At 40.4% G+C, this 143350-nt stretch overlaps 8 protein-coding genes across 18 annotated transcripts in view; 5 read left to right on the forward strand and 3 right to left on the reverse strand.

Moving 5' to 3' along the window:
* The first annotated feature begins 10657 nt into the window (after positions 1-10657).
* ube2j1 (ubiquitin-conjugating enzyme E2, J1) lies at positions 10658-54337 on the forward strand. Of its 4 annotated transcripts, none has more exons than XM_080881986.1 (9): positions 10664-10828; positions 13210-13410; positions 18694-18767; positions 20938-21069; positions 23017-23101; positions 27783-27888; positions 34299-34428; positions 34980-35099; positions 51453-54337. In XM_080881986.1, exons 2-9 carry the CDS (start codon positions 13380-13382, stop codon positions 51726-51728), a joined length of 954 nt encoding a protein of 317 aa, XP_080738112.1. In that variant the 5' UTR covers positions 10664-10828; positions 13210-13379; the 3' UTR covers positions 51729-54337. The 4 variants fall into 4 exon arrangements, with proteins under 4 accessions (XP_080738113.1, XP_080738112.1, XP_080738111.1 ...); XM_080881985.1 differs by lacking the exon at positions 10664-10828 and adding an exon at positions 13064-13123; XM_080881987.1 differs by lacking the exon at positions 13210-13410 and having other exon boundaries at positions 10658-10828.
* Positions 38235-51444, reverse strand: LOC308396569 (uncharacterized protein). 5 transcript variants are annotated; one of them, XM_080881981.1, is made up of 17 exons: positions 43743-51444; positions 43264-43353; positions 43056-43175; positions 42802-42977; positions 42465-42536; positions 42084-42317; positions 41866-41972; positions 41550-41718; positions 40448-40563; positions 40338-40379; positions 40167-40238; positions 40019-40084; positions 39780-39868; positions 39553-39664; positions 39367-39472; positions 39211-39281; positions 38235-38695 (listed from the first exon to the last, which is right to left on the reverse strand). In XM_080881981.1, exon 1 carries the CDS (start codon positions 48143-48145, stop codon positions 45197-45199), a length of 2949 nt encoding a protein of 982 aa, XP_080738107.1. In that variant the 5' UTR covers positions 48146-51444; the 3' UTR covers positions 38235-38695; positions 39211-39281; positions 39367-39472; positions 39553-39664; positions 39780-39868; positions 40019-40084; positions 40167-40238; positions 40338-40379; positions 40448-40563; positions 41550-41718; positions 41866-41972; positions 42084-42317; positions 42465-42536; positions 42802-42977; positions 43056-43175; positions 43264-43353; positions 43743-45196. The 5 variants fall into 5 exon arrangements, with proteins under 5 accessions (XP_080738107.1, XP_080738109.1, XP_080738105.1 ...); XM_080881983.1 differs by having other exon boundaries at positions 40338-40563; positions 42828-42977; XM_080881979.1 differs by having other exon boundaries at positions 40338-40563.
* Positions 54338-56593: 2256 nt separating the features above from the next.
* LOC308397191 (gamma-aminobutyric acid receptor subunit rho-2-like) lies at positions 56594-84548 on the forward strand. The gene is made up of 10 exons (XM_080883001.1): positions 56594-56789; positions 58516-58584; positions 59484-59590; positions 73740-73807; positions 77975-78198; positions 78282-78364; positions 79497-79637; positions 81545-81697; positions 81870-82078; positions 82164-84548. Exons 1-10 carry the CDS (start codon positions 56668-56670, stop codon positions 82476-82478), a joined length of 1491 nt encoding a protein of 496 aa, XP_080739127.1. The 5' UTR covers positions 56594-56667; the 3' UTR covers positions 82479-84548.
* On the forward strand, positions 63137-65520 carry LOC308397329 (uncharacterized protein). Its single transcript, XM_080883183.1, has 2 exons — positions 63137-63501; positions 64388-65520. The coding sequence occupies exons 1-2, from the start codon at positions 63242-63244 to the stop codon at positions 64656-64658; spliced, it is 531 nt and encodes a 176-aa protein (XP_080739309.1). The 5' UTR covers positions 63137-63241; the 3' UTR covers positions 64659-65520.
* A 6871-nt stretch (positions 84549-91419) lies between the features above and the next one.
* Positions 91420-111062, reverse strand: recql (RecQ helicase-like). Of its 2 annotated transcripts, XM_080882970.1 has the most exons (16): positions 110955-111062; positions 110034-110085; positions 104496-104723; positions 104228-104407; positions 104017-104123; positions 102934-103132; positions 102650-102816; positions 99977-100058; positions 99182-99330; positions 97464-97581; positions 97226-97364; positions 97047-97138; positions 96737-96953; positions 95448-95577; positions 93727-93866; positions 92024-92155 (listed from the first exon to the last, which is right to left on the reverse strand). In XM_080882970.1, the coding sequence occupies exons 2-15, from the start codon at positions 110041-110043 to the stop codon at positions 93762-93764; spliced, it is 1923 nt and encodes a 640-aa protein (XP_080739096.1). In that variant the 5' UTR covers positions 110044-110085; positions 110955-111062; the 3' UTR covers positions 92024-92155; positions 93727-93761. The 2 variants fall into 2 exon arrangements, with proteins under 2 accessions (XP_080739095.1, XP_080739096.1); XM_080882969.1 differs by lacking the exon at positions 93727-93866 and having other exon boundaries at positions 91420-92155.
* A 403-nt stretch (positions 111063-111465) lies between these two features.
* On the forward strand, positions 111466-121988 carry golt1ba (golgi transport 1Ba). Of its 3 annotated transcripts, none has more exons than XR_013971846.1 (6): positions 111466-111664; positions 112221-112312; positions 114699-114877; positions 117406-117487; positions 118230-118293; positions 119816-121988. XR_013971846.1 is itself a non-coding variant. In XM_080883901.1 (6 exons), exons 1-5 carry the CDS (start codon positions 111640-111642, stop codon positions 117833-117835), a joined length of 387 nt encoding a protein of 128 aa, XP_080740027.1. In that variant the 5' UTR covers positions 111466-111639; the 3' UTR covers positions 117836-117861; positions 119816-121988. The 3 variants fall into 3 exon arrangements, 2 of the variants coding, with proteins under 2 accessions (XP_080740027.1, XP_080740026.1); XM_080883901.1 differs by lacking the exon at positions 118230-118293 and adding an exon at positions 117827-117861; XM_080883900.1 differs by lacking the exon at positions 118230-118293 and having other exon boundaries at positions 111477-111664.
* Positions 121989-127325: 5337 nt separating this feature from the next.
* On the forward strand, positions 127326-129750 carry spx (spexin hormone; the record flags this gene model as incomplete). The annotated part of the gene is made up of 6 exons (XM_080883572.1): positions 127326-127331; positions 127782-127865; positions 128011-128068; positions 128195-128257; positions 129042-129128; positions 129686-129750. The coding sequence occupies 6 exons, from the start codon at positions 127326-127328 to the stop codon at positions 129748-129750; spliced, it is 363 nt and encodes a 120-aa protein (XP_080739698.1).
* Positions 129751-131024: 1274 nt separating this feature from the next.
* gys2 (glycogen synthase 2) overlaps positions 131025-143350 on the reverse strand; it is a 14001-nt gene continuing 1675 nt past the window's right edge. The window contains exons 3-17 of the mRNA XM_080883151.1: positions 141110-141291; positions 140171-140362; positions 139849-140034; positions 138094-138238; positions 137626-137743; positions 137401-137521; positions 137211-137317; positions 136264-136323; positions 136085-136163; positions 134372-134485; positions 133991-134117; positions 133789-133884; positions 133525-133688; positions 132906-132986; positions 131025-131311 (exon numbers count right to left, since the gene is read on the reverse strand). Coding sequence (XP_080739277.1) covers positions 131093-131311; positions 132906-132986; positions 133525-133688; positions 133789-133884; positions 133991-134117; positions 134372-134485; positions 136085-136163; positions 136264-136323; positions 137211-137317; positions 137401-137521; positions 137626-137743; positions 138094-138238; positions 139849-140034; positions 140171-140362; positions 141110-141291 — 1991 coding nt within the window. The 3' untranslated portion in view covers positions 131025-131092. The remainder of the gene's footprint in view (positions 131312-132905; positions 132987-133524; positions 133689-133788; positions 133885-133990; positions 134118-134371; positions 134486-136084; positions 136164-136263; positions 136324-137210; positions 137318-137400; positions 137522-137625; positions 137744-138093; positions 138239-139848; positions 140035-140170; positions 140363-141109; positions 141292-143350) is intronic.

Here is a 143350-nt window from a genome sequence, read left to right on the forward strand (position 1 = left end):
CCCAGTTTCGACAGGTACTGTACACCGGGCACCATTATTCCAATGTTTCACTAACCAGCACCCCCGCTATGTTTTTGCCGTGGATTGTGAAGCCCAATATGGATTATGCAAGCACTCAAACACTGGAATCTAAAGTGTAATCTGTGGCTTAAACACAACTGAATATCTCAACAAAAATCTCCTCTCTGCTTTCAATGAAAAAATAAAACAGCAGGAATTTTCAGCTCTTACTCCCTTTCATCAGAAAACTTTATTTGCTGCAATAAGTTACTTTATCATCACTATAACACATTACTCATATAACACCATAAAAATATATTTATACTGTTAAAAGAAATGTCAGAAAAACATCCATTAAATACAGGTGATCCCTTTTTTTCATTACCACTGACGCTTCTGCTGTAATAATCTCATAAAGAGCAGGAGTAATGCAGTTTCACTATGACCCAGTAAAACATCATGCCAGTGTTATAAGATACAGCATCCACGGCAGTATAAAGTAAAGTTTCTAGCACGAAGCTGAAACGAACACCTGGAAAGCTTCAAAATCAACCAAAAACAAAGCAGACTGATCTCACAACAGCTGGAAACATGTTTGGTTATTCCAACGAATATAGCAGACTCAGAATGATTTACTTTGTAAATTAAGTTACTGAAAGCAACAGGAATATTAAAAGAGAGAGAATTTTGCTGAAGTACACTGATCACTATAGTCACAGACTGCTTTCTTTAACAGTTCCAATATGTTTCTGGCCTCCTAAATATGTGTTGATCATAATTATTAACAGTCTGGTATAATAAGTAGCTTTGTTCGGAACTGTGCAGAGCTTGTCTGTGTCACTGTAGTGTATTGGTGTAGTGAAATTGTCCAGCAGATGTCACCATGGACACAGGTTGACTCTAGTTGAAACTAAGGGGTCATTCAACTTGTGCAGTTAGCTTCAAAGCATAACCCTACTTGAAAATTGGAAAAAAAATGGAAATGTGCCAAGGATGATGTGTGCTCACAGTCAGCTGTTCTCATGTGTGGTGATTTCACTGATCCACTTCTGCACCTAGTGAAAATATCCTTTCATGGGATATAAAACTCTGACCATTGAGGGGATGTGCGCCAGTGATGTGCATCCTGCCCAGAATGCCAAGTGGTGAACCGCAAGACAATATCCTGAAGCATTGCTACTGGCCAGCATTTCTGCAACAGAAACTGTGGCACAGGCACCGTTTCAGGTCATCTCCCAAGTCAGAATTCCAAAAGAGATACTGACTGATTGGGGCACCTTGTTCATCCGTATGCAGTACCTACAAAAATGAGTCCAAGAAATGGCACCTGGTGAAGAGGCAACAGGATCATGAGCACCCAGGACTCACTCGTAGTGATGTAGTCCTCTGGAAGAGCATCTGCAGTGGAAACTGCATATAACCTTAATGTGGCAGGTTGCAATATAGTTGAACTAAACAGATTTATTGTCCGAAGGCCAAACAAAATGCACATTTATTTCCCCAATTGGACCATTGCAGCTTTTGCTATACTGGTCCACTTGAAAGTCATATTTTATTAGATTTGTATTAGGATTTTGATTTATTACAATCAGAATGGACAAGAAGAAAGAGAAGACGGGAAGAAAGTTAACAGAAGAAGAGAGAGAGGGCACTAAAAATCTTCACCACCTGCTGAAATAAAATGTAAAAAAAAAACATGCAAAAAACTACACAGCAGGGAAACCTCAACAACAACCATCATATGCATAAGTAGCAGTAAATATTAAATATTTAATGTTACTGAGCACACACAGTGTTAATGACACATCACATGTTTAGAGGCAGCAGCCAACCAAGATTGTATGCATTTGTTTGGACACCTGTGTGTGAGTCCACACAGCCTGGCACCCCTAGGACATGAAGCAGGCATGGAGGAGACCCGGGCCCAAGACATCTATAGGCACCCCAGAGCACGAGAGCCCCAGGAGGACCACCGCAGGGGCAGTCACACCACCCACCAAGAAAAGACCTGAGGAGAGCCCCAGACGGGGTTCACCCAGCAGCTATGGTGCAAAAGCCCCCGCCCCAGATGGTGAACAGAGAACGTGGGTGTGAGAAAACCCCATGCCTCAATCGGCCCTCTCATATGTTGTGTTGATGCATGCTGTTCTAAAGTGCATTTAAAACAGGGGAGGAGCATGGCGCCAACAACCTTCAGCCAGATAACAGCTGGTGACAGCTCGGCCCCTCCCAACACCCTAAATGTCTACATGCAATTTAAAATTGAAAAGTGGGCACAGGCACCAGAGGTGAGGCTAAATAAACAGACCGTTCTCTGCACGCCATTCAGTGTGCCTACCCCCAAGGACCTATATGAATGTGTTGTGAGAGTGTAAATAATGTGTCTAAGTTATGGAATAAAATTGAGGCACAGGTGACCAGGAGGGGAGGGCAATACCTCCCCTGCACCTCAGTGACATACCTGTACCTCAAGGCCCTGCATGTGTGTGTGTGTGTGTGGGGGGGGGGGGGGGGGGGGAGGAGGGAGGTAATTAGAGAATTATATAAATCCCATCTCAATGAGAATGACACTGGATGAAAGAGGACATTGATAGCTACATTTTGATGTATATATTATACATGTAGGGAAAAGGTCTGGGTGTGAAAGAAGGAAAAAGAAATTCTTTTTCAGATTATTCTCCAGCCTCAGTTTTTACAGCTGATGATATCATCATGCAGTGTTGGGAAAATTCCATGAAGAATCAAATTCTTCATGAAACCTAAACTGTTCCTGTGGAAGAAAAGAGAAAAAAAAAGATGTCAAAAACACAGAATTACCGGATAAAAGTCTTGTGACTCATATAAAGTTTGATGAAAGTTTGGCCAAGTGCTAGGGCTCCAGAGTGGCCTGGGTTGGTGCAATTTTTTGGAATTTCATAAAAACTATGCAATGAATTGCTGAAAAAAATACAAGCACATATGTTCAAAAGAAGAAGAATCTAATGGTCCCTGAATGGTTTCTCTAAGTTGAACGATGTTGAAGGACTACACTGGAACAGAGGGAACACACAGGCAGGGATGACTAGACATGGAAACAGAGGGAGCAGAGAATATCATGAGGGGCAATGAGATCAAACCCTAGGACCTAGAAGTAGCAAAACTAAAACACAGACGGCAGCAGTAATTTTAAAGAATAAAAAACAAACAAACACAGGCATCAACTTGTAACTAACTTACTAGGCACTAAGGAAGAAAGACGGAGGGAAGTAAAGACTGAGACAATTTATTTTTGGGCTGATCACCATTTCTCGTGAACATCCTAACCTCATGAGGCATTTCTGAATATCTCACCAAGCTTGTACCACAATGATTGTACAATATACAGTTTTAAAAAGATACAAATTTCAAGAATTGTGAGAACAAATAAATTTGACAAAAATGTGGTGCTGAGATGATTCCGACAGTAGGGGGCAGCAAAGGCTAAACCTGTGTATAAAGTGCAAACGTCACATTGAGAGTCAAAGTCTACCAGCTGTGTGTGTCTGTGTATGTGCACAGTGTGTCTAGGGGGTGGGGGTTTGAGGACTTTAAAAAGATTACATTTTGTGAGCAAAACATTTTAGATGTCACATTATTTTATTTTTAAAAAATATGTTGTGTTCAAGTCTAGAGCACTGTGCTATAAAATCTGCTGCATTGAACACTAATGAACTGCCTGCCAGTATTTCTTAAAACCTGACAGATTTGCCCACGCCACTCTCTCTCTGTCTCTCACACGCACACATGCATACACACCCACACATAAACACAAGCAGAATTAATCTAGATTTAGCGGGTGGAAGATTGCTGCTCTTGATGGCGAGCCAATCTCATGACATTACATAATGCTTCCCCCCATCTGTTTTCATTAGAAGTTAATCTATACAGACCAACTGTCAGTTTCTCCTATGATCCTGACATGTCAAAATCACACACCATTCATTTTAAAACTGTTTAGTTAAAGTGCAAACTCATTATCCCAGACAGTTGTTTATCTTCAGAGTTGCACATGTGACAGCTTTTTCTTTTTTTAATGAATAAATGAAGAGCTGGCAGCAGAGCTATAGGCAGAATAGCCTCTGCTATATCTGAAACCTGAAAGTCAGGAATAACCCATTAAAAACAAGTTGGATTAACTGTAACACGTTGTAGTGTTATTGCCCTTTATAACTGATCAAAGTGTTTGTGCAAAGTAAGTACAACAAAAATATGCTTCCAATAACGTGTGTCATAGCCTCCCCTTGTTTGTTATTGCCTTGGAGTCTCTATGAGGAGCTGAGCAGAGGTTAGCTTTTTTACTTCCACACATCAACCTGATCACTTGGTTCTAATCATTCTCATTACTGACCTGCATTTAAAGACCAGTTCAAGCACTCAATCTCTACCAGATTGTCTGGCTCCTTAGTGTGGTAATGAGACGCATCTATGCTACTCCTGCAAACCTGTCATTTCTATATGCTAACTAATTTGTTTCCCCTGTTTCATGGCTGAAATGTGGAATGTTTACCAGAATTACCCACCAGTTTTCATTGAGCTCATCCGCTTCTCCGGTAAATCTTCCTTTGAACACTCAACCAACTGCTCACTCTCCATTCTTTATTTCTACGAAAAAAATGACCAGTCTCCCTCAAAATTTCTCCCTACGGTCTTGCATTAAGCTATCACACTCACATTCTCCTTCTCCCAATGGTCAACACTTGGCAAAAATCCCAACTTGGATCCCCTGGACTAAGTGCTCTCCCCTCTCTCCCATGGTCCCATGGCTTCTTGGACCCTGCTGATGTTGCGTTTCAGAATGCCACATCAACCTCTTCAGACGTTTTTTGCTGGGGGGGCGGGGGGGGGGGGGGGGGGGGGGCTGTGGTGGTAATCTGATCCAGTGCTCCTTGGCCACGTCTCACTTGCTCACACTCCTCTTCCTTAGCTCACATCGTTAAATTATTTTACCCAGTGGGTCTCCTTGGAGATGAGGCTTTGGCCAGGACTGAAGCCTTTTCCCTCTTAAACCCAATTGAAACTTACCCCTTTTAATTACTTTTTGGAAGGACTTTTTAATCACCCTTTAGCAACTGAGACATAGTTAAAAGGTTATTAAATTTGAGGTAATAAGAGCATGGCTGTCAGGATGTGCAGCTGCAGATTGTGTAAGTTTTGTGTGAGGACCAAAATGCAGACAAAGGAGGCTAGACTAAAACTTAACAAATAGCGAGCTGTTTATTATGGAAGCTGAAAACCATAACTCACCGAGCAGGGCCCATCCACTTAGTTATTTCTCGAAATTACCCTGAGTACTTGGTTTTCTTATCTCACCACCTAATAAGCCCGTTCTCTTAAGATAACCCTGGTGGAAAGTCATAACACTTCTATTACTTGCTTGAAAAATGTAAAGAAACTCAAATGGTAAATGGACTGGTTCTTATCAGTGTTGGGCAAGTTACTTTGAAGTAATTAATTATAATTACTAGTTACTTCTTCAAAAAAGTAACTGAGTTACAAGATTCTAAAAGTAGTTACTTCTTCAAAAAAGTAACTGAGTTACAAGATTCTAAAAGTAATTAATTACTTGAAAAGTAACTATTGCTTATGTTACGGCCCTAGCTGGGCCTCCTGAAATTGCCCTTGTGTGGGTGTGCTTTTTCTCTCCGCCTCTTCCTCTCTTGCTACACCCCTCTGTCTCTCTCTCACTCTCCTCTCTCCCCAGGACACAGCTGCTCTTGATTAGCCTCGTTGGCCACCTGAATCCAGTCAGCAATCACCTCTGAGGCTATTTAAGCTGGGGGTGAGCTGTGAGCAGGGTGGTTTTTCTCTGGTGTTCCCACATTGGGCGTTGAAGGTGTTGGGAGAGATCCTATAGTGTGGAAGCAGTGTGCAGTGTAATTGCTTCACGTGAGTAGTGTGGGCTTGTGGGCCTCGGCAGCAGTAAAACTAGCTGCTGCTAGTAACAGGGTGAGCTTGTGGGTCCCTGGAAGTGCCTCTTCGTGGTGTGGAGTTTTTTGTTTGGTTGTTGTGTTCCGTGTTTTGCAACCTTTTTCCTTTTTCCAAGTGTTATTGGTAAAACTGCGTTGCCGGCTCTTTATGTTAAGATTATCTATAATAAAGGCTATTTTATTTACTAAACACACCTGTCTGTTTTCCTTTTCATTCTGTTTCCGGACCCATTTGTTACTGGTCCCCTCACTTGCACGCCTAGACCCCTTTGTGGGGGACGTAACAATGTGGGGGCTCGTCCGGAATATGAATGGAAGGAACAGCAATTGAGTTTTAAGTGTGTTGTTCGCCGGTGGCTTGTTTAGTTGCATTGTGTCTGCTGCGCTCTCTCTCTGGTTAGCAGAGGGGAGTGTCTAGCTGAGCGTGAACTCCTCCTTCAGGCACTCATTTTTTGTTTTGCCTGTTTTATTTTCGGAATAATCCCGGGTGGGGATTAGTTCCCTGTCGGAGGTAGGCTTGTCAGTGCTTTGTGCACTTGATGCTTAGCCTTTAAAGTTGCCTCGAGCCTGGTACACTTCAGAAGCTAAGCAGTCTAAGATTTTAGTAGGTAGGTCTGGGGAGAGAGTCGGTGGTATTTTTATTTTTTGGTTAACCTGTTGCCACACATTTCCCACCTATTTTTCATTTGTGTATTGGAGGTGGTGCTGCTTTGTTGTTACTGTTATCCTCAGGTAGTTTTAGTTTTAATGGCTATTACCGTGTTTAAGGAAAACCCTTCGCTTGTCCAGCTGGACGCCTGTAGGAAGAGGGATTTGCATGAGGTGGCATCATTTTATGGCATTTGTGTCTCCACAGCTCTGCATAAGGCTGAGCTGAAAGCTGCTCTTGTGTCTGGCTTGGTGGAGAAAGGGATAGTGGGTCTGCCAGTCTACCTGAGCATGGTGTAACGTCTCAGCCTGTTCCACAGGTGCCGGATCAAGCTGTAGCTCCTTCAGTGTCTACGCCTGTTGCTCAGGGGATCCCTGAGGACAAGCCGATGACACTGCCTCACTTCGAACCACTCTCCATAGAGTCATCAGTAGGTTCGAAGCAGGATGCTAGGCTACGTGTCCGCCTGGCTCGTCTCCAGTTGGAAAAGGAGGATCGTGAGAGGGAGTTCCAGCTAAAGGAGTTGGAGCTTAAGCGTTTAGACACAGAGCTTGCCAGAGCCAGGGAGGTTGAATTGAAAAAGGTGGAGGCGGAGACAGCTGTTAAGTTGCGACAGTTGGAACTCCAGCAGGCTTCCCTTTCTCCGGCTGCCTCCATTCGGCAGGCAGACACACCGTTTGATGTAGGGAAAAACAGTCGTCTGGTTCCGGTGTTCCGCGACACTGAGGTTGACAGCTACTTCGGGTGGTTTGAACGAATAGCCACAGCCTTACACTGGCCACGGGAGTCGTGGGCCATTTTGCTACAATGTAAGCTGGTAGGTAAAGCTCAGGAAGTTTGTTCCTCATTGTCAGGTGAGGACAGTCTGACTTATGACAAGCTGAAAAGTGCCATCCTTCTAGCTTATAAGCTCGTCCCAGAAGCCTATAGGCAGCGTTTCTGGGGATTAAAAATGGGACAGGGTCAATCCTACCGAGATTATGCAAGGAAGAAAAGTATGCTTTTTGATCGGTGGTGTGTGTCCAGCAAAGCTACTGACCTGGCGTCGGTTCGTGAATTAATGCTGATAGAGGAATTTAAGAACTGCGTCTCCAAGCGCATCGCAGTATACCTCAGTGAACATAAGGTGTCCTCATTACAGCAGGCTGCAACACTGGCTGATGAGTTTGCCCTCATCCATAAAACCAGTGTCATTAAGAATGACCAACGCGACGCCTCAGTGAAGGTTAGTGATGTGCCAGCTGCACAGTACCCAAAGAGTGAGGTACTTGTGTCCCATCCCAAAGCAAAACGGAAGCGTTTTCTGTTTAAAGTCTGGCCATTTGATAGCAAATTGTGAGGCCTACAAACAGAAACAGTTGGTCTCGAGGGCTAGGAGTGTGCCAGCTAGCAAAGCTGATACAGGTGTGGTTTCAAGATCCAAAACAAAGCTCTGTTTCTTCTGCCACAAACCTGGCCACCTGATTGCTCACTGTTCGAAAGCCAACTCAAGGCAAAATCGATCTGCTTTCAAAAGAGTGAACTGTGGTTCGCAAACAGACAAAGTTGCCAGTCCTAGGCAACAATTGGAGCATAATTGCTCAGTGGTCTCATTTGGTGAATGTCAGAGGTCGACTAATTCTGAGCTGCCACCTGTTGACCATCTTCCAGATGACCTACAGTGTGACAGATTGTGTGTGACACAACCATTCCAACCTGCACCTCTGGCTAACCAGCATGCCTTTCGCCATGACCTAGCGAAAAAGCATCAGAAGTGTTGCTGTAAGGCCTTCTAGCTGCCTTACGGGTTCTCCATATGTGATGGCTCAAAAAACATCTGGCTGTCACTTGAGACACTATGTTGAGGGACTTGAGCCAACCCCGTGCAGTGTTTTCAACCCATCAAAAAGGTCTTGGCAGATTTGGCAGGGTATGCCTAACTGTTATTATGGTGCATGGTAGGTATATGTTTAAAGGTTGGGTAGGACGTTCTGTGACAAACCACTGGTTTGTATTTATGGAGGGGGTGTTACGGCCCTAGCTGGGCCTCCTGAAACTGCCCTTGTGTGGGTGTGGTTTTTCTCTCCGCCTCTTCCTCTCTTGTTACACCCCTCTGTCTCTCTCTCACTCTCCTCTCTCCCGAGGACACAGCTGCTCTTGATTAGCCTCGTTGGCCACATGAATCCAGTCAGCAATCACCTCTGAGGCTATTTAAGCTGGGGGTGAGCTGTGAGCAGGGTGGTTTGTCTGGGAGAGATCCTATAGTGTGGAAGCATTGTGCAGTGTAACTGCTTCATGTGAGTAGTGTGGGCTTGTGGGTAGTGATGGGCAGATGAAGCCCCATGAAGCACTGGAGCTTTTCATCCAATTGGTTCACCCCAACGCGAAGCTTCATGAAGCTTCATTTGCTCTAGCAGGACACCTACTGGACGTAAAAATAATAGCTGGCATGAATTTGAAGAGTGTGGCATTTTGCACACAGCCTGTAAATGTCAACAACAAAAGGAGTGTGTAAAACACCTATAGTGTAGTGATGGCAGTATACTGTGTATATTTATGCTGGCAGTATGGAAAATGATTATTTGCGGCAAAGTTCGAACCGCTTCATGAACCAGTCACGTGGTACAGCCGGGCAGCGAGGCTTCGGACGTCATCATTTTCAGCTCCTCCCATAAATGAAGCAAGCCTCGATACGCGCTTCGCGGAAACGCCCCCTCCATTACTCGACACACGCTCCGAAGCCTCGATACAGAACGTCCCATCACTACTTGTGGGCCTCGGCAGCAGTAAAACTAGCTGCTGCTAGTGACAGGGGGAGCTTGTGGGCCCTTGGAAGTGCCTCCTCGTGGTGTGGAGTTTTTTTGTTTTGTTTTTTTTGTTTGTTTTTTTTTTGTTTGGTTGTTGTGTTCCGTGTTTTTGCAACCTTTTTCCAAGTGTTATTGGTAAAACGACGTTGCCGGCTCTTTATGTTAAGATTATCTATAATAAAGACTATTTTATTTACTAAAAACACCTGTCTGTTTTCCTTTTCATTCTGTTTCCGGACCCATTTGTTACTGGTCCCCTCACTCGCACAGTGTTGGGGAGTAACGGAATACATGTACCGCCGTTACGTATTTAGAATACAAAATATGAGTAACTGTATTCCGTTACAGTTACCGTTTAAAAAGGTGGTATTCAGAATACAGTTACTTTGTTGAAATAAATGGAATACACTGGGGTACTTTCCTGTTTCATTTTGTCGCGGGTCAGGACTGTTTGGGTTTTGTTTGACAGCTGTTAGGTATTTTAGTACCATGGTAGCATTTACTGGATATTGTTTTATAGTGACATTATGCAGGAAAACTCTGTCATTCAATAAGGCCCCTTTGTTTTAGTTATTTTTCTCTTTGACCCAAGAATTGATGTGTGAGAATCACAGGCTGGTACAAGGTTGAAATACCACAGAGATCACTCCCTCAGCTACATTAGTTTCTTAATCTTTTAGACGCCTGTTGAAGGCCAAATGGTTTGTTTCAGATTTCACTAATGAAAGAACTTTGTTTTGTGCCTTGAAAATATGTCGCTGAGATAATCACAATTGTAGCTGAACTGATACACTACACAAAGGATGCTTCTTCACCCAAGGGCAGGAAGACGCTGCCTTATCTTGGTCTGTACTGGTTTAAACTGATAATCTGCTGTCTCATGAATTTTACCCTCTATATAAACTGTTGTACTTGTGAATAAAGTTGAGTCACTTTGGGAAGACAATCTAAAGCAGTCTGTTTTCTTGTTCTCCCAAGCTGCTCCCGAGCTCGTACTAACACGCTGAATGGCATGCTTGAATATTGCTTGAGAATATATTTGACTGTGTTACAGACTAAGGGACATTCTCTGCTGATCCACGGATTAGGCCCTGGAAACCGTTTCCTTCAACAGCTACGTTCTTTTGTTCCAGGCGGCAGCGTTACGGTTGCCATGGTTACAGGGCGACGCTCTCTCTCTGCGCCTTTTCGTTGTTGTTGTTGTTGTTGTGCTAAGCTAACAGGCAGAATGCTACAAGCATAGCTCTAAAGAATGTAGCATCATGTTCAGTGTAGTCCGTGCTGCTGGGAGAATGGACTGCCATACACGTTATGTGTCTGTGAGCGCTAGGAGGGAGAAAAAGGGGAGTGGAAAGGTACTAGCAGTCATCGAGAAAAAACGGGAGCTGGAAGCATGTAAATATAATAATAACCACTGCAGCCAAGAAGAGTGCCTGACGAGCCCAGTTGTAAGTAAGCTATTAAGACTCGACTGTACACTGTGTTCGTGTTTTCCTCCGAAAACAACAAGTTCCGTTGGAGCAGCCTTTCAACGCCTCTCTCTGTCTGTCGCAAGAAAAGTTGACCCACACAACAAAGTAGAGCTATTTTTCGGCTACCAGCCGACAGGGACCCCGCCGTATTATGCTGGGCTTACACTGTGCGATTTTTTTTCAGTCGCGCGATTCAGCTCCTGCTCAAACTGTACGATTGACTCGCAGGAGTTAGAAGTTCATAGGTCACGATGCAGGGTCTCACACTATACGGCCCGATGCTCTGATGCGACCTGAGTGCTCACACTGTGCGTCCATAAAAATGAAGGTTATAACAGAAATTCTGTCGCTCGCTCTCCCTCTCCGTCTTTCACTCACACAGACACACCACCACCATCAACTTTGCTAAATTGCTAATGAAAAACATTGGTCAGGCAGCTGTGATTGAGCAGCAGTGTCGATCCAACTATTTTCACGGTTGTTGTGGTCGTGATAATTTTGTGAGGCCACATCGAAAGGGCTCGGATGGTTCTACAGGTTGTGCCTCCATCGCTTGTGTCCAGATCACACGCTGCACTGCCGTGCTACGCCGTCTTTTTCGCTGACATTTGTGTTTGCGCGTGCGCAGTGTGGCAAACTGCGGTGACACCCTCACGACCAAGCGATTGATGATCGGGAGCTGGTCGTGAGGTGTCAATCGCTTCTCGTTACCCCACGTATACTATACGATGCACGACGCACGATGAAGGCCAAAATCGGGCCGATCGCCAAAACGATCGCACGACTCAAAAATCGGCTCAAAATGGGCCAAAAATCGCACAGTGTGAGCCCAGCATTAGTCAGAGGTCCCTTTACTACAGTTCGGAGTCGCGGACCTTCAGTAATAGTAATAAATCACACAGCAATAGTACATTCACGTTGTTGTAAAAAGCATGATAATATTGTAGCGGGTCAGGGCTGTTCGGGGTTCTGCTTGTACAGTTATGTTTTGTGTATGTTGCCATGGTGACGGGTGACGCCCTCTCGCTGCGACGGTGTGTCCTTCCGGGGTCAGAGGGCGCCCTATGTGTGTTGTGGTTGCCGCGCTGAGCAGTTAGCTAGTGGCAGTGTGTTCTTCTGCAAATGTAATAAACGGCTGTGCTCCCTGGCTAGCTCACGGGAAGCAAGACCAAACGATACCTCCGTCTCCTCCTCGTCTGAACTCGCCACAATATATTAAGTAATCCAAAGTATTCAGAATACGTTACTGTCATTGAGTAACGTAACGGAATAGGTTACAGAATACATTTTGGGGCATGTATTCTGTATTCTGTAATGGAATACATTTTAAAAGTAACCTTCCCAACACTGCACTCGCACGCCTAGACCCCTTCGGGGGGGACGTAACAACTTAACTTTAAAAAATGTTTAAAATACACAAAAGGAATATAATCTTGACACAGTGAAGACTTCATATTATGGTAGGTTCTGCAAATCACGTACTGAATTATTCTGAATTTATAAACAGCGAAACACTATTCTACTGAAACTGCCATCTGAAATGTCTTATAGAAGTTATAGTATATTATCTATAAACGTACCTGTCCGATTGTTAATTACTTAATCACGTGGAGGCAAGGACCTCGCAGCACAAGCATACTCCCAACCTATTGAAGCACTGTAACAAAAAATAATTTCCCCCAGGGATCAATAAAGTATTCTGATTCTGATTATTGTAAGATTGTGCTGTACATTATTATATATATATATAGTGTATTTTTTTTTTTTATTAGTAAAAAACGAAGTCACAAGCAAAAGGAGAAAACACCATGGCACATGTTTAAACAAGGAAAGTTTATTCATCTAATAAAATAGACATAACATTATTTTTTTCACCCAAAAAACATATTCAAAGCACCATATCAGCCCGATATCACACAGTACTGTCACATGAAACAGAAGCTCTGCAGAGCGGCCAATCATAATGAAGCAGGTCATTATTTGTTCTTGATTTAAGCTGTTCTTCATATTTCTAGCCACCAGATCTCGCTAAAGAGGACAGTTTTGAAAAGCTTCGAGAAGCTTCAGTACTTCGGAACGCTTCATTTGGCCATCACCAGTATTATATCTAAATCTTTCACTTTCCTGTTGCTAATAAAATTCTAATTCTTTGGTAATGATTTACTTCCAGACTAATGCCATTACCGTTTCTAACAGTGATGTGCGCACTCCTTGCGTAGCCTCAGATTTCACTTCCTGTTTACGTTCCGTAAATGACGTCACGTCGATAAGGTTAGAGAAACCGTTTCAAAACCTAAACAGCAGAGAAGTTGAAAAATATCCCATCATTACTGAAACACGTTCTGTCTCACTTGCAGACTGGAGCACCGGTGCGAGAGCGGGACCTTCGGTTTGAGCTGTATCGCTCAGATTTAAGAACGAAGCAAGCTACCCGGGCTGCTAAGCGAAGCTAACGCTAATATTTGAAAGCTAGGTATTTGAAAACGAAAACAATACAACTTCAAGACAGTGCCCAGTTTCTTTAAGGATGGAGAGCAAATACAACCTTAAGAGTCCAGGTAAGCCTGATCCCAAAACAACTTCTACAGCTTTCAGAACCCTAGGATAAATCCTACAGCTAAAATCCAACACTTTAATGTTTCTTAATTAGCTTAACTGTTATTAGCCTCCGTCCCAATCTAAATGTTTACACTGGCACCTTTATTTGGTATTTTTTCTGAGTTCTTTCTGTTGTGTGGGATGCTTTATTTATTTTTTTTAAACTCTTCGGTATTCAGAGCAAACCATCTGTCTGTTGAAACTGTACCGGCTGGCTCTGTCCCTGCACTTTTCGTGTTGCGGAGTTCTTTGACGTTACACACGTAATTAAGGACACGTCTGCGTGTTCAGCGTTGTCGTTAGCTGCTTGTGTAATATTAGTGATCATGGGGACGATTTAATCGGCTGATTTTGAAGGTTGACTTTAAGAAACATAGCGAGCATGCTGGTGGTGTGCAACCCACAGCAATAATACGTAATGTTTATTTAAAAAAAAAACGTTTTAAAACAGTATATGTATTTTTATGACTTTCACTTTCGTAAGAAGAAGATTTAAATGAGTCACGGAAATGGGAATGAAAAATATTGTGCACTTTGCAGTATATTGCACAAAGTCTTTAACGCTGAATATAAATCATGTCTTATGTCTGTTGTGATTATGATAGTTGCATTTTGCGTGCATGGCTCAAAGCTGTTCTGGCAGGGTCAAAACTTGGCCAGCTGTCCAAAACCTTTTCACTGATCCCTGATAATGAGTGTTTAGAGGTGAGCCTTATAGTTTCTCAGTTTTCACTGGGACAGAAATGAACTGAAATCAGAAACATCTTTATTTGTGCCCACAAACAAGGAATTGGACTCCAGTGTTCCAGGTTAACTGGTTTTTACGTTAACTCTCTATGTTCCGCAGATCAAATGGTCTTCTCACTTTGCCAGTGTGTCTTGCGGTTTCACAAGAAAGGGCAACATCTCCAGCTCGTACACATGCCTATGTGTCTCAACATTAGCTTCAGGCAACAATTAAATTATCTCAATTTAAAAAAAAAAAAAAAGAAACATAACTAACAAGCTGACATTTTCCTTATGACACCACCGATCTGCTTGAAGGACCCTCAGTCATGCATGCATCCTGTTCACCTGTCAGCTGTCTAACGTCTGCTGCTGATGTAGGAAACATGCCCACATTAACTGGTGTTAGACACAGTTTAGTGGGCAGCTGCGTCCTCAACATAATGTAATGTCATCACAATGGCTTGTTTCCTGAGTGCAGAGCTGCTGGAGATTGTGTTTCCCCTCGGAGTGACTGATCTGGGTTAAAAATGAGATTTAAAACGAGGAGCGATGAACACTGAGATAACTACAGAGCACTTCATAAGCGAACTTGTTGCTTTAATGAGAATTTGTTCTGCCACCGATTTGATCAAATGGACTAAATAGCATCCTCTCAAGATGTGAGTATGTTCAGGAAACTCACCCAGGTTTCCTAATAGACACATAGGTAATAGGTAATAGACACAGGCAATTGATGGTTATTTTGAAAAAGAAACCCTCTTTAAATCTCCACAATGCTGAGTAAGTGTATTTGTAATGTTTTAATACATCAGCAGGTTGTGGCATGAAGTGCTAAATGCACTTGTAAATGACCATTTCTGTGAAACTTTGGTTATTATGTTGATGGGTTTTCATGAATGGTAGGATGATCCATTGCAATGAATTATGGGACAGCATTGTTTCTTCTCCCTTCACAACAAATGACTGTAGAAAAGATGCATGACCTGGCTGCACTTCCTTCCATAGTACAAAAATGAAGTCAAAATTTCCCACTTGTGGGAGCTGCCGTATTGCACGTTTGGAGTCAGAGTCTGTGCAGTAGTGACTCGAGGTGGAATAGCTGTGTCACCTGCTGGATGTGACCGTGAACACGCCCCCCTTCACTTTTTACGTAGCCCATCTTCTCCAGGTTATCTGCTGATGGGTTTACTGCGACTAACGACTCGTTAAATTAAATACAACCACAAAGTTTTGTTAGTATAAGCTTCTAATGAAGTGTTATTTTTAGCTGGTGAACTGGTGACTCACTGGACTGACAAGCTGGAGTCAAACGCACTGTTTATATATTTACTTTTTCCTCCCTCGTCTCCTCATCGGCCAGGTATACAGAGCGATGCAGTCAACTTGCAAAGCAGTCCACGACATGCAATCGGCTGTATTTTATGCAATAAAATGGTGTCGTCTTTGTCCCAAGCACACCCAAACAATTTAAAACATGTGGTTGCTCCATCACACCGCAAACATAACCGGGTTTCTCACTATAGAATGATCAGGAATCCTGGCATCCATCAGCGTGTACATAGAAACAAAAATCTCCACATCAGTCTTGTTTGCTTACATTTCTGTACCGTCATAAGATGGTACTAAACATGCTCTAAATCTTTTAAACAATTAGAGCGTTAAACCTTTGACGGTTTTTGAGAGCAGGTCTTTATACCTGTAGCGCTTTAGGTCTCCTTTTTTAGCTAAATGCTATAATAGTAGTGACAGCGGTAGACGTGCGCACAGTCTGGAGATGCTTTTTCTTTTCATTCTCTTGTCTATGCCTTTCACGTCTTTGGTGTTAGCTTGTTATTATGTAACAGTGTCTCTTTTTATCCCTTTGGACCTGGTGTGAGTCATTCCTAGTGGCAAATAGTCAACATTTGTGTTGCATAAGATGATTTGGCATATAAGGATTATCACCTTGGGCCTGTTACTGGACTTCTGCAGAGACAGTTGTGTGGGAAAGGCTTTTCTTGTCATCTCTTCCTACTATGGGGGTAGTTGCAGTTCTGGAGGTAGAGCAGGTTATTTACTAAACGGATAGGTTGGTGGTTCAATCCCTGGCTGCTCCATTGTGCATGCCAAATCTGCTTGGGGCAAGATACTAACCCCATGTTGCTCTCTGATGCATCTATTGGAGTATGTGTCTGAATGTTGGATAGAAAGCGCTTTGAGTGTTCAGTTTGAGGAGAAAAGCATCTTACAAGAACCAGTTTATGTACCATTTAAGACAGAGCCAAAAATGGAAAATGAATATGAAACTCAGCAGGCAATAAGGAGCAGTGTAGTTCCTGTCAGTGTCTCCAGGCACAGATACGTTAAAATGAGAGAATGTCATAATGAAATCCAAGAAAAACCATGTTAATTTCACTATCATTTTCGTTGTCATTGCATTGTCAACTCTAACTATCACCACCTTTGAATTCTATCTTATCTTATCTTCCCATCTTTAGCTTGCATGTAACAGAGCTTTTTTTTTTTTTTTTTTTTTTTTTTTTGGGAAGATAAATTTGAAAAAAGATAATTTTCCAGAAATTGTGTGGCGACATATCTGAATGAATGCAGTAGTAACTATAAATATAGCATTATGTTTTATGCTTTGTAGTGTTTTGGACTCAACGATATTGGCAAAAAATGAAATCATCATTGATCACAATTTCTTTGAGTGCCAATGCAATGGTAGTGCAAGAGGATTTTGTTGTTGGTCAGTTATTTAAGACCTGAGCAAATATGGAATTTATATTATAGTATTGGCCAAAAAAAAAAAAGTCGCCACCAAAAAAAGGTCACACACTCTAATATTTCATTAGACCGCCTTTAGCTTTGATTGCGACACGCATTCTCTGTGGCATTGTTTCAATAAGCTTCTGCAATGTCACAAGATTTATTTCTATCTAGTGCCCATCACTCTGGAACAAGGTAAATCTGGACTCACCAGACCACATGACCTTCTTCCATTGCTCCAGAGTCCAATCTTCATGCTCCCTAGCAAATTGAAGCCTTTTTTTCCGGGTTGCCTCACTGATTAGTGGTTTTCTTACGGCTACACAGCGGTTCAGTCCCAATCCCTTGAGTTCCCTTTGCATTGTGTGTGTGGAAATGCTCTTACTTTCACTTTTAAACATAGTCCTGAGTTCTACTATTGTTTTTCTTTGATTTGATTTCACCAAATGTTTAAGTGATCGGCAATCACGATCATTCAGAATTTTTTTTCAGGCCACATTTCTTCCTCGAAGACGATGGGTCACCGCTATCCTTCCACTTTTTAATAATGCGTTGGACAGTTGTTAACCCAATTTTAGTAGTTTCTACAATCCCCTTAGATGTTTACTGTGCTTGAAGCATGACAATGATTTGACCCTTCTCAAACACACTAATATCTTTTCCACGACCCTGAGATTTGTGTGTGTGTTATTGATATGTTGAACTGAGTAACGATATCCAATGATACTTAGCAAAAAATCATGCAAGTCTATGCTTCTGGGGTTAAACACCATTTTATACACCACACCAACTGCCTTGCTTGCTATCTGGTAATGTGATAGTGTCGTTACCATTACAGTATTTGCATGCTACAGTGTTAAATAATAATGTTATACTTTTACTGGTTATAAATGAAAGTTTCTTATTTGTTTACCGTAACTACCATGTTAATAAGTAATTTCATTACAGCCAGAGTAAAAATGCTAAGCTAAAACATCAAACAACACAGTAAACAAAGCTTACTGGAAGATGTTGATGAAGCTGTTAATACCTCACTTTCATCATCATCATCCATACAGTTCTTAGAAACTGACATACCAAAGTTGGCTTTCAGGCTGTCAGCCTTTAGATATACATTACATTGCCAAAATTATTTACTCATCTGCCTTCAAACATGAACTTGAGCTGCATCCCAGTAGTAATCCAGGATTTAATACAATGTCGGTTCACCCTTTGTGGCTCTAACTGCTTCAACTCTTCTTTGGCAAATGTTTAGCTGGCTTAAGCACATTTACTCAGGGCCTTATTGATGTGATATTCTTCTGCTGCCACGGCTGTGTGTCTGTGAAAAAGGCGTTTGCTCTGTGTTGTGGTGTCCTGATGACACACAATTTCACGAGACTCAAACCTTAAATACTGATTCATAGACATTGTCCCCCATTAATGATGGACATTTCTAAGTCTAAGAAAACTAGCTTGTTATTTTTCATATTCTCCGCAAGTCAAAGTAAATAGTTTTTAAAGGTGAAATATAAAAGTAAAATCAGATGTAGTCATTTATACATTTGACTCCAGACGGCTGATAAATTTGCAAGAAAGAAAGATTAGGTCATTGTGTGTAGAGTTTTGAGGTGAAAAATGAATTGAATCGGTTTAGGAATAAGGGTGTAACATGACAAAACATGGTACAAGTGAAGTGGTGTAAATGCTTTCCAGATGTACTGTAGCTTTCCGTGCAGGTGGTAACCTTTTTTTTTTCCTTTTTCTTTATTTCTTTTGATGGAAAGCGGTGAAGAGGCTGATGAAGGAGGCTGCTGAACTGAGGGATCCCACAGAGCACTATCATGCCCAACCACTAGAAGTAAGTTTGGCATTTTTATGCTATTACTTTACTCTATAGTCTAACAATGCATGACAATGAAAATATAAGCAGGCAATGCAGCTACTTTTACGCTACTTTTACACTACTAGGTACTACTAGTTTTGATAGCCTTCAAGTTACAGTGTGTAAAATTTTCACCTATAGATATCAGTTGCAGTTTGTAGTGAGCTTGACTGCAGGTCAAAATTGGTGTGAAATCAAAGACGTGACCTGGGATTTTCAAACTGATAGAATATGGTTATTAAAGTTCTCCGAATTCTCTTTGAATTTTGTGACCTCACGGTCAGAAGTCAAGTTTTCTGAAAATCTTTTATATAAGATAACCCATACTTTTAGGCCTTTTAAATCTCACTATATATCCCTGTCTTGTCTCAGCTGGGGTCCTCATTTAGTGTCACAATCCTCAAGCTAATACAAACACAAACACACTCCAGTAAGTTCATTGGATTTAATACTTAGTTTCACTTTCATAAGTGATAGATATACGCTGGCTATGACTTCTGAAAATATTTGTCTAGTGGTCAATAGAGATGTTTAGCTCTGCAAGTCACTTTTTATTTCTTAGCATATTTTTTTCTTATTTCAAATCAGCTGATAATATCAGATAATCAGCTGTATAAAGCCCTCTTGTTCCACAGTTGCGATAGGGATCATGTCTTTAGTGATATAATAGGCTACTGTGGCTTTAAGATGGTTTGTTTCGGGGCAGGAGGCTGGGAAGACGTCGCGGTCTGGGATACAGCACGCAGGTTCAAGCACTGTGGCGCTGTTGTAAATGGTGAAAATGATTGGTAGAGCTCGAACCTTTTGTCGGGACGCTTTTTCGTCATTCTCTACAGAATACATTATTCTGCTGCTCATCTGACACTTTGAATCCAAACCATCTCCAAATATTTGAGCCGTTGTTTTTCTTTTTACCAACCAGCTACTCTGCGATAGCTACTGTGTCCATCTGGTCGCTGCCTGCAGGTGAAGCGATGGGCGAGTTGTGTTCAGTGAGAAATAGAGGCGGGGCAGAGTGACGTGTAGAGACAAGCCTGGACGAGAGAGACTGGCTCCACAAGTATAATTATAGCAAACGTAGACTATATCGATATAAACGATAGTGTCACATCTTATATGTCGTATCAAAGTATATGGATTTTTTTTTTTAAAACTTGATATTTCGCCCAGTCCTACCTTCTGTTGTCTTCTCAGACAGAAATATGTTCTTAAAATTAGGGCTGGGCCATATCACACCGTTCATGGTAATACCGGTATAATGTTGGGCAACGATAAGAAAATGAAATATCGTGATAGAATATGGGTAAAACGTGCATGCGCAGTGCCTTTGTTTTCATACGCACATGGCGGCGACGGAGAATGAGAAGGGCGAAAGCGGATCGTTGAATGAAACAGATGAACCAGAATTGGTTTGTAAAAATGCTGCAACTTCAGTGGTGTGGAACTGGTTTAGCTTTCATCCGTCAGATACACAACAAAGCACTATTTTTGGTAGAGCATGCTAGCGGGCCGCCGTTATTACCGTGTTGTTTGGAAAATACAGCACACTTTAAATCAATCCTTTGATTTTTCTGAAAATCGACAGTGTCCTTTATAATCCCGTGTGCCTTATGTATGAATTCTGGTTGTGTTTACTGACCTCGAAACGATTTTATGTACACGGCGCTCGAAAATCTGTCAAACGTTTTAGTACGACTTTGCTAAGCTACAAACCCGCACCGCTTGATGGATTGTCGGAGCATTACGGCTATCGTAGGCAGGAGCCTGGCGGAGTGATACGTACTGCGCTTCAACATAATGTTACCGTATTGTGTGTGTATAACCTCTTTTTAAGTTTTGTGGATATTATACATGGTTATGCTGAGGATATGTCGGCCTTTTGGTTAAACTGTCAGCAAGGAATTTGCACTGTTAATTTTTTATATAACTTTAATGCACATAAAAAAACAGCTGCTTGTTTAAGTGAAAATACATTGATGTTTTTTTTTCTGCACCCATAAAGTTGTGGATTTGTAAAGTGTTTTGTCTAGTGTCAATTATATCGTCAGCTATGTCGTTATCGCAAATTTTCAAATATATATCGTGATAAATATTTTTGGTCATATTGCCCTGCTCTACTTAAAATGATATTTCCTTCTTTCTGCAGGACAATCTCTTTGAGTGGCACTTTTCTGTTCGTGGTCCTCCAGACTCTGATTTTGATGGTGGGGTTTACCACGGCAGGATCATACTTCCCCCAGAATACCCCATGAAACCTCCCAGCATCATCCTACTCACAGTAAGATGCAGATGAAGATCACATCTTAGCTGCATTTGATTATTCTCCTGATGCAGCAGATAATCAAAAAGCTGAAAAAGCAATTTTTAAGAACAGACAACTTTCCCAACCTTATACACTGACCATGTTTGGCTTCACACATAACTGCAAGGCACATTCTCTAAAATGAACATTATCAAAAATAAATATCGTTCTAGGCTTACCAGTGAGCATATGTATGGCCCTGATTCCATTCAAGCCCAGGCTTACACACCTGGAGGAACAAGCTAGAGCTCAATTTTCTTTTGAAACAGTCAGGGAGTTGAACGTAATAGGGGAAGAAAGTGAGCTTCCAGAACAGTTCAGGTGTTAAGATTAAGGATGTTCCTGGCCAGGAAAAAATGAGACTGACTGACTAGTCTAAAACTATGAAGTTCAATTTTAAAATCGTTTCATGGAAATTTCAAAAACTAATAACAAAGGCATTGTAAACAATTTACCCCATTCTTCAATAATGAATCATGCCGCTTAACTTTTCGTTTTGTGCGTTATCAACATTACACGTACATTATATTCAGCATTATACAACATTATACTTTAAACAGTTAAAACAAACCTGCTGCAACAGGGAAGCCCAAACCTCCCTCTTGCTGCCACCTCCAGCTTATCCGAGGAAACTTCAAGCCTTTCCCGGGCCGGCCGATAGATGTCGTAAGATCTAGAAATTTTTAACAATTAGATTCAATTGCTAGTAAGTAAGGTTGGGTGACTGGACGAATATATTGCCCATCGATGATAGACTGAGCCTTTCACCGATCGTTTTTACAAGACCAATTTATTTATTTGCCCGTGAGTAAGTTTGCTGATAATGTTGACTGAAGCTAGGGAGAAGCAGTCAACAGAAAAAATAATAGCGCCCATCAAAAAGTCTGCGCCTGCGTGAGTATATTGCCTTTTGTCGGTTATTGGACCGGCGAATGTCAGTTGGAAAATTTTTACATATCGCCCAACCTTAGCAGAAAGTCTGGTACCGACTAGTGACAACAGCGACCATTAATCAAACATTAGTAGAGTCAAGATGTAAAAGAGAACGAGGGACATTCAAGCTTCTCCCTTTATTGTGTTTTTCACTTTAATTAAAACATTGAATGCATAACTTTTAACATTTCATTTTTTTCTCTTATTTTAAAATCCAGCTCTAATTTTACTTATAAAACAGGGGGAATCGATTAACTCGCACACACAGTGGGGGAAATTTAATTTTATCCCATGCTGAATTCCTCTCATACAAAAAAGAATAGTTTCATATTTTAATGGTAATTTCATTTTAATGTTGAGAGATGGAATGTCAGTAAAAAAAATAAAAAATAATAATAAAAAAGTTGAAAATGGATTTGAATGTCATTGAGTGAAATAAGTATTTGACCACCAACCAGAATCCTCACGTTGGGAGGAAGTCCTGTGGTCAGGAAACCCAAATCAAGGCTGGACTAGGCTGCATGACCATAAGGAAGCCGCTTATTGAAAACGGATCAAATATTTATTTCAGTCAGTTATAGATCTTTATGTAATGTGTGGATTTTTGTTTATATGAAACAACCACAAAAATGAGACTGTCGAAATTTAAAAATTCACAAGATCAAATCATCCTTTTCCCACTATATTCAGGCAGCTGTGCGGTACATGTTTTAATGACTGATAAAAGTTAGAATTTGTTGTGAGAAAACTGTGTTCACATGTTTTCACTGACACCAGCTACTATTTTATTGGTTCTTTGTTGAACCAAATTTTTAATTAGATTTTTGTTTGAAAGCTCTGACATTTGCACAGTAGTAGCCTCATTTTTATTTGTTAATACTGCTCAAAACTTTTATGTCAGTTTGTGTTCATAGGTTTTGAGAAATATGTGCTGTGCCTCTGTTTTCCCATACGTACCAATACCACTTTCTTTTTATTCCCTTCCATTAGCCAAATGGGAGATTTGAAGTTGGGAAGAAGATTTGTCTGAGCATCTCTGGCCACCATCCCGAGACCTGGCAGCCCTCTTGGAGTAGTAAGTATAGGAGACAAGATCCCAGTTCTCCATACGTATCTTATTCCCTGAGGTAATCTAAGTATTTAGAGCAGGGGTGCTCAATCCCAGTCCTCGAGAGCTACTGTCCTGCAGCTTTTAGATGCATCCCTACTCCAACACAGCTGAATCAAATGTTTGATCACCTCTTCAGCATGCCATCAAGTTTGGAGAAGGCCTGATAACAAGCCATTCGTTTGATTCAGCTGTGTCGGAACAAGGATGCATCTAAAAGCTGCAGGACAGTAGCTCTCGAGGACTGGGATTGAGCACCCCTGATTTAGAGGTTGCATTTGGAAATAAGCTCCACAAAAGAATTTGTAGAGCTGTGAAATGAGATGTGTAGGAAAAGTACTGAAATGATCATCACTAATTAATAGCACTGATGTCTTGCATGCAAAACCATCCAGGTAAGCACTGATGCTCTAATGCTGTTAATTGGTACAGAAGTATTCCTGATTTCCTATTTTTGTTGTATGTTTGTCACACTTCAAAGTTTCAGATCATCAACCAATTTTAAATGTTAGACAAAGATGACACGAGTAAACACACCATGCAGTTTCTAAATGAAGGTGTTCATTATTAAGGAGGAAACAGAGGAACCCACCCGAGGGATTAATAAAGTTCTATCTTATCTTATCTTATCTTATCTTAACAATCCAAACCTACATGGCCCTGTGTGAGAAAGTGATTACCCGCTAAACCGAATAACTGTTTGTGCCACTTTTAGCAGCAACATCTGCAATCAAGCGTTTTCAGTAACTGGCAATGATTCTTTTACAGCTCTGCCCACTCATCTTTGCTGAATTGTCATAGTTCAGCCACATTGGAGGGTTTTCGAAAATACACCTTCTTTTTAAGGTCATGCAACTGCTCCTCAGTCAGATTCAGGTCAAAACTTTGAATGGGCCACTCCAAGGTTTTCACTGTGTCAGTAAGTCATTCAGAGATGGACTAGCTGGTCTGTTTTGGATCATTGCCTTGCTGCAGAACCCAGTTGCGCTTCAGCATTTTCTCAAGGTCATCAAGGCCGAGTTACATGAACAAATTGGAGTCTATTAGATAGATATGATAGAAACCACCACAGTGCAGTACCTGTAAAACCTACAGCATGCTCTAATCATTCTAAGAGAATATTATGGTCTACAGCACAGGTCTCGGACTCCAGGCCTCTAGGTGCCGGTGTCCTGCAGGTTTTAGATGTGTCCTTGATCTAACACAGCTGATTCAAATGGCTAAATTTCCTCCTCAACATGTCCTGAAGTTCTCCAGAGACCTGGTATTGAACTAATCATTTGATTGTGTTGACCTAGGGTGAGATCTGGAACCTGCAGGACACCGGCCCTCGAGGCCTGGAGTTTGACACCCCTGGTCTACAGTATCTAATGCTGCACTGAGGTCTAGGAGGACAAGCACAGAGACGAGTCCACTGTCAGAGGCCCTTATGATGATACATGTGTTTGGTTTTGCTGCTGGCGGCTGCAGTTTGTCCTGATGTGGTGTAGTGCGGTGTAGTTTTTGTGTGTGTCGGTGGCATATTGACTGCTGCTCTTATCTATCCGATCTTCACTGACGGGTCAAGATACCTCATTCTCCTGTGTCAGCGTTTACCACCAGTTCCCCTGTCATTCAGCAAAAGTTAGACATTTTTCTTCGTTTGAACTACAGCTGATTAGAGTCAGGTATAAGACCTTTTTTTTTTTTTTTTATTGTCCTGTGGTGTATCGTCCATTTTTAAAGGCATTCAGTGACTTATTATCCTCCACTATAAAGCTGCCCAGACTCCTTATAGTTGGAGATTTTAACATTAACGTAGACGACAACTCTGACCTCTTTGCCAGAAGCTTTACTGGCATCATGGATTCTTTTCATTTCACTCAGTTTGTGTCTAGTCCCACACATACCAAAGGACACAAACTGGACCTTGTTTTTACTTTGGGTTTAAATATTGATTCTATTTGTTCTGGGGACATTTTTACTTCTGATCATCACTGTATTATTTTTAACTTGTCTTTCTCCTGCTTGCCGTGTGGTCAGCACTCACACCTTAAATTCCTCTACTGCTGAGAAATTCTCTGATTCTTTTAAGTTGTTCTTATCCCCTTATGATCTTACAACAAATCTTTTTAATAATTACTGTCTTACTGAAATTAGCTCGTTTCCAAATTCTCCCTTCGCATAAATGAAACCATTCGCTGCTTAAAGCGTTCTTGTCGATAAGCTGAGCACATGGTCTAATAAAGGATCTTTCTTTCAACCGTTCAGTTAGAGATGCGAGAGTGCCTATTTCTCACATCTGGTTACAAAGAGCAGAGGTAATCCTCAGGTGTTATTTGATGCCATTAGTAATATTGTTACTCCTGCTCCACCTGCCACCCCAATCTCTTCAAATAAAGGTGAAAATTTTCTGTCTTGATAGAAAAATTGATAATAGAAGAATTACTATTTCTCCATCAACATTTACATTGTCTGTTCCTGCTCTAGCTCGGCCTGTTATTTTAGAGTTGAAAACTAAAGTAGACTTTTGGCCCCCAGACTCTGGAACTCTCTCCCCCTGAGTTTGAGATCTGTGCACTCGGTGCTTTCCTCTAAGAAAACTAAAATTAAAACTTTTTAGACTTGCATTTAGTGTCCTTAGATTGCTTGCTTGCCAAAGTCAGTATGTTAAATGCAAAGAGATCTTTTTCAGTACTGCATGAACTTTGTATGTGAAACATTTGTTTTCTAATATAAATGACAAAGCTCACTCCAGTAATCTGCTTCTGGCCTAAACAGTATTGCACTTTGGGTGCTGGTGTTGATAGATGAACTTGTGCTGAGGGTCTTGATATAAGAGTATTTTTATACACCTCGAGAGTAAAAATGAATAATTTATTACTACCAAGAACTCCTCATTAGTTTGTAACTGGCGTTTGGTCCGTTTGCTGAGTTCTGCTTTCATGTTACTTCTCAGCATGGAACTTTAATCAGTGGAAACTCAGTGGGAGATGCTGCATCTTCCTCAAAGCATTTCTCTCTACTGCCTCCCTCTCTTAAGTAAGAAGAGTTTCAAATCAATAACAGAATTAAATCAAAGACAAAGGTTGCTCCTAACTTCTTTTTACCAACAAAATGTAGGTCACATGGCCAGCTATGCCTCAGAGATTTGACTTCCCCTGCTGGGTTTTTAAAGTGTTGGCTCTAAGTTGTGTCTGATCCTGTTTGCAATGACCACAGGAGGCCTGACTTGATAATTGAACAGTGCTTCCGATTGTCACAGACAGGCCAACTGTAGGGTTCCAGGTTTATGCTCACTACTCTTGGTGGCTGCTTTAGTTCATATGATATGCCTGCATATTTAATAAAGCATGCTTCAGATAATTAAACATTCCCTCTGATGTCTCTTTGGGAAATATTTAAATTTGTATTTTTTACATAGGCTGATTTATTTAGATATGGTATCGTTACTCATGAATATCTTGACAAATGTTTTTCCTCAAGCTGTTTTCTGGTCTGTCTGTACTTAATACTGTTTATTTTTTAAAATGTAAGCTGAAGTGTATTGTGTGTATTGTTTATAGCCCAGCTATTTTCACAAACTTTGGTCATAGGTTATACACACAGTTAGAGATAGCAGGTCATCAGAACTGAAGTATGACAGTGTGCACCAAAGTGACTTATTTCAATAGACTGGCTGCTGTTAAAATTTGCTGCTTCTTCTTGTCTTCGTCCTAGTGTCTTTTTCAGTCACTTAATTGAAATTTCTCTCTATTTCTATCTATTTCTCTATTGATCGATGGAGCAATAGATCATCGCCGTTTACGAATAGGAACATAGAAAAGAGAGACCTAATGTTTAACAATCCATATTTAACAGCTTTACTCTGGTGCAGTTGTGGATACTATATTGTTCTTACTTTGATTTTTTTTTTTAAAAATTTTTTATTTTAAATTGTATTTTTGATGATTTTTCTTTTGGTTTTTTTGGTGGTCTGCGAGCAGATAGCCACTAAAAAGAAGGGGTTTTGGGGGGATTACAGGAAGAGAGAAGTTGCAGAGAGGTGTGTAAGACTGGTCCCAAGTCTCAGTCACATTTTGGGGGGTTTAATAAATTTCACCAGATGTCTAGAAATGGGAGCTGCTCCATCCAAAGTGGGATGGATGTCGTCTCTCCTAATAAGATCAGGTTTTCCCCAGAAAGTTTCCCAATTATCTAAAAAGCCCACGTGATTTTTTTTGGACACCACTCAGACAGCCAGCAATTTGAGGACGAAATGCATCACTCCAGGTCCGACTGGGCAGAGGACCAGAGAAAACAACATAGTTTTTGCCAAAGTCACACACTGTTTCAATATAATTATAGTGAACTCTGACTGACACAACCCGATGTTATTGCTGCTGATATGAATGATAATTTTTTTACCAAATCTACATTTACAAGCAAGATGTATTTAAAGAACAGACAGTTCAGAGAATAAACATAAACTGGACAATTAACAGGTTGTCATGGCCAAGTGAGGCTAACAATGAATATCAATAGTCAATACTCAATCAGCTTTATTCGCCACATGCAGGTTGTCCTGCAGTGGAATGGACCCGCCCCCCGACCTTACGTTGTGTTTTTCATTCACTTGCTATTTTCTCCTCATTGTTTACACACTCTCTCTCTCTTTTTTTTCTTCCAGTTCGCACTGCCCTCATAGCTATAATTGGATTCATGCCAACAAAAGGAGAGGGTGCCATTGGATCTCTCGATTATACTCCTGAAGAGAGAAGAGCCCTTGCCAAAAAGTAAGATTTAGTAGATACAAAAATCTTTTCAGTCTTTCCAGTTGAGAATGGTAATAAGGTGAGTATGGCATATTGCATCTTCTTGTATGAAATAATGTTACAACCTCAAGTAGCAGGCAAGCAGGAAGTGGATATGATCCTCATAAAATATTCAAACAGCCAAGTCCGTTCAAACATGTAATAGAAGCACCTGAGCTCGAGTCGACATGCCTCATTGCTAATTACTGGTCTATCACAATCTGAAAAGAACATTTCCAGGCCAGTCCTGGTATTGAAAGATGACAAGTTCATCGTTGCTGTGTGCTGCCAGTCTCCAGAGGACGCGTGAGCAGACACTCAATTTTCATATCACACTGTGTTTTCCTCAGAGAAAATGGTACAAAGCCAGCGATGGTAAAGTTCAAGCTAAAATTGCTCTTCTATTAGCAGATGAGATGAGTTTTTGATCATCCGGTTATTTCATTAGTTCATGGAGATGAAATGGATAGGAAAACACACTGTGTGATGAATACAAGGCTGCTTGTCTCCATGATGGCACCTCCACCCCTTCCCAACACACACACACACACACACACACACACACACACACACACACACACACACACACACACACACACACACACGCAGTGGCTGAGGCAGCACTAAAATGTTCATTTATTAAATGAAAATGTAAAATATTACTATTTAAGTACTTCACATTTACACTCATTTTGATTACATATTCAGAAATGACAACATCTGATCTTTAGACACTTTGTGAAAAGACAGTCTGCATGTAAGGACAGTTTGAAAAATAGTAAGGAAACTTAAACCTTAAACTTCAACCAGCTAGTTATTAACATAATGTTTGCTGGATTTAGTCCCTGTTCAGATACTGGCATCTCTGCAAACATAATGAACAAAAACCAATCTATTGCAAATACCTAATAAAGATGGCATCTGGGTACAAGTCAGCAGCAGCTCAGATTTGCACTTTAGTCACTGATAACATAAGACAGAAAAACCCTTTGACATCTAATGAAATAATGAACACTTCTACGTAGGGATGCCATTGTTAAAGTCTTAAGTCAAGAGATGCCTTTATGAATGTAAATGCAGAGGGTTTAGAACAAGTTACAAACCATTGGTTAAAGTCAAGTACAAGAACAGTAGAGGAATGGCATCATTAAACATCTTATTTATAGTTTAAAGAATCAAGATGGATCCTTTCATTTTCTTGTTCTGTCAACTTGAGTTCACAGTACTAACTCCTCTGCCAGTATTTTCTTGAAAGTAGTGCTGGACAGTGCTGCTGTGAAAGAAGTATCAAAGAATAAACAAGAGCACTCAGAGAGTGTAATTCCTCCTGAAGGGCAAGAGCTATACTAAAACTTTGTTTTATGATGTTTTTGTTAAAACATGCTGTTCCTCCGCTACTGCCTCGTTTGAATTTTGGACGAAAGGGATTCTGGGATATTGCATTTCGTCATTTCGATTTGATTGGAGACCAAAACAGCCAATCAGATTTGCATCCAAGTCTATGATTGGCTGGTTTTGTGGCACAACTATAACGGTGTACAGAAAGAGTTGAACGCGCACGGGCAGAAATGTTGAGAGCATGAGCAACACATTGCGAGTGAGCGCAAATGCAAAAACTGAGCGAGAGGGGCTGCTGTTGTGTGTGTGTGTGTGTGTGTGTGTGTGTGTGTGTGTGTGTGTGTGTGGATAATAGCAAACACTGAAATAAATTTTTTGCACGCAGCAATGAATTTTGTTCACTCAAATTTAGCTTTTCTTCGCTCAAAATAAATTTCTCCTTAAAATGCAACACTTGCACCTGCAAACTTTTTTTACGTGCGCTCAAAATTTTCTTACGTGCGCTCAGAATAGTGGCACAAAAATAACGCCATAAAAACTCCCTGAAAAGCTTTCAGTTAATCCAAAATACTGCAGCGAGTACTGACAGGGACTAGCAAGAGAGAGCATATTTATTCTATATTGGCTCCCTGTTAAATCCTCTGTTAAAACTAAAAATCCTGCTCCTCACATACAAGGTCTTAAATAATCAGGCCCCATCTTATCTTAAAGACCTTATAGTACCATATCACCCCAGACACTATCTCTACTTTTAAGATTAGGCTTCAAACTTTCCTTTTTGCTACAGCATATAGTTAGGGTTGGATCAGGTGACCCAAGGTTAAGGTTACTTTATTTATACCCATAGGGAAATTTGCTTTACAGAAAAATAATAGCATTTGGCATCCCTTCACAAAACACACACACCTAATAAAACCTGACAAATGCACATTTTTTGTAATTAAATCAAATGAATCAAATCAAAACCATTCTTATTGAGTTCGGTGACAACAACAGGGACAAAGGTGTTTTTATAACGCTTTGTCCTGCATCTTGGAACTAGAAACCTCTGTCCAAGGAAAGACGCTGAAATTCACCCCATAGAGGATGGGAACCATTTTTAAGAACTGATCGAGCTGGGAGGCTAAACAGGGCTGTGACTCACCTATCAGATGACTGGACTGTCTCTGCACGGAGTGTTTCTTCTTCAGTAACCTTTTTTCACTCACTGTGTTTTTATACACCTCTCTGCATTTAATTATTACTTATTATTAATATGTGGCTCACTACCAGAGAATGTCTTTATCCTGTCTTCCGCCCCTTAATCCCAACCGGTCATTGCAGATGGCCGCCCCTCCCCGAGCCTGGTTCTGCTGGAGGTCTCTTCCTGTTAAAAAGAATTTTTTCCTTCCCCCTGTGGCCAAAGCGCTTGCTCATACGGGATCATTTGATTGTTGTTGTTTTTTCTGTTTTCTCTTTATTATTGCAGGGTCTTCGCCTTGCAATATAAAGCACCTTGAGGCAACTGTTGCAGTCTGGGGCTAAATAAGTAAAACTGAATTGAATGAAAAATAAGAAAATTATATCTTGAAAACTGTGAACACTTGTTTGCTGACAAACAGACAAACAACGCTTGTAAGCCAGTAGCAGACGTAACTGCTGCTATTCTTTCAGTATATGTCTTGGAATTTACAAATAAGCTCTTCCAGCTCTGTGAGCCGACATATGTGTTCTTGATTTATGTCTGAAAGGGTTCCAACTGTAGTTTTTGTGAAAAACTATCAACCAACCACTGTGCCTATGTGGTCCCTGCTTTTGGAGACACAGGCTTCCCATTTACCATGTCATAGTCCAGTTATGCGAAGACTGGAGGCCAAAAAAGAACATTCGACATGCTGTGCAAAATTCCTCATGCCGAATAAGCCAAGCTTTTTCTTTGTACGTCTAAACTTGACTTGAATAGAATCTAATTACCACTTTTTTCCAGAGGAAGACTCTGATTTGGATCATTTAATACATAATGTATCCAAATTTATCTATGCCACCTTTTGCTTGAGGAGCTTTACAGTGATAATGTGCTGTTCCTGAGAGCATGAGTCATTAGTTGCTTCTAGGGATGATTAGCTATTCTAACACAATCCAATGAAATCCACTGAAACATCTTTTTCTGTACTGCTCATGTTTTTTCCACTGCATTAAGCGTCTCTGTTGATCGTGTTCCTAGTAATATCACACCAAACCTTGCTGTCAGGGCTGAGATGTTGGCCTAAAGGTGCACACAGTATTCTAAGCTCTTAACAGGGGCATGTCAATGTTAAAAATTTTTTTTACAGCTGACGATACACACTGTGGCAGTCAACACGATATAGAAAGTCACTGTTACAAACACACTTGCAGTCACAGTGTAATCCCGGTACTGATGTTTGAAGCAGAGTTTTGTCTGTTTGTATGGGATGATGGGAATTGATACACAGCCCTAAAAAGTATGGGCAGCTCAATGTAAAAGTCTTTAGAACTGTATACTGTAATTGGTACCGAATGGGCGAAGCACCACATGGTGTTACATTTTTCTTTGGCACATACATCAAAGAGCCACACTGCATATGCTGCTGTGAGGGTTCTGGTTTTTCTTGCTTTGTTCATGTTGAGAACAGCAAGTTCTCTGACCATCATCCAACAAATCTGGATCTATGTCTTTGTACCAAACGCTGCTCACTGGCTGTATAACTATACACAGCTTTTTGCTCATATTCTTCTCAAGATTCACCAACATAATTCTGCCTTTTGTTGTATTTTTTGTGGGGCAGTTTTTTACTTTTCTTTTTGGGATGTCAGTGGCAGATTTTGTTGTTGTTGTTGTGTTTGTCCCCCCTTAGCTGTAAAAAGCTGATAATGTAGTTCTGATAATGTAGTCACTTTTATTTGAAAGTTCTTAAGAAACTCAACGGTCAGGGCTGAAATTCTGGAGAAATTTGAAGTTCTTAAATTTAATGTGACCGTAAAGTTGGGGAAGCTTCACGGTCAGAAATTTGAAGCGCTGAAGAATTACAAAAGCATTGGTGTTTCTTAATAGGTTGGCTGTCTAATAAAAGTATGTCTCAGCTTAATGCTTGTTCTGTGTATAACCAACATGAGTTGGGAGTAATTGAGCTATTTAGTTTTTTGAGTTGATTGTTCTGTGTTCAGAGATTTGAGGCTGCCATGGGATTTTGTTTTTTGTAAAGTTGAATGTAAATTTTATTCTTCCAATAAAGTTTTGACAGGGATTTTTTTTTTATTTTTTTAAATGGAATAACATTTTTAATCCTGTTCTGGACTCTTTGGTTCTTTGGTTCAAGCCTGTTTGAATTTCTAGCACTAGATTTGAACATGAATATCTCAGCCTAAAGTTTTAGTCAAAATGGACGAATCTATAATATGGGAGAGAAACATCAAAAATAGCTGTGTATTGGTAAACTATGTAAGAAAAAAATATGAGTAAGTATTTGATATTTGAAGCTTGAACATTTTATAGCAGCCATTATACAGGGTGGGCCATTTATATGGATACACCGTAATAAAATGGAAATGGTTGGTGAAATTAAAGTCCTGTTTGTGGCACATTAGTATATGTGAGGGGGCAAGCTCCTCAAGATGGGTGGTGACCATGGTGGCCATTTAGAAGTCGGCCATCTTGGATACAAAATTTTGTTTTTTCAATAGGAAGAGGGCCATGTGACACATCAAACTTATTGGTAATGTCACAAGAAAAACAATGGTGTGCTTGGTTTCAACGTATCGCCAACCATTCCCATTTTATTACGGTGTATCCATATAAATGGCCCACCCTTTATATCCAAACCTTGGATGACAACAATTTTAGGCAAATTGAAGATGGTTTAACAGAAAATGTTCTAAAACTTTAGTGATTTCAGATGTAGTGACTCAGGTTTTAAACTATTTTTGTTTTTGTGGTACAACTTGTCATATTTGCTACAGCCAGCTTGAAAGTTAAATGCCATTTTCTTAATTTGTGTGACTAGGAATTTCATGGTAAAAATGATTCTACATGTTTTATCTTGCAATATTGTGAACTTTGTTTATTTAGAAATTGCCGCCAGTTGTTTTGGGGTTTTTTGCCTTTTCTTATATTAGTGTGTCCTCAGATAGTCCAGCAGGAGCATTGGGCTTCTTTTCATATGTTTACGAGCCAATATTGAGACAATTTTTAATGCATCTATCGAAAATTACACACCTGATTCATTTTGGTGGTAAGAAACACCAGTGAAAATTTCAGGCCTTTATTTTTTATATATTCATGTTTAACATTGCAATGTGATTTCAATAGGTAAAAAAATTGTTTAAAAGTGGGCCATTTTTCCAAAAACAAGATACATCTTAAATTATCTATGAAGCTAAACTTTCCCAACATGCATTATATATGTCCAAACTTTGAGCCAAACATTTTTATGCAAATTGGAAATGGTTGAGCAGACAATGTTCTAGTAACTGTCTGATTTGAGGCGTGCTGAGCTGCCCCTAACTACCATGACCCATACAGTGGTGAGTCAGTGGTCACAGACTTCCACAGGCTAGACAACAGCGCCCTGACTGCTGCTGGTATCGGGATGAAATCCTTGGATGGGTCCTGGGTTTATCCAGAGGATTCAATCCCCAGCCTCACTTGGCAAAAATGGTTATTCCAGGAATTGATACTATTCACTCTTCCCCATGCTTGTGTGACCTAAATCAAACAGAACACCTCTGGGACATTATTTTGTTGTCCATCTAAAGTTGCCGCGTTGTACCTGAGACCATCCAGGAGCTCAGTTATGCCCTGGTCCAGATCTGGGAGGAGATCGCCCAGGACACCACCCGTGATCTCATTAGGAGCATACCTTGATTTCATAGGGCATGTGTATCGGCATGTAGGTCCCATAGAGAGTACCGTTTTGAGTTCCTGCTGTAGTAGGTTGATCAGTCATGGAGTGAATTCAATTTTATTCACGATCATTATCTAGAAGGTTCCAAGTGTGAAACTCAAACAAGTCCTTGTGGCAAGATGACATCACCACATGCCACCTGTTCTCTGACAGGTCCCAGGACTTCTGCTGTGAGACCTGTGGCTGTACCATGCGCTCTGCCCTCCTGGATCTAACCCCCAATAGCAACCCTGGTGCTGAAGACCATACGGCTAAAGAACTGGCTCAGCAAATCAACTTTAAGGTACAAACTCTGGCTGTTACATGAGGCGGGTTAAATTCATAGTTCTTTTGTTTTATATTTTCTCTGTGCATGACAATTCATAACAAAGCTGATTTTGATAATAATTGTTTAACTCGTATCACAACTTTCCATAATTATATTGAGAATACTGGAACTCCACAGATTATATCCAGAGCCTTTATTTATTAGAACCACAGAGCAGATGGGCCAAAAGCACTGTTCATTGTGTTAACCGTTCATTATTGAACATTGGAATGGAAGCTAACATAATCCCACTACAAAGATTATAAAGTCAGTGCATAATTTAGCAAATACCTATTAAGATAGTTCTCACCAATGTTTTGCAGTAGCGCAATAGGCATGCCCCTTATTTTTACATTTCTTTTGTTTGAGAACTATGCAGGATGAGAATTAAAATTAAATATGAGCAGCTTGACCTTTAAAAATCCGCTACTGGAAGAATGTAGGATGAATATATAGATTTGAGGTCTGGCCCCATTACAAAACGCAAGGCATGGTGTAGATTACATAAATTGACTGTGTTTATGCAGGCAGAGTCCAGTTTATCCAGAGAATCTAGTGAGAATGAAGGAGGAGAAAGTGAACCTTCAACCCACACCCAGGGACCCTCCTCTGCAAGCCAAGAAGCTGAAAAAGACCAGGCCGAACAGGTAGGTATCTTTTTTTTTTTTTTTTTACCACTCTTGTTTTACACAAGACAGCACATAACCTGCAGCCAGCTCGCCACCTACAGAGTTATCCATCCCAGTGGTTTTGTTTTATTTTATTCTGCATGCATGATACATGCATAAAGTCGGCTAGGAAACCAGATGTTTACAGAGTTGAGTCCTCTGAATTGTCTCTTCTCCCTGTTGTTAATTCCTCCCACCAGACAAGCACAGACATGTGCTTGCTAAAAATAAAACAATGATGATTTGTTTTCTTCACATGAGTTTCAGCCCCACTCTGCCCAAATGAAGAGATTTGTTTAACCAGTGTCCAGTGTCTTACTCCCTTTGAAGACTTTTTCACCCTTTAAATTGCTTTACATTATGATCCCACAATCTTCCATAACTGTTGGCAGGTGATTCCAAAAACTGCCATGACTGGGAGTCTTTGAAGGTGAAACAACAATTTACCATAGGGATTGTACAGAGGGTATCATTCTTTTAACCTGAGTAAAACTCCATTGTAACTTATATTGAACACATAACAAAGTAGATTTTCGGCATAAAACTGGCTCCAAGTACCACATTTTAATTTATTTTTTGCATTACATTCATTTGCTAACTTTCATGTGTGTTCTGGAGCAGTTGTTTATCCAAGGAAGTACAAAATTTTAAGTCATAGTTTTAATAAATACATTTTGTCTATAATTTGCACTATTAGCACAGGTTGTGGCATCAGCACAAAACAGTGCCATCTCTCCCAGTATGTCATATCACATATAGAATAATATAATATATATAAACATTTGATATAGAGTAGTAGTATCGTATAGTTGGAAAAAAAAAATGTCAGTTTAAAATTCAGTTTCGGCTAAAATGTATTCTCATGTTTCATAATTAAAAGTATTGTCAAATGTTTGCAAGAACAACTTTTGTATTTAGTCCAGTCCATTTTTAACATTTACGTAAAACATCACATAAAGCTGTCAGGTTATAATTCATGTTTTTCACGTAATCTAGCCATGCAATTCATCCATATTCCACTTATCCATTGTGGAGGGGCTGTCCCAGCTGTTATAAGGTGAGAGGCAGGGTACTACCCTGAATAGATCACCAGTCTGTGTCAAGACCAACACAGAAAGACAGCGCACGCACATTCACACCTATAGGTAATTTAGATTCTCCCCATTAACTGCATGTCTCTGAGAAAAGGCCCGTGGCCAGATAGTGAACTTCAACCCATTCAAACACTTCTTGCTGTGAGGTTATAGTGCTAATCACTGTGTCACTGTACTGTCCATCCAGTGTGTCATTTTAGACACTCGTGTTTAACATTGTAGAAGATGTGTCATGGTAGCTTAAAGCCTGTGATACCATGGCTTCTCTTCATAAGTTGTGATATGGGTGAGCTTTGTTGCCTAAGAGGATTGATTTTGGTGCCAGCTGCTACCCACAGAAGCACAGAGACTGAGTGTGAAGGAGTACTGTGGAGGGTCAACTTAGATCAGTGCTGCTGCGTTAGGATAAACTAAGGAGGGACATATCAAAAATAGTACTCACCATCTGCTGCTAGAATTGGGGGGGGGGGGGTTAAAACTGCAGAATCAGACAGGCTGGCATTCCACACTGCCTCTATGCTGCTGATGATGATGATGATAAATGATCATCATCAATGCATCCAGACAAAAAAATGCAAAAAAAACTATTTAAACATAAAAAAAAAATCACAAAAAAAGAACAACATGGTATCCACGACTCAAGCAAAGACCGAAGCAAAAATGTGGATTATTAAACAGGCCATTAATTAGTACATTAATTAAAAATTTAATAACAAATTGATTTTTTTCTGCTTTACAGAAACCTGGTTAGACGAGGAGGATTATGTTAGTTTAAATGAACCACGAGTTATACTAATTTTCCGAATCTTCGAAGCACAGGCTGAGGCGGTGTGGCGGCACTCCAGCTTATTAATCAGACTCAGAGTTTTAATATATTTGAAGGCCTGTTGAAAACCAGTTTTATTTGTGATCATCTATCGTCCACCTGGGCCTTACACAGTTTCTGTCTGATTTCTCAGACTTGTTATCTGATTTAGTGCTCGTCTCAGATAAAATAATTACTGTTGGTGATTTTAACATTCATGTAGATGCTAAAAACATTTATTCTATTATTAGACTCAATTGGCTTTTATCAAAATGTAGAAGAACCCACTCTCCACTTTAATCACACTTCTAGATCTTTTTATGATATATAGCAGAGAAACTGAGTATTTAATAACATTTCCTGAAAACCTTTTGTCTGATTTTTTTTTTCCCTAATAACATTTTAATTTATAATAATGTATTACACAGTAGGGCTGCTCAATTAATCGAATTTTAATCACGATTACGATCTGGGCTTTCAACGATCATTAAAAGTGACTGAGCCGATTATTAGCACCTCCCTCGTGCTTTACTCTCGCGCTGCTCCGTGTGGCAAAACGAGCGCACCTCTTGTTTCGAACACACGTCACAACAATTAAGAGGACCCGAGGGAAGCTCAGAAAGCTAAGCAGAAGTTATTTGGAGAGGAGAGTGACTGCCGTTGGTTGAAAAGAGGTAAAAAAAAACTTCAGTGGTTTGGAAACATTATGGGTTCGCGGAGTCAGACGTGGATCAAGTAGACACAGTGTGTAAACTTTGCTACGGTGTCGTAGCTGCACCACAGAGCAACACTGCAAAGTTCACTAAACATAGATGTTTACATTTTTCATTTATTTTTTATATTGCAAACATTTGCACTGTTATCAGTATTTGCACACTATTTTATATTATTTTTTAAAGTCATTATTCAATACATTGTTATTGTTAACCCTTTAAAGCTGGTGTTCTGACAAACCATCCTACTTTGGCAAAACGTCCTACCCGTAGGATAATTTTACGCTGCCATATGACAAACTGCCCTACTTTGGCAAAATGTCCTACTGTATGTAATTTATGCACATTTCTGCTGCCAAACAATAATTCCAGCACAAATTTAAGTAGGTATGACGGTTTGCCACTTAACTTTGCCCATCAGAGTATGTTTGTAGCTGATATTCATAAAGCCAGTTCGGTTTGACACTTTTTTTTACCCATTAAAGTGTGCTTGTAGGTCACATTCACATAGGTAGCATGTTTTGGCACGTAATTCTTCCCGTCAGAATTATGCTTCTTGCTCTTATTAACAAAGGTAGCATGTTTTGGCACGTAATTCTTCCTGTCAGAGTATGCTTCTACTTTATAATAACAAAGGTAGCATGGTTTGGCACTTGTTTGTAGAAGCAGTCTGCATGCCAAGGTGCTTAAGTTATACAGCTGTCACCACTGAAGTGATTGGAACACCTGACTATATAAACTTTGACAATGAACTCACTCCATTATAGTTACAGTATATATTTACTGAATATATTTACAGATACATATATTTGACGTTTATAGATCAACAGAACACAGGGAGAAAGAACTGAAAAAGAAACAGTGTACAAATTATGCACATTTGTCGCACAGGTACTTGACCAGGCTGCTCTCATATTGAGCACATCCAAAATGTGCCCATCTGGAACAAAACTCGCACTGCACCTGAAGAGGGAGAAGGGGGGGGGGGGGGGGGTGTAAGTGTGTTAACCAACATTATGAATTTGATGAGAAAATAATTACTACAGTGGCTTGCAAAAGTATTCGGCCCCCGTGAACTTTTCCACATTTTGTCAGATTGCATTCACAAACATGAATCAATTTTATTGGAATTCCACATGAAAGACCAATGTCTCTACCAGTCTCTAGCTGGTAGAGACAGACCCTAAAAGACTGGCAGCTGTAATTGCAGATAAAGGTGATTCTACAAAGTATTGACTCAGGGGGATGAATAATTACCCCACTTTTCAGTTATTCATTTGTAAAAATTGTTTGGAATCATGTATGATTGTTGTTCCACTTCTCACGTGTACACCACTTTGTATTGGTCTTTCACGTGGAATTCCAATTAAAATTGATTTGTGTTTGTGGCTGTAATGTGACAAAATGTGGAAAAGTTCAAGGGGGCCGAATACTATTGCAAGCCACTGTATATTGCATTTGTGGTTTATTTGTTTTACCATTTCAATCATACTGGAGTCTGGATCGGCTTCCAGCATGGAACAAACCACACAGTAGTCATCAGCATTACCTAGAAACACACTGACATTAAACCTAACAGTTTTAAACAAAACTGAAAGTGCTATTGCAATACAAAAGCACATGACTCAACTTACTTTGATGTTCTAGCAGTTCGCAAGCAATTTCAGTGCAGTGCAGCCCAATGGCTTCTGGAGTGGACAGCACCCTAACCTCTCCACTCAGAAGGTAGTGTTCGGCAAACTGTAAAATATGTTACAGTAATTGCAATTGATTAACTTAATTCTAGTTTAATACATTAAATACAATTGCTTATTAAATACCTTCAACACTAAAACTCCACAACTGCTGGAGTCCATCTGCTTGTTGTGTGGCAGAGTCTCCATTTTCCAATCCACTCGGGACTCTTCCTTTCCTTTCATCTTCAGAAAATTCCTAATAAAAACAAAACAAGTTTTTAAAATGTAGCCAGCATTTTGCTCTAAATAAAAAGAAAAAAACCCCCACAAACCAAACAACCTAAAACAGATAATTAATGAATGATGAATACCTCCAGTTACGCATAACTTTCCTTTCATAACAACCTTCATTTCCAAGAGGGTCTAACAGCAGTACAGATTGTGAGGAGATTTTGACAACCTAAAATAAAAATTGTATTTAGTAGAATATGTGTATTACACTCACTTAAGTAAACATAATCAATTGTAAACATTTTCAAAATAAGAATATGCTGCTAAAAAGAACAGTAAAACAAAATAGAGAAAAAACACATGAGGTGTGAACATGTACCACAAGTATCCAGTGTGCACCAGAGTTCAGTGGGCACAACCAAATGTCCTCAGCCGGAAACAACATCTGTGGAATATTTTTAAGTTTATAAAGGTTTAGATTTATTTACATAACATACACTATATAACCAATATAACATCTACATTACCTTGCTGACACATTTAAACTTCCCAGAAAACAGAGAGGTTGCAACAACGCAAGACAACTGATACACGGGTTTCTGAAAAAATGCAAGATTATTATTATTATTTTTTTTTTAAATGATTACAAAATTTTATAAAATACCTTTGTGAAATAACTGGCATACGTTCTTACTTGCCTTTTGTTTCTTAATGAGGCAGTGCAGGTATGCATCAATGACCTGTTTGGATTAAAAGAAGATTATTTTTACAGACCACCACTAGGACCAAAAATGATTATTTCACTTACCTCATCAGAAAGCCACCCACTATCCTCCAGTGTGCGAAAAGAAGAGTCATACAATTTGTATGGCCCAACGACTGCCTCCACACGCCCGGTGTCTTTTGCAGCCCAAAGCCACTTCACTAAAAAACAAAATATGATAAGTTTCTTTAGTAATAACAATTGCCATTTGAAAATCACGGTCAATGGCCAACGGGCCACAAGCAGACAAGGGCCAACGGGCCAACAACATAAACATGCCAGAGGGGAGTAGCTTTATGTAAATCAGAAATTAGCCAAAATTGGACCAACAGGTCAAAATTAGCAAGAGGGGAGAAAAAAATAAAACATTCTATCCATCTGACTAGCCAAACAGGCAACAATTGACCAACCGGTCAGAATGAGATTTTTAGCTATGCCACCTTTTTCTTGCGTGCTGGGTTTCTGGGGGGTCACTGGTACAAGCTCTTCTGGTGCTTGGACTGATTTTACCTGAGCTATTTTTGGTCCAAACTGAATGACAGAGGATCTGTTATTTTGCAGCGCTTCATGTTGATGCTGAGGACTGCAAGGCCACATCTCAGAAGATGGGCTACTCTCAACAGGTTCAGCTGGAGTTGAGACTTGGACAGGGTGGCTTGTTCTATAGGGTTTAATGTGGTCAATACTGTATAGACTTTTTAAAGTATTTCCCTCAGCGTTTTTCAGTCTAACACATTTTCCACTGAAGTCATCAATTGTGTAGGGACCTGAAAAATCCGGTTCAAGTCTTCCTCCTTTTCGCCCACGTTTCCTCATATTTAGAAGCAGAATTTGATCCCCTACATTGTACACAACATTTTTGTACTTTTTCAGGGCCCGCTTGGCATATGCAACCTTTTGCTTGTCTTGTGACTTCGCAATGTTTTCTTGTGCAGTTTCTTTAACTGCATGTTGTGCTTCACTTTCAGACTGTACATAGTCACTGTACCTTTTGTCGTCTGGCAGAATGATGTTGGAAATCTAAAATTTTGTAGATATTAGCAATTAAAACAAGATGATATCATATTCATAAAGACATTACTGGGTTTTTTTCTTAAATGGTTTCAATTCTTAGTTCTAACATAGAAAGAATTTGACAAACACTCACCGGCACTTGAACAGGCACTTCTGATGGAAATACTGCCTCTCTTCCATACATCAGAAAAAAAGGTGTATATTTTGTTGTGGTTTGTACTTTTGACCGAAGTGAAAACAGGGTGGGCTCTAGATACAGATCCCAGTTATTCTGCTGGTCATTCACCAGTTTTCGGAGGGCTCTAAATGCAGGCATAGAAATATGTAAACACAGTAAGTAAGACAAAGTTTAATTAGAAGTAAAGAAATTAATAAATTATTAAGTAACAATTAAGTTTGAATAACATAAGTAATGTTATTAAAAACTGATAGATAAAAATTAGGCATACCTTTTTATGTTGTCATTGGTCTTTTCATCTAGACCATTAGTCTGTGGATGGTATGCTGCTGTGACACTTCTTTCAATTTGCAATAACTTGCAAAGATCAGAGTTGAGCTTCAACAGATAAGGACAAGGTTATACTGCTTATACAAGCACACAAGAAAAAATCTTTGACCCCAGTGAAGTAAAGTTAAAAAATGTAACTGAAAATTATTTAACACTTACTTCATTCACAAACTCTCTGCCTTGGTCTGACAAAATCCTTTTGGGGCAGCCATGTCTATATATAATGGAGCACAAGTGCTGGGCTACCTCAGATGCAGATTTCGTTTTTAATGGGAAAGCTTCAACCCATTTTGAAAAGTAGTCAGTTGCAGTAAGTATATACTGGAAGCCGCTTGAAGTTTTAGGAAGAGGTCCAGTAAGATCTATACCAATAAGTTCCCACACTTCAGACACCTATCAAGGACAAATTAATAATTTGAATAACAATTTGTATAATGTACACATTAACATTGATGGTTAAAATTAGTTGGCAAACCCTCCTGCCTTTATGAATATGAGCTACAAGCATAGTTTGATGGGTAAACGGGGCATAATATTTACCTGAATACACTGCAACGGTTGCACAGCAGTCAGTGGTTTCCCAACTTTTTGACACTGGTCACATTCCTGAATCTTTAAGGTAAAAATATTTATGGAGTTCACGTAAATGTTCAACATTCTCATTTGTAAAAAACAAAAACACTTAATGACATATTCTCTAACGAACAAACTATTTAGCAACAATAGTTTGTGTGCGTGTCTTCAAATCTCTGCCAGGCCTACGGGTTATTACTGTAATATCACTAATTAACCATATTTATTTATATTTTTAACTGATATCAAAAAATGTGCTTATTTTAAACACTATTTAACAACAGTACAAACAGTTAATACATACCCATGTTTTAATGTCAACTGTCATACCAAACCAGTAAAATCTGGAACACACTGCATTTAGCGTTTTGTGTGTGCCAGTGTGTCCTCCAATTGGAGATGAATGAAACTCATGAAATATCTTCCTGGCATCATCCATGGTTTTTACTACTCTTCTGGTTCCAACAAAGAGTTCTCCATCTGCAGTAAAACAATATATATTTAGAAATTAATTTAACCACATATATGAGTTGTTAGTATTAACAGTAAATTACTGACCCTTTTGTTTGAATTTTGAGGCATATCTTCTGAGGTTTTGCCTCTGAGCCTTGTCATATCCTGAAGGGTAGGAGCCCGCAGAAATGAACGCGTAAATCTCTTCCCACTTCTTCTCCATATCTACGAATGTCAGTAAACATTTTCTTATGAGCTTCAATATGTGCAGTTGACAATGCAAATAATTTAACTTATTAAATAACGAAATTACCGAAACAGCCTTAAAACACCGAAGCTGCGGACTCAAAAGTGTTGTGCAAATACCACGTGTCCGGTAACTTGACAGCAGACTTCACCGAATCTGCAAATTCGACAGTTTTGTGCAGAAAGCAGATAGCGACTTCACTTTAATATTGACAAACAATCACAAAGGCTTAAAAAATCAAGTATCAACGTCAATAAAAAGTACTAATACTTACTACTTACCTATTCTCCTGCAAATATGACAATGGAGTAGCGTGAAATCACAGCCGGATGCGCTTAGCTTCCCTTTTTGTGTTGTGCGCATGCGCGCACATGCTCAGGAACTACGGGTAGGACGGTTTACGGGGTAGGAGAAATTCCCAGAACACCGGTCAGAGCAGCACGCTCTGTTTTGTGTAACTATTTTTAAATCCCTGTAGAACCTGAACCGTGTAAGCTAGCGCAATAAATTTTTTTTGCATATGAAACCGGAGGAGTTGTACTTACATCTTATGCCATCAGCTTGTCCTCGGTCACGGTTTCCTTCCACATAAAGCTTTGCAAAAATTGCATAAAAAGCGCTTGCAGGAACAAAAACATAATATTCCAGAAACAGCTTTGCCATCTGATCAGCTGTTCGTAACACTTCCCACATTGAAATAGACGTCAGCGCGAACTATCGCATGTCCGCCATTTCCTGGCCGAAACCGGAAGTGACGTCATCTTCGCGGAACATGTAGTTTTTTTTACTTGTAGGCCTTAAAAACCTATACTGGTGTTTTTATAAGTCATGTTTGACTTTTCTGAATAGTTGCTGGGATGCTTAGAACTCATATTGCACTGCTGGAAATAGTTTATTTTGATGCACCTGCTGTTTTCTTTGCAAATTTGAATCATAGGATTGTTTTTTTGTTTTTCCTGCACTATATAAAAATTGCTTTATCTCCAAAATAAAACTATGAAGACACTCAAAATAAATTTCCTGTTGTTGTAAACTATTTTTTGCATTTAAAGTTTTGAGGGACAAACCTCTTAAATTTCTCCAAGTAGAAATATATGTAAAAAACAAAAATGATTTTCAATTTTTTTGTAGTTTATTGCACTTTTTTGCAATTAATGTAGTTACTATGGACTTAATGCATACATATTATTAAAATATGGGCTATAACAGTTGTATTGATGTATAGCAACTTGAAATGCTCCCAATGGCACTATAACATGTAAAAAAATAATATAAGCTCTGGCGGACTTGGTTCTATAGTAGGTCGTAAGGGTTAAATAAATATCGTCAAATAATCGAGATCTCAATTTCAGTGAAAATCGTGATTATCATTTTTGCCATAATCGAGCAGCCCTATTACACAGCAGTGGGGATAAATTCATCCACTGTCTTCTACAATGACATGTGCAGCACGGTTACTTGAACGTTAGTCCAACAGAGGTCGATTATCTTGTTAATAATTTTATTTCTTCACTGCATATGACTCTGGATACTGTAGCTCCTGTGAAAAAGAGAGCCTCAAATTAAAACTACTTTCAACTCTCTGGTATAACTCTCTAACGCGCACCTTAAAGGTGATGACTTCAAATCAAATCACTTTTATTGTCACATCACATGTGCAGGTACATTGGTACAGCACATGTGAGTGAAATTCTTGTGTGCGAGCTTCACAAGCAACAGAGTTGTGCAAAATACAATAATGTAAACAAAAAATACAAGAATGGCTACATCTGAAACTAATAAATATATGTACTTCTGGATGTGTATACTAAATATTTTTCTACGTGTGTGTGTGTGTGTGTGTGTGTGTGTGTGTGTGTGTGTGTGTGTGTGTGTGTGTGTGTACACATATTTTACAAATTAAATAGAGTAAACAATAAATAAAATATATAAAATAAAATATACAGAGTGAGACATGTGCAAAACAGTGGCATTACTGTACAGTATGGAGTGCATAATGTTAAAGTTCCAGTAGTGAAGCTGAGGTGTCTATGACGTGTTCAGCAGTCTGATGGCCTGATGGAAGAAGCTGTCTCTGTCTGCTGGTACGGGACCGGATGCTGCAGAACCTCCTTCCTGATGGAAGTAGTCTGAACAGTTTATGGCTGGGGTGACTGGAGTCCTTGATGATCCTCCCCGCTTTCCTCAGGCACCGCTTCCTGTAGATGTCTTGGAGGGAGGGAAGCTCACCTCCAATTATCCGTTCAGAGCACCGCACTACTCGCTGGAGAGCTTTGCAGTTGTAGGCGGTGCTGTTGCCATACCAGGTGGTGATGCATCCAGTGAGGATGCTCTCAATGGCACAGTGATAGAAGGTCCTGAGGATGCGGGGGCTCATGCCGAATCTTTTCAGTCTCCTGAGAAAGAAGAGGCGCTGCTGCGCCTTCTTCACTGTTTTGTTTGTGTGTACTGACCACGTAAGATCCTCAGCCAGGTGTACGCCAAGGAACCGGAAGCTGCTCACTCTCTCCACAGCAGCGCCGTTGATGGTGATGGGGGTGTGTACTTCTCTGCACCTCCGGAAGTCCACTATCAACTCCTTTGTCTTTGCGACGTTGAGGGTGAGATGGTTGTCTTGACACCAGTGGGTCAGGGCGCTGACCTCCTCCCTGTAAGCCGTCTCATCACCGTTGGTGATAAGACCCACCACTGTAGTGTCGTCCGCAAACTTCACAATGATGTTGGAGTTGTTAGTGGCTGTGCAGTCGTAGGTGTAGAGTGAGTACAGGAGAGGGCTCAGTACACACCCCTGTGGAGCACCAGTGTTCAGTGTGATGGGGGATGAGGTGATGCTGCCCAGTCTGACCACTTGGCGTCTGTCAGACAGGAAGCTAAGGATCCAGCTGCAGAGGGAGCTGCTCAGTCCTAGATCCTGCAGTTTCCTGTCCAGCTTCGAGGGAACGATGGTATTGAATGCTGAGCTGTAATCTAAAAACAGCATTCTCACATACGTGTCTCTCTTCTCCAGGTGTGACAGGGCAGTGTGTAGTGTCAGGGCTATGGCATAATCAGTGGACCTGTTGTGGCGGTATGCAAACTGTAGAGGGTCCAGTGAGTCGGGTAGTGCAGAGCAGATGAAGTCCCTGACCAGCTTCTCGAAGCATTTGCTTACGATGGGGGTCAGGGCTACAGGTCGCCAGTCGTTCAATGAGGAGATGGTGGAGGATTTGGGTACAGGGACGATGGTGGCCATTTTGAAGCAGGCTGGGACTACAGACAGAGAGAGGGAAAGGTTGAAGATGTGCGTGAACACTCCAGCCAGCTGAGCCGCGCATGACTTGAGGACGCGGCCGGGAATCCCGTCCGGACCAGTAGCTTTGCGCGCGTTCACCTTCCTGAAGCACTTCCGCACATCCTCCTCAGACACAGTGTGCGCACTGACGTCATCCGCGGTGCGCACACTGTCCGGTCTCATGGTGTTCGCTGTGTCGAATCTAGCGTAGAATACGTTTAGATCCTCACACAGAGAGGCCGTGGTCTGCGGTGTGCTGGTTTTCCCTCTAAAGTCTGTGATCGTGTTTAGTCCCTGCCACATACTCCGAGGGTTGTCAAACTGTTGCTCCACCCTGTCCCTGTACTCACGTTTGGCTGCTTTGATCGTCTTCCGGAGTTGGTAATGTGCGTGTTTGTAGTCCGATGTGTTCGCGGAGGCAAAGGCGGTGCTCTGTGCCGCGCGAACATCTCCGTTAATCCAGGGTTTTTGATTTGGGAAGGATTTAACTGTTCTGGATGGGACGACATCTTCCACGCATTTCCTGATAAATCCACAGACTGAGTCTGTGTATTCATCAATGTCCCTAGCAGCCACGTGAAACATTTCCCAGTCCGCGTGATCAAAACTGTCCCGCAGCGCAGACTCCGAATGGTCCGTCCAACAGTGCACCGCCCTCCGGGTTGGAGCTTCCTGTTTCAGCTTCTGCCTGTAGGCGGGCAGGAGCAGGATGGAGCGGTGATCTGATTGGCCGAATGGGGCGCGGGGGAGGGCTTTGTACACATCCCGGAAAGAGGTGTAGCAGTGGTCGAGTAGCCGATCTCCACGAGTGTTAAAATGGATGTGTTGGTGGAGTTTGGGTGAGACTTTCTTCAGGTTTCCCTTATTAAAGTCTCCGGCTGTGATAAACGCCGCCTCTGGGTGTGCGGTTTCCTCGCTGCTGATCGCGCTGTACAGTTCCCTGAGTGCTCGGTCAGTGTCGGCTTGTGGGGGAATGTAAATAGCCGTAATAATCACTGCTGTAAATTCCCTCGGCAGCCAGAATGGCCGGCACTTAATCATCAGGTACTCCAGGTCCGGTGAGCAGAAGGATTTGACCGGGTGCACGTTCGCATAATCACACCAGCTGTTGTTGATCATGAAACACACACCACCGCCTCTGCTTTTCCCAGTAAGATCCTGTGACCTGTCCGCGCGATGCACGGAGAACCCCGGTAGTTGTATTCCGGAGTCCGGTACCTTGTCTGATAGCCAGGTTTCTGTGAGGCAGATCACGCAGCAGTCCCGCATCTCTCGCTGGAATGAGATCCGTGCCCGAAGCTCGCACAGCTTGTTCTCCAGAGACTGCACATTAGCCAGTAATAAACTGGGTAACGGTGGTCTGTTAGTGCGCCGTCTCAGTCGAACCAGAACGCCAGATCTTCTCCCTCTGCGTCTGCGTTTGCGGCCTCCAGGGCCAGAGAACAAAGGCATCTCAGGTGAGATGAATGGGGGGTCTGCAAACGGAGCGTCCGTGTTGCAAAACTTGAACTCCGGAAAGTTATAAGAAAGACCGTCTTTTATGTCCAGTAAGGTTTGTCGGTCGTACACAAGGAGACATGTGCTACTCGCGAAAAAATGAAGGAAAAGTAAAATTAAACACAGAAAAAAGCTGTTGCTTGGGGGAGCTCGCGACAAGGCTGCCATACTCGGCGCCATCTTGTTCTTGTTCAACTTGTAGGCTGGAGAGGAAATGGCGTGTCACAAATCTGGCAGATCATCATTTAGCCTGGAGAAATAGTTTGTTGCTTTATAAGAAAGCCCTCCATAAAGCTAGAACATCTTACTATTCATCACTGATTGAAGAAAATAAGAACAACCCTAGGTTTCTCTTCAGCACTGTAGCCAGGCTGTCAAAAAGTCAGAGCTCTGTTGAATCAGCCATTCCTTTAACGTTAACTAGTAATGACTTCATGAACTTCTTCACAAATAAAATTTTTACCATTAGAGAAAAAAGGACTCATAATAATCTCACAGAGATAACATTATGTACAACTACTTTCAGTACCATTAATATTCATTTAGTCTTTTTCTCCAATTGATCTTTCTGAGTTAACTCAGGGAATTACTCCCTCCCAGCCATCATCATTTCTTTTAGATCCCATTCCTGCTCAAAAAATGTTCTAACATTAATTAGTGCTTCAGTCTTTAATGTAATCAACCTATTAATTGGCTACGTACTCCAGGTCTTCAAGCTGGCAGTAGTTAAACTGTTAACTATAGCATCTTGATGCATGCTCAATCATCCAGGCAAGGAAATCCCTAAAACTTGATTCTGTTCATCTGGATGTAGCGTATTCAGTGGGAGAAACGTTTTGCCACTCATCCAGGTGACTTCTTCAGTCTCAGCTGACTGCAGGTTTCCCCAACCTTACAGTACCTTTGAACAATGACTGAAAGTAGCCCACTGTGAGCAATCTTGGAGTGTTTTTGACTACAATATGTCCTTCAACGCACATATTAAACAAATATGTAAGACTGCTTTCTTCCATTTGTGCAAGATCTCTAAAATTAGAAATGTCCTGTCTCAGAGTGATGCTGAAAAACTAGCTGATGCATTTATTACTTCCAGGCTGGACGACTGTAATTCATTATTATCAGGATGTCCAAAAACTCCCTGAAAAGCCTTCAGTTAATCCAAAATGCTGCAGCAAGAGTCCTGACAGGGACTAGAAAGAGAGAGCAGATTTCTCCTGTTTTGGCTTCCCTTCATTGGCTTCCTGTTAAATCCAGAATTGAATTCAAAATCCTGCTCCTCACATACAAGGTCTTAAATAATCAGGCCTCATCTTATCTAAATGACCTTTATAGCACTATATCACCCCACTAGAGCACTTGGCTCTCACACTGCAGGCTTACTTGTTGTGCCTACAGTATTTGAAAGTAGAATGGGAGGGAGAGCCTTCAGTTTTCAGGCCTGTCTTCTATGGAACCAGCTTCCAGTTTGGATTCAGGAGACAGACACTATCTCTAATGTAGGATTACGCTTCAAAATTTCCTTTTTGCTAAACCATGTAGTTTCAGCATGGAGGAGGAAGTGTGATGTCTGGGGCTGTTTTGCTTGATCCAGGGTTGGTGATTTATTCAGAGTGAGAGGCACCCTGAACCAAAACAGCTACCACTGCGTTCTGCAGCGCCATGTAATACCCTCTGGTATGTGCCTAGTTGATCAGGATTCCATCCTACAGCAAGACAAGGACCCAAAATATAAGTCCAAGCTATGTCAGACCTACCTCAGTAAACAAGAACAAGATGGTAAGCTTAAAAACACGGAGTAGCCAGCACAGTCTCCAGACTTAAACCCTGGTTTGGGATGAACTGGACAGAACAGTGAAAGCAAAGTAACCTACAAGTGCCGCACGTTTATGGGAACTTCAGCAACAGATATAGAAGAACTTTGTGAAGAATATTAATGCCACAGGTGTGTTCAGCTCTTATATCTTCCAAAGGGGACTACTTTGATGAGTCAAAAGTTTAGAATACATTTTGGTCTATAAATTGATTCCATGATTTCTTATTTAACTCTAATTGCTTATTTGTACTATGTTTTCATTTCAATGTGCAATGAGAATAAAACTGCGTTATTGTCAATACAAAATTAAAAAATTGGCGTGTTCTAAAACTTTTCTGTTAGTGTATATTGATCTACTACAATTCTACTCAATACAACCTAAGATTTGCTTCAAAATGCTGTTAATTTTTTTCCTTTACAAATGTATAATTTATAATATCAGCACATATTTAGTTTATCATAATAGAAGATAATTTTTTGTGTTCATTGTAGCCAAACTCTAGATGTTATTGTTCTCAGTTTAATTATTTTTCCTGCTAGACAGCTGAATTCTATATAGCAGTAATCAGCTTGAAGCTCATAAATTAATTTAAGCAGCAGTCATGTCCAAGCTGTCCTGCTGTTCACATTTCGTGATGATGTCCTTGTCTGATATAATCAGCATGAATCCGTTTTAATGGCATCTGCTGTCCTGTGTGATTGGCTGTCTTAAAAAGTGTGCGTACAAAATAAAGCAACTTGGCGATTAAAGTCACTAGGTTATTAACAGGAAATTACAGCACACCTAAAGCTGCTTTAGTTCTGTGTAAACTAATAACATTTCTGCTTTGGTCTTTGTCATATTTGTGTGTTTAGGTGCATACATGTGTAGGTGTCTACTGTGCACTCTCCCATGTCCCTAACTGGAAAGCATTTTAAAAGCTCCTTGTAAATTTATACAGTGCCCATCACAACTACAGTCACCTCGATGTGCTTTATATTGTAAGGTAGACCCTATAATAATACATACAGAGAGAAACCCAACAATCAGATGACCCCCTATGAGCAAGCACTTTGGCGACAGTGGGAAGGAAAAACTCCCTTTTAACAGGAAGAAACCTCCGACAGAACCAGGCTCAGGGAGGGGCGGGGCCATCTGCCGCGACCGGTTGGGGTGAGAGAAAGAAGACAGGATGAAGGACGGAACAGATCAACCAGGTCACCAGTCTTTGTCAAGGCCAACGCAGAAAGACAGACAACCATTCGCACTCACATTCACACCTATTGGCAATTTAGATTCACCCTATTGACTGCATGTCTCAGAGAAAAAGCCCGTGGCCAGTGTATTTCAACCCATTCAAACCCTTCTTGCTGTGAGGCGATAGTGCTAACTGCTGTGTCACTGTACTGTCCTTAGTGTATTATTTCAAACATTCATTTTTAACATTGTAGTCTGCTGCTGCGACCGACCAAAGCTGCTTGACCTAAAGGACAGGCAAAATTTAGCTCCTAAAAGTGGTTCAAAGCATTTTAAAGACAGAAGAACAAAAGCTTAAAAGCTTAGTAGAAAAAGTCTATAAAATAAGTGAGTTTCAGACATTTACTGAGGAAACAGCCAAACAGCCAAAAATGTAACTAATGAGATGACTAATGTCCTTGTCTTAGTGATGCTTACACTGAGATCCTCTTCCACAGGTAGAGGCTTCTCAGTCCACAAGAGCGGAAGCACTTCAGACACCTACAACCTCCACAAGTTCCGATCGTCCTCTCAGCCCCAGGCAACGTCGCGCCCAACAGACCCAAAGAGAGTCAGCAGCCAGCAGAGCAGTTTTCACACCAATTCATCAGCCTCAGGATGAAAGCCACACAGGCTCTGCAGTTCTCATTGTGGTGCTCACTCTGGCTTTGGCTGCACTCATCTTCCGCAGGATCTACCTTGCACATGAGTACAAGTTTGACTATGATTTGTGACCTTCCTCCTGAGTCAACCGCTCGTACTACCAACTCCACAGAACTTTAATTAGCTAAAGCAGAACCAGAGGTGAGGCAGTGGCTAACAGTGACTACAGCTGTCCTCTCTGCCTGTCCACAGAGGGTTCAGCCTCCACTTAGGGAGAACTTTCATTCCTCTAATCGCTAGAACACCTCCAGGGTGTCTTTAATTTAATGTGAATTTTACTTTCCAGAGCATCTTGAATTTTTGTGAATGGGAAACTTCATTGTTTGTGACCTGTTAAACCACACACACACAACATGTCCCCTTCCATAGAAATTGTCTTACAGCTGCTGACTGTTTCCAATATTGAAATAACAGAGTAACGTAAAATGACAACAACATAGGATCAGGGGCAGTTGTTGTCTCATACTAATTATTTGATCAAGAAAGCATCTGCACAAATTACATGTGCTATTATGACTTTATCATGTGTTTTATCTTCCTGCAAGGTCAGCTTGGTCACAGTGCACAGGGCTCTGTTTTAATGGTTTAAGGCTAACAACAAGCACAAAGTTAATGTGGACAATTGTTTTAATTGCACGGGGGCATTCAGACCAATCTGAATAGCAGAAGCTGCAGCTGCATCACCGTGTGTCCTGCTACTTTTAGGTGACTGTGGGGATTTAATAGACTGATGTAGAAGCTTTCCGTACACTGTAAAACATCAGTAGTTCAAACAAGGACCAAGACAAATATTAAAAAACTAAATTTCATAAATTAATCTAAATACAGTACAACAGAGCTTTAGGTTAAAAAGAGTGGACTATAACGCAGTCTATTCCTTTATAGGTATAGTGTCTTTTACAGATACCTGTACCGATATCCTGTGCTATAATCACTGTCATTTTTGTCTGTGTATTTATTTGAAAAGAATACAAAAAGAGTATTTAAAATGTTTAAACTGAGATTTTTTTCTTGATTTCCCCCAAATACAATACATTTATACTCATCTTATACAAAGTTGTCTGTGAAGATCCAATTAATACTGAATTATCAGTGCATCTAAAGATTTTGTTAGCAACTTGTGCTACTGATAAGATGATAACCCTTAGCTAAGGTACTGCATATTCCAGCAAGAAAATACTAAACAAAACAACCAAATAGTAAATATTAGAAAGGATATCTGCAGTAAAAGTTCAGGTATATAACTAAAGGCAGAGGAACTTGTGCTTGTATTGCACACTAGTGCACAGGATTTTGGTAATGTGCACCAGAATTGGTGAAGGCATGTGTAGAAATTAGCAACACTTGCTTTCAGTAAGTATTTTAAGTCAATCACAATATTAATTATTCAGCACAACAATGGTAAACCACATTCTTCACAAGTTGTCATAGCACTATAGCTCCATAGTAAAAGCCTCGAGTGTTATGTTTCTTCACTGTCATCATTGGATGTTGTCTTTGTACTATTTTCATTTAAATATAGGGTTTAAATTAATTGTTACTTTTTTGGAAATGGGGTTAAAAATTGATGAATCCTTTCAAAGTGAGGTTTAGGATTATGCTTTCTTTTCCACTAAACTTTAACCCTTTAAAGCCTAAAAGAATTGTCCGAAAATTTGTTGAACAATCTGGGAAATATGATATACTAGATGTTAAGGGGTCAAAGGTCTTTTAGTGGCTGAAGTGTCTAATGTCTTGTACACAGAAACATTTAAGACACATTTCCATCAGAACACTACCTGCTTTGTGCTGAAGCATTTGTTATATGTTGTGCTGCCACCAAAATAGAGCCTGGAGTGTAAAGCTTCCTAGTAATCCTGTGTGACTGATCCAGTATCAGCTAAATGCATGTTTACTGAAGAACATGATCAGGGTAGACAGCTTTGTTAATCTTATTACCATAGCAATGTTTATTGGTGATGTCATTTTAAGGATTACTTGCTCAAACAAGACAGTGTCTTCATAAACGTCTGCCAAACGTGCAACCAAGTGCTTACTTCCAACACAAGTATAACTGCCTGGACTCTTCACCTATCACACCAACATCACACTTTGTTTCCAACACAAACTCGCTTTTCTGTGGATTTGTAATTCCATTTGTTTCAGTATCTTTCCTCTTTCGGTACTTCTGTCACCCCAGCTGTTTCATGGTGTTCATAGCACATGTCTTTGCATTCATTTTTTGTTTGCCTTGCATTCTCTGAAGTTATTTTTCCCAGTTTTTAGACTCAGAAACTGTCTCAAGCATTTAGTATTTACCCTTTTTGATTCAACTTAGATTTAGAATTTTATCAGTCTCGTGACACTCAGAGGAACATGGAAGCAATTTAAATGTATTCTTTGCACATCAAAGGTGACAGCTTTCTGATACGTAGAACGTCTTGGCTGCATACAGATAGGTCAAAGGAAGTTGCAACAGTCTACAGGAACAAATTTGCCTCTGTAGTCTTTTTCTTCTTCAAGCAGCATCGGATACCTGCATATGTCCAGGTATTACATGTAGACATTCAAGATTTTATTATTATTTTTTTATCAGTGTGCATTTTGTCAGAATTTCTTTATGACAGTCTCCTCTGTCTTTATTCCCATAGCTCTTGTACTTGGATATAAACAGAAAATAAATCAATTTCAGATGAAGGAATGTGTTTGCCATGTGCCAAGTTTTATTCTGTCTTATCCTTATTTATTACCTTATTTAGCCCCTCACAGCCCATTGTTCATCAGGGGGCTAGTTTCAGTTATTGTGCAAATGTACTGTTCATAAGGTTGGGGAAACCTGCAGTAGCTGAGACTGAAGAATCAACAGAATCAACCTTTTGGGATTTTCTTACCTGAATGATCGAGCATGCATCAAGTCAAACTCTGATGATCAAGTTGACCTCTTGCAGTTGTGTGCAGGGCCTGGATCCCAGAATGTGTGACAATCAATAGATGCTCTCTCATTGTTTCACTGCCTGTTAAACTTGTTACAGTTTCCTTTGGGCATATTATCTTGCTTTTCAGGCTCTTCATGCTCAAATTGCAAGATTTTGATTAAAAACGAATCAGGGCCTTCAGGACAAAAAAGTTGTTCGATCAATGCAACATGTCTAAATGCTTCATTCAAAACACGTCAACACCAAGTTTGTTTTTTCATTCGATAGCCATACCCTACATTTAAGAATTAAAATGGCATTATTTTATGAACATTATTTTTACACAGAAAAAATTAAAGCCAGATGACTATCAAAGTGTACAGTAAAGCCACCCACACCTTTTAAAAGCTCACCCAATATCCACTTTTTGAAGTTTTCCACAGTGAATGATCAAAGGACATATCAGATATCTAGTTTTTAGTCTTCTAAAGACATTGAATTGATGCTGTTTTTGTAGTGAAGCTATGATGCATGCCATGATGATGGTCAAAGTATGTTATAGATTAAAATCAGAAAGAACCAATCAGCTAAGTAAAGAGAAATGACAGGCCATGATTACTTTCAGAAAATTTACTTCTTTTTTTTTCAGCTTTATTTGATAGACACAGGGAAGAAACGACAGAGAGAGAAGGGGAAAGGGTCGGACTTGAACCGGTGGACCGTCCGCTCTCATCCATATGGCACGTGATCGCCCCCTGAGCTAGAGTGCAATTTTTATTTTTAAGGGGAAAAAAATCACACTGAGGATGCCAAAGTCATGTATAAAATATGAAACGCTTGGTGTTAAGGTAAGGAATTACAAAAGGGTAAATTGAACTCCTCTATGTTCAACACTGTGTCTGTGACGGTTCTCGGTCATCCAGGTCATCGTAGTCTAAGGAGCTTGGAAAGAAAAGCGACCGCACGTTTCACCTCATCGGAGAAGCTTCTTCCACAATGGTATACTGCAAACTCGGCTCTCTTTTCCCGAGAGATGTCCAGTGTTGAATCATTTCTTTCAGTATTACATACAGTATTTCTTTCACAGTGTTGCATCCCCTTCCTCGAGCCTTCATACAACCTTATCAAACCTTGTCATATAAAGATGTAAAAGTAATTACAGAGACTGTTCAAATTTCTGTCAACATATGAAAATTAAAAATACAGATACCAATGTTAGAATAAACAGCTGTACTATCCTGATTTTATTCAATGTGTTTTTGGGTCCAACTCCTGCTATCATGGACTTTTGTAGGCTTTTCTTTTTCACATTTGAACAACATCAAAAGTTGTTTAAGGAGGACAGCCTCCATTTTTACTGTGCTTGTTTTTATTGCCTAATTGTAAAATCTACTCTTGCCAGTAGCAGTAGCAGCAGCAGTAGTGAACCCGGGCGGGCTTAAAGAAAATCATCATCTGTTTGTTTCTCCAAACACTTGATAGGATAATGCATTCTAATCATTTAAGAGCACATCGTCCTCAACACCCACAAAGACTGCTCGAAAATTTGGTGCTGAGTTGACGTCAGATTATCTGGGAAGAAATTTACTGTAGAGAATCATGTCCTGACTGACAGTAGAGGATTTTGGCGAAACCTCTGATTTTATAATGTATATATCTCCTATTGTAAACTGAAAATGATATCGCAAATGCCGGACAGTCATACATACAGCTGACTGGAATTAATCTAAGGAGTGTAGCTCGCAAATATTGTTTTTCATTGTTATTTTTTTTTAATATTAATACAACGATCACTCCCAGCTCGTCAGGCGTTCATTATGTTTATGTGCTTGTTTATATATTTGATTATTTCATGTGACGCTACATGTGGTCCTGAAGCTGCGCGCTCCTATCCACGAAAAGCACCTCTGGAGTTTGATGACCAATCACGGCGCTTTTCAGTCTTCACCATCAGTCTCTCTCTGCGAAGCAACTGGCGCACTCCTTCACCACAGTCTCTAGACTCAAGCTCGATTGTCTTCCTGCTTTAGACAGAAACATGGTACGGCTCACGGAGGGTGCTGCGCGTGGAAGGAAAACGTCGCTAATCGACTCTCAGCTGGACTTCTAACTCATCATGCCGCGTTACACCAGGGTCCTGCTTCTAGTTTTGTGTGTGAGTCTGATCGGGGAATGCCGGAAACACAGAAGTAGGAAAAAACGGTGGTCGGCACCGGCCGGGACTCATAAGCCAGCAAAGTAAGTTCTCTGTTTCGTTGTATTTTAAAGTAAAAGAAAAAGAAAAACAACAACAACAACAAAAACCCCAAATGAAATGAAACAGCAATGTGACGTAAATCTTTTTGCACGTCTAGATAATTCACTCGTGGTTCATCCATCATATTAAAACATTAGTGTGGCACTGAACCGCATATTTAAGTCTTTAGTCTTTCTTTCTACGAACACATAGAATCACAGCATTCAAGTGTAAATTCCCCGTGGCTAAATACATTTTACCAATTTGCAGTCCGGTTCATTTTTGAATGGTAACTAATTGTGTGTTTATGCAACCAAACCGTGCGTAAAAAGCAGCCACAGAACAGCAATCCGCTGTCCTCGAGCTTCGAGAAATCATCTACAGCAAAGAAAACCATGCTTGGAGATACAGCGTGTTATACAGATGTTATTTTAGTTATCAGGACTTCTGTGAAGGGAGCAGGAACGGGTCCGTGGGGGGCAAGAATTTTAGGAATTATCATTCTGCCTGTTATTTAGCTGCTATCGTTCGCTGATTGTCAGCTCTCTAACAGGAGCACTCCATGACTCTATATCCTGGATTTAATCTCTTTGGCTAACAAGATGTGCAAGTTACTGATGCTGATCGTGTAACGTCGGATTACAGACTCACGTTTCCTTTAGTTTCTTCCGTAATAATTCAGTTTTCCTTTTCATTGTTGATCTGTTGCTGATTATTCCTGATTTCACATGTGTCATGGTTCCTGTTTTCCCCCAGTTTTTGTGTGTTCTTGATTCAGTTCTGAGTTATGATGTTATGATTTCCTTCCAGCTTCTCATGTTTTAGTCTCCCCCTATGTTTAATATTATGCCCCATTGTTCATAGTTCACTTATGGATATTTCTAGTTTCTAGTCTCAGCTAGTTCCCCCTCATGTCCGGTTTGTCTTAATCACATCTTTGTGTTTTTTCCTTCCAAGCATCCCTCTTGTATATCAGCATTCTCTCTGGCTGTTTACATGTCAAGTCTACGTTCTGCACTTCCTGTCTTAATTTACCACCAGTCCCTGGTCTTGTGTGCCTTGTGCTCAGCTTAGTTTCAGTCTTGTTTCTCAGATTTAGCTCGTGTTTTCTTGTGTGTTCCAGCTCCAGTTAATTATGTCACATGTGTACTTAATCCCCCAGTTTCCCTCAGTTCCTGGTCGTGTCATAAACCGTCATGCTATGTGTCTCCCCTGTGTCTCCCCTGTGTCCCTTTTGCCCATCCAGTAGTTTCTCAGGGTATTTTAATACTCGTTTTTTAATTTTATTTTTGCTGTACCTCAAACTGGGCTCTTACAGTGTTTGTGGATCATAATTATTTGGACACTTGCTAACTGCTTTTCTTCCTTCATTTTATATGTAAATAGAGTTGGTTGCAACTCATAAGGGTCACCATTCATACATGATCCATTCATACCACAAGTGACAGCAACTTAGTATAGTGTGTTATTTTGTCACCAAAATTCAGAAATGTGCATCCATCAACCTTTGCATTGCATTTAACTGTGTGACTTTAACTTGCAACAACTCACCTCCCACAAGATTTAAGAGTAAAATGTCTTTATTAATTGAGCTATTTATATGTATTAGATTTATTGTGTTATATTTTGTAACTTTGCAATATATTGTGTGATTTAATTTAGTTGACTTTTATTAATGCACAAAGTTCCTAAATATTTTTCATTTGAATATAAATATATGTCTTATAGGGAACTTGCTGGAACACCTGACACTGTTGTTATTGTAAGGCCAGGCTCTGAGACCAGGATGGAGGACAGGTGTGTAACACATTTGTCTTTTATGCCCAACATTCCAATGTTGCAATTAATTGTTCACATTTGTTTTTAACTGTGACCACAATCTTTCCATAATAATAATTATAATTATAAATGTATTCATCACACTCAATCACAATTACATTTGTAAATTTCAAGAAAAAATATTTGCAAATTAATTACGGGTCATAAAAGCAAAGTTTGAAAAGATATTAGATATTATTTTATTTTATTTATTGTTGTTTGGATAGTGTAATGGTTGTTTGTTCCTAACAGAATTATCATTGTGACCATTAATAAAACAACAGCAGTCTTTCTAGTTTAAGGGTGACAACGTCCGCATTAGTAAACAGCACACGACTTTTAGAGTCTCATGTGGTACTACTTCTTGATTTCATCTTTACTTTCTTTGTCCTTTCTTTAGTCAGAGTTAGGAAAGCTGATGGTTTGGCCTAGTATAGACAAATTATCACATTAGGAAGTTGAGGTTTCTAGGCAACCAGGGTGACAGGTTCAGCTCACACATGTAGGCAGAGGTCATTTAGTTTTAAATCATAAAGGTAATAAGTAATAATAAGCTGGTTACACAACTGAACTATTGACTTATTTTGTCACAGAGCAGTCTCCCTCTAATTAAGCCCAAATGTTCAGCTGTTAATCATCATCATGTTGGGTTCATAGAAAATGTGGTATGTGTTTTGCAATGAGTGAGGATTGTGGATGTTGTTCACCACTGCTAAATTGAAAGATCAATATGAAGGAATCATTTACTGACGAATATGAGGAGTAAGAATGATTTGAGTCATGGGCACCTGACAGTTTTTGCTTTTAGCAAACGTTCACTACTTCTTAATCCTATCTTTTAGTTCCCCTTTTTTTCTCTGTCTGGTTTTTGTCATCAGTCCTCTATCAAAGAAAGTTGTGGATGGAACTAAAAGCCGGAAGGTAAAGACCAGCCACCTCCTGCGCATTGATGAACACGATTTCACCATGAGGCCCGCATTTGCAGGTAAGCTCCAATAGCTGCTAATTTCCATCATGATAAGAGTAATGTGTTCTTGATTTCTTTAAAGACATGTGTTTTCTGAGAAATATAGAAAACCTACAGAGGCAACTGGATATGTCAGCTCAGCGCTTCACTAACATAGTCTCCCAGTCTATTTCTCCAAATTTTGTTCAACCTAAAGTCAATGTTGATACCACTCTGACTCTTTCCTTCTTGACTGACCCTTGTAACCCTTAGTTTAAAAAAGATTCATTCCATGATCACTTGTGCTCTTTAACACGTGACTCCTGTGAGACTCTCGTGCAGTCATTTAAATGAGGAAGAAGTCAAAGTGTGCACCAGCTGTTGCAGTCCCTTCTGGCTTTAAAAGTAGCGACTGCAGTGTAACTAATGAAAGAAGTGTTTAGTGTTTGAACTGCTTCTAAAATGTATATCAGAGTGTGACAGTACACAAGGTTTATCGTCAGCAGTGTATAAGGAGAGCTAATAAGGTTTCTGTGCTTATAATTAAAGCACCTGCACTGCTCCCATTGGACTGTGGTGAGACACATTTAATAGATGAACAGTAGCAGACAGTTTGGTGAAATATTTGGAATATTTCATATGACATCAATCTGCAATGTATTTATGTAGCTCCACCTTCATGACTGTCTACAAAACAGGGCAGATACACTTGTATGGATTGGTTCTATTTGTAGTATTGAGACGGTCTGGTTTTTATGTCACCAATGTCACTCTGAGGAACTCTGCAGTGGGATTTCTTTCTGGTTTTACTGTGTGTTACATTTTCATTGTCTGTGAACTGCCAAGGTTTGCATAAATGTCATCATTAGACATGGAGCATGAGGTTTGGAGTGGACATCTACGTGCATGACAATTTCTTTAGGAATGTGCGGCCCCATCAGCGGGGACTTTATGTTCCACAGGCAATGCAATGCACTTAATATGCATGTGTTGCAAAGACTTCAAAGAAGTATAACAGGAATGATTATTCCTCCAGCTGTCTGTGTCTATGTTCGCAGCAGAGTAAAATCACTGCTTAATGCACAGGCCTAGTTGTCTAATCTAAGCACAGTCAACCAACAGTGGATTTACAGTTGTTAATCCACACAGAGTTCAGCATGGAATGAACAAAGTGTTTTCTCTCTCTATTCTGGTGAACGGACAAGATAATAATTCAAGCTCTCAAAACTAAGGCTGACTAGGAAAAATTACAGCTGCAATCTTAGATATGTGAAAAAATAAAAAGCAGTTGATTAGTATTTAAAAATGAACTCATGCTTCAGAATCAATCACATTATGTATGTAGGGAGACACTCCTTAAAATCCGCACTGCACCATTTGAATAGATAGAAACAAAGGAAAGATTGATGGAGGGGTTTGGTTTTTTGGTTTGGGTTTGGTCAATTTAGCACACAAAAGAACTAGATAAATAGCAGCCCCACATGTGCTGAGGCACAGGATTAAGATAAGATAAGATAAGATAAGATAAGATAACCTTTATTAGTCCCACACGTGGGAAATTTGTTTTGTCACAGCAGGAAGTGGACAGTGCAAAAGTTATGAGGCAAAAATTAGAATACAATAAGAATAAATACAGTACACAACTGTACAGAATAGAATAAAATAAAATACTATATACAGTAGAATAAAATAAAATAAATATACAATAAGATAAAAATAGAATACAAATACAAATACTATATACAACTGAGTAAAAATACAACGATGACAGAAAGGATTATTGCACTTAGTGTTATTGCATATGTATGGATGTGTGTGCTTGATCAGTTAAAGTCTTTGTTGTGGAGTCTGACAGCAGTGGGGAGGAAAGACCTGCGAAATCTCTCCGTCCCACACCGTGGGTGCCGCAGTCTCCCACTGAAGGAGCTGCTCAGTGCTGTCACAGTCTGCTGCATGGGGTGGGAGACGTTGTCCAACAGGGATGACAGCTTAGCCGCCGTTCTCCTGTCACTCACCACCTCCACTGGGTCCAGAGGGCATCCTAGAACAGAGCTGGCCCTTCGGATCACCCTGTTCAGCAGGGGTCAATAATAGTGGGACACCCCCACTAGGGCTTAAATACCTTGGACTCTCCAACAATTGCCCTTAAATCTGAAGAAGCTTTTTGGATACGAGGTGAAATGTCTTCAAGAAACTTAAAGAAGTCCAGTCGCTTTTCTTTCCAAGGTCCTTAGAGCTCCATAGGCCATACAGCAAAAGTATTTTTCCCTATGACATGAGCTGAAATTTACTGATGATAATGGAGAAATGAAAACGAAAGGCTCATCCCAAGAAACAAACTTGTAAAAGCATATGCGTTACTACTACTAATAAAATCTGTTTAATAATTTTACTCTAGAATGAGCAAATGTTAGTCTACTAGTTGACTAGACTTTCCTTATCTTTACAAAAAAGATTACACAGTTGTATGACTCCAATCTAACAGCAACAGTAACTGAAAACGTATATATGTTTATGTATTTTTAAAATTTTAAACAAAAGTTAAACTAACAGGAAATGCAAACCCTGGTTCCCCTGGGTGAAAACCTATCACGCCAACACTGTGGCACATTTTGTACATACTGTTTTGTGATCTCAAACATGTATTTGTGACAAATATACCAAAAAATAAGAAATCAAACACATTTCCACAGCACGAATGTAGCATGATGGATCCATAGTGATGATGCACTTTTGATTTGTGGGCAAATCCACACATAGGACACTTCATGCAACTATCTCATCAGTCTATAAATGTTTGGAAGAAGAACGGATACCTGCTTTACATTCTCAGTAATTTATTGAACATGAAAACTTGTATTCGTCCTCTGGATAGACCACCGCTATTTCCTTGTCACTCTTTTTGGCTCAAAATGGACTTTGACTGTAGCCAGAAATTAGGCAATCCTGCTCCAAAAGCACTGCTAGCTGAGGCTTTTTCTCTGCAGGCATCTAGTGTTATGTCAGCTGAAGGGGCATGTCTTCAGGAGGAGTTATAGTGAGTCCAGAACGTGACATGTGACATATGATGTGAGTAAGAGAGGGGAGAACACTGACAGCTGGAGCTGGGCACGAGTTACTATCCCTTCTTCCAGGTAGCAGCTTTGCTGTGCAACCAGTTATGTAAGGGTGACTCTCTCACTGCTGCAGAGATTAACAACACCACAGCAGCCAATGTGACTTTCATACAGAAACGACAGACTGCTGTGTGAATTTGTTTCTATCTGTTATGAGCCTCCTAGGATACTCTTCCATATCCCTCTAAATCCCAGACTGGCCTTAAATATAATCATCTCATCAGCTAAACAACACAGAGGAACAAACATGAGAATGCTGTGTTCTGCCTAACTCAACCTTTCATGTGAAATTACCAGTTATTACTACTGGCTTTAACGGGATACTCCAGCCTGTTATTCTAGGATTGTGTAACGGTGTGTTCACACCGAACGCGATGGACGCGAATAAAACGCCCCAAACGCCCCTAATTTGACGCGTGTACATTCGCGTCTCAACGCGTGTCCAAGAAAAATCCATATTTTGACGCGCGTGAACCGGAAATGTGGGAGGAATGTGGGAGGGAGTTGTGCCAGACCTGGTTTTGCAAGATGGCAGCTATCGAGCTAGCGCTTGAAGAGAGAGTCTCCCTTCTCTATGTACTGTGGAGAGCAGAGCAGCAGCGTAAAAGACGTTCTCGCCATACCTGGGTCCATCAGGTCCTCCAGAGGCATGAGCAGTTTGGTGAGTTTCACCACTTGCTCCAGGAGCTGCGCCTGGATGACGGCCGATTCCAGCGCTATCACCGTCGGCCAGTTTGAGGACCTGCTTTCCCTCGTCGGTCCCAGCATTGCCCGCCTAGACACCAACTACAGGCGCTCAATCCCACCTGCAGAGCGCCTGTCCGTCTGCCTGAGGTTAGTAAAACTATTTAATACGGTAGTCCTTTATTGATATCTGTGCTAATATGCTAATCCATCCAGTTATACACTGCTAACATGGATGTGCTATGCTAACAGTGAATGCTGTCGGTGTTTACTGAAAGCAAACTGTGGTACAGAGACGACTCTTTATAATATTTCTAGTGATACTCAGAAGGTCTCATCAAGTCCCGATTTAATTCGATTTATGCTGTTATCAGTGTTTGCATGATAGCATGGCTGTGGTGTCACATCAATGTATGCGCTCGGTGTTTGCTGATATCAAACTGTAGCATTAGGACCACTGAGTTAACCTTTGTAGTGATACTCACTCCTTTTTATTTAGACCTGGTTTAATTCTGGGATAGTTGAATATTTGTATATAATCCCTGCAGCTGTCAGACTCTATAGCAGGGGTCACAGCCTTTATTAAAACAGAGTTAGATAAAACTGAACAGTTTGGTTCATCTTTAGTTACATGGTTCTATCTTGATAAGCTGTCTTATCACAGATTAATTTTTCAAAAATATTAATGATTTAAGCAAGGAAAGGGCTACATGTCAACATACAACTCTTTATTTCTATTAATGTCTTACTTCATTCCTACCTGATTGACATGTTTAGGAATTATGAGTGATTGGCTCACTGTAGTTGTGAAAGTTGCTACCAATCAAATTATGATATGTTAAAGTTAAAACAAAACACAACTGTTTTAGATATTATCTAATATACATTTTGTAATTATCCTTATAATTACAAAAGGTTTTATGTAAGATTCATGTTTTGTGATTTAAATCTGACATCACAAAAGTATTTTGGAATTTGAATAATGTATTTTGTAACTGCAGTACACATAATACTGATTTTGAACAATTTTGTCCAGGTTCCTTGTCACCGGGGACTCCTTCAGGACCATCGCGTTCAGTTTCAGAGTCGGTGTGTCCACGGTGAGCCAGATCACCCCCCAGGCAGCGACGTCCATCTGGGACTGTCTAGTGGACGACTTCATGGCTGTGCCTTCACCTGGAGACTGGCGCTCCATCACAGAGGGATTCCAGGAGCGCTGGAACTTTCCTCTGTGCTGTGCAGCTCTGGATGGGAAGCACATCCAGACAAAGGCACCCCATATATCATATAGGAGACACACACATTGATATACACTAAATATTCATTTCATTTCTTTTTTGTGGTGCCCAAATTGATGCACCTGCTTGATTTTGTTTAAACAATTATTGCACACTTTCTGTAAATCCAGTAAACTTCTTTTCACTTCTCAAATATCACTGTGTGAGTCTCCTGTATGATATATTTAACTGACATTTTTTATTGTAACAACCAACAATTTATACAGGAAAATAATGTCTATTAACAAGGTTGCCCAAACTTCTGCATCCCACTGTATTAGTATATTTTGTCATTAGTATAATATGAAATAAAGTCTACATGTGTCAAGTCGTGTGCCAACATTTGCTGTGTAGTAGAACTGAGACATTAGTCATTATAAACATTTATTTGAAATAATATTAAAAGTCTCAAACAGAAAAACATTAAACATAAATATATAAAATATAAGAATTTACAGAGAGACAGGAATAAAAAGGACCAGCTGCTCTCCAGAGCAGGAACAAGGCTGAGGAGGAAATGCTCCATTGGAGACTGGTGTGGCCTCTTCAGGGACTCCAGGATGGCCAGCTCCACCGCCGATGGACCGTCCTGGGACCCGTCCCTCATCTGCCTCGGAGCCGTCCTCCTCTGTGGGCCTGTAAAACAGCACAAAACACAAAGAAATGAGAAGGCTGCTACTAGATTTTAATTTCAACATTGAAAAAAAAAAAAACAATAACAGGATATAATCAGATTGGTTGTAGATATTTAGTAAAGGTGATCACAAGGGAATCCCACCGACTAAAAAGGTATCAGTGCTTGCTGTACATATCTGTGGGTGCAGCAGCAGGAGCTCAGGGACTGGGGATGCTCTGCTGCAGAATCAGTTGGTTCTATCAATACAGTATTAAATGTTAACAGGTTGAATATAATAATCATAGAGTAGACAGTGGTCCCTCATTTATTGCAGGGGTTCTCAGAATAACTAGCCCCTGGCCACGCACTTTATACACTGTTTTCCCCACACTCATGAACATTGGTCACAGTTCTCACAATTGATTCTCAAAGTGCAAACCTTTGTAGATTGCAAAACGTAAAAGTATTATTATGCCGCGGTTTGTCTTCATCTGCCCGCCACTTTCGTGCGCCTTTTTCCCTCACGGTGCAGGTGTCTATTTCCGAATGAGGCTCATAGTTATGGGTGTTTTTGTGCTGTTTTTTCTATTGGACGCGATGGTTATCAAAACCAAACGTGATAAATTTGGCAAGCGCAGGAGATTTGTCAATCAGGCTGCAGAATGCAATGCTGTACTGTGCAATAAAAAATCAGCGAAAAAGCAAAGCAGTGACGGATGAACAGCGGGACCACTGTGTGCTGTTTATTAATAAACAATAAAATATATTCCTAAATGATAACATGCATAAAAGCAGAACGGTATTTGTACGTCAGTGGGAAAATAGCGGTGGCTTGCTAGCTTTTGTGCGGCTTCCCCGGGTCAGTGAAAACTTTCAAAAGAGAAATGAATGAACTTACCAGGTTGCCCGATCTCTTCACATATCTTCCTCCAAGCTCAGTCCTTTTTATTCCTGTCTCGGTACTGAAAGCAGCTGGTGTTGTACAGCTCCGAGTTGTTTGCTACCGCATTGATTAGCCTTCCCCTCCATTGAAGTATGAAAGGCTTTGGCTGGATCTGCCCCTTTGACCTAGGTAACAGCCACGTCACCAGGCTCCTGATTGGTTGTCGCGGCGCGATTTGACGCTGGAGTTCAGATTTTTCCAACTCGAGCGGTAGACGCGAAACGCGCGTATGCACAAAGTGCAACACAAAAACTCACGCGCGTGGTTTTATTCGCGCGTCAAACGCGCCAGACGCGCTACACTGACGCGCGTTTCACGCGTTTTGGCGTTTTCGCGACGCAAATCTGCTTCCGAATTTTCGCGGGACCCGCAATCGCGCGTCATCGCGCCTTTCCATTGACTTTACATGTAAACCTGACGCTCTATTCGCGTCCATCGCGTTCGGTGTGAACACACCGTAAGGAATGCACTGAAAGCAAGTTTGCAGAGTGACTGCATCACATCTGATGTCACATTTCTATTGAAATCAAAGAAGATCTTAGCACACTTAGTTTGTGTCATCAGAAACAAACAGTTAGACACTTACCCATTCATGAGACAATATGCTATAGTTATGAAAGCCAAAAGTTCTTGTCTGTTGTGGAATTTCAGCTGCTCAACACTTTGGGGCCCTCACTGGCTTCTTTTTTTTAAAATTTCAAAATGTACCCAATAATTTCAGTGGGAACTGTAGGCAGGCATGCTGTTTTGCCATGGGGCCATGTTGTTGGATGTCCAGTTTATCATCATCTTACTGATATAAGCATGGAAAAAAATGCCTGTGCATAGTTCAGTTTTATTGTTGCCTTTACAGATGTGCAAGTTACCAAATGTGCATTAGTGCACCATAGACCTTACCCCTCAGGATTCGGTGTCCATCGTTTTCAACATGTCTTCGTTTAGGTCAGACCAGAGTCTGGCCAAAAGGAAGACATTTTCAGGACAGTGTTCAACTTTGAGATCTTGTGTTTTCCTGCTGGAGTTTAAACTTGCATTTGTGGATGCAGTGACAAACTGTGGTCATAAGCAATAGTTTATAGAAGAGTTTCTGAGTCAATATAGATCTAGGTCGCTTCTTAAAGCTGTTGTCAAGGCTCCACTGTGTGGTGTTGAGAGTAGGGCCCAAATGCAGGATTCACAAAGCAAGATTTAAAATTCAAAAGGAGCTTTACTGCTGAGAACTTCAAAGTAAACATAACATAAAGCAGGAACAAATAATCTGACAAGAGGCACCTAACTGGAGGCACACAGCGAGAGACACAGCTTGAGGGTGGACGTGACAAATAACAGAAGCAAACCGAGGCTTTAAATAAACAAGAGGTGATTATGTCAGAGTGCCAACACCTGCAAACACAGCTGAATTGAATCTGACTAATTAAACAAGGGGAAGCAAAACCAAATATAATGCACACAAGATGAGGGACTGTCAAAATAAAACTAACACTGCAACCAAGACTATGACATAGAAACTGGACACAGTTTAACAGGGACCATGGAGACAAGACAGAAAGATACAGGGACATTATGGGGGAACAAGAAAGGTAAATAAAAAAGGAGACAAGACTGACATGTCACAGGAGACAGTGACGACAAAACAAAAAGACGAAGCTGGGACAGACTGGACACGACAGATATATAACATAATAAAATAAGAAACCAAAATCTTAAAACAGAACTCAGATGCACTACAAAATATTATACTCAAAACTAAATATTACAAAATTTGACCATAAGTCATCTTTTAAATCCAAAAGAAAGAAGAATGAGTCTACAACAAAAACTTAAAACACTGGATCAGCGACCCTGGACCATGACAGCAGTGCTACCTGCTAGCCAATTATTTCAGCTTGACCTTTATGCACAGATTTTTCTTGATTCTCTAAGAATTTGTACTATAGATGATGAAATCTAGTTTTTTTGCAGTTTGGCAATGAGAAATACTATTATTTACTGGTTAAACTTTTTGTATAGGCCTTGTTCAGTCTTTTGAATTATGATGAACTATTACTATTAATTACTTACTTATTAAGGTCAAGGTGAACTTAATAAGGTAGCATGTTTCCTGGGCTTGTAATCATTGTCTTAGCATCTTTGAAATATGTTAACAACAAATTTAAAATTTGTTTGCAGGATTTCAAATGTCAGTGACAATCTGGTTACTTTTTCCATTTTATTATTTCAGTTGAATATAGAGAATATTAGAAAATCATCTGTACCTCTTTTTATTTACAGTATGCACAGGGTTCTAACTTTTTGGATAAAGTTTCAAAAGCAATGTGATTTTAATAGATGTCTTCACTATTATTAATTTGTAAATAGCTTTTTAAGTGTGCTTATTCCTCTGTGCACAGATATGCGCCTGCACAGTTTCTATCCTTGGGCAATAAAGACTAAAGACAATAATGAAAGTACTTTAGGTTCTACTTATTCTCATTGTCTTATTTCCAGTGTTGTAATATACTATTTACAGAGGTGGGAGGTAATGAAGTATTTGAACTGTACTGTAATTTTTACTTTTACTCCCTTAATTTTTTAAGAAGTATCTGTAATTTCTACTCCTTACATTTTCAAAACAGACTTGTTACCTTTGGTTTAATGTGTTATTTTAACTTTAAAAATCACGGTGATTTGAGCCTAAACAGTAACACAGAAGACAGTCCTGTTCATGTATTAATCACCAAGGGTGAAAGGGATGTGCCATAGTCAGAGGTTAAAGTGGGCCAGTGTTTATTTATTCATTTATTATCATTGTTATTATTTTATTTTATTTTTTGGCACAATACCAGAACAACTGCATGTTTCCATAAACTGCAGTTGCAGTACCAGCTAGTCCTATAGAAGAAGAGTGAACATAAAGTGGCAGGTAATTTCAAATGGGTCATTGCATTTTTTCATGTTGAGAAGGTAGACTGTGCTATTGAAAGGTTGCATGAAAATACTTTGCAGGTTACTGCACAATAAACAGGTTAGTTTGCTGTACTGTGACAGATTCAAAGTAAAGAATAGTGTGTCGGACTGGTGCACAGCAGTTGTGGTGCTCATGGTCAGTTAGGTACATAAAGGCTAGCAGTGATTAAGTTGAAGTTAAACTGATGATGTTGAGATTCATTCAGTAAATTCAGAATCAGAATACTTTGATAATTCCTAAGGAAATTATGTGGGTTACTGTTGCTCCAAGATAACAACAGTAACAGACTGAACTAATGAAATAATACAATATATTACAGTAAGAAATATAAGAAATAGCGCTAATATATATACAAATAGCTCAATTATAAATATCCAGAATATTACAGAGATTAAATATATAACAGACATTTACTCTAAACTGTAAAACGTTGTTATTTGTTATTTTACTGTAGAACATATGCAAAAGAGTGTGTAACTATTGCACTGTGTACTGTGCATTAGATGGAGGAGTTGTACAGAGATATTCACATGCAGGAATGATTTCCTGTGATGTTAAGTGGTGCATTATGGGTAATCTAAGTCTCCCACTGAACATGCTCCTGTGACTGGCCAGCACATCATGGAGTGAGTCGGAGGTATTGTCCAACATTGTCCTTGTCTTGGACAACATCTGCGTCTCCGAGTCCAGCTCCGTCCCCACAACATTACTGGCCTTGTCGTCAGTTTATTGAGTCTGTTGGCATCTGCAACCCTCAACCTGCTGCTCCAGCATGCAACAGCATAGAGGATGGCAGCGGCCACAACAGACTGATAGAAAATCCTGAGCACTGTCCAAAAGATGTTCAAAGTCCTCAGAGACGACTCTGGCCCTTCCTGTAGAGTGCAGTGGTGTTTTTAACCCAGTCCAGTTCATTATCTATGTGTACTTATCTATCTAGTATTTATAGTCCTCCACAATGTCTACATCGATCCCCTGGATTAAAACAGGGGTCACGGGTTTCCTGGTCCTCCTAAAGTCTGCAGTCAAGTCTTTGGTCATTGTCACATTGAGCTGCAGATGATTCTGCTCGTGCTATCTTCAGAAAACTTCTGAAGATGGCAGGTCTCTGTGCAGTGGCTGAAGTCTGTGGTGTAGTGGGTGAAGAGGAAGGGGGAGAGGATGGTCCCTTGTGGTGCCCTTGTGTTGCTGATAACCTTGTCAGAAACACAGTGTTGAAGATGCACACATTGTGGTTTTCCTGTTAGATAATCAACAATCCAGGACACAAGAGACACATCCACCTACATCGCTGTCAGCTTATCACCCAGAAGGATTAGTCTGATGGCATTGAATGCACTGGAAAAGTCGAAAAACATGACCCTCACAGTGCTCGCTGGCTGGTCCAGATGGGTGTAGACACGACTGAGTAGGTAGATGATGGTGTCCTCAGCTCCTCTGAAGTGAAGGGGATCCTGATGTGGTCTGACTATAGGTCGCTGGTCAAGGATGAGTCTTTCCAAGGTCTTCATGATGTGGGAAGTCAGTGCCACAGGCCTGTAATCCTGGGACCACTGGAACATGGCGTCTTTGGTACAGGGACAAGGCATGACATCTTCCACAGCACTGGGACCCTCTGCAGACTCATACTCAACATGAACAGTTTATGAAAGACTCGACAAAGCCTTGAGAACATGAGGACTCACCCCGTCTGGTCAGCAAACTTGCCTGAGTGGAGTCTCCTCATTTGCCTCTGAACCTGGTCGTTAGTGTGATAGGTGGGGGAGGGGTGTCAGGACTCAAAAAGGAGGCAACGATGCAGTGTTGAGAGGGAGGGAGAGACAGTGGTGTGGCTACAGGCAAGTCAGTAGGGGGCTGAGCATTCACTGCAGTGTTGAATCTGTTGAAAAGCACATTCTACCCGTTGGCTCTGTCCTCACCACCCCCAGCTCCCCTGCTGTTGGATGGCTTGAATCCAGTGATTGTCTTTGTAACAAACCCACAGCAGACTCGGGTGCACCTTCATGCTTTGCAGCATCATTTATTTGCTGGTTGCTGTATACACACAGTTGGCTGCAGCTCTCTTTCGCTGCCAGCCACACACACTGACAACAACAACAGTACTGCAGGGCCCAGTACCATATTTAAGTGATTGCGGATGCCGTGCAGGTATGTCCACCTTCCCTGCATGACACCGCAGGCTATGCCCCACCACAGTCTTCATGCCACTCCACACCTCTCTCATGCTGTTCTGCTGTTCTGTTATTCAACCTTACCAGCTGTAGAGTGTATAATATAAAGCATAAACAGTGTACTGTCCGTGTAGAGGATGGAAATCAGCCAGGACACCTCATGAAACATCTGCTCATACAGTGGGGCAAAAAAGTATTTAGTCAGCCACCGATTGTGCAAGTTCCCCCACTTAAAATGATGACAGAGGTCAGTAATTTGCACCAGAGGTACACTTCAACTGTGAGAGACAGAATGTGAAAAAAAATCCATGAATCCACATGGTAGGATTTGTAAAGAATTTATTCGTAAATCAGGGTGGAAAATAAGTATTTGGTCAATAACAAAAATACAACTCAATACTTTGTAACATAACCTTTGTTGGCAATAACAGAGGTCAAACGTTTACTATAGGTCTTTACCAGGTTTGCACACACAGTAGCTGGTATTTTGGCCCATTCCTCCATGCAGATCTTCTCGAGAGCAGTGATGTTTTGGGGCTGTCGCCGAGCAACACGGACTTTCAACTCCCGCCACAGATTTTCTATGGGGTTGAGGTCTGGAGACTGGCTAGGCCACTCCAGGACTTTCAAATGCTTCTTACGGAGCCACTCCTTTGTTGCCCAGGCGGTGTGTTTTGGATCATTGTCATGTTGGAAGACCCAGCCTCGTTTCATCTTCAAAGTTCTCACTGATGGAAGGAGGTTTTGGCTCAAAATCTCACGATACATGGCCCCATTCATTCTGTCCTTAACACGGATCAGTCGTCCTGTCCCCTTGGCAGAAAAACAGCCCCATAGCATGATGTTTCCACCCCCATGCTTCACAGTAGGTATGGTGTTCTTGGGATGCAACTCAGTATTCTTCTTCCTCCAAACACGACGAGTTGAGTTTATACCAAAAAGTTCTACTTTGGTTTCATCTGACCACATGACATTCTCCCAATCCTCTGCTGTATCATCCATGTGCTCTCTGGCAAACTTCAGACGGGCCTGGACATGCACTGGCTTCAGCAGCGGAACACGTCTGGCACTGCGGGATTGGATTCCCTGCCGTTGTAGTGTGTTACTGATGGTGACCTTTGTTACTTTGGTCCCAGCTCTCTGCAGGTCATTCACCAGGTCCCCCCGTGTGGTTCTGGGATCTTTGCTCACCGTTCTCATGATCATTTTGACCCCACAGGATGAGATCTTGCGTGGAGCCCCAGATCGAGGGAGATTATCAGTGGTCTTGTATGTCTTCCATTTTCTGATGATTGCTCCCACAGTTGATTTTTTCACACCAAGCTGCTTGCCTATTGTAGATTCACTCTTCCCAGTCTGGTGCAGGTCTACAATACTTTTCCTGGTGTCCTTCGAAAGCTCTTTGGTCTTGGCCATGGGGAGTTTGGAGTCTGACTGTTTGAGGCTGTGGACAGGTGTCTTTTATACAGATGATGAGTTCAAACAGGTGCCATTCATACAGGTAACGAGTGGGGGACAGAAAAGCTTCTTACAGAAGACGTTACAGGTCTGTGAGAGCCAGAGATTTTCCATGTTTGAGGTGACCAAATACTTATTTTCCACCCTAATTTACGAATAAATTCTTTACAAATCCTACCATGTGAATTCATGGATTTTTTTTTTCACATTCTGTCTCTCACAGTTGAAGTGTACCTCTGGTGCAAATTACTGACCTCTGTCATCATTTTAAGTGGGGGAACTTGCACAATCGGTGGCTGACTAAATACTTTTTTGCCCCACTATATCTTGTTCAGTTCAGTTGTGTAAATCCTCAAAGAGCACTGAACATCCCTGTCCCTTTCACAGCTGGGGTTCCGTTCTGCCAAGACGAGCCATCGGAGTCTAACCACTAAATACATCTGTCTAACTTCTGTTCATCAATAAATCAATTCATTCTTTTAATTACATGTTCTTATTGAACTGATTTTAACAAATCTGCTTTAACCTCTTCCCTGCTCATTTTCCTGTTTATAGGCAAAATCAGCCACTACAACGCAGGCAACAGAAAACAGAGCTATGTTTTTATTTTGTTCCACTTAACTGATTCAAGCTGAGGAACTGTATTAGAATTAAAATTTAGACTGAAATAAAGTTGGTATTCTTATATACTAATGTTATTTTATCATGGCATTAATATAGCAAAGGATTCAGTTAGTTTTGCATAAAAATAGGTGGTAAAAATGTTCTTCAAGGAGCTACTTTACTTTCTTACTCTGAGCTACTTTACTTTCTTACTCTGAGTACATTTCAGAGCTGATAGTTTTTCATACTTGAGTAAAGAAGTTGAATTAGTACTTCAACTTTTTACTGGAGTATTTTTAACACTAGTATCTGCTTAAGTACAGAATGTATGTACTTTTGGCACCACTTCAGATTTGTTTGTTTATATCTGAAGGTCCAGCTGTCCCTGTTGGGGTGGACGTTCAGGTGGAGAGTTTGGACAGCATATCAGAGGTAGACATGGTAAGTATTTTAAATGCATTAAATGTAAATTTGCATTACACAAAATGTAGCTTAACAAGTATTTGGATAAAGTACCTGTAAGGCTGAATGTTTAATTGACACTGAAGTTTAAGAGACATGCAAAACTGACTGTGTTATCAGACATGTGACCCCATTCATTTAGAATACTGGAATAGTGATTATGGAAACTGCTGGTTCTTGTAGTGCACCCAGCATCTCGTCATCTAAATTTGTGGCACAAACACAAAACAGTGCCAGTGACTTGGACATCAAAATTTCCAGAGCTGGTAGGAGACTGCTGTAGTAATGTCCAGATGTCTGGAGCTATATAAAAAAGTGGTTTCATTACTGCAATGAAGGAAGTGTGAAACACAACAGGTTATGGCAATAATCCCAACAGTCCACTTGGTACCTCAATTAGACACACAGCATAAGTATCATGTGCAGCCGGGGGCAAATTTTCAACCATGCCATAATCTTGCTAAGCAGTTCTTAGTGCCTAAAAATGAAACTAATCACACAACATAACACAAATTTAACACAAACACACAAACTGTCCCGTCTCACCAACTTAACGTGTTACAATGTGGACTTTAAACAGAGGGTCATTATCTGTGAGCACCCAAGCTTAACATGACTTGTGTGTCAAGCCTTGGAATTGGGGTAGATTTTATCTGCCAGTGCTTAATAAATATAGCATTGTCCAAGTCTAATTTATGAGAGACCATGGCTAAAATATGCTACGTGTCGGTAGAACAGGGGTGGCATTTTTACTCTTACATAAACTGCTGATCAGTAAAACATCCTTCAATAACTACTCCTTCATTAGGCTTAAGGTACTGGCTCAAAATGGGTATGTTTTAAATTTTTGTAATTAATTGTAATAAAAATTAATTAGGTGACACTAACACTTTGTGACAACCAACCTTGCTTTGGGGTTGGTTGTCCCCAGAGTTATCAATGAGATATCAGTAAAAATTGTGATTTTTTTTTTTTTTCTGATATCATCTGAGAGCCCAGCTTTGGCACACACATTGACACATCAAAGCCATTCTTCCTTGGGCCAGCTACTGATATAAGGCTCAACACAAACCAAGCTGTTCTGTTCAGTGGAGGTGGGAGGAGCCAGGCACTCCTGTAACCCAGATAAGGTTGGAAGACAAACTTTGGGCAAACTCAAATTCCTGAAGATATCTCTATTTATTGGGTAGATGCCACTTACCCTGAACGATACTGGATGTTGGTAGGGGGTGCAGCTATTGGGAAGGAAATGGCCACAATCCTTAGAATAACATTTGGCAGCATCCAGGCATCACGGGCAGAGTTGACATACTTTTTAAAAGATCCATATTTTGACCCGTCCATGGGATTGAGTTTACGTGAGCAATCTGGAGGGAATAAAGGATATGATGCCCCCTCCCCCCCTCCCCACCTTCTGCTTCATTCCACAAGTTATTCAATTCAAATCTGTATTTCAACATGATCTGCTCCTGGTTGTCAAAGAACATGCCAGAATTCTCCCTGTTGAAACTTGTAGTGCGTGCCAAGCTTGTGGTCTGTGGTGATCAAATGGCAAGAGTAGGGCAGTGTTTGAGGAAGCGACTAAACCAGTCTGCCTCGGCTTGACTGGTTTTACTCCAGGGCTTTGAGATTGTGACTTTCTGTGCCACTGCAATGTTGTATACACACTTATGGACTTTTTGTTGGTGCAAAGTCATATTAAATATCAGAGGCCTTAATGATGGAGCTTTCCAGTAGTTTTTCTTGATTAGTGCCGACAAACTGACAATTGTTTATGTGCCAACTTGCACATATGAAATGGTTTAATTCACTTCTTCTCGGTAGATGTTTTTTGGTAGTAACAGGTCAGTGTTCTGTAGTTCAATTCAATATTATTTATATAGCACCAAACTGATCCTAACCATGGCTTTACCTTATTATTAAGTGTCTAATACTGCCAAAGCTCTTAATAACAAAAACCAAAAACACACACAACAACACGTGAAATTACTCTGAATACCTCCTCAACTCGGTCTATTTTTGTTTTACAAAATGATCGCTGTAAAATGGACAGCTCGTAATGGTTAAATATGTGATATCAACAAAGTTTCACAGTGCCTTCTAGTGTGGCAGTAATAAACAACGTGCCAACCAGCCCAAATCTGTCCTACACACTGAAAACAGTCTGAAGTACACAAGGCAAAAACTGTTTGTCAGGATTAATTTCAGCTGTATCTTTGGAGGTGTGTGACTTTAAACTGCTGTGCAGAAAGTATTGTTGGTATTTGCAAAGAGAACATGGACAACTGTGTGTAAGAAATGGAAACTGGATTTTTTTTTAAACTGACCATATTGCACAAGCATTTCTGTAAATTAGTTACTCAACTGCTAATTGTGCCAGTTTTCAATGCTAAAAAGGCACGTCTTAATTTTTGAGCTTGATATTGCAGCAGTTACTGCTGTGTGGAAGAGGCATTGCAAAGGTTTAAGAGTGCATGCTTAGAAGAGTTAGACATCTCTCCAATTTATTTGGAATGTCAGATGAAGATGTTATAAAAGAAAATGGATTACAAAACTTCCTGATTTTAAATTTTCTCATTTAACTTAGAGATGACCTCCAACCAAAACAATACCAGCAGCAGTAAAACTTGTCCTGGTGGTAAATTTCATTGTTTGTGACCTTATGCTAAATAATGCGGCTCTTGGCATGTCATTTTGAACTAAAACTGACCGCACTTGTGTGTCACTTCACAATTTTAAGAAACGGAGTCATTTTAGTCTCTGGGCCAGGGACAAGTTACTGCCCCAAGTGGAGTTTAAGTATCTCAGAGTCTTATTCATGAGTCAGGGAAGAAGGAAGTGGGAGAATAACAGATGGATTGGGACTATGGCTACTGTGATGCAGATGCTGCATTGGTCCGCTGTGATAAAGAGCATAATAACAAAGATTTACCAGTCAGTCTGCACTCTGATCCCTCAGCTGTGATCATACCTGGGTACTACCTGGGTGAGGTGTTTTGGGCATGTCCTACTAGAATAAGGGCACGGGACAGACCCAGGACATGCTGAAGGAATTCAATTTCTCAGCTAGCCTGGGAATGCCTCTGTGAGCGGGAGATGAGCGGGAGGAGGTGACTGGGGAGAGGGAGGTCTGGGTGTCCTTGCAACCCAGCCTGGATGAGTGGAAGAACATGAATGGATGGATGTAGTCACTGTCTGTCGTGTTTCATGTATATCACTGAACCCACTGTTAGACAACATAATATACTGTATATTTCTGGCCAGAGTTTACTTTTCATTGCTTAATGCAAGCCATTCAGTGTGCTTTAATGACAGCCATAAAGACAGAAAACATGCTCTGTAATACTCCAGCAGTTGCTGTCTAACACTCACTGTTATTAGGTAGCATTAGACACTAAATTATACCAGACTGTAGCAACAAAAACCCTCAGCACAGTATTCAGTGACATGAGAAAATGTGCTATTTTGTTTCTGTTAAATCCAATTTTTAATAAATAAAAGACAGAAAATTCAATTTATTCTTACAAAGCAGTTTTGCTTTTGACAGAGATATATAAAAAAAAAACCATGAAGCAAAATTTTACATGACCCAGTATACCAGTATATGGGTTATTAAAACCATGAACTTGAAATATGCAAGAATACATACTTTAGATCTTTAAAGGTGGAATCATCTCTGATTAGTAGACATAAGTTATTAATCATGTGAAAGTCTCAGACATGCCCTTAAACTGGTCTTATGCAACATCAAAGGTACTTGTTCACTTGGTGCCAAGAGTACATGTTGCTACAGTCATTAGTCATTATAAATCCGTTGTTATATAATTGTAATACTATGAGAACAGGACAAAAGATTATCTGTGGTGTGGAGGGGGGCATGCACGGGCGTAACCATTCCTGCCTGCAGAGCAACGTAGAGGATGAAGGAGGAAAAAAACGAGGGTATTCTAGGACCAAATGAAGCCTGTGGACTGTACTTGGTTAACATATGTTCAGCATTTTGGCTTACTGTACATTTATCTATAAACAACTTCAATAATCCAGCAGCCACTGGCTGCAGTGATGTAATCCCAGGAAAAATTAAATAAATTAGGGATAGCAAGACCCTTTCATTCCGATGCTGTCTTCTTTCTCCCATTATCTCAGGACTTCACCATGACTCTGTACCTGAGGCACTACTGGAAAGATGAAAGGCTGGCATTCCCAAGCACTACAAACAAAAGCATGACCTTTGATGGTCGCCTGGTGAAGAAAATATGGGTACCTGATGTGTTCTTTGTCCATTCCAAGAGGTCCTTCATCCACGACACCACTACTGACAACATCATGTTAAGGGTCTTCCCAGATGGTCATGTTCTATACAGTCTGAGGTGAAGACAGGAAACAAATGCCTTGCAAGAAAGGGCCCCCTGTCTAGAGTTACTAAGGTTTATATTCTGCTTTAATTCCACAGAGTAACAGTTACTGCAGCTTGCAACATGGATTTTAGTCGTTTCCCTCTGGACTCACAGACATGTACACTGGAGCTGGAGAGTTGTAAGTATTCTTAGACCATGAGACTCCTTCTTGTGCTGCTATGCAGTGGGGGAGATAATAATTTTATCTGCTAAATCTCTAAGTTCACTCACAAAGAAATTAACAGTTTGAGAATGTCAACCAAAAATCCAAACCAAAAGTGGAGACTGGCTAGGCACCTCCATGATGTTAATTTGCTTCTTCTTTAGCCACTCCTTTGTTGCCTTGTGGTGTGGTTTAGGCGACTGTCATGCTAGAAGGACGGTGTCATCCAAGATTTGCGGTGTCAATGCAGTGAAGTCGTCATCTACCTTAGCAGAAAAAAGTCACGCAACATGATGTTTCCACATCTGTGTTTAACTGTGGGGAGGAGACTTTGGGTCATTCCCAGCATTTCTCTTTGCAAACACGGTTGATACCAAAGAACTCGATTTTGGTTTTATCTGACCACAGCGCTTTCTCCCCCGCCTTCTCTGAATCGTTTAGATGTTCATGGCCAAATTAAGGTGGGTCTACACAGATGCCTTCTTGAGCGGGGGGACCTTTTAGGTGCTGTAAAATTTCAGTCCATTACAGTGTAGTGTATTATACTAATGGTATTCTTGCTGACTGTGATCCCAACTGCCTTCAGATCGTTAACAGACTCCTCCCGTGTAGTTTTAGGCCGATCCACCACCTTTGTCATAATCGTCTTCACCCCATAAAGTAAAATCTTGCATTGAGCTCCACTCTTCCATTTTCAAATAATTGCATCAACAAGTGTCACCTTCGCACCGAGTTTCTTGCTGATGGTCTTGTAGCCCTCTATAACATCATGCAGAGCTACAGCCTTGTTCTTCATATCCTTTGACAGCTCTTTGGTCTTGCCAGCTTTTTGGTTGATATTCTGTCTTTCTTCATTAAAAAGACACCATAAAAATTAGAGACTGTTTATTTTTGTGTAAATGAGCAAACCTACAACAAAAAGGGGCTTTGGTTACTAAATTATGAATTGATTATTAGTATTAGTATTAGTTTAGTTCTTATTTGAAACTCAGCCATCAGCAGAATACAAGCTTTTATTGAATTTATGAATTTGCTCTGTTTGCTTATCCAGGTCCAGCTATGTTCATTCAGATGACTGCTGTTTCCATTCCTACTTTCTGTCCTGCAGATGCTTACACAGATGAGGACCTGATGCTTTATTGGAAAAGTGGCGATGAGTCCCTGAGCACAGATGACAGGATTTCTCTGTCTCAGTTCCTGATTCAGAAGTTTCACACTACCTCCAGGCTGGCTTTCTACAGCAGCACAGGTTGAGAAGGAAAACAAACCCAGATTTCACTTACACATACATATTTTGTGTAATATTAGATTGGTCACTATTACAACTGCTCCACAAAAACCAAAGATTTAGGGGAAATAATCTGAAGTTGTTGTAAACTACCATATATGAAAGTCCCGTTTTAGCATCAACATTATGATTATCTGGGAGAGATTCTACAGTTAATTTCATGTTTAATCAGTAAACTAAGCCAAACTAAGTTGGGAGAGGTTTACATATTTCCTCTGATGTCTGCTGATGGCTCAGCCAGATCCAGCTATTACAGTCAGAAGTCATCCTGCTGACTGAGCTGAACCTCAGTGGGGCAAGTTAAAAAAAAAATCCCAAAACATGTTCATAGAGTGGAGGGAAAAAACTCTTTGATTCCTTGCTAAATTTGTCAGTTTGAAGACTTACAAAGAAATTAAAAAATATCTTATTTTTATGGTAGTTTCATTTAATGAAGAGCCAGAATATCAACAGAAAGATAAATAAACAGTGCAACACAATGCAAACATAACAAAGTTATAAATTAATTCGGATGTCTCTGAGTAAAATACATAGGTAAGTAATAAGTAGATTTCTGGTTCCCACAGGTAGGCTGTGTGCCCATGTGGCAAACAGATTAGAGTGGCTATCCATCAGTACATTAGTACAAGTGCATTTGCCTTGTCAAACCTAAAAATAGAAATTTATATGTTAAAACTTACCAAAGTAGAGCAATTTTCATCTCAGACAGTTCTGTCAAAAAGTCCTAGTCTATCAATTGATATGTACATCTGGCCCTTACATTACTGCCATCTTGTGGCCACAGTCAGATATTGCAGCTGGAAGCTGTGCATATTTCATCTCGTAGCAAAGTGTGTGTCTCTTAGGGCATGTCCATCTCCCAGTAACAATGACTGGAGCTGGCTAGGCTGAGAGGCCAGCAGCTTTATTCTGGTGGTTTGCACATGTGCATTGTGGATAAATCTCTGGTCCTTGAGAGAGGAGCACGCGAGGCTCAGCTTTTAGTTCAATTAAGTTTTATTTCTATAGTCCAAAATCCCAACAACAGTTGCCTCAAGGAACTTAAGACTTTTGCTGCTCTTAGATCAATTTCAATGTGTTATGGAAACTCAGCTAGCATTAGCAAGTAAATAAGATTCAGTGATTTAGCAGCAGAACAGATAAGTTTGCAGTTGCTAACCACCTTCATTCAATTCAATTCAATTTCATTTATACAGCACCAAATCACAATAACAGTCGCCTCAAGGCGCTTTGCATTGTAAGGTAAACCCTTCAATAATACATATAGAGAAAAACCCAACAATCATATGACCCCCTATGAGCAAGCACTTTGGTGACAGTGGGAAGGAAAAGCTCCCTTTTAACAGGAAGAAACCTCCAGCAGAACCAGGCTCAGGGAGGGGCGGGGCCATCTGCTGCCACTAGTTCTTTCTTAAAAGTAGAGATAGTGTCTGTCTCCTGAATCCAAACTGGAAGCTGGTTCCATAGAAGAGGAGCCTGAAAACTGAAGGCTCTGAGTTCCATTCTACTTCTAAATAACCACCTTGCCTAACATGTATGATGCAGAGAAGATGGACTGTGATAAAGTTGCTAATAATCATCTCTGCTTGCCTTTCTGTAAACGCCACCACACAACACTGCAATCAATCAATTAATTACAGAAACTCCTCTTTTCAACTTGTTATGTTTATAAAGCACATGAGAAGAAGCAATTTCTTCCATTCCAACCTAAGGAAAGATCAAATAGCTTTCAAGAGCTTTTAATTGTTAATTGATTGTTAATTTCCTCATGTTCTGTCATTTTACCTTGTTTTTTTCTGTTTTACCTCTAACACATAAAGCGAAAAGTATATTGTGTTTTACTTATTCCTCACTTATTCTATCTCCAGGTTGGTACAACCGTCTGTACATCAACTTCACGCTGCGGCGTCACATCTTCTTTTTTCTACTGCAGACCTACTTCCCTGCTACTCTAATGGTGATGCTGTCCTGGGTGTCCTTCTGGATTGACCGCAGGGCTGTCCCTGCCAGAGTCTCATTAGGTAAGAGGATCTGCATCATTGTAACTGTTGCCTGCTAAAACTGAATGTTTCCTAAGGACATCAGATGTGAAAATGTGAAAATGGAAATCAGTTAGCTCTTTTTGGCCATTAAAATGACCTTCTGTTGTAGTTCATTGACTGCTGCGCTAACAAGACCTTGTATGCTCTTCAGGTATAACTACGGTGCTCACCATGTCCACCATCATTACTGGAGTGAATGCTTCCATGCCCAGGGTCTCCTACATCAAAGCTGTGGACATTTACCTCTGGGTCAGTTTTGTCTTCGTCTTCCTGTCTGTGCTAGAATACGCTGCCGTAAACTACCTGACAACTTTGAGGGATGGGAAAGACCGCAAACTCAGAGAAAAGGTTAAGGAACAGGTACAGGCACCTTTTTCAAAACTCACACATCTCAAACAGTGATCAAACCTTTTTAATTATGATTCCTTTTGTCTATTTCACCTAGTCCCAGACACTCCCTTGCACATGTGGCATGCCCCATACCAAGACCATGATGCTTGATGGGACATACAGTGAGGAAGATGCCAACAGTCTGGCGGGATACACAAGAGCCTCGATGGTTGCCGAGGACATATCAGATAAACAGGAACAGATGGTAGTGCATCTGTCTTTGGACAACGAGTCCACTGGCACCAAGAAGAAGGGCATCCGTGGCTTCCGGATCATTCAGAACACCCACACCATTGACACATATTCTCGTATGATTTTCCCAGGCTCATATATCCTCTTCAACCTGATCTACTGGTGTGTGTACTGTTGAGAATTTTAGCTCAAATTGTAGTAGTGAAAGAAAATTACTGTGAAACCATTCTGTGGGACGTAAGCCTGAGGTTTACCTGTTCAAGTTTGCCAGGATGGCCTATCAAAGACATCTGGGAGTGAATACTACCCATTTCATTGTTGGACTGGACATTCGATATAGCTTATTTTTTAATTTTTATTAATGAATCCTTTATTTATCCAGGTAAAAATCTCACTGAGATTCAAAACTCATTTCCAAGAAAGACCTGGCATCATGGCAGCAAAAGACCTGTTCCTGCCTCACAAGCTAATATGTACCCAAGTCACGCTGAGAGAAAACTCATGGGGCTGGTTGCACATTCACTCTAATACAGCGGTCCCCAGCCCCCGAGCCACAGTCCGGTGCCGTGAGCCGTTTGGTACCGGGCCGCAAGAGTTGAGGCTCGGGTGTGAAATTTATGGTCTTCAGGGCTTTTATCGGTTTTTATTGTTATTTTTTATAGTTAACTCGGTTTCCCTGGGTCTTTTCCCGTGTGTTATGAATAAATCTTTTTTTTTGGTACCGGTACTGGTTTTATTTTGTTGTATTTATCTGCAACACCTTAAAGGCCAGTCCATGAAAATATTGTCAGACATAAACCGGTCCGTGGCGCAAAAAAGGTCGGGGACCGCTGCTCTAATAAACAGGTTAATCATGAGCCTAAAAAGCTTGCTACAGCACCCTAAGGGTAACAGTGGTGATACTTTTAGCTCTTTCACAAAGATGTCAGTTTCCTGGATACATTCTTGTTTGCATCTTGTTCTGTTTTATGGTAACTTCAGCAGAAAGTTTCATCTACAATCTCTCACCACTGAATTTTGTCCTTGTTGGTCTTTCAGTAATATACAGTTTCAGCTTAATAAATAGAACTTAGCTCAGTTTACAAGTTTACAAATAATCTAAGTGGTTTATTCCACCTCAAATGTTCATTTGGACTTTTTAAAACAGACTGTTTTCACAGCAGATATTTTGGCTTGTAAAGATTAAGTACAGGTGTAACACATACCATGAAAAACTATTTTTATTCCATTTAGGTGAGCAAATTTCAGACCTCTGCCATTCATGCTGGCTCACATATAAACCTTAACTCAACTACCTGATGGAACTGCACTATCTGCAGTTAAGGTACTTTCACTTGTGATTATCAGATATGTCAGATTGTCTGACATGAGTGAAGTTTGATGGACTGATATTCTATTCAATTTTATTTTGTTCACTCTGTCTAACATGTGTAACTTAGTTGTTTACTATTAGTAGCAACGGTCTATCCCTTTGTTACCAAGTCAACATGATAACTGGGGTAACTCTTGCTAAGAACTCTTGCAATATACTCTGTGGGTAATAATATGGTTGTTTTCTGTTTCTATTAAATTCAATTCTACTGTATTTATATAATCCCAAATTACAAAAACAGTTGCCCCAAGGCATGTTATGTTGTTGGGTATAGACCCTGCAAAAAAATCTGTTTTCTATTTTTTTCAATTTGTCAAGGTTTTTCCACATTATTTTTCACAGTTTGATCTGTAAAACATATAAGCACATTTTCTGCAATGGTTTAGTATTACTGACCAGTGAATCAGTGAGCAGCTAGGTCCCAATATTTAAATATCATTTGTGGAAAGAAACATTTATTCATTTTCTTGTGATTTGTTGGAGTTGCTCTTCATTTAGATGGAAGTTTAACCTGCAGATTTTGCACAACAAAAGTACTTTTGGACAGTTAAATCTAGCCTGTCTCTCTGCAACCAGCCCCTGTCCAGGCTTCCTGGAATAACACACTTCAACCTGAACCTCTCAACTGTCATGACTAAAAAGATTAAGAGAATATAATTTGGCTGCTATTGCCTCTGTAGTCATTGGATTTGACTGAGTCATGTATCTGAATTTGTCCAAAGCAGTTGGAACTTTAAAAGTACTTTAAAAGTACAATTCATTACTGTTGCTGAACAAAGTATTTTGATTATCTATTTATAGGATTTTTAAATTCACCACATTTTATTTGTTTAATGTTTTATTATTTATTTGCACCAGTATTGGATCCATGTGTCATTGCAGGCAAGTTGCAGGAAACAGGGCTTACACAGAAACTGGTTGGTGAATGCTGCAAGACATGGAATATAATATCTTCCTATATGTATTTTTCTTAGAAAGAACTTTAAAACATAGAAAGCTTTACCAGTGATGTAATCAACTTGAACCGCCTTAAGTGAACATTGTTTTCATGTACATATTTTGACAAGATAGATTTTTTGTTTTTAATTAATTTCAGAGCAATGATTGACATTAATCATGTAGGTAACTAGAAGTTAACATTAGACTGATTGTGCTATGATGTGTGTGAATTCATCCATCACAACACTACTGTATTTTAAGCAGATAGTTCCTACAAAGATACAGTGAGTAAATTATTGAACACTTCACCAATTTTTTAAGTAAATATGTCTCTAAGGTGCTACTAACATGAAATTCTCACTAGATGCCTGTAACAACCCATCCAATCCTTACATGCAAAGAAATCCAATAATATGTGTCCATAAATTATGTATAATCATGAGAAATGACACGTGGGAAAAGTATTGAACACATGAACAATGGGAGGTGCAAGAAAGCCACGTAAAGTGATGACACCAGCTGAAATCTATCAGTTATTAGAAAGCAATCCTGCCACCTATTGCAAATTAAGATATTAAGAAATTACAGATACGTTTCCCAACCCCCTGAGCCACGGTCGCCCGATAGTCTGGACAAATGAGACCAAAATTGAACTTTTTGGATGCCATAGTACACATCATGTTTTGAGATCAACAGGCAATGCATATACCCCCCCAGTTTGGAGGTGGGAACATCACGGCGTGGGGATGTTTTTTATCATACGGCATTGGCATGCTTCACATAACTGAAGGAAGAATGAATGGAAGCTGGATATCTCAGGAAGACAATATTTTCTTTTTCTGAAACCAGCTGAGTTTCCTTGACTGTGTGTTTGGGATCAAAGCTGCTAGAATGATCCAGTCAATAACCTGACCTGAATCCAACTGAAATCCTATGGCGAGAACTAAAGCTCAGAGTTCACAGAAAGGGCCCGCAGAACCTTCAGGATTTGAAGACTGTTTGTATGAAAGAAACTCACCTGAGCAATACATGCAACTTTTCACCTCCTGTTTCTCCATACAGGAGGCGCCTTGAAGCTGTCATCACCACCAACAGCTTTTATAAATACATTTCAGTAACCATGTTCAATACTTTTTCCCTGTGTCATTTTTCATTTTACACATAATTTATGACATCTGTGGTTTGATTTCTTTAGCTCAATTCAATTCAATTTTATTTATATAGCGCCAAATCACAACAACAGTCGCCTCAAGGCGCTTTATATTGTAAGGTAGACCCTACAATAATAGGGTCTACCTTATTATTGTCTACCTTGTGTGGATTGAAATGTGTTATTACCAGCATCTGGTGAAAATTGTATGTCAATAGCACTTTCAGAAATATATTTACTTAGTAAACTCATGACTTGTTCAATAGTTATTTTACGTGCTGTATACATTTCTGACAGATATACAGTTTGACAGATTAGTTCTTTTATTTATTTACATAATTGGTTTAGCTTAGCATAAAGCAAAGGTACGTAAAATAGCAAACCTAGTTCAAGTTGGTGTTTGTACATTTTTATTCTGGTACTCCACTCCAGGGTACTTTTGCATGATTCACACATAAAGAAAAATCCTCATTTATAGTGGGGTAAAAAACATTTAAGTTTGCTCATTTACAACAGGCTCTAAAATGTATGGTAGTTTAATTTTATCAGCTGATGTGCACGTCATTGAGTAAAATAAGTATTTGATTCTCAAGCAAAACATGACTCATTAATTGGTGGAAAAACCCTTGTTGGCAAGTACAGTGTTAAGATGTTGCTTGTAGTTGGTGACTAGGTTTGTACTTATCTCAGGATTTTGGCCACTCCCCTTTACAGAAACTCTCTAAACAAGGGTGGCTGTGGCACAAGACGTACTAGTTGCAAGCAATGTGGTTCGATCCCTTGTTACTCCAGTCTATATGCCAAAGTACCCTTGGGTAAGATACTGAACCCAGAGTCCTCCAATGCGGTTAAGAGTGGGAGGGATCATTGTAGTTGCATCATACAATTTTTTTTCTTCAAAGATGGTGGGTTGAGTTGAAGCCAAAAAAAATCTATTTTGGTTTTATTCTGACCACAGCACATTCTCCCAAGCCTTCTCTAAATCCTTTAAATGGTGTCTTACAAACTTAAGATAGGCCTACACGTCTGCATTTTTGCATAGGGGCACCTTGTGAGCACAGCAAAATTTCAAACCATTATCGCATAGTGTGTTACCAGTTGTGTTCTTGGTAACTGTGGTTCCAACTGCCTTCAGATAATCAACAAGCTTCTCCTGTGTAGTTTGGGGCTGATCCACCACTGTAGAGGCTGAGCCCACGCTTGAAGCCACTGAGATGTTCGTTGGCTGGGGTGACGCGATGCCACTGTTATGAATGAAACTTATCACAGTCCGATAACTCCAGCCGTACTTATCTTGTTCGTTTAGAATCTGTATTCCACTTCCATCAGTTGCATTTGTTGTCAACAGTTCTCTTTATCCAACACCATTTATCATAAACCGTTTGCTCCTTCTGAACAACAACACACCTGCCGCTAATTACGTGTGTCTACCCTAAATACATTCCCGTCAACACACCATATCGTAAAACACAAAAGGTAACCCCTAATGGCATACATAATGTACCAACACAAAAAATGGCTCCACTTTCTCATGATCACCCTCAACCCACGAGCCAAGACTTTGCATAGAGAGCAAGACTGAGTGCAGCTGACGGTCATTTTATATTTTTCTATTCCTCAATAATGGCATCAACAGTTGTCACCTTCTCACCAAACTTCTTGTTGATGGTCTTGTAGCCTGTTCTAGCATTTTGCAAGTCTATAGTCCTGTTCATGGTGCCCTTTGACAGCTCTTTGGTGGAGCGGTTAGAATGGAAATTGAAGGAACCTGATTTTGTAGACAGGTGTACTTCATACATAGTTGACATCAGGAATATCTTTAATTGATTGATTGGTTGTAATTTGTGGAATTTTGGTTGATATTCTCTCTCCATTAAAATAAAACTTCCATAAAATTAGAGACTGTTTATTTGTTTGTAAGTGAGTGAACCTATAAATACAGCAGGTAATGAAATCATTATTTCCCCCACTGTCGGAGAATTGTATGTACACTGTTTATAACACATTTCAGTTTCTGTTCCTTGAAACCTGAAAATGTGAGCCAGAAATAGTAAGGTAAACATATACTTTTATATATATTTACTTGTATATATTTATACTTACCTGGCAGGGGAGATACCATGATCACGAAGGTGGCTCACCCAGCACTGCGGTTGTGCTGACCCCTGTGAATTCCCCAAATGCGGGAATCTCAACTGCATAATTTGTGGTAGTGGAGGACTGCGTTCGCGCTCTCCCCTCACTTTTTTTTAAACAAATTTCCCACGCATGGGACTAATAAAGGTTATCTTATCTTATATACTTATATTGTTACCTCAGAACTTGAAACATTGGTCACACTTAATTTGAACCTATCTAGGACGGGGAGATACATCTAGGTCCCCTTTGATTAGTACTCGGACTGTTAAAACTACATTTGCTGTAGTCTGTTCATTTTGTCTTCTTTTGTTCAACTTAACATTATGATAATGAGCGTTGTCTGTTTGTGAATGGATTTACTTAGTTTTGCTTTACCAGTCTGTAGAGAGTGGCAATTCTTTCTAATACACTGTTAACTTCTCAGTGTTTTCACCTTGTCTTGGAAGAAGTTCTGTGAAGTAGCAGTACAGAGGTGATATCAATTTTCAGGTGATTGTAATGAAAACAATTTTGGAATCAATATTTTTAATAAAATGTGACATGAAAGAATGAAGTAGCAGGGAGAAAAAAGTATAAGTATCTGAGAACTGTACTTGAATACAGAGCTTGAATAAATTACTGATACACAATGCATCACTGATCCCATTGCAAGGCTGATCATATCAAAACATAGACACTAACATTTATATTCTTTCCAGACTCTAACACTGCTTTGTTTGAGCTCAATTGCATGACTGTTTTTTGTTTTTGTTTTGTTTTGTTTTTTGTTTTTTTAATTATCATTTCTGTATTTGATCTTATCAACTTTTCTTTTCTTTCTTTCTTTCTTTTTTTCTTTTTCTTTTCCTTTTTTCCCCCCAATAACACACAAAAATGTTTTTAATGAAAAAGGCAAGCACCCTTACAGTCAGTTTCCAGACGGATGCCACTTATTCCTTGATCTTTGGAAAATTATTTAGAATGTAATGCTTTTGCAGCAATTTTTTTTTAAAATTGTGTGAAAGATAAACTTTAAAGTCTTTCTTTCACACATTATACTGATGCCTAATTTATAGCTATGGATAATCAGTCTAACCATAACATTCAGTCTCAGGATTTGTTAATTCATCATTACCTGAGAGGCCTGAAAATCAGAATCAGAATCAGAATACTTTATTCCAACACACAAATCACATCAGATTTACCCTTGCTACCACTACTTAAATCACATTCCTGTAGTAGGGCAACTTCTGTTCAGTTCAGTTTTATTCATACAGAACCAAAGCACAAATGCAGTTGCCTCAAGGTGACAATTGATTGCACACTCTCGTCTGTGTTGTTTATTAATGTAGCCGCTGCTTGGGGTTAATACTGACTCACGCTCCACAATGTCTGGCCATAATTTATACCCACCAGCCTTAAGGACTTATTGTCCTAAGAGGACATCTGTGCTGTACGTAGGGTACATTTGCAAATATTTAGAAAAAATGAAAAGAAAAAAACCAAACATGATAAAGTTTTACAAATTCCTGTATGCACAAAGGCACTGGGTTTGGGTGGTTTGTTCAGATTTGAGTATGAAATGATGTGATTTTAACTAAGCATAACGTAGATGTTTTTGTTTGCTTTGTTTTGTTTTTAAATAAAAACATTGCACAGTAGAAATGACTAACAATCTTTATTTGATACCCTTATGTAGAAACTGGGAAACAAAATGGTTATGAATTACATGATTGCTGTCTCGGACTGTAGTGATGTGTCATGTCATTAAAAGTATCTGCATGACCTGATACCACCGCGAGCTCAAGATCAACACAAGCTTTCAGGGGGGCTTTCAGGTGGTGAGAGCTTTCAGTGGGCTAAACTAGATTAACCCCAGTGTAATAACAATTACACTGAGTTCTCTTCCCAGTAATTAATGACTAATCTGCCTTTCCCTCCTTTATCAATCCCAGCTTTAACTCTTCCACCTTTACTTCCTCCCTTTGCAATCCCACTTCAACCCCAAGCCTTTCAAGTTCAACCTGCAACACATCCATCAACCCCCTCCTTCATACTATACTTGGCACATCTGTCACTATTCCCTCTGTCACTATTACCAGTTATTAAGGAGGGAGGAGGGTCATGAGGAACAAGCAAAGCCACATGAATAGCCTTACACACTGTAACCTATGCAGTCCATGACCTCCCCTTCAAGACCCTACTTGTGTGAGTGGCATGTTGTATGTCCAGAACCACTGGACCATATAGCATGTACAGTTATGTGCAAAATAATAGCAATGTATTTAAAACAACAGAGGAAAAGTTCCACGTTACTTCCATAGCATTTAGCATTCCAGCAGCATTTATTTCCATGTATACAAAGGAACTGGGAGCCGTGCACATTCAATCCCAAATGAAAACATGAACAATTTTGTCTGTTCTTCTCTTCTTCTTTTAACTGAAAATGAAGAAAAACAATGGGTTGTTTAAAAAAATTTAATTTACAAACTGGAATATTTACAGTATAAACTGAAAATAAAATGAGGATTTTGCTTTTCCTTTAAGCACTGATTATTTAGTTGTATAACCATTATTTCTGGTCACTGCTTTGCATCTGTGTGGCATGTAGTCAACTAACATTTAACACCTAGAAACAGAAATTGCAGCCCAGGCTGACTGGACTACAATCCACAGATCTTCTGCATTTTTGGGTTTTGCATCAAAAACAGAATTTTAGAGGTCATTCCACAAATTCTCAATCGGATTGAGGTCAGGAGAAGGGGCTGGCCACTTCGCGACATCAGTCTTTTCGGTCTGCAGCCAGGATGTTGCCCGCTTGCTGGTGTGTTTGGGGTCATTGTCCTGCTGAAACACCCATTTTAAGGGGATTTCTTCCTCAACATAAGTAGAGATGGACCGATCCGATATTACGTATCGGTCCGATACCGACCTAAATTACTGGATTGGATATCGGAGAGAAATAAAAAATGTAATCCGATCAATTCAATATCACAAAAGCACCTCACAAAACTTGCAACATAGCAACCCAGCTCATAACCTTAGCATGTCGGAGGAGTATGCATCTCATGATAGAGCGTCTGTGGCGTGTGAGACCTGGTCTGGTTCAGCATTTGGAGCCTCGCTACGTGCTTCCAAACCGGCATTTAATCTACGAGAAAGTTATCCCAGAGAAGTAAAGCAAGTGTGTAAGCTCATCTCAGAATGTTTGAGTTGGCAATTTGTCTTAATTTTGTCTTTGTCTTAAACTTTTTGGCTTAAAGTGACAAACTCCAACGATCTCAAACATCCTACTCATCATCCTCGTCTACATTTTCATGATCATAATTTTTGCGCATATGATTGATTATTACCGAGTTATGTAATATCATAATTTCATGATATTCATGAAAATAGAAAATTAACTTTTATTACTTCCGTTACAATTTCCTGAGGCATAAATCATTTGACACGGGGGCCATAAAACATTGGTTTGACACGAAGTAGGTAATTTCTCTCTCTTCCATCTATATAATAATAAATATAAAAATATACAAGACATCCAAACAAAGTTCATTTTATTTTTATATTTAAACAGTAACAAAAGTCAGCAGCGGACCAGCTTTCTCCTGCCACTGATGCGTGTCCACAGGGTTCGAGCTGTCTGGGCAATGATCAGTCCACGGGGCAGGCGGAGGCTCTTCAAAGGCTCCCTGATACAGGCCAGCACTCCTGGATGTGTGGGCTGCCCCAAGTACTCGTGGGAAATGTAGTTTATTCTCCTCAGCTGTTCGCCATAATAATTCCTGAGGTCGCAGAGCTCCTCAGCTGCTGTGTCAGAGATGATGGAGGTCTGGGAAGGAGAGCTAGGCACAGTGATATAGGTGGATGGACAGGGAACATGCCCTGTGGCTGCTGCTGTGTGAGCACAAGCTTTCCTTCGCATTCTCTGAGGGGTGCTGGATTTGCAACTGGAACAAGGTTTATCTGAATGTGACGGTGTTTTCTGACAATCACTGATTCCTACATGATGTACTCTGTTCATTTCAACATCCGCCTCAATTATATGTTGAAATACGATAGGTTTATTCTTCTTTTCCTCTGCCTTCCCATATCTGTCCGGTCTCGCCATCTGCTTGTTTGTCTGGCTGACTGGCTTCAGGTCTTGTCTTCTCGATACGTTCCTCTTTTCTTTAAATATTATCTGTTTAGGTTGTGGGGGACAGCTGTCCTCCACAACAGTGGAGTCTAAGGTCATATTGACATCCTCTTCATTCACTTTAACAGCTGAGGTGTCCTGTAAACATGAAATTCAATGTTAGTGAAGTCTTCATTCTGGAATAAGCCACTGGATGTACACAAAGAGGTGAATGTGTCAAAATAGAGAAACTTAAAGTATCATGTTCATAAAGTGTATACAGCAACAGAATATTTAACCTACAAGTAACCAGGAATGTGTTAGTTTGATGAAATGTTAGCGAGAGCTTGGTGAAACATGCTTCTTAGTGTAAAATCTGAATATTTAAGATTTTACACTAAGCCCAACAGGCGTGGGCGAGAAAATATAATCAAGATAACCTTTATTATGCCCAAGGGGCAATTTGCTTTGTAGCCAGCTGCATAAATAACACATCCACCCAAAATTACATAACAGAATTTCAAAAATGAATAGTGGTAGGGACGAATGAGAATTTAAATCTGTTTGTTCTGCAACGAGGCAAGAAATACCTCCTCCCTGAAGGCAACAGCTGATACTCTTAAAAAAAACAAAAAAAAAACAGAGGGTGTCATAGCACCCTGAATCCGTTCTGACTTCAGGGTCGCCCTCCCTTTATGCATGAGGGCAAGATCATTTAGCTGCCACTTTGCTACACAATTTAAAAATGAGCTCCAGCCTTTTCTTATTTTTCAGGCTAAGAGACCCAAACCAGCAGATTAAAGAAAATGAAAACAGACTCAATAAAACAAGAACATTTTCATAAAAAATATTATCCACATTAAAACCACTTAGTTTCCGATACAAATACATACGCTGGTGAGTCTTTGCACATATGGTGTCTGTAATCACATCAAATTTAAACTTTTAATTAAGTATGGTGCCCAGATATTTATATTTCTCTATCCCCTCAATTTCTTGCCCATGAATACAAACAGGGTTAGATGACATTTTTTATTTAGAAAAAATCAACAACCATTTCCTTTATTTTAAACACATTAATGTCAAGAAAAGACTGTCCACACCATGCTTACAAAGTCATCTACAACTGGGCCACAGTCACAATCTGTATCGTGGAGCAGAGAGAGACGATAACGGAGTCGTCTGCAAACTTGATTATATGTCCGTCCTGGTAGAGGCTCTGACACTCATTTGTATAAAGAACCAAAGTGGAGAAAGGACACACGCTTGGGGGGAAACAGTGGAAGATAAAAGCACATCTGATAAAATATTGTTGACTCTCACTTTCTGAGGTCTATCTGTTAAAAAGTCAATAAGCCAAGAAATCAGTCCAGAATCAACATTAAATGTACGGATGAGATGTCTTGCTAAAATATGGGGCTGAAGACAAAAAGCAGGCAATAAAAGTTTGCTACACCATCCATGTGCTTCAAAACCATATAGAGCAAGGTGCACGCAGCATCCTCTACCCTACCTATTACCTGTTCTATAGGGGGTGAGGAGGTGTAATTTATCCTGAGTAGCATGCAAAAGCTCATGTTTTACAAGCTTCTCAAAAGTTTTCATCACCATGGAAGTCAAAGCAACAGGCTGAAAATCAGGATTTTAAAAATGCGGTAACAAGTAACAGTGTTCATAGCACCATGCATACACAAGCAACTGTGAACAGAGTAGGGAATGATGAACTGTACTTTGTAAACTTGTCCTCTGGGCAGGTGAGAGAGGGCTATGGGAGATGTGTCTTGATTTTCTTGGACACAGTGGCATCTCCACAGCTCTGAACTGATCTCTTTCCCTCTTTGGATTTGCCCTTGCCACTGGAGACTTTTACCTGCAGGTCATTAACAAAAGTGCTTTATCCGAATAGGTTCACACCGATGTGGAATGTATGAGTCGACACTAGAAGGGGAGGACATGCAACAATCCAGGACAGAATCTGATTCAGTGCCAAAACAGGAAACCGTGAGATCTCAGAACGGTACTGCTGTAAAGATCTAATTTACAACCCCATTTCCAAAAAAGTTAGAAAAGATCCTCTGCATTCAAGTATTAAGTATTTCAAGTCTGAGGAGTTGTAGCTTTCTATATCAGTGTGATTTGTCCACCATCATTGTTTATATAAACACAGATCCCTCCTCCCGTTAAACGGGAAAATCCACTTGTTAGCTTTAATGTTCGGGTGTGTAGAGCACTGTAAAGCAAAGAGGACTGTGCAGAGGAGAGCATATTTTAGTTGGCTAGTTCTGTGAGTGTAGCTGTTGAATTGAAGAGTACATTGACAAGTAGCTTTACTTAGTTTATTCATAAAAAAAATTAATTATCTTTTCTGAAGCAATTATATTTTTTTTGATAATTTTTTTTTTTTTGATAATGCTTGGAAACTCCAGGAAGAGAAGCAGCTGAACATTTTTACTGCAACCAATTTTTAGGACTATTTACATGTGGCATAAATAATACATGCAGAAGTTTATGTCCCGAACAGAAGTAATGAAAGTCATGCATTTTTCTGTGTACCCTGTACCCATACCATTGACCTGTTTAACCCTTTTATAACCCATTTATATTAAATAGCTTTATTTCCAATTCAATTCAGTTTTATTTATACAGCGCCAAATCACAACAACAGCACACTTTATATTGTAAGGTAGACCCTACAATAATACGGATGACCTGATATCGTCGTGTTGGTGTTGTTCCCACATCATCACAATAAATGTTGTTCCGGGTTCAACATTGCAAGTGACCAATCACATAGTTGTGACGTCATGCTTTTGCGACTACAACACGAGGATATCAAATCGTGCCAATAATACAGTACATACAGAGAAAAACCCAACAATCATATGACCCCCTATGAGCGAGCACTTTGGCGACAGTGGGAAGGAAAAACTCCCTTTTAACAGGAAGCAGGAAACAGGAAAACCTCCGGCAGAACCAGGCACAGGGAGGGGCGGGGCCATCTGCTGCGATAGGTTAGGGTGAGAGAAGTAAGACAGGGATCTAAAAGTGTTTATTTTGACTAGAGTGTCCTTATGACATTTTTATTCACTTAGAGCTTTTAAATAGAACATAAATGGTTTATTAGGCTCTTTTGGATTAGTTACTAATAAAAAAAATATTCCAAACAGTACAGTGCAGTCTGCTCACTCTGATCTGTTTGTGCTGGCACTCAGTCTGATTGTAGCTGTAATATCTTACAAATTGGAAATGTTTGTTCAAACCTGTTGCAAACAAAGACAGTGTGATGTACTAACTAAAGTGAGTGTTTTAAAATTCAGGCCTAACTACACCCAACTGTGACATGAAAACAGATGTGATTTGTAACTTACTTTGTAGTTAGGGTTAGGTGTTATACTAAAAAACTCTCCTAAATGATGGTAACAGAAGAATATGTTTTTTCCTTCAAACTTACCAAAGCAGTTCCGGCCCCTGCATCTCTCATCTTCACGCTCAGTGTGTGTGTCGGGTTCTTCAGCAGAGAAGCTTTGCGGCCCAGCTTCATGTAGAAGTAGGTGGTGTAAGGTGTGAAGCTGAAATCCTCTCTGAGGTCAACACATTGGGAAGAACTCTGTGTCAGACAGACTTAATGGTCACAGGATCAGAGCTTTTTCTTTAATCCCATGAACTAGAGACTTACACAGCCTGATGGTTTGCCACAGTCAGTCAGGTCAAGTTAAGGTGAGTTTAAAGCTTTATTCAAAGAAAGTAAAAGTGAAAAGCATGTCTGGCCTTTAACTTCAGCTACTCCTCTCTATAGACTAAATATGGTCCGATTTCCAACACAATGTATTTGCAGAGGCTATGTGATTTGAGGGAAACTTCTCAATGCATTTTTGTTCTTTACATTGTGACAGGTCTGATCCTAATTAGAAAAGCTAGAATGGATATTCTGAAAAGGGCCTGATGTTTTGAGTTCAATTTAATTTATTCTGCATTTCCTAGGCCCCACATCTGCAACAGTGCACCGGTTGCTAGCTCGAAGGCTAACCTAGTGTAGAGGAAGAAAATGGTATCCAAACTTGGTTAGCAGTTTGGAGGCACTTCATTGACACCAGTGGGTTTTCTTTGCATTTCTTTGCATGAAATCAACATCTTTTTCTGACGTGTCAGAAAAGAGAGATGTGTCACACAAAGATGTTCTCTTTTAGACCAAGAAGCACTCCAAGAGCACCAACCTCTGCCCAGGCAGCTCACTCTCTTCTCCTCAGTATTTACTTTTAGGGGTACATTATATTTGCATTTTGTTGTCTTTGTTCTTTTTAAATGTATTTTAAGAAGATTGCAGTGCAGTAACAATAATGCATTTGGGGGTTAACTTTAAAGAAGTGCACATGTGAAATGTAAAAGTGATGTCAGAGATCAAATGTGACATATTTGGATCTAACTGTAATGCGATATTTAGAATCCTTATATACCAGTATCATTTCCTGTGCCAATACAATCAGAGGAAGCCAAATTTTAATGGATCGTTAAGCCAAGCCTTCTCTAAACCCCATCCAAGGTTTTATCAGAATTCATTCAAAACTTTTCCAGCTATCATCTCTACAGACAGGCTGACACACAGACATGCACACACTGGTCAATTAATGAACAAAAACAGAACAATAAACAAAGTCATCTTGAAAAACTGTAGTGAATTGATACTTAATAAATAAAATTGAATTAAGCTAAATCCACAGAAAGAAACGAAGCATGAATCACCTGAGGTATCCCTGCAGGAGCAGGTGAACAATCACAACTTCAGCCTGTCGCCGAGACAGCGTGGTGGTCTGAATCATCTTCCTGTGCTTTGCAGGGCCTTTCCCCATCCATGCATCCACCAGTTTCAGTGGGGTCAGTTTCTCATCCATGGAGGCTGCAAGCTCCACAATCTGCACCACTTGCCTGGCATGTTGGGTAATGTCCACAGTGGGGTAATCTGGAGGGGGGTGTTAAAAGTGAGGTGATGGATTTAGGGCATATGATCGATATGGCTGACACATAAAGCAATACATTTCATCACCACCCACACCTTTTGCTTGACTGCAAGTGTCACACATCTGGTTGCATCCTTCATCATCCCACACTTCATCAAAGTGAACTGCCATGAGAGAGCGCCGACACCTTCACAAAGCAGATATTACATTTAAGAATATATATTACATTTAAGACCGTGCAAATTGGGCAGCCCGCACTGACATCCTGTGCTACCTGTTAACATTCTGGCAGTAATCTACCATCTGTAGCAATTTCTGCTGACCAACATTCTCCATCACCACCATGGTGCTGATCCTGAAGATATCAGCGAAGCCGAAATAGACAATGCAGTCAGCCGGAGAGTCATCTCGACCTGGAGACACAACGGAAACACTTAACATTGGAATAATAACCGTGAGTAATGCTAGAACGGTATTGCTTATGCTACCAATAGAAATTATAGGCCGTCTACCTGCCCGTCCACTCTCTTGGTAGTAGTTCTCAATGGACTTGCTGATGGTGTGGTGGATGACAAACCTGACGTCAGGCTTGTCAATGCCCATGCCAAATGCCACAGTGGCTACCACAACCTAAACACACAAAAACGAAAAAAACAACTCATGTGTTTTACAGATGCATTATTCAGTGAGCTGTTTACAAGCATGGAATGGAATTTTTTTTTCCAATCAGAGGTATTGCCCCTCTCTATGTATGGGGGAACTTCAGTGCTGATTTTGAACAAAATTGATATGATTTTTAGTTCGGATCACATTATTTATATAATATTTACAATCTTTTTTAATCAAGTCCAGATGGAAGGTTAAGTAGATAAATTAAAGTGAAATCAAAGGCCAATTGTGGAAAAATTGTTAAATTACGTTTGCTACCACCTCTGTACAGTAGGACAGCTTTGGACAATCCCAGAAGATTTGGAAGAGACCTGCAGATTTATTACTGCTCGTTCTCTGGCATGTCCCAGACCTTTAGAGGTACTGACATCCACTTATTGAGTGTAAATAAATATTTCTTATAAAGATTTTAGTCCTACTGTATTCAAAAGAGTAATGAGCTATCTTTTAATAATTTTCTAAGCAAGCCAGAGTTATGCCTCCCTCCTCTTTCATTAGCTCTAGAGTTTGTGACCTAAGCCTACATGTTATCTTGACCTGGATAAAGGCTGATATCAGGCTATTAAACTGTCCTACGTCGGCACTACACACACATATATATATATATATATATATATATATATATAGGGAAAAAAGACGTCCCCACCCCCCCACCCCTCCCCCCAGTGGCCCTAATCCTCTTCCGTACATTGGTTATTATGATGAACTCCTCTCAGTTTCAACGTGTTTCAAGCAGATCATCGCATGGATTACTTCCAGCTGTTTACCACCTACAATGATAGGATCTCCATTTAAAAGTGACTGCTAAGAGGGAACTGGCTCTGGACTTTGTAATCCCATTTTTCCAGGTTGTTTGTGGCTTTGGATGCGCTGCTGTAGATCACGGAGCTGGAGTCATAAAACACCCTGAGTTTTCCTGGATAGTGTCTGATGATGAACTCATTTTTCCTTGAGTGTCATTCTGATTGCATTATATGCTTTTCTTTTAAGTGCAATCTAAATCCCAAAGTGCTGTTTAAAGAACACTCCTTCCACTCTACTTGATCTCCATTTTTTCCATGCAAACCACCTCCTTAGTTCCATATTCCAGGAAATAAGCTATGCTCACATCCCCCTTGAGCTCCTTTGTAATTTATAGTTCATTTTCTGACTTTGCCATGTTGATTTCTCCCTTTAATCAGAATCAGAATACTTTATTAATCCCGAAGGAAATTCCTATTATCCCCTTTTATGCTATTTAAATCTACATTTTAAGCTATGACTTAATTATTTATTTTGGGGAGCACTGACTGTAGTTTAAGCTGCTGCCATCTACAACACTACAGAAGTCCAGAAATCCACTAAAACCCTTTTTAGAAGAATATTTTAAATCCAAAAATTAGTTTTAATAATATCTAAAAGCTATGTGCTGAACCATTTATTGCAATTAAATAAAAAAATATATTAAAAATTTTTTTGTGGAATCACTCCAGGCAATATTAACCATGAGCAGAAAATCTTGACCCAATTCTTATAGAAAATCTCAGCAGAAATGCAGCTGTGCATATGTTTCTTTACTGACCTGAATTTTGTTGGAGGTCCATTTGCGGTGAACCCGGGACTTGTCCTCAGAGTCCATGTTTGCATGGTAAGGATATGCCAAGATGTCTCTTTTCTGGAGTTCTGCTGACACCAACTCTGCATCCTTCTGAGAGAATACATACACAATTCCTGTGGCATGTATGAACAAAGCAGAAAATATTCATACATGATTATTACGTATAGAAATATTCACATTATAATTGTCTATTCTAGCATGACTAAAAATACTTTGCAGAATTGAGGATATTAACCTTTTTTAGCCATTTTCCACTAGTGCCCACTCAGCTCGGATTGGCTCAAATCAACTCAATTTTAAGGGTTTTCCATTAGGTGGTAATAAGTGGTAACCAGGTACTTTTTTAGTACCTATTCGGTAAGGCTTCCAAGCAATCTGAGACAATCAGAAAATGGAACAAACTGGATGACGCCAATTGGCCAGTCAGTGGTGTCACTGGGGTCATGAGAGTGACTCCTTCTCAAAAATCAAAACCACTATTTTTGAAACCCAGCACTGAGGGAAATGGCTACACAAAAACCAATACCATGGTCCGCAAGTTTAACAGTAAGCCGTAGGCTGAGCAGAAGGTATACCATCGCCTCAGCGTCCTTCACTGTTTGTGTAGTATACAAAACCACGTTGCTATAACAACCCATGCATGTACTCAATTTTAATGGAAAATCACCAAAACAGAAGAGAATCAAATTGAGTCGGCACTAGTGGAAAAATGGCATTAGTAATGTTTTATATATGCAGCAGTCTTGTTTGTCATAGTACCTGATTGGTCCTTGTATTTACTCTTGATCAGAGCAGCTATGTCATTTACTGATGCTTCACTGACAGAATCCTTTATACGAACCTGAGAAGGAAATGAAACACGTGTTAAGTGTGTATGAAGATGGGGAGCATAGTAAAAAGAAGTTTATGAACCCTAACTCTTAACTTCTAGAGCACAGGTGTCGAAATCCAGGCCTCGAGGGTCAGTTTCCTGCAGGTTTTAGATGTGTCCTTGATCCAACACAGCTGATCTGAATTAAATGGCTAAATTACCTCCTCAACATGTCTTGAAGTTCTCCAGAGGCCTGGTAATGAACTAATCATTTGATTGAGGTGTGTTGAAATAGGGCGATATCTAAAACCTGCAGGACACCGGCCCTCGAGGCCTGGAGTTCACCACCCCTTTTCTAGAGAATTCCTCTACAGCCTTTTCGAACTTTTTGTATTCATAGAGTATCTTCTGTCAGTAAGAGTTGTTAGATCAATGCATGATCCAAACCATGTCTTGTTGAGAATTTGTATAACTTAACTTCTATAAAGGGCACTTCTACAGTCCAAAGTTATAGTCAAGGGGCTGAAAATGGAGCCAAAAACTACAGGCACTTCAGGCTGGTTTTAAAAGCCAGCAAAATACCAATAGAGTCCCATGTTAAAAAATACTAGCTCTACATTTTGACTGAAATTGTGTTAAGCGTTGGAGTTATCTGACAGAGTTGGTCACATTAGTGTTAGCCCAATTTAGCAGACATAACTAATGTAACTATACTCAGCTCACACATTTGATGTGTGAGAAAGCAAGTTGTATAAAGCTCTTTGAATGCTCGGAGCAGAAATCCTTCCTTGCTGTTTGGCATTTTCTTTTATGTGCAGGTTCAAATACACATAATAAATAAATGTCTTTGTGATTATTACATCGTATCATGTCATCATCATGTTTATTTGACAAGGTTTTAACCGTTAAAATGAAGTCGATTTGATTTAGTTATTAAATCAAACCAAAAGTAACATCAATTTATTCAATACAGTGTTAATATCTGAAATGGGACCCGCAGTAAAAAAGGTTAAGAACCTCTGCTCTATTTAATGATTATACAGTGGAGGTGACAGTTATTAACTCTGAGAAAAGATAAAGAGCTGACTTCATAAGCACATTTATTTTTTATCTTTCTATCATTATTCAGAGAGTTTGCCTTCCACCTGATATATTAGGTAGATTCAAAGACAGATGATGTCAAGCACACCACACAGTAACTGTGTGATCCGACTGTCAATAAGCAGCACACTATTTTGTCCCAAATTCACAGGGAAGAAAGAGACTGACAGATTGGTTCAGAGACTTTCAACATCCAACCACATCTAAAATATTGTTTTTCTTATATTATCCTGCATTTTATTTTTTTATTTTACTGGCCTTTTAAAATCAGCAATGGTCCACAGACTAAAGCAGGGGTGTTGAACTCCAGTGCCAGAACTTCAAGACACGTTGAGGAGGTAATTTAGCCATTTAAATCAGCTGTGTTGGATCTAAAACCTGCAGGACACCGGCCCTCGAGGTCTGGAGTTCGACACCTTTGGACTAAAGTGTTTTTCAGTGGCTAATGTAATGTACATACTGACGTTATACCTTGGAATAACAATAGTGGTCTATTCAGCATATTTTCCCAACAGTTTAGCATATGTCCTGCTACCACCATAAATCAGTTTATGTTTGAGTATGAGGGATAATCATTTTGTGTTGGTTTCAAACTGGATATCGAGATTCATGTAAGTCTACTGTGACATCCCCGCCCGGTGATGCTGGTGTCTGTCCTGCCAAGCATGTGACAATGACATTGTATTGACTGTTGTTAATCAATTGTTTATTTTAAACTGATGCATTTTCATGTTTGCAATAACTATTCATTTGATATATCATAAACCTCTTGGCATGTCAGTCTGTATGAGATCAAATTGCTTTTTGGACATCTCATAAATCCTGTTCTGTACGGTGACAACAAAACTGGATTTTATTTCCAGAATATTTTTTATGTAGATTTTTAGGAAAAAATCATAAATAAACATTTCAGGGTAGAAATGTTTCATTATAGCATAAAGTGAATGACTCGGAAATACTATATTGGCTGTCACCCATTGGTTTGTCTTGACATGTCTTTGACAGCATAATAGACAGAAATGTCTTCAGTTTCCTTTGTCACCCATTTAAATAAAGTCAATGTAATTTCTAATAATTATTTTAATTTAAAAATAAAAACAAATCTGTTGTTTTTGGGGGGGTTTTTTTCCCCAGGTCATTTTTTTAAACTGTGTTATGGGCACTGATCACGAAGGGATGGGCAGGATGTATACTATTGATTGACAGCTGGTGTGTCACGTTTGCTACAAGTTAAATATGAGCATATTTGTTGAAGATGGCCACCACTCCTTCAATGGACTATACTGAAAGTTAAAGACGTATTAAGGTATAAAGGTGGGGGATTCTAATTTCAATCTAATATACAGAAATTAACAATTTCTTCACAGAGTTCGTAGCTGTTGCGGCTTAGCAAACTACCAGCCAATCAGACAACGGTATTGCCTGTTGCTAGGGTAAAAATGTACATTTCTAAACACATATTTTTATATTAAAACATTTGACTGGCTAAGTGGATTTTTGAGTGCAGTGACAGTGCTTACTTCATAGTAGAGATTAGTTCGATTGAAGGAAGCAGTGAGCGTGATTGCCTGTGGCACACACAGGATCTTCTCGCAGTCTTTCAGGACACTACTGGTTGCTGTGGCTGTGAGGCCAAGGAGGGGCACTTTGGGGAACTGCCTCTTCAGGATGCCTAGCATCTTATAATCTGAACGACAAGCACACAGGTGAACCAGTATGTAGCACATGATAGCGACGGGGGGGGGGGGGGGGGGGGGGGGGGGGGGGGTGCTTACTAAATATGATCTGAGGTCAGAATACTCACCTGGTCTGAAGTCATGACCCCATTGGCTGCAACAGTGCACCTCATCAACAGCAATACGATTCAGGAGGTTTGCTTTGTAGGCTTTCTCCAGACGAGACATTAGGAGCTTGCTCTTAGCAATTTTCTCTGGAGTCACGTACACCAGCTTGAAGGGGGCCTTTGGATCTGTCATTCCAGCCATGACCGTCTTAGCATGCTCCTGCGAATGATGGAAACAAAAAACAAGCTGCAGTTTAGTGCCAGAAACATAAAGCTCTGCAGTTGTTGTGGATCATTACAGATGATCCATCCATGTTGTTTAGATGCCCTAAAGCCATCTCAGTCTTCATTTCTTGTCCACAGCAGAAGTGTGTGTAATGTCACTAAACGATTCTTGGACACACTGGTGAACAGTGAGTGCAGTTCCCATGGTTATTTCATTGTTGCTTAAAGCAAAATGAAGACATGGATACAAAATTAAAAGCGGTTGTCAAGAAAGTCAGTTTACTCATCAGATATGAACAGCAGTCATGGAATATACAGAATGAATGATTTTGGATGATCTCTCACATTAGTTTTGTAAACCAGTGAAAACAAGATCACAGCTCCTTGAGGCAACTATTGTTGTGATTGTGGCTGTACAAATCAAATGTTACTGAATTGAATAGAAGATAGTACCTGTACGTGTAGTTTTATTTTCTCCCTAAAACTCTGTTTTGCTAGTCTGTGCATTCACACACACATTTGCAAGTTCACTTTCATGAGACATACTATTAAACTATCAACACATGTGTATGTGTGAATTTTTGACAGATGTGTACATCTGTCAAAAGCTATGGCTCAGGCTGTCACAAAAGAAGGCTACCTGGAGGGAGAGTGGGTATGACCTCTAGTTTTTTTCCACTCTATATCTTTGGAATCACAACACATAACACAGTTGGCAAGCAGATTTTTTTCCTTTCCAAAAATCTGCACCCTTTCAGTAAAACAAACACATAGTTACAACTTGTATCCAAAATGTGGATTACAAAAGGCAATTCTTTTCTTTCCGCACACACGCATAATCCTCAAATAATCTTTTTCTACATGGCAGGCAGTTCTTACTCTGCTACTGGATGCATTGAGCATGACTGCCGACACGTCAATAGTCTTCAGGTACATCAACTGGTCCTCCATCAGGGATACAAGTGGAGTGATGACCAGTGTAAAGCCTGATAAATGATAAAAGTAAAAGAAATAAGTCGTAAGAAGAAGAGCATAAAACTGGAAGGACAGATGTTTTGTTCCAAAACTCTGCATGTGTGTCTCACTGTACCATTAGAACAGATTGCAGGAAGCTGATAGCAGAGACTCTTCCCTCTTCCTGTGGGCATGACCAGGAACAGGTCCTTGCCTGACATGGTCAGGTTGATGGCTTTCAGCTGCAAAGGTCTGAAGTTAGAGAGATGGAATGTGGCCTTCAGGTGCTGCTCCACGTTGCTGGACCATGGAAAATCTATAAAGCATGATGTTACTGCATGTCAACACAGTGCACAGACGTGGCATATTTCTACAACTAGTTGTCTAGTCTGTCTGTCGAGTACCTGTGCCATCATATCGTTGCATTTCCTGCTTGCTCATCGCTGGCTTGGCTTCAGATGCCTTTGAGGCAGAAGAAGATAAAGGCTGTGCAGTGTCACAGGCCTCCTCCAGCTGCTGCAGCAGGGCATTCTTCCGAGAAGTGAGCTCAGCCTTTTTCTGCAGGATCTCTGCGAGCTGCAGTTCCACTGTGTCCAGCTCGGCCTCGATCGAGTCCAGCTCGACCTGCATATCTAAACAGCAACACCAGGAACATTGGTAGCAGGCTCCAAGCACTTATTTGTTGTGTCTTTGGACCCCAAACAGTTCAGCAATGCCCAGATAATAACTACTCTTGGGCAATCAATTCTGGTTTGTTCAAAATCACTCATCCATTCAGCTTGCGCATGTCCAGAAGTGGCCACCAACTAATTAAGTCTGTAATTTTTTTTTTATTTGCATGGTTTTCTTTTGCTATTCTTACTGCATAAAGTTTTTAACTAACATCAGCTCTTTTCATAAATATAAACCCATAAAACACCAGTTTGTTTGTACAATGCCCTTGTTGGAAGACAACCTCAAAAATGACAATTTCCTATATTTGCAGTGCTACTGGATTTCTTATATTGTTAATAGTAGAGTTTAAGACATGTCCTCGATTAACAACAACATATATTATTATTTTTGTGCACGTAAAGCAAAAGTTGATAAAACTCCCACTCAGCTTATTCATGGCCAAAAGTGGCCACCTCCTGTTTACATTCATAAAATACAATAAAATATATATATATATATATATATATATATATATATATATATATATATATATTTGAGTGAGAAAGGTGATATCTCCGTGAATCGCTACCTTATCGTGGTGGAGGGGTTTGTGTGTCCCAGGGATCCCAGGGGCTATGTTGTCTGGGGGCTTTTGCCCCCTGGTAGGGTCTCCCATGGCAAATTGGTCCTGGGTGAGGGACCAGACAAAGAGCGATTCAGAAGACCCTTATGAAGAGAACATCGAGGGAACAGTTTACCCTGCCCGGGATAGGGTTACCGGGGCTCCGCCCTGGAGCCAAGCCCGGGGAGGGTGCCCGAGGGCAAGCGTCTGGTGGCCGGGCCTTAGTCCATGGGGCACGGCCAGGCACAGCCCGAAGAGGAGACATGGGCCCATCCTCCCGCAGGCCCACCACCCGCAGGAGGCACCATAGGGGTCGGGTGCATTGTGTGCCGGGTGGCGGCCAGGAGCGGAGGCCCTGGCAGACTGATCCCCGGCTGCCAAGACTGGCAATAGGGACATGGAATGTCACCTTTCTGGTGGGGAAGGAGCCTGAGTTAGTGCGTGAGGTTGAGCGGTACCGGCTAGATATAGTCGGGCTCACCTCTACGCATGGCTTGGGCTCTGGAACCAGTCTCCAGGAGAGGGGCTGGACTCTGTCTCAGTCTGGAGTTGCCCCTGGTGAGAGGCGGTGGGCTGGGGTGGGTATTCTAATATCCCCTTGGCTTGCTGCCGGTACGTTGGGGTTTTTCCCGGTGGATGAGAGGGTTTGTTCCCTGCGCCTTAGGGTCGGGGAACGGGTCCTGACTGTCATCTGCGCTTATGCGCCGAGTGGCAGTTCAGAGTACCCAGCCTTCTTAGAGTCCCTGGGGGGGTGCTGGAGGGTGCTCCACCTGGAGACTCTGTTGTCCTCCTGGGAGACTTCAATGCTCACGTGGGTAACGACAGCGAGACCTGGAGGGGCGTGATTGGGTGGAACGGCCTCCCTGATCTGAACCCAAGCGGTGTTTTGTTATTGGACTTCTGTGCAAATCACAGTTTGGCCATAACAAACACCTTGTTCGAACATAAGAGTGTCCATAAGTGCACGTGACACCAGGACGCTCTAGGCTGTAGGTAAATGATCGATTTTGTAATCGTATCACCAGACCTGCGACCATATGTTCTGGACACTCGGGTAAAGAGAGGGGCTGAGCTGTCAACTGATCACCACCTGGTGGTGAGTTGGATCAGGTGGCGGGGGAGGACGCTGGACAGACCTGGTGCACCTAAACGCGTAGTGAGGGTGTGCTGGGAATGTCTAGCAGAGGCCCCAGTCCGCAAGATCTTCAACGCACACCTCCGGCAGAGCTTCAACAGCATTCCGAGGGAGACTGGAGACATTGAGTCCGAATGGACCATGTTCAGCGTCTCCTATGCCGAAGCTGCTTCATTGAGCTGCGGCCGCAAGGTGGTTGGTGCCTGCCGTGGTGGTAATCCCCGAACCAAATGGTGGATACCAGAGATGAAGGGAGCCACCAGGCTGAAGAAGGAGTCCTATTGGGCTTGGTTAGCCTGTGGGACTCCGGAGGCAGCCGACAGGTATCGACAGGCCAAGTGGAATGCGGCTCGGGCAGTGGCTGAAGCAAAAACTCGGGTGTGGGAGGAGTTCGGAGAGACCATGGAAAAAGACTTTCGGACTGCCTCGAAGAGATTCTGGCAAACCGTCAGGAATCTCAGGAGGGGAAAGCGGTGCTCTACCCGCACTGTGTATAGTGCTGGCGGAGCGCTGCTGACATCGACTGAGAAAATTGTCAGGCGGTGGAAGGAATACTTCTCCTTAATCCCACTGACACGTCTTCCGAGGAGGAAGCAGAGTCTGGGGATGAGGGGAATGACCCGCCAATTTCCGGGGGCGAGGTCACTGAGGCAGTTAAACAACTCCTTGGTGGCAGAGCCCCTGGTGTTGATGAGGTCCGAGTACCTGAAGGCTCTGGATGTTGTAGGGCTGTACTGGTTGACACGCCTCTACAATGTTGCGTGGAGATCAGGGGCAGTACCCCTGGACTGGCAGACCGGGGTGGTGGTCCCCATCTTTAAGAAGGGAGACCGGAGGGTGTGTTCCAACTACAGGGGATCACACTCCTCAGCCTCCCTGGGAAAGTCTATGCCAGGGTGCTGGAAAGGAGAGTTCGTCCGCTAGTCGAACCTCGGATACAGGAGGAACAATGCGGTTTTTGCCCTGGTCGCAGAACACTGGACCAGCTCTTTATCCTCTCAGGGATACTTGAGGGTGCATGGGAGTTTGCCCAACCAGTCTACATGTGTTTTGTGGACTTGGAGAAGGCATTCGACCGTGTCCCTCGGGGTGTCCTGTGGGAGGTGTTGCGGGAGTATGGGGTGTCTGGCCCATTGCTACGGGCCATTCGATCCCTATACAACCGTTGCAAGAGCTTGGTTCGCATTGCCGGCAATAAGTCGGACTCGTTCCCGGTGGGTGATGGGCTCCGCCAGGGCTGCCCTTTGTCTCCGGTTCTGTTCATAATTTTTATGGACAGGATTTCTAGGTGCAGCCAAGTGGCAGAGGGCTTTCAATTTGGTGGCCTCAGAATCTCATCTCTGATTTTTGCGGATGATGTGGTTCTGTTGGCTTCATCGGGTGGGGGCCTCCAGCTCGCACTGGAACGGTTCGCAGCCGAGTGTGAAGCAGCGGGAATGAGGATCAGCACCTCCAAATCTGAGGCCATGGTTCTCAGCCGGAAAAGGGTGGAGTGCCCACTCCGGGTCGGGGATGAGTTCCTGCCCCAAGTGGAGGAGTTCAAGTATCTCGGGGTCTTGTTCGCGAGTGATGGGAGAAGGGAGCCGGAGATCGACAGACGGATTGGGGCTGCAGCTGCAGTAATGCGGACGCTGCACCGGTCCGTCGTGGTGAAGAGGGAGCTGAGTGTAAAAGCGAAGCTCTCAATTTACCAGTCGATCTACGTCCCTACCCTCACCTATGGCCACGAGCTGTGGGTACTGACCGAAAGAACGAGATCGCAGATACAAGCGGCAGAAATGAGCTTCCTCCGAAGGGTGGCTGGCCTCTCCCTTAGAGATAGGGTGAGAGGTTCGGCCATCCGGGAGGGGCTCAGAGTAGAGCCGCTGCTGCTCCACATCGAAAGGAGCCAGCTGAGGTGGTTCGGGCATCTGACAAGGATGCCTCCTGAGTGAGGTGTTCCGGGCATGTCCCATCGGGAGGAGGCCCCGGGGCAGACCCAGGACACGCTGGAGAGATTATATCTCTCAGCTGGCCTGGGAACGCCTTGGTGTTCCCCCGGATAAGCTGGAGGAGGTGGCTGGGGAGAGGGAGGTCTGGGCCTCTCTGCTTAGGCTGCTGCCCCCGCGACCCGGCCTCGGATAAAGCGGATGAAGATGGATGGATGGATGGATGAAACTTTGTCTGACTTGAGTTTTTAAATTAGCACCAGTCCTAGTCATAAAATTCAGAATTTTGACCCTTTCAAAACCAGTTACATCACATCATTCTGATGATTTACAAAGAGATAAAAGGATAAAATAATTATTTTTTACCAAATAATACAAGCAATCTGATTTATTTTCTAACCATGATTGCAGTTAAATGTATATCAATAATTAACCTTTTACGATTATATATGAGTCATTACTTTTTTGAAAAGAAAAAAAAAACAAAAAACTCCCACTCAGCTTGTTAGTGGACAAATGTGGCCACCACCTGTTTACGTTCACAAAATGTTATAAAATTAATACATATTAAAACAGTTTCCACTCGATTTCTCAAATTGGCATCATTCCTTGTCATTAAAACCAAAAAAAAAAAAATTTACCCTCTAAATGCTAGTTAGGTTGTCTATTACCAGTAACTTTTTTTTTTTAGAAAAAAAAAAGAAAAGAAAAAAAGAGGATAACGTTCTCATTTTGTCACCATATAATTGTTTTCAGTCAGCGTTAAAGGTCAGTACCAGTAACAATGATTTATTTTTACTTTTTTGCATTTACTTTCAGTCTTCTTCAGTCACCTTTCTCACTCACTATGTGTTAAAAGACCTCTCTGCACTGAATCATACTTGTTATTAATCTCTGGCTCTCTTCCACAGCATGTCTTTTATCCTGCCTTCCTTCTCTCACCCCAACTGGTCGCGGCAGATGGCCGCCTCCCCCCAACCCTGGTTCTACCAGGGTCTGATTTTATCTTTAGCGGTGCACTTTTTGGTCCTACCTGCTTTAATTCATTCACCCTTTAGCTGACCCAAGGAGATCGGAAGAGAGCCTTTGTTAAAACACAGTCATCTAAATTAAAAATAAAAGGCATAAAGGATTCAACCAAAATAGAATCTAAATAAAGAAACATCTTTATGACAGTGTGACTGACAGTGACGTCTTGAAAACCAAAGGAGCACTTTCATTACTGTGTTGGCTATATCTGCGATACGTTATGTACCGTCAGCTCCTTTCATAGAGACAGAAATGTGCAGCATGTTCTCTCAGTGGACTGGTGTTGTTAGAGTGGGCAGAGTAGACAGCCAGGTCTCACACCTACACAGTAACAAGAGCCCTGAGAATCACACCCCCGCAGTTAATGATCTTATTCCTTCACCTCCCTCTGGAGTTGTGGCAGTGTTATCGTCTCCAGTCGCCATGCTAACAACATTGTCTCCAATACAAAAGCTATCACAGCTATTTTATCACATGTATGCATATCAGTACTGTTCATTGTTCACTGCTCCACAAAAAACTCAGCAAACAATTAATTGGAAAAATATTAAAAAGTATAAACAGAAATACTTACCTGTATTCATATTTCACAGTCTGATGTGCTCAGGAGGAAATCAGCTTTCAGGCTGTCACAGACATAAACCATATAAAAAATAAACTTTAAAAAACAGTCAACTTCATGATTTTGTATGATAATATGTATGACCGGAAACAACGGTACAAAGTCGACAGAAAAGGTCGTCTTTCTACATCTATAAGTTTCATTTTTATTTGCCAGTGAGATATCTGAATGTAAAGCGGACTGCATTTTTATCAGTGGTGTTCAGACCATTTTGTTTCTATTTATTTCTGTGAATGAGTACTTGGAGTAATTTCTTTTTTAAAATTTATTACTCGTGTTAAAATTCGGGGAAACGTTCATGTTGTAATTTCTTAAGCAGACGATTTACTTCTAAATTTAATTTAAAAATTCAGAATCAGAACTACAGCTAAAGTTACTCCATATTACTGAGACTTAGCCAGCCACGTGAAATTCATTACGCTGTCCAGGCTTAATAGGCATAGACTAATATTAATCCCACAAACCTGTTACAGCAGCACAAAGGTCTGGACGTAAAATTAAATTAAATTACATTACATTAAATAGGTAAAAAATAATAAATGAGAAAAATAGTGAAAACGCCAAAAGACTCATGGTTACTACATGCAGTAAAAGACACTATGTCACAGATTTTTTTTATATGCACATAAAGTGCATATAATGAATATTAATAAAGGTAACATGCTAGACTCTAAAGCGGTGCACCTGTTTGATCGCATTGTAGCTAGCTGCTAGTTTGTTATGGTAATGAGCATCAGGAGCCTGGAGAGTGCTGTTCAGTAACTCAGTCTCCTCTAGCTCAAAGGAACCACCGTCATTCATTCACTTTCACTTTCTTGGTGAATTTAGCCTCTGCGACAAAACTTCGAAACGCACAAATTTCAATCGACTAACCATTGAAAAAACACTGTATCCACGACCACGTCTTCCCGTTGGAGCAGCTACTCAGTTGCTACAACAGACAGACTGACAAAAAGAAACTCGGAAGCATATGCATCAGAGAAGACTCGGGACATTTTTGCCCCGAGCTTAATCCACTAGGCTGTCTGCAAATACCTTCTCCTGCTGGACGATTTACACCCTTTATCAACTATAACCAATTTTAATATATTACACATTTTAAATACATGAAGTCGGCGTTTAATAGGTAAACTGGAAAGTCTGGGTGAAAACAAAGCAATCAGGCAGTTACACATTTCTACATTGTTTGCCTGACAGACCAAACGCAGGCGTTAAAACAAGCGCGCACAATGTGGTACATTCAAGATGAGCAAATGTGTTGTTACGTTCCACTATTTTGCAACATATTCTGCTATGTGCAATCCAGATGTTGTGTTATAATAGAGCAGGGTAGCTACGTGGTATATGTGTCCTAGTGAAGGTTATGTTATTAACTATAATCTTAATGAACGAAAGTTGCCAAGATGAATGCGTCATGGACGCTGTTCCGGAAGATGTCAGCGAGAGAAGGTGTGTTTCCGGAAGACGTGGCTGTTGCTGCAGTGGCAGCTGTCATCGAAAATTATTCTGAGAAGAGCTTTTTTGTTCTGCTTCTGTCTCATCCAGCTACATTGTCAAGATGATTTCTCTAACGGACTCCCAAAGTAAGAGCTGTGTTTTTGAGTGTATCCGTAGGTTCCTGCTGTCTGAGCTAACCCTAGTTTGAGCTGCAGTGCTCAAAGTGCTAACTAGCACTGTCAGTACAAGAAAGTTACCTTTCATTTTTCTCTCATGACATTCAGTGGCACAAATAGCCAGCAGCTTTCCCCCCGATAATATCCGCTGTAGCCACTAGAACGACCAGAGTTACGTGCAAGTACATTATTAAGCGCTCTGACAACTTTACCATTCAGCGTGAGCAGCGGAGCTCCTTTGGAAGCCCTGCTGTGATTCTTATTGTGGATATTTCTGCCATCCTTGTTTGCATATGTGTTATTGGAGTACTTCCGTGTGCTTTAATTTGAAATAAGTCTGTTAGAGTTATGACTATGTGCAGGATTACATTCTGACATGCCGAGCATAGCTTCTGTCAATGTGTCCGTAACGAGATGTAAACCAATTGGTTTGCTTTCGACGTAGAAAAACGTGTAACAAAATATTATCTCTTCATGTTATCTTAAGATTTAAATGTCAGACTCTGATGGTTTGTGTGTCCTTCAGAGATTGGAATGGGATTAACAGGCTTCGGCGTGTTTTTCCTCTTCTTCGGGATGATCCTGTTCTTTGACAAAGCACTTCTGGCTATTGGAAATGTGAGTAACCTGTTGTTGTTGTTCCAAAGGATGTCTAAAAGTGCAACTTCTGATTACGCAGATGCATTACTGTGTGACACGTGACAATTATTATTGATTATAATCTGTTAGTGTGATCCAGCTGTGTTTAGTTTCACATAAACATAGCAACAGCATCATTAATAGCATCAAAGTGCCTCACTTTCTCAGCAGTGTCACATTTGCATTATTTCAGTTACACAGGAAATATAACTAAAATAAAATGTCTCAGTTATGAACTTGCAGGCCACTCTTCTGTGGAACCAGCTCCTAGTTTGGATTTGGGAGACAGACAACCTCTCTATGTATATTAGGCTGAAAACTTTAGTCTCTGATAAACAGCATAGTTAGGGCTGGATCAGGTGACCATAAATCTTTGAGGCTCCCCATGATGCACTGAGTGCTTCTTCTTCACTTTCCTTTTTTTAGGTCCATTTAGTTATTAGTTATTAAAATCTGACTTTCTTCCACAGCATGTCTTCCTCCTCTCATCCCCAAACAGTCGCAGCAGATGGCCGCCCCGCCCTGCTGGGGGTTTCTTCCTGTTCCCAGGCAAATTTTCCTTCCCACTGTCACCAAAGTGCTTGCTCATAGGGGATCATCTGATTGTTGGGGCTTGTCTGTATCATTGTAGGGTCTTAACCTTATGGTATAGAGCACCCTAAAGTAACTCTTGTGTGATATGGCACTATATATACATAAAATTAAATTGAATTGAATCCAAAATCCCTCATAGATATTCAGCTGACTGCAATTATGATTCACGTGATTTTAACACATATAAACCTTCCAGTGAGCCCAATCGTCCCATGAAAGGGGGTAATGTTATCATGAAAAAGACCATTCCCATTTGGACAATAATGTTTCATGTCACAGGATTGCTATTACTGCTAAACATAAGAGAAGCACCCAATCACCTCACCATAGAGGTCAAAGGTTCAAGCATGATCTCTTGGGTTTTTTTTTAGCTGTTGAAAATGTATTCACTTCTGCGTGTCTCACTTTTTGCGATGCTGACGGCCTCTATTTGCTTTATAGTGCTCTGAATATCCACTGTAACACTAATATCAATATCTGTCGTCATAGAACTAATGATTGACTATTATTGGAAGAGCTGCTCTTTGCCTTTGCTACCAAACTAAATCAGTTATGTGCCAGACTGCAATTCATACTTTCTAATCTATTTAATGACATATTTCCCATAGATCTGAATGTAAATGGCAGTTAGGCAGTGTACGGATACACTGTCCAGTTGAGCAGTCTTTGTGACAGAGGGTCCTGCCACATGGGCTGCAGCAATAAACCATCTTTTAAGATGGTTTATTGCTGCAGGTCTCTTAGACCTTTTCTTCCTGCTAACGTGAAACAAATTCAGAATAAACAGGACCTGCTTGGAATTTTTTATACATCATGCCGGGAGTATTGCTTGAAGGCTTTTACTCTAACACTGGATAGATGGACTTGACACGTTCAAAATCATGACATTCATCATTTTTGTCGTTAGCAATATGGCTGCTTGTAAAAAGGATTGCATTTTGGATTTTTCTGTAGTGCTGCACAGTGTTAAAAATGTTCCTTCTAATATTCTCTGTAAGCACAGAAAATATACCCTACCAGTCAAAACTTTTAGAACAACAATATTCCAGTTATTTATTGGAATTCAAGTCGTTCGAGGTACAAAGATAAGTGATGAACTGCCAGGTTAAAAAAAAAAAAAAAGCTAAGGTTACCCAAAACTGAAAAAGTAATGCACATTTCAGAATTGCAGATGGCATTTTTCAGGAAACACAAAATGGGTTAACCATTTAAAGCTGTTCGGATCAAGCCTTGAAAGCTGGTGCTACTAATTTTTACAGGTGTTCCAACTTTTCTAGATCACTCACAGCACCCTCTGTCTGCATAAAAGCAGTGTTGGAGTGTGTTGCTACAAAAATGGTGAGGAAAAAGGCAATTAACAATGGAAGAGAGACAGACCATCATAAAATTTAGGTCTTTCCTACAGAGAAATTGCAAAGAAAGTCAAGGTGTCAGTGAGTATAGTTTCAAAAAGACATCAAAAGACACTCAGAAACAAACTCTAACAGGAAGAGGTCTGGCAGACCCAAAACTGAATCAGAGGACAAGTTTCTTAACCGCTTGCATGCATTTGGTTTGTGGCAACTCTACTGGCTACACAATTATCATTTAAAACCAATAAAATTAAACTCCAGTGTTTTTTCCTTCATTCATACTAGTGCAAATAATTGCTTTCTTTCAGTCTGTTTGGTATTTATATGATGCCAATGACAACACTGGATACTTGATTGCGTGTGCTTGCAGTTTTGAACCCTTCTCTAATATGTTTCCACTCTTTTTTTTGTCTCTGCAGATTCTCTTTGTTGCTGGACTCTCCTTTGTCATCGGCCTTGAGAGGACCTTCCGCTTCTTTTTCCAGAAGCACAAGATGAAGGCCACCAGTTTCTTCCTGGGAGGAGTGTTTGTGGTGTTGATTGGCTGGCCCATTATTGGAGTTTTGCTCGAGATCTATGGTTTTTTTCTCTTATTCAGGTAAGATGAATACAAAAGGCACACAACAGATTCAGTAGACTGACAGTTATCTTGTTTAAAGAGCCCACGAAACACTGAAACCTCAGATACAGTAAACTTATTCTTTACATGAAAGAAGCAGGATGACTTGAGAGATCTGATTGAAACTTGGGCTCAGTCCTGAAAAGCCCTAAATTTTATATATTAAATTGCACTTTGGAAAGCACTGTTTTCATCAAAGTTGCAGTGTGTTTAAAGACTTAAAGTGGACATGAAACACTACATGGAGTACTATGCTTTAAAAAACTGCCATGGATTTCGCACTGTCTGTCTTATTTCTGGATTTAAGAAATAACTGCTCAAAGTCTTTAAAACAAGTTTAGCACCATCCTGAGTCTGCACAGAACATGACATCACCGGGTTGGGTTGATTAATTGTGGTCTATAGACTTACTGTCACGATCAGGCGAGCCATTTATTATGGTTGAGAACAAAGCATGAACATTAAAAAAATATATATATACACTGTAAAAGCTAAATTCCTAACAAACTGAAAACCTGGAACACTGGGAATACCTGGAGACACTTTGGAAATATTGAGAGAACGAGGAGACGCGAGGGAGCATTAACAGACGCAGCCAACTATTGTTGCAATTTGGCACTATATACATGAAATTGAATTAAATATCCTAGGAGCCACACATAGGCGAGCAGTCTGAGAGTGAAGAGCTCTGTTGGGTTAATATGGTACTTTGAGATTATTAAGATAAGATGGGGACTGAATATTCAAGAGCTTGTATGTGGTGAGAAGGATTTTAAATTCGATTCTGGATTTATCAGGGAACCAGTGATAAGAAGCCAATACAGGAGAAATTTGCTCTCTTTCTAGTCCCTGTCAGTATTTTCACTGTAGCATTTTGGTTCAACTGAAGCTTTTCAGTTCAGGGGCCTGTTCTTCGTACGTCGCTCACTACATCCAAGATCAGATGACAGATCCAAGACCAAACCATCGCGCTAACTGTGAGCTCGCTAATCCGGTTCCCCGAACACACCTGTTGTTGACGATTAGTACAGCTGGACGCAGTAATGTGACATCACTGGGTGTCGTAAAAGGGGCTACGCATCGATAGTAGAAACATTGATCGGCAACCCGCTGATTGGTCGGCGAAAATGTCGAAGGGGCGCGCTCGGTATTTTCCGGCAGCAGAGCAAGAACTCTTGATTGAGGGATTTCAGGAGTTTCAGAGTTTAATTAAAACGCAAGGGAACACTGCAAAGGCTGCAAAAGCAAGGAGAGAGGGCTGGCAGAAAGTTGCTGACAAATTAAACTCGTAAGTAATTCAATAATAACAATAATAATGGAGTGGGTTTATATAGCACTTTTCAAGGCACCCAAAGCGCATGACAATACCACTATTCAGTCACTTTATTATTTATTCATAGATTTATTATATTACACTATATTATCCAATATTATATTACATTATATTATATTGTTATATTATATCCCCTTTCACATTAGAGCCACAACAGGACCCACTAGAACATGGGAACAAGTAAAAGTGGAATATAGCCGTGGTCTCTCATCTTGATTACACGAAGTGATTTGCAATTGCTACTCTGAAATATGAATTAAATCTGTAATAATCACATACATGTAATAGAATGTTAATAGTTCATTTCCCTTTTTTAGGAAATGACCTGTATGTATCTGTGTGACATCAATAAAAGGATCAAGTGCTGCATTATCTTTAGTTACATTGATGTTATTTATTTATGGTGAAACAGTGGTGGAATATCGCTGTTGCTTTCGTATGAATGACGCGGACATACCTGCGTGGCCGCGATCTAATCCTGTTTACATAAAGTAAACCTGCTCCCGAGCAGGTTTACGCTTACGGCTCTGTTGCTATGACAGCAAGTCCCGGATGAGCTTCGGGGAACCGAACGATCCAAGATCACGCGAAATCGTCAACAATCTAATCCAGCTAACTTACTTAGCGAGGTACGAAGAACAGGCCCCAGGAGTTTTTAGGTTAGTGCTAATATGTGGTAGATATCATTTTAGCCAGTGTTGTTTAGAAAATGTTTTCAAAATAGACTTGACAAGGGAAAGTCTGTCAATTCCAAAATTATCACCGGATAATTAAGATGGAACCAAGAGATGCAGATAATGCTTAAAGACGAAGACCAAGCCCAGTTCTGAGGAGCCTTGAGAGCTAGCAACAACTTGGTGTTAATAATCGACCTGTGGGATGATTCTTTCCATCTTCATTATAAAAACATTTATGCATAAAAGTTGGTCATCTGGTCTGGTTCATACGGAAGAGGATTAGGCTACTGGGGAGGAAAAGTGAGCACGTCTTTTTTTTTTTTTTCTTTTCCAGAATTCTGAGAAAAAATAATCCTGATGGAAAAAAAAGTCAGAATTCTGACTAAAAAAAGACATGCACGTGTTCAAATAATGTAATAATCAAAAAACACTTTTTTTCATGAATTGTCTTTGGCTTCTCCCCTCTGTCTTACTCTCCTTTCTTTAATCACATCCAGGGGCTTCTTTCCAGTGGTTGTAGGCTTTATCAGGAGAATACCAGTCCTTGGCTCCATCCTAAACCTGCCCTTTATCAGTGCAGTGAGTATTACCCAGCTCCACACCTGCTGTGCAGCTTTTGTTTAAACACAGCATGGTTTCTTCATTAATCATCATATTCAAACACCTCAAGCACAACAGATTAACCAGACTGCCCAAATAAATGCCATGGTTATTTAACTGAAAATCAATTTAGCAGACACACGAGCTCAGCATACACAGCTAGGATGGAAGCAGTTTAGAAAATTAAATGTAGTTTTGTGTGTTTAGCTTGTCTCACACATTGCTTTGTGGCTAATAAACATACCCCTACCATGCTGTTGTGTTGGAAGCTTTGTTTTGAGGTGAGCATCTGTCTTTTTTTTTTTTTTTTTTCTTAAGCCTTCGTAAGGCTCTGAGGACAATCAGCAGTCGTGGTCAGTCACTGCCGATTTTCCTTTGCATGTTAACTTATCTAACACGCTTTGAGTCTCATCTTTTTGGAGCAGGTAATTGTCTTTTGTTTTTTAACCTTTAAGGCACACACCACAGGCATGTCATCTGAAGACTGATATATCTTCAGATGACATGTTGTACATCCAGTCAGCCAAGCCATCCATCCATCGTCTTTTACTTCTCCAGTTCAGGGTTGCAGTGGCAAGAGTCGGTGGCCTGTCCAGGCTGGTGACCCTGGACAGGCCACCAGCCTATTGCAGGGATAGCACTGAGAGACATTGACAGTCACACTTGTAGCCAATTGAGAATCACCAGTGAAGTTTACCTGCTTGTCTTTGGACTGTGATAGGAAGCTTGAGTACCCGGAGAGAACCTGCAAATCCCACGCAGAATGGCCCCAGTGGATTTTAACAGTAAGGCTGCACCATGCAAAATGCAGTGAAATATGAATTGTACAAACTGCAGACAAAAGGATTTAAAAAGTTGGTCTGCAATGACCCACTGAATATTTTAACAAGCTAAACAGCCAGCTTCTATGGAAGATTAGCTGTCACAATTTCCCACTATCATGTTGGCTAACCTGACAAAATCTTGTAGTTATGGGCATATGTGCATACATTTTCTTCTTTTTTAACAGTATCATGCATAAAAGAAGTGGATATAGCCTTCAGATCTAAAAAGGAAGTCAGTTCCTTAAATGACATTAACCTGCTCTCTCTCCATTGGTATTTAATAGTCCACCTATAGCAGGTGCTGTAGGGGTTCAGTGCAATAAGGACTGGGCAGCAGTCAAAGGCAGAGGTCCCGTTGGCTCTAGGGAAGGGGTCTCGAAGTCCAGTTCTTGAGGGCTGGTGTCCTAAATCTTTTCCATGTGTCCCTGTTGCAACACGCCTGTATACAATTAGTAGGTCACTAGCAAGACTGTATAGAACAGGGGCGGGCAGTTCCAGACCTCGAGGGCCGGTGTCCTCATTTTAGATGTGTCCTTGATCCAGCACAGCTGTTTCAAATGGCTCAATTACCTCCTCAACGTATATCTTTTCCTCAACATAAGTTCTCCAGAGGCCTGGTAATGAACTAATCACTTGATTAGTTCATTACCAGGCCTCTGGAGAACTTCAAGACATGTTGAGAAGGTAATTTATCCATTTAAATCAGCTGTGTTGGATCAAGGACACATCTAAAACTTGCAGGACACTGGCCCTCGAGGCCTGGAGTCTGACACCTGTGGGTTAGGGGTTGCCATTTCAGCATGCAGTCAAGTTCTATACTCTTGCTAATGACCTACTAATTTTATTCAGGTGTGTTGCAACGGACACATGGAAACGTTTGAGGACACCAGCCCTCAAGGACTGGAGTTTGAGACCCCTACTCTAGGGACATGGAGTGTCACCTCTTTTGTGGGGAAGGCGTCTGACTAAGTGCTTTTGGTTAGAGATACAGGTTAGATATACTCATCAGGCTCACATCAGCACATATAGCTCAGGTTCTGAAAAGTGTTTCCTGGAGAGGGGCTAGACTCTGTTCCACTTTGGAGTTTCCCCTAGTGGGAGGTGGGTTTGGTATATACTAGGCTGCCTGTTTTACCCTGGTGGACGAAAGGGTTTCCCTGCACCATCAGGTTGTGTGCGATTATGTACTGAAAGTATAGTATTCAGACTTGTTAGACTCGTCTTTTTTGTTTGTTTAAACAGAAAGTAGTGCACACAACCTCGTTGCAAACAGGTTATAAAAATGACCTGAAATTTTGAGACTGTGCCTTGTCAGCTGTGGTGTGTCCCTTTAGGTCATGCATGCTTCACTTTAAAGTGTTGCAGGATAATCGCAAACACTGCAGTTCAGCCGCTCCTACATTTATCTGTGCCAAACATTCTCCACATGAGTCCTGAATGCCAACAAGTTGTCACTTAACACGGTTTCTTTCTTTTCTTTCAGTATGCGGACAAAGTGGGCGAGAGCAACACTATGGTATAACAGTGACTTTTTGTAACCAGAGAAAGTTGTTTGATTATAGGTTTTATAAAGCATCACAATCTCCCATGGTGCTGAGTAAAAGCACCTAAATATACAGATCAGATTCAGATTTCCACATTCAAGCAGACAAGGACTGTTTTTGTCTGTAACTTCAGTGGTCAGCACTACCAATCACAGATTCATCACTGTATCGCACCATCAGTTTCTTACTGTCAACACTAAAGTCTCTACAATAAATGTTTCAAATGCCATCGATCCCTTCGCCATTGACTGCATCTTGCGTTTAAAAGGAGGATAGAAGACTCCCTCAAGGCCCGACTTTATCTACATGATGTTCTTAATCTGTGGAACTGTCAGATAAAACTACCCAGTGCAAGGACAAGAAGTGGAAGTGCATCCTGCCATGTTTGCCACGTTTGTGCCTGTGCTTTAACCTAATTTGCACAAAAGCTTTTAAATCCAGGATTTTGTTTACAGTTACACCCCCGTTCAGCTGTTGGAATATTTACTTTGTCCATTTCTTTGTGATTGTGTTCAGTGTTGGCTAGAAGTGTTTCTGTATAAATTATTTTTTAAATATGATCGCTTGACTTTATCTGTTATGAGTGGCAGTCTGTCTACTCGTTCGTTGGGATAGACACAGTTCTCGAGTTAAGTGTTCAAAGACAATGTTCATGCAACACACAAGTTAAGGACACATTGGATCTTGATGAATTAATATTCAAATTGTAAATCCTTACTGACGCACAAAATAGTTTTATACCAAAATCATATACTGTTTGAGAGCTAGGATTTAAAATTACAACAAAAGTTTAAATTATTTTCTGCCTTTTTTTTTTTAGCTTTTATGATTTACTTGTTTTTTGTTTGTTTGTTTTTTTAATAACCGGTAGTAGGAAATGTTGTTGGGTGACTGCTATTAGACATTTAAACAGAAGATGACATGCTACTAACTATAGGCATCAGATCTGTGATATTAGATGTTGCTAAATAAATAAGAGAAGGCTACAAAGCCAAACAGGATTATTATCAATAAAAACTTCTGTGTGGAACTGAAAAAATACTATTACAAAATAAAAAAGGAAACAACTTTCCCCAGCTGGGCCAGATAAAGCTAAGGCACCACAAGTGTGGCACAACTATGTGCATTTTTTTTTTTTGACAGTGTTGTGGAGGGTCTTCAAAGAGTACTCAAATAGTTTGCAGTAAATATTGAATAATATTTTTGCCATCCATCTTACTTTTTATAATCTTTTCCTGTTTGCTTCCACCAAAGGGGACAGCATGTGGAATAGGCTCAAGCCCCCAAAACACTGAGTTGGATAAGCGAGTAGGTTTGTAAAATTCTTTCGCCTGTGAGGCTTTTTCAGTGTTTTCAGTGTTGACATGACAGTGATCAAAAAAAGCAACACTTGAATCTATTCTAAGGTTTTTGGGCCTAATTCACTAATATGTGTGAACAAATATTCTTAGCTGAAATAGGTGTGCATAAAAAGTTACTCTCATGTTTATGAGATGTGCACATAAGAATCATTCAACAGCCCATGCCCGCAGTCAGTATACTGATTTATCTAAGGTAACACTTTAGATAACTAACTAACAGCTCTAAAGCTTAACCTAGACTAAAATGTAGCGTATGTTCAATGACTTTGTCACCATTATACACCATAGATGGGGGTAAGTAATTCATTTTATAAAGGTATAAGAACACACAAGACATAAGAGGGCCACACCAATAACTAAACTCAAGCCTGCTCAGTATTTATTTCATTATAAATTTTTAATTGTTTAATTTAGGTTTCACGAGTAAAAATGCCAACATTTAATCATTATTTGATCAATATTTCCAAAACAATTGTGAACAAAATGAGTGAGAAAGATCGAGGCTATTTTGGGCTTGAAAATGTGTATTAAAGTCAGATTGAATGTCTTCAGTATCTCAGTGTATGGATTTGTTAAACTTTATCTCTGAAAAATGTTTGTTTACATAAAAAGGTTGAACGAAGAGAGCCAGCATCTTCTGAGCAAGGTTCCCTACATGTGGAAAGTTCTTGCCTCTGAGAGGAAAATAGAAATCCAGCACTCAGACTAAATGGAAGATTGTTCTGCTACTAATAAATCAAAAATCAAAATATTTTGATTCAGCGTTCTCGCCTGATGATGGTAACTATTTTAGTTACAACACCTCAACTCTTGGAAAGGGCACCTGCTAATATGCTTCTTTTTTCTCAGGGTATATTTGTGTTGCCCATCAAGTACTCTGATAAATTCCCCATCAGATATATATTTTTTGCAGTTTTGTAGGAACCTGCAATTTTTATTTCACCCAACATTTGTCTGGCCTCACATATACCAACGGAAACACACTGGACCTGGTTTTTACTTTTATTATTTACATTTAATAAGGACTGTATTTGTTCTGGGGACATCTTTATTTGTGATCATCATGTTACTGTGTGGTTAGCGCTCGCGTCTTACATTCCTGTGCGGCTGTGAAATTCCCTGCTTTTGAACAGTCTTATTCCTTCACAATGACCAACAGTGGTTTTACGATCTTCTTTCCATTTCAGATAACATATATCGTGTTACAGTGAGGTCAGCTCCTGTTTCAAAATCTTTACTTTAGACAAATGACAGGATTTGCAGTTTAAAGTGTTCTTGTCAAAAAGTGGAGCATTTGTTGAACTCAACTCATTTATACATTCACCTGCTTCGATTAAAGGATGATGCATTATAGAAAGATTTTGACATGTTTAATTGTATAGTTAGCACTTTTTTGGCTAAGTGCCTACTCATTTTAAGAATCCCGCCACTTAAAAAGCAAACAAAAACAAGCTTAACAAGTTTCTCTCATTTACAGGCCAATCTAAAATTATTTTTTATGCAAAGATGTTAGAGAAGGATGTGGCTAAAAGCTTACAGCTGTTTTGGACAAATACAGCTTTCTGGATCATTTTCAGTCCGTCTTTAATCAAGCTCATTTAACTGGAACAGGTCTTCCTCCTTTGATCCAATGATGAAGAAGAATGTTCTGTTTTGTTTGACCTGACCTCTGCCCTTTGAACTGCTGACTACTACATGCGTGGTACTTGTATCTGGGTCTGCTTTGGATTGGTTCTCCTTATATCTGTCTGAACAGTCCTTTCCTGTGTTGTTTCCCAGTACAGGTCCTCTTCCATCTCTCTTGCCTATAATGTGCTATAACGTTCCACCTGGGGGCTTTTATTGTATTTGTTAAATCTTCTCCCTTTTCAGCACATTTTGAGCACCTTTAAGAACTTTTTTTTATCACTGATATGATGATGTTTCTCCAGTCTAGAAAAAAAAGTGCTATATTTAAAAAAAACCAACATTTTAACTTTGACACCGATGCAGCCCGAGCAGATCCCTGTGATCAGAGAACTAAAGCTTTTACCACAGTGACTCTGGAACTCTTTCCCACTGAGCCTGTGACCTGTGGACTCATCTGTGCTGTTTTTTTACAAAGCAGCTAAAAAACAAAAACTTTTGGGGGAAACCTTTTGTCCCTTTTTGTTTTTTACTGTTTTTGTTCTGAAGCTCTTTGTGATATTTATCTTGGAAAGAATTATATAAATAAAAATGTTCTTAACTAAATGAAAAAGCTGGTCTTGATTGTTCCATCCCTGCATGTGTAAAGTTTGGTTAAAAAGTCCTTGTTGTAATGCAGCTTTGCTAAACAAGGTTTGTCTATTCCCACTCTGCGTCAGTCAAGTTCTTGCATTTCTTGATTCAGATTGCAGTAAATAAATACTTAGAAGACTGGGGTTAGGCTAAATGGTGATTTTAAATTGCCCATAGGTTTGAATGTGAATTTGAATGGTGGTCTGTCTCTCTGTATTAGCCCTGCAGCAGACTGGCAACCTGTCTATGGGTGCACCCTGCCTCTCGCCCTGAGACAGCTTGGATAGACTAAAGATTTTATATATACAGTGGGGCAAAAAAGTATTTAGTCAGCCACCGATTGTGCAAGTTCCCCCACCTAAAATGATGACAGAGGTCAGTAATTTGCACCAGAGGTACACTGCAACTGTGAGAGACAGAATGTGAAAAAAAAAAAATCCATGAATTCACATGGTAGGATTTGTAAAGAATTTATTCGTAAATCAGGGTGGAAAATAAGTATTTGGTCAATAACAAAAATACAACTCAATACTTTGTAACATAACCTTTGTTGGCAATAACAGAGGTCAAACGTTTACTATAGGTCTTTACCAGGTTTGCACACAGTAGCTGGTATTTTGGCCCATTCCTCCATGCAGATCTTCTCGAGAGCAGTGATGTTTTGGGGCTGTCGCCGAGCAACACGGACTTTCAACTCCCGCCACAGATTTTCTATGGGGTTGAGGTCTGGAGACTGGCTAGGCCACTCCAGGACTTTCAAATGCTTCTTACGGAGCCACTCCTTTGTTGCCCGGGCGGTGTGTTTTGGATCATTGTCATGTTGGAAGACCCAGCCTCGTTTCATCTTCAAAGTTCTCACTGATGGAAGGAGGTTTTGGCTCAAACTCTCACGATACATGGCCCCATTCATTCTGTCCTTAACACGGATCAGTCGTCCTGTCCCCTTGGCAGAAAAACAGCCCCATAGCATGATGTTTCCACCCCCATGCTTCACAGTAGGTATGGTGTTCTTGGGATGCAACTCAGTATTCTTCTTCCTCCAAACACGACGAGTTGAGTTTATACCAAAAAGTTCTACTTTGGTTTCATCTGACCACATGACATTCTCCCAATCCTCTGCTGTATCATCCATGTGCTCTCTGGCAAACTTCAGACGGGCCTGGACATGCACTGGCTTCAGCAGCGGAACACGTCTGGCACTGCGGGATTTGATTCCCTGCCGTTGTAGTGTGTTACTGATGGTGACCTTTGTTACTTTGGTCCCAGCTCTCTGCAGGTCATTCACCAGGTCCCCCCGTGTGGTTCTGGGATCTTTGCTCACCGTTCTCATGATCATTTTGACCCCACGGGATGAGATCTTGCGTGGAGCCCCAGATCGAGGGAGATTATCAGTGGTCTTGTATGTCTTCCATTTTCTGCTGATTGCTCCCACAGTTGGTTTTTCACACCAAGCTGCTTGCCTATTGTAGATTCACTCTTCCCAGTCTGGTGCAGGTCTACAATACTTTTCCTGGTGTCCTTCGAATGCTCTTTGGTCTTGGCCATGGCGGCGTTTGGAGTCTGACTGTTTGAGGCTGTGGACAGGTGTCTTTTATACAGATGATGAGTTCAAACAGGTGCCATTCATACAGGTAACGAGTGGGGGACAGAAAAGCTTCTTACAGAAGATGTTACAGGTCTGTGAGAGCCAGAGATTTTCCTTGTTTGAGGTGACCAAATACTTATTTTCCACCCTAATTTACGAATAAATTCTTTACAAATCCTACCATGTGGATTCATGGATTTTTTTTTCACATTCTGTCTCTCACAGTTGAAGTGTACCTCTGGTGCAAATTACTGACCTCTGTCATCATTTTAAGTGGGGGAACTTGCACAATCGGTGGCTGACTAAATACTTTTTTGCCCCACTGTATCTCCTAAACACAAACACCAAATCATGCACACTGCTCATAAGTAGATGAAGATGAACACACGCACAAAAAAACTACAAATAGGCAAATTAATTAAATGGCCTATTTTATTTTTAAAATGTCCACTAATTAATATTAAAATATGAGCAGTTTAGAAAAGAAAGAATTCAAAATGATGAGTACTAATGTCAAGATAAAAGCAACACTCCTGTACATCACAAGGTAAATGCAGTGTCAAATGAACACCAGTAAAACCAAAAACAACAAGGACAAACAAGGAACAAAAGAAAAGAATAGCCCTTTATTGTTGTTGTACATGTACAATGAAATTCTGGGTGTCCACACCAACTGTGCTGAAACAAAAAAGAAATAGTAGACAGCAGGAAGAAATATAAAACAGGAGAAATAAATACAATCAAGTGGGATATAAAGTATACAAAACAAGAGAATGTATCCAAAAATGAGAGAGAGAATAGGCCCACATTACAAAACAAGATGCAAAATGCTTGGAAGTGGTGCAAAGAGAAGACCGAATAGAGTGGCCTGTGTGTGATTGGCCTGAGTGATGGGGGCTACTCAAACCATGGCTCAGATTGGTGAGGTGGGTGGGGTAGTGTTGTTGACGATCTGAATGGACCAGAGGAAGAAGCTGTTTGTGAGTCTCACTGACTTGAGGAGCCGACCACACCACTGCTGTGTCATCTGCAAACTTCACTATGAGGTTATTGCTGAAATTGGCTTTGCAGTCATGTGTGAGCAGGGTTTAGAGAAATGAGCTGAGGACTCAGCCCTGAGGGGAGCCAGTGTTGTAGATAAAGGATGGATAAACATGTGATGGTGTTGATCCTAACAGATTGAGGTGTGTTAGTATTGAGTTTTTGCAGTATCATCCTTAACTCTGCTGATATCCCACTGAAAGATGAGTCATCCAGGGCCCATTTTCTGGGAAAATCATCACCTGCACCAACTCTCTGTGGCTTTGGAGTTTGCCCATTCTCTGACCCAGGCTAAGGAGACGCTCCAAGCCCTGTTCATCACCTCCACATTCCCAATTCCTCCACCTCGCAGCAGTAGCAGCAGGAAATCCTTTCCACATCACAGTAGCAGTGGACAAGCCTTCCCACGTTGCAGCAGCAGCAGCAGTGACCCAACTCCTTGAGTCCCTCCTCGTTCACATCACCGCCACAGCTAAATCTCACCTCCTGCAGTTCTCGGCCCAACCATTCTTATGGATTTAACCACCATCCTTCTGATCAGCAGATGACCTGCTGAGCTACAGCCACCCCATGAGTGTAACCGTATTAAAAAATGCACACAAATGCTTGGTGGCATCTTTGAGTAACCAGCTACAATGTGGGAAATAGGGCAGTTAGTGATATTCTTCTATTACTGACAGTGAACATCACTCATTCACTCCTGTAGGCTGTGGACTGTTCCTTTCATTAGTGGATATGTTGCCTTTTGATTCATTAAATGAACTCACATCTCTCCGTATACTGCTCCAGTAAGCAAGGTGCAAACATTAAAAATTACCACAGAGGAGAATATTGCTGTTGTTATGAACATCCAGGGTGCTCCACATTTCATATTAATGGCCTGCAGCTCCGACTAATTTTGAAAAACCACCCTGGGGAGCAGGAAGTGTTTAGAGAAGCTTGATTCAATTCACAGGTATTTTACAACAGACTTCAGCTGTCTGTGAAAGGAACTGGATCGATTAGTGGCACAATTCATTCACTCTCCTAACCGCCCCCTTTCCATCAAACTTGCATGACCTATTGCTGGCAGCATCTTGACAGAGCATAGAAGGTTCACAGAGGATATAAGTAGAGGCAGAGGAAACACCACCAGCAGCTACCCTGAACCTTCTACTCTCTCATCGTCTCTGCAGGCGCCAGGCTTACAGGACCTGTGATACCATGAAGGTAGGTGGAAGGCATGAAACGTTTGCAGTATTTTGGTGGAAGGAATTTATTTATTTATTTTTCTTTTAAAACAGGTTTCATTGGAAATTTTTTTTTAAAATATCTGGGCTTTTTGCATCCTCAAAAAAGTGAAATGCATTCTTTCTTGAAAATGTCATTTAGGAAAATGTTATCTTAACTAAACATTTTAATATCTCACTTTCTAAAAGATGAATCAATCAGAAATATCAAAGTAATTTTGGAGATGTCCTCACTAAAAGTTCACTTTTTTCTTTGTATTCACAGATATATTGCATATACACATTTTTCACTGAGGCTTCACAGTTACTGAGTTAATTATTAAAAGATTTCTTCAAGTGAATATAAAAGGCACATATCTGAGTGAGTCGGTCTGTGAGGAAGATGAAGGATGCTGATGACATGATTTGATCATTTCTTTTTTGCTGACAGGGTTTGAAGACTGTCACAATAGCGTATGTACTCACACTTTTATTACTGGCAACATTTATCTCCCAGTCACGGAGCACGCCAAAGGTACGGCTGGTTTGATTTAATTTTTTTCCCCTGTTGAACTGCTTTGTTACAAGATTACCAAAACAATTATTCATATTCTGACAGTATTCTAAAGTCATAAAAATATCTCCAGCTTTGAGCTTCAAATACTATTTCTTCTATAAAGGGCTCATTCCAGCGAAGAAACTGGACCCCGCAGGCTATGCTGTACCTCAAGGGCACCCGTATGTATCTAGCTACTGACATAATAGGAACAGGGTGACGATAAACATTTACTGTCACCATTTATCTATTTATTTAGTTAGTTATGTAAATAAACCATAAAGTTGTTTTTAAAAACATTTTTTCAGAGGGAAGAAGGTTCATCTCAGAGGACCGAAAAGAAGGAGATGTCTACGACACTCTTCACCTAGGTACAATAAAGTATCCTGTAAAATGTAATAACAAATCCATCCATCCATCCATTCGCTTCCGCTTGTCCTTTTCAGGGTCGCGGGGGGCGCTGGAGCCTATCCCAGCTGTCATAGGGCGAGAGGCAGGGTACACCCTGGACAGGTCGCCAGTCTGTCGCAGGGCTAACACACAGGGACAGACAACCATTCGCACTCACATTCATTCGCACATTCACACCTAGTGACAATTTGGATTATCCAATTAACCTATCCTCACAAGCTGCATGTCTTTGGACGGTGGGAGGAAGCCGGAGTACCCGGAGAGAGCCCACGCAAACACGGGGAGAACATGCAAACTCCACACAGAAAGACCCCGGCCTGATGTTGGAATTGAACTCAGGACCTTCTTGCTGTGCGGCAACAGTGCTAACCACCGTGCCACCGTGCTGCCCTTTGTATAATAAGTAATAACAAATGAATAATTTTTTAAAAAAAAGTAAAGAACCTTTAGTCATCATTGGTGATAACCATAACTCTAATTTGAAAGCAAAATAGCCTCTTGAAAAAAATGAAAATGGTTTTGGATATGTGTGGGGGGGGGGGAAACATTTTGATTGCACAGGGCTTATGGTAAACACTGATGGTGACTTAGACCTCACAGAGTTAACTTTCATTATTTAAAAGAATGACAAAAAAAAAAAAAAAAAAAAAACTTTCCATGTTTATACACAGTAAGTGGTTTTCATGGCGGACCTTGACCTGCAATCACCTTCAGGACTGTGTGTTGTGTTTTCTTGATTGTCAGAGACTCGTAGTCACAACACAGAGAAGCTGACTGTGGACCAGGCTGCTACTGTTCTGCTTAATTTCCTACAGCAAGCTAGAGAGGGAGGTGAGAGCAGAATCTGGACCTATGGGTTCTATATACACGTTTTTCAAATGTATGTTTTTCATGCTTTGAGCATCACAAGATGCCATGATGGCCACTTCAGCTGTTTTTGAGAGAAGGTAGATATTTCTAGAGCTGACTGGGTAACTCATATACTGTACACTGTCATAGTGCAACTCCGACCAAATATACAAAAAAAAATGATTAACTGTCCTTTAATATCTCTGTGAGAAAACAGATGATTTAGGTGTTAGAGTTCAAGTTGTGGGAACTATGGTACTATGGTAGTTGTCAGCATGGCTGTGTCATTGCAGTTTTATGAAGGTTTTTTGCAACACAAATTTGCCTTTATGCCCTAATAAAGAAAAGAGATTGAATTTTTTTTTTTTTTAATTTGTTCCAGTTCGAATAAACTTCAGATTGTAGTGAAAAGGCAATAATAGAAAAAAAAAAAAAAAAAGGATCTCAAATCTTGTGGCATTTAGTTCAAAATGTGTGTTTTGTTCTTCTTTTTGCTCAATTTCAATTCCATACTTTCTTTTACCGTTCCTCTCTTCTAGCTGATGAAAACGCAGATGAGGTGTATATCCAGGAGCTACCAGTGTGGAAGAGGGAATATTTCTAATGTTTGTATCATTGCCAGACAACCTCTGATTTGTTCTGTGTGGGGGAAAAGGAAGCTGTAAATATAAATTCTCTAAATATGAAATGTGATGTTTTAATAAAAAGAGTTTAATTGAAACTGTTTGGGGCAAATTTTCTACTTTTATGGGCAGTGTTATTTTTCAGGTATATAATCAATCCCTGTAAAACAAAATCAAGAAGCTCCAGATTTCAAAAATATGAATCAAGAATTTAAACAGAACTGAAATTAGGTTACTTGGAAATTCAAGGAAAGATAAGTGTAAACGTGATGATAAATAATAAAATAGAGTACATCAGAATTTTTGCAATATTAGACCACAAGATTACCTTGGAAAACTCAAAACATATACAAACCATTTCAGTCCAGAGTGAAGCAAAGCGTCTTTTGAATCAAATCACGTCATGTAGCTTGTTCCCTTATATTGCCATATTTAAACTACTGTGTAGAGGTGTGTGGTAACACCAAAGTGCACTGTAAAAATTGTGTACTTTAAAAAAAAAAAAAAAAAAAAAAAGGGCAATAAGTAGTCGTTAGATTTTGCCCATCACTTTCTTATGTGAAGTGGTAGTTGCATCATCCTAGTGATTCCAAATGTCACTTGTGCAACAAGTCCAATCACAAAAAGTCAGTGGATACTGAGACGCATACAGATGTAACCAAATTTTTGCAAAGTCAAATGCTGCAGACCTTCCAACCTCAACTTTTCAGCCTTCAGATTAGCTCAGTGGTCCCTTTGTTCAGTGTAAAGTCCACGTCTGTGTTATACTTCCTGTTTTACTTTGACAGTCCCTCGTCTCATCTCATCGTTTTTGGTTTTGCTTTCTCTAATCTGAAAAATAGTCTTCTAAAATTAAAAGGCTACAGTGTCAAATTCATTGCTCATTCTAAATTGCTCCTAAAGCGCAACCCTCTATCGCTTCATGCAAACAAACAAACGAATGGAAAGCCTGTGACAGACACTTTGTTCTACTCAAGTTTATTTTAAATAACTGTAATGTTCAGTTAGCATTTTTCAGACTCTGCTTGACTAAAGTTATTTTGGCGAGCTAGCATTTGAAGACAGATGATAAACTTAGATTTAACCTTTCTACAAACTTTATAAAAAGTTTGTTATGCAGGGTGGACTTTATTGCCTGGCAGCAGAATAAGTGTAACAATTGTTAACAAAAGGTGATGATGTGGGGGGGGGGGGGGGGGGGGGGGTCGTCATTACTGTGGTGTAGACTGTGGGGCTAACCAGGCAGTGACCCCCTCCCCCCACCGCACACATTTGTCTGTCAAGTCCATCCAACTGTAAAGGCCATAGCTACTCTGGAGCATTTCAGTTTCTTGACTCTCCTTGTTGCTGCTTCTTCCCCTCTGGCACAGCATTGAGCACAAATGGAGATTTGATATTCATCCGGTCCCTCTCGGCCTCCTCATCTTCATCATAGGGTTCATCATCGTCATCCTCAACATCACTGTGGTGGGGCGTGGAATGGATAGAGGCAGAAGGAGAGGGTGGAACCGAGTAGGGCCGGGGATACCGGAAACCCTCCGTCTGTGGAGACAAATGAGCCCAGTCACTGTAAGTCAGTGATTCCTAAACAGATCTGTGAATTTTGCTACACTAATCTAAAGTTGAAGTAGATCGTTAATTATGATTAGTGTGTGAACTCTTACCAGGTGAGCAGAGGAGCCTAATAAAGTAAAAAGGAAGCTGGCAGGCTGGCCTAGAACCATGAAATGCTCATTTTTATCTGATAATCGCTTAGAAACATTGGATTTAAAAAGCACTCTTAAATACTTAGGAAATTCTTGTTACAGCAGTTGACTTCATCAAGAAAAGAAAACAAACAACAACAAAATGTATATAGTTGTAGTATTTCAGACTCCCAGTTTGCATCCAGTCACAGAACTAACCTTCCTAATCTGTTTATTCAGTCTGTTGGCATCACCAGCTCCACTCCGCTCTCCACAAGAAACTGACAGAAATTCTCCAGAAGTATCTCAGCTCCCTTAGGAAATAGAGGATGCTCACCCCCTTCTTGTATACAGCCTCTGTGTTGGTCTTCCAATTCAGCCTTTTAATGTAGAAGTATCTGGATGTCAACTCCTGCACCACAGCGGCATCTTGTCCTACGATAGACACGGGACGTGTAGCCACCATCTTCGTTTAGATATCCATCACCTTTCTGGTCTTTTCCCACATTCAGAAGCAGAGGATTTCTCTGCTCCAAAAAAATGATCCACCAGTCCTGTGTACTCCTCTTGTTCCCAACATATCCAATCACTACAAAAATCAGTATTTCTGGCGATGTCATGAGCCAGATTTTTACGTCTGATTTTAAGTGGGATGTGTACAAGGACAACAAGAATGGACGCAGCAAGTTCCCCTTGGAGTTGCTGTATTGAACATTAGACAAACTATCTCACATACCGCAGTTTGTCAGTTAGACTGTGATACATGAGATCCTGAGATGTTTACTAACATTTCCTGTATGTCTCTCTTAATCTGACTGAATTGTGTTAAACTTGATAAATAAAACAAGATGACCCTCAGCAAGCATCTAGATGGAAGCAAGGCTTATGTAGAGACCAAATATGAGAGTCGACAATGCAATCAATCTACCTGCCACAATCTGAAGAGGGTCAAGTGATGTTTTCATGGACCATAACAAGTCTCTCAGACTTTCTCACATGTGATGTGAGGGCCGCTGATCATTAGGATCCGATGGCATCAACTTGTTTGGTACAAGAACCACACAGAATTTAGTAACGCCAGTACATTTCTCATGCTTTCAATTAGGTTGTAAATGTAACACAGGATCACAGCTAGCTAGCAAAGGTCCTAGCCTCATGAGAACTGAGGGGAAAGGAAGAATTTAAAAAAAAAAAAAAAAAAAGTAAAAAAAATGAAGTTTTTCTGTTTAACATTTTTTTGTCATTTCCTGCCTCTTTGGGCAAAAAGAGGCCAGCCAAACACACGAGAAAGGCCAGGATGTCCTCTGAGCACAAAAGGGGATCAGACATAATCCCCACAAACAGTAAACTCTTTAAATCACTTCACAAAGCTCTACTTTCTCCTCAACACTTACTCTACATAAAGTTTTGTGCACAACTATGATCAAAATCCCTTGTAAAGGATTCCTTACCTTCAGAGGGGCCATGGGATCCATCTTGAACTTGTCTGGGAAAGCTCTACTAAGGGCCAGGTGACGTGCATGTATGTAGAACTGTCAAACAAGCCAGAAATACATTAAGAACTGAACAAACATTTCAATGAAAGATTTGCAATGTGGGCGTCTGAACTACCACCTCTAATTAATCTTGACCATAAGAATACATCCTTCAGTAACGACAAAAGTAGTTTTAAAGTTGGTGCATGCTTTGTTCTACATATGGACCAATTATGAAATCTTGTATGCTTGTTTTGCAATCATCTTGGAGGTCAGCACGTTATCCTGTTAAAGGAGAGGGTGAACTATATAGCAGATCAATACATGGCACATTGTACCACAGTTCACAGGAGCCACAGCATGGTAGCCCTATATTTGACTTGTGTAAGTGGAATAGCCTAGCACAACCAAAGTTGGCAGCTTGCTGTTCACTGTTGTATACCTGTATCTGGTAAACGGCAAAAGCAGTAATGAAATTGATTATTTATTGGCTGAACCAGAATATAGTTCAGTAGTAGACTCCCGTTTTCTCTGATTGTGTCCTGTTCTGACTTTAACCAAGTAACTATTCAGGGCTTCAGAATCAGAAACCGACCCGTCCCAGGTATCTCCAGTCCAGAAGGTCAGACAGCCTCTCAGTTCGGTTGCGCTGGATGATACGCTGCCGCCGAGACTGCTGGCAGAAACTGAACATGAACTGAGTTAGCTGGTTGCAGGACTCCTCAGCAGAACGGAAGCGTCGGTCCACTATATAGATACCTGACAGAGAGGAGGAGGGGGGAAAGAACATAATCCATAAGGATGAACACACATAATTCACAGTGTTTGTGCACCCATGAGTGTGAATGCACTCACACACCATATGCAGCAGGGTCCGACACGTGCTCCTCCATGAAGCAACCAAAACCTGACAAATTGGTGGTCACACTAGGAATGCCCATTACAGTACACTCACCTGGAGAACAGAAGACAGAAGCCCTAAACAATATGCACAGGGGAAGTATAAAGCATTTGTGTAGAAACATGTATGCCTGGCTACAACATGAGGATGGTCAGTCTACCAGGTGTGTAGCCCCATGGTTCATAGTAGGAAGGGAACACTCCAAGGTTACAACCACGGACAAAATCCTCGTAGTCCATTGGCAGCAGAGGACTAGTCGAGGACAAGAACTCCGGGTGGAAAACAACCTGAGAGGGTGACACACAGATAAGAGTTGCCCATGTCCTTATTTGGCAGCATAGCACAAATTAAAACATAAAAGTTAAGCCAGTTTGTTTGTTTTTAATAACTACAAGTTAATAGATTAAAGACCAACTGTGTAGTCACAGTAGATCTCTCCACATTTTAGATATATATTTTAAAAATTAATATCTATCTCCATCAATAGAGAGATCGAGAGATCTTATCACACCTGACATGGCTGACATAATGTTTTGTTTACCTTGACACGGTCGTTCCTGGAGTTGAAGAGGCCAACACGTCTGATGTTGGACAGGATGGGATCTGCTGAGTCGTCCAGCATGTTGTGAGTGGTTACTGGAGGGAGGCTGTGCCTCTGCAAGCCAAGAGGTTAAAGTATGCGATTAGGATAGATAAACATAAAAGTGAGGAATTCAATTGACCCCTGAGTGATTTTAAAAAGTGCCTGGTGACCAGGCCCTTAGGCAATGGGGTCCAGTCAGATGCAGCCCAAAGAAGCTACACTGGCTTCCCTCCAGTAGGTCCACCACCTGCAGGTTAGGGTTAGAAGGCGCTATAGGCATTGGGTACATTGTGTGACAGGCGATGTTCAAAGGCAAAGGCTCTACAGGAGGGCGGTGGTCCAGTCTCCAGATACCAGGGCTGGCTATTAGGAAATAAAACATCACATCTCTGGTGGAATTGAAGCCTGAGCTTGTGAGAGGTTGAGAGATATCAACTAGATATAGTCAGGATCTGGAACCATCCTTGGCAGGAGCTGGACTCTGTTCTAGTCCAGAGCTGCCCTAAGATGTTAGGAGGAATCTGGTATCAGGCATCGAAACCAGAGGAGAAGATACGGACCCATCATCTCATCATGTGGAATGTGAGATTTCTTCACAGTAACGTGGATGAATTGGTGGCCCTGGCATCAGTGGGCATCTTATCCGTCCAATTAACCACACTAACACCAAAAAGTAAGACAGTCCATGTTTATCTGCATCTAATCCAGGCTGACCAAGGAGAGCAGAAATAAGACAAGGGGGGGGCTGTGTTTCTGAATGATAAGTGTCCAGAGTTACACCATCTAACTATCAAAAAGACACTCTGCAGTAAGGACATTGAGCTGGTAAGCTAGTAGAATGAGGCCGTATTATCTACTGTGGGAGTGTACATATGTTATCGTGATAACATGTCTTCCTTCTCTCGCCCCAACCAGTTGCAGCAGATGGCCCCGCCCCTCCCTGAGCCTGGTTCTGCCGGAGGTTTCTTCCTGTTAAAAGGGAGTTTTTCCTTCCCACTGTCGCCAAAGTGCTCATAGGGGGTCATATGATTGTTGGGTTTTACTCTGCATGTATTATTGTAGGGTCTACCTTACAGCAACTGTTGTGATTTGGTGCTGTATGAACTTCAATTGAAGATTGAATAACTGCATGTGCCGCACTCTCTGCTAATACTGCGACAGCCTGCGATGTTATCCACACTGTTAACAGCAGACTACAAAAGGACCCACAAATTAAATGAACAGAGCAAGATGACAATTTAAAAAAATAAAATTGTATTATGTTATATGAAATTCAAAATAAAATATTCCAGCATAGCTTTAACATTTGAGTCAAAATGAAAGTTATATCTTTAATGTTGTTGAAATAAGTTATCCTGAAATTTGTATGTGCCTAAATGTAATAGTGGCGCAACCATAAACATGGCCCTTTATGTAGTAAAAAGGTCGTTTCTGTCTGGTTGAAAAGATCCCAATTTCCACATCATTTTACAGATATTAACATTTTCTTATCAAGAGTGTCACCTTAGGTGTAAAGATTTCAGCTGAACACAGTTTGTCTTGGGAAACAATACACTAGTACAATTTACTGATATTAATCTTTCTAAGTCATCATCAATAAGGACTAATGGTAGTCAGTTACTTGAAAGAGGGGAAGTAGAATTAAAGATTATTTCACGCACACACGCACACCTGTGTGGCGTAGATGGCTCTCTTCATAATGGTGAAGTCATCTCGGTCCAAAATGTTGTTGAGATCAGGGATCTGCCCTCTAATGAAAGAAGACATACATACATCATCATCATCGATCTGCAAATTTACACAACACTTTGATATCAACATCAAATACCTCAGCAAGTAGAAATACTTACTTTAACAGAGCATCATACAGCTTTTTACCAAATTTCTCCTTAACAGCATGAGCTGTATCCCTGTTAAAAGCAAAGGAAATCTATCACCACTGCAGTTGTTAGTTTGAAGCACCAACAGTAACAGAAAATCATTATTATTTAGAGTTTAAGAGTTAAAGCAGGGAAGGAGCAAAGTTCCTAAGTTGCATTTTTGCTGAACCATGCCCACCTTGGCAACCACTCATGAAGTACACATTTTTTAAATCAATGTTGGATAATGACGAGTCTTTCAGTACAGCTTCCTAATGGAGGTAAACACTTTGTTCAGGCTGCAGTTAAATCAGGTTTGTGTTTCAAATCAGATCAATACCAGGCTGTCTCAAACTGTCTGCTATTTACAAGTGAAGATTGGATTTGTCTGATGTGTCGTGGCTGCCCAGAAAGGTCGATAAGCCCAAGCTTGAAGCAATAAATGTTGTGCAGGTGATCACCACAAACAGGTGGCGAACAGCTACACGAGAAGTTCAGGGAACTTGAGCATCAGTAGCGCCTAAAAATAAATTCTCCTAACAACACTCCTTTGTCTCATTCATTAGTGCACTTTCTTCCTTATTACCTGTTGGCATACAGCCTCTGCTTTTGCATGGCAACAACAACATGGCAGAGACAACTTAGAAGGCCCTGCAATTCCCAGGCTCCATTTCAGATTTCATTCATGTGCCGTTCTTTATAGCCTTCTTCTAAATTGGGAGGCAGATGCACTACAACCTGTGGGATTTACAATTTTGCCAAAAACTGCAGCTCCCCAAGTGATCAGTGAGGGAGAAAAATCCCAACAGATTTCCAGATCCCCCCCCCCCCCCCCCGGGTATTGTTCATCACATTTAGAGTATATAATGAAAAAAAAAAATGGATGTACTGTACAGAATTATTTAATTGCTACAAGTAATCAGCAAAGCAGGACGTACCAAAGCTGTTTACGTACTGCCTGCCCCTTCAGTGACTCCACATTGAAGTTGTTAGTTTTCGCTGGCATGATGAAGAAAACTACGACCGTCACATCGTTTCGGTGGACCTGCAGAGACGGTGACGATAGGTTTCCATTAGATGTGTACAACACAACACTACCAAAAAGGCACAAAACAAACACGGCCTCACCCGCAGCAGATAGTTCAGTCTGGACAGTGATTCAAGGAAAATATCTGCTCCTTTGTTTGAGAACTCATAGCGCCCAGCAATGAAGAAGATGAGGGTTTTATCCAAGTTGAAGTCCAGGTGACTACCGAGATAATAAAGATTAATAAAATGAAATTTTCAATTCATTTTATGAAGTACAACAAACTTCGAGAGCTGCCAGGACTACTTTTTAATAAAGCAACAAACCCATAGAAGTGTCCCCTGATAAACTCCTGGATTTGGGCCTTGTTGGTGGAGTGCAGGTTTTGAAACTCATGCATGGCTGAGAACTTCTTCACATTCAGCCCATTTGGGGTGACCACATCTGTACCAACAAAGGAAAAGATGGTTTTATTCATTTTCCGTTGACAGCGGTATCAAAATTACTTTGTGTTTAGCTTCAACATTTTATTTCAAACTTGAAGGTATTTTTGCCATCAATCCCTGGAATACAGTTGTGTGACTGTGTGAACATCATACAGAAACTGATTACTTCAAGTTACTGTTGCTAGTTATCACTACAAATGAGTCAATCATGATATGTATTTATCTACAGGACTGTAGTGTGATTTGTAAAAACATTTCTTGCATGACTGTGTTGCATGGATCGTCAGAAAACCAATAGACAACGTAAAACTACGTTCTTGTGGAGATAGTATAGTGAAAAATTTCCACCTGGTTTCCTGTGCAGCATGTGGTTGGCCTCCACAGCAGTGATCTGAGAGACTGTCGTGAAGACGTGAGCACAGTGAACTGCTGCTCTCTCTAAGCAGTATCGGTGGTAGATCTGCCTCTCTCCAGCCTCCTTGTCAATGTTAAACTGCCACACACAATTTTTAAAAACAGAAAAAACAAAAACATTCATTTTACTTTACAAAACCTGTTTAATTATCAAGCTTTTTTTTTTTTTTTAAACCTGCCCAGAGCAGCAGAATATTTTTCTGAATGCCTTTTTTTACCAAATATATTTGCTGTAACAAGAGGAGCCTACAGAGGGTCTACTTTTCTCATCTGAATGTTTTTGTTGCAATTATTTTAAAAAAGAAAATATTATTCATATTATCGCTTGTGGATATAATGCTGGAGTGGACAGAGGGTGAAGACTAGGCAAAAGACAGGAGAAGTGGAAGAATAGAAGGGACAAAAAAAAGAGGGAGAGATAGATGCAAACAGACGTGCTTCCTCTGTAACAAAGTACACCAACGATACAACACCTAAAAGACAAAACAGAGGGAGGTACACAAACAAATACAGAGTTATGCTGTGTGTGGATGCGAGCGTGCATACATGTTTAAATGAGCAAGAGAGGACACGAGTGTCCGAGTATGAGCGTTTGTCATGAAACATACTGGGAAAATGAGGATGAGACTGCACCAGTTTAGTTCACCGCATCCTCATTAATCCTACAAGGCAAGATCTCGACTACCCTCGTGGGACCACAAAAAGGTTTGGTTATAACAGCATGTATAATTATCAATTTCAGGCATAGTTGAGCATAAACAAGAGCATAATAAAATATTGCATTTCATTTATTCAATTAAATGAATTTAAAAAAAAATCTCTTTTAAAGTTCATTTACAGTTTGTAAGTCTGGAAATGATCCTGCTTTGTTTTACCACATTGGCTGCATTTTCTGACTCTCAGTTAACAAGATTCCATCGACAGAATAAGTGATGGTCCTAAGAATCATCTGTCAATTATCCATTCGGTCAAGGAGTAACCTTTAGCTCCACATTGACCTTTAGCTTGTGTGGCCAATTACAAACATTGCATTGACATCTCCAAATGTAGCTCAACATTACTAATGATGCTCTAAGTAGTCCTAAAAGAGCTAAACCTTTAAATATGAGCATAAATCTTATGGCTGGTCATTGTAGGCAGAGAGGCGCGAGTGTGAGTTGCACGCGTATTTTGTGATGGACGTGGGGTGCCAGGAGACAGACTCTTAAGAACTTTGCTTTTTGTTCTGTTTTCATAGGTACACTGCAATAGGCCTCAGCATGCTGTGGGCTTCTCTTCTTCGCTCACTTTTTGCATTTCATATTGTAGTGTAAAGGCCGTGCAATATGAAATATAAAAATGATTACTATTGTGATTTGATAATATAAATAACATGCCTACTGTAGTGCCCCTATGTTTACAAACACTGATGTTTTTCCCCTTCTATTAGGGTCAAAAGGATTTAAGTACTACCCAATTCAACTATCTGAAATTTATTTATAATGAATCTAATATGCACATTGTAGGCAACATATCAGCTGTAAAGATCAAGCTCTGATTCACAATAAAACATTGACAAATTTTCCTGCCTGTATTATTAACTAGAGTCATAAGAAGGGAATGGCTTGGTGTCCATGACAGTTATAGGCCAACTACAAACAGTGTTACTATGTGTCTGTTTGCTGTAAGGCAGTTCTCTTGTTCTCTCACCTTGTCCAGGTTGTTGTAAAAGTCAGTGTTCCCAGCACAAAGGTATCTTCCCAGCAGGGTGGCATGTGTTGTGAATACTGTCGCCATGGGAATTTTGCGTGAGCGAGAGAGAATAAGTCCAGGACCTGCCTGCCATTCATGGAAGTGACTGATGACATTAGGTTTGTCTCCAAGGTGGTCTGTCAACTAAAAACACAAAAGAAAGCTGCCATGTTTACTTATGCCAACCATCTCAGTGATGCATATTGAGATTTATTTATTTTTATAAATCCAAAACTCAGCATAGGAGCCAACAAGACAATTAGGTTCACTTATAATGCACCTCTTTGAAGAACCATGCAATAAGGGAGCCCAAAATGAGCGAGTCATTGGCTTCTCGGTCATGGAAGGGCAGACCAACGTTGCAGGTGTCCCAAAGGTCCCCTTTCCAGCGGTCCAGGTTCCAGGCTGCTGAGCCTATGTCAAACAGGATTACGTAGGGGCTGCCCTCAATCAGCCAGCGACCAAAATGAACCTGCATTAAAAACAAGTTCAGCTTTATTAGGGACACTTTCAGATTTAAGTGCCTCTGTGCTTCTATCCCAGGATATGCATTCAGTTTCATGGCAACAGTTTTAGCCTGAGGTTAGCCTAACCCTAACCCTACTTAGGGCGTAGGTGGTATGAAGATTCTGGTTATATCCACTTTGCTAAGAGAAATTTTGGATGCATGCATTTGAAGTATAAAGTGATCACTATATTGTGTTGTTTTTTTGCATGACAGCAATATACAGCCAAGTTGTGTTCTTACAAACACATTTTCTATCTGCTCTTAAAGTTAGACAATATAACTTAGGGATCATTTTAAACATCTCCAAGGAGCCTTGCAGCTTTAGTGTAGCTTTTTACTAAAGTCATGCTAATTGTTATTTCCTTAAATGTATTCTGACAGTCTGATCTGCAACTGTCTCATCAGCATATGTGCACCCTCTAGTGGTCAAACACGCATTTGGCATCTGAGCCTCCTGCGTAACTACCATTCAGTGACCATCCTCATCCAGCAATCACATCATTCCCATCATACACAGCGTACATCCAGGGCAGCCCAAACTGTATGACAGTGATATTCATCATTTCACAATGATGAATAACTAATTTCATGGGTGAGAACCCCCAGACCCACTAGTCCCCTTTATGGTTAAGCAAATTGTATGCCTGTCAATTCAGTAGGTTTTGGTGTGTCAACTGGTACACAGATAATCTTTCCTCTCCCATCCCTCACCTGGCAGCCGTTGTGGATGAGGGCATCCATGGCCTTCCTGATGGCAGGATTTGGTGGCTCACAGCTCTCCACCTGAGTCTTGAAGTTGTGCTCGAAGTATGGTCCCATCATGTAGTAGTTGTCTCCCCATTCATCCACAGTGATCTTAGCCTTGGTCTGGATGACTGTGTAGATTCCCCCAACTATAGTGACACACAGGGCAAGTGAAAAGACCTGAAGTCACTGCAAAAGGTTTCAAACTTTTGACTTGACTTGTCTTTTAAAAATTCTTGTAAAAAGTCCAATAGGAACCAGTCTGTATGTTCACAGACTCCTAACACATTACTACAGTAATCTGTGGAGGGGGGGGGGGGGGGGGGGGGGGGGGGGGGGAAAGACTGTCAGTGTTTGAAAGAAAAGGGTAAAAACTTTTAACTGTTGCAAGCCAATAGTGCTACAATTTGCCACTTTTCCTAACCAGTCTGGTTAAGAAATGGCGTTAAAGATCGCCGTTTAATTAGTCAGAAAAAAGGGGGTGGGGTGGGGGGCGCCTTCAACACCCCTTCTGAGTGGCGGAAAAAAGGGCTGTTTTCCCGGTCTTTGAACGCCGCTTTTTTCTGCCACCCACAAAAACTGCGTTCATTGCGCAGCTACGTGACGTAAAAAGCGATCTGTCGGAGTCAACGCCATTTTTACGTTAATTCTTAATCCAGTTATTTATTTTGAACTTTAACTATTTGATGCAGAACACCTGATTATTCTGTAAATAGTTTTAAATGGTTATATAAAAACGCCTGAGGCCTTGCTACATTTTTAGGAAAGTAGTTTCTATATAACTTTGTTTGCAAAACTTGTGCATAATTTCTTTTACATTTACAATTTCTTTTGCTTTTCAAGTTCTGAAAATGATTTTTCAAACATGTTTGTAGTTTTTGCAGTTAAAAAAAAAGAAAAAAAAGAAGTGTAACTTTTCCTAACCTCATATTATTTGTGTGTTGATTTTAGAGGTAATACAGTACGTCAAAATGAAAAGAAAAACCCCCCAAATCAAACAAGGAGTGCTGACAAGAATTATTTTAAACAAGGCAAGGTAAACAGTTTTAAAAATGTGAAATATACAAGGTAAAATCAAAAGTATTGAAAAAATGGCCAATTAAACCCCAGAGGGTTAAGTTTCTGAGTATCATTGGGGTGAATTTGCTGGAATGTCAACTGAAAGACTGAAAACTGTTTTGAGTGCTTTCTGACTTGCTAATGCCCTCTCTGCAGAATGACTGATTTCAAATTGCTCAAGAAGCAGCCTTATAACCGGTTACAGACTGATGGGCAACAAAAATTGCTTCCTCATAATTTTGATTTCCATCTTCATTGGCATTAGGTGAACAGACACCTGAATGATAATTAAACTACTGCTACTTCTATAGCTGTTCACATTTCCAGATCAGTTAATCAAATGCATTTAGTAGCAGCAACTGGCTGCTTTTCAGTCTCCTAATTCCTATGGAAGTATGAAAGATGTTCCTAGTTTTTCTATACAGTGTTTTTGCTTTTGGTTTACTTTTGTTAAATAACTTCTTATTATGTGCAGAGACATAATCCAGATTGTCATTTAAAAATACACAAAAATGGAAAGAAAGACACAAAACATACCTACATACATTATCATCAGCTGTTCAGTCATTTAGTCAAACACTAAATCACTGAAAATAGTCAGGGGCCATCAATTGCTTTAACAGATCTTTTATACAAACCCATTTTGACCAGGAGCTGATATTGCACTGGTGCCATTTGTAGCAGACACAAAATTTCTGGTTTGTAGGAGTCAAAGCACATGTGGTAATGTTTTTCAGTCTCACTAGGCAGCATAAAGACAAATACTGATATTATCACCAAAACATTCAGTGGAGAATGACGTCTGAGCTGCATCAGAGAGCAGGGATCATATAAACAGTAAAGCCAGAGAAAACAGCAGAGTGCCTGATAACCTCTGAACCTTAATGTTCAAATTAATATTTACATTTTTAGATTCATTAATTTGAAATTAAAGGTAATTAAACACAACATGAAACAATGTGCTATTGTCACATCTTTAAAAAAAAAAAGTTGCAGTTTCCATATCCAACTTCAATCCAAACTGCCAGTAAGAGTGAATAAACAGGCAGCAGAAATCTTCACTATGCATAAAATGTTCTCAGTGATTCGAGGCAAAAGCCACAATTAGTACTGTAACACGACACCTGCTGTCCACATGCAAACCAATTC

The sequence above is a fragment of the Rhamphochromis sp. 'chilingali' genome (genome assembly GCF_963969265.1).
Source record: "Rhamphochromis sp. 'chilingali' genome assembly, chromosome: 5".
Classification (NCBI taxonomy): Eukaryota; Metazoa; Chordata; class Actinopteri; order Cichliformes; family Cichlidae; genus Rhamphochromis; species Rhamphochromis sp. 'chilingali'.

Coding starts and splice junctions, on each gene's coding strand:
- ube2j1 (XM_080881986.1), top strand. CDS start 13,380: ATGGAGAGCAAATACAACCTTAAGAGTCCAG. Junction 18,768..20,937: donor ATCATGCCCAACCACTAGAA/GTAAGTTTGGCA, acceptor TTCTTTCTGCAG/GACAATCTCTTTGAGTGGCA. Junction 23,102..27,782: donor CTGGCAGCCCTCTTGGAGTA/GTAAGTATAGGA, acceptor TTTTTCTTCCAG/TTCGCACTGCCCTCATAGCT.
- LOC308396569 (XM_080881983.1), bottom strand. CDS start 48,145: ATGGCGCCGAGTATGGCAGCCTTGTCGCGAGCTCCCCCAAGCAACAGC.
- golt1ba (XM_080883900.1), top strand. CDS start 111,640: ATGATTTCTCTAACGGACTCCCAAA. Junction 111,665..112,220: donor TTCTCTAACGGACTCCCAAA/GTAAGAGCTGTG, acceptor TGTGTCCTTCAG/AGATTGGAATGGGATTAACA. Junction 117,488..119,815: donor ACCTGCCCTTTATCAGTGCA/GTGAGTATTACC, acceptor CTTTTCTTTCAG/TATGCGGACAAAGTGGGCGA.
- LOC308397329 (XM_080883183.1), top strand. CDS start 63,242: ATGTACTGTGGAGAGCAGAGCAGCAGCGTAAAAGACGTTCTCGCCATA. Junction 63,502..64,387: donor CGCCTGTCCGTCTGCCTGAG/GTTAGTAAAACT, acceptor AATTTTGTCCAG/GTTCCTTGTCACCGGGGACT.
- recql (XM_080882969.1), bottom strand. Junction 104,408..104,495: donor GCAACGATATGATGGCACAG/GTACTCGACAGA, acceptor CATGCTTTATAG/ATTTTCCATGGTCCAGCAAC. Junction 97,365..97,463: donor CCAAGAGAGTGGACGGGCAG/GTAGACGGCCTA, acceptor TTGTGTCTCCAG/GTCGAGATGACTCTCCGGCT.
- LOC308397191 (XM_080883001.1), top strand. CDS start 56,668: ATGCCGCGTTACACCAGGGTCCTGCTTCTAGTTTTGTGTGTGAGTCTG. Junction 59,591..73,739: donor CATGAGGCCCGCATTTGCAG/GTAAGCTCCAAT, acceptor TTATATCTGAAG/GTCCAGCTGTCCCTGTTGGG. Junction 79,638..81,544: donor GGCTTTCTACAGCAGCACAG/GTTGAGAAGGAA, acceptor TTCTATCTCCAG/GTTGGTACAACCGTCTGTAC.